Genomic DNA, 144,179 nt, shown 5'->3' on the forward strand with positions numbered 1-144,179 from the left:
GTACAAGAATGCAAATATTTTCAATGTTTTGCTGTTTAAGAGAGAGTGAGTATCGCAGAAGACAGTTTATGTACATAGATGTACTGGAGTTTCTGATACAGGGTTGGAAATGTTTTTCAGTATTTTACTGTTAATAGGGAGTGCATATATCGGAAAATATAGTCATGTAAGTAAATCTGCTACTATTTCTGATATAGAACTTGTTCTCTGTTCGTTAATTTGTATTGTTTATATTGTTCCCATTGAAAACTCCATATTTTCACTGCCCTCTAGATAGTTCGTTTGGAGTGGAAAGAACATATCGGGCTATGTAGATTTAGGGGCGGATGCGTAGGAAGTATTGATGGGTAGCAAAAGAGAGCCTTGTACATCTGGCCACAGCAAACTTACAGAAATTGGAAATGTTGTGTAAATTGCATGTTAATAATCTAATTTATTATCTCTTAAATCTCTTTTTGTCACACATATTTTTTTAAATATTCTCTTCCATGTTTTTCAGTCTGTCACTGTACAGTTACAGTATCAACAAAAAGTCTCAGCCACTGTTTTTATTATACAATCACAATTTATTTCGATGCTTACCTCATAATTTTCAGATCGTACATGCTCCAATTACAATTATTTACACTCTGTTTGCCAGCAACTAGTGAAGCCATCTTGAGGTTTTGAATCTTCTTGCGATTTTGTCCGCATTGGAAAGGTTATCCATATTTTTACTAAAACTTTGCTTGTTACCGCCATTGTATACTGTTACACTGCATTTCATCGAATTGTAAAAAGAAGTTGCAACCCACCTAACAAGTGAAAGCACCATGTTAGACTGTAATACAGTGTGATGTCTGTTATCTTCTTGTAATATTGCGCGGACTTAAATGTACCAAATCAAAACTGTGACAAATAAATTATAAAAAAATACTTGTAAAAATGTATACTTGACTTGTACAATAGCATATGTACGAATTGTACAATATTGTGATTTTTTGGGTCAATAAAACACAGTACTACATGACATAATATAATAAACAACATTGTTTACTGTTTCTCGAGGAAAAATAATGCTAGCTAAAACAAGCTAAAGGCAGCGGAATCGAATTTTCGAGGGGGCATGACAAACCAGATGATGCCACTGACTAAAGAAAAAAAATGGCAGAGAGAAGTTCAGTTTTCTACAAATATCGTGAACGTATAGCTACTCAATGAAATTTTATCTCGTTGGTGCTGATACATAAATGAACAAAATAACTATAAGTATACAGTGGCTATGAATACACAGTACACGGACTTAAACGTGATCTCCTTCCGAACCATATTTGGTACTTCATGATGTCTATTATAATGAAGTTACTGGCGGAATTGAGTGGTATCAAAAGGCTAATGTTTTGTCCTTGATATTTATCCCCTTTTATAGATAATCTGGCCCACACATGTGACATATAGCTAAAGCCACCACTGCTACTGGGGCCAGCAATCATTGCATATTTCCGTTTTGCGTGGGAAAAACTGGCGCAATCATCTGATAGCAGACATATCGACGCATTACGAATCGAGCCGTTTCCGATGTATACTTCGACAGCAGTTGTCAACTAATTTGCGCATGCGTAAGAATTCTCTAACAACTGGAAGGGTTCTGTCTTCGTATTATATGCTGTATTGTGTGCTTTGGAGGTGTGGTAGCGCCATTGTGGTTGTTTAGATTTGTAGGGGAAGAGAGGTATGTAGATGAAAGACAGATTCATGTGTAAAATTAACTTTGTGCTGCGCGTTGTGAGTGGTTTCTATAAGCAAGATAAACATGCTTGAATTCAAATATATTTTTTTCTTCTCTTTTTAAGTTCTGCAGAACTTGCTACCTTTAGTGATTGGCCTTTAGTCTTACGTTAAGCTTGATGATATTTGTTCTGTTGATAAGATTTTACTAATTTTTGGCTCTTCTCCGTATCTTACTGTCTCGTGCGAATTGGCTTTCACTAAAACTTAAGTTGGTTGGTTACGGGAGGCCAGCAGGGAATCAATATGCAAAGGTACTTTTCTCTAAATCTCATTTTTATGTTTTGTTTGTTTCGATACTAACAGAAAATTGCTGTGCTGATGTGAGCATTACTTTTAATTTGTAAAGCAATTAGAATTGAAGACTTTGAAAGTGTTACTAAACTTAATTATATACTTCTTTGATACATAAACAAACGGCGTGACATACGAAATTTTCTAACGTCATTAGTCGTCGAAGTCCATAATATTAAATTGGGTGATATAATAAGACAAGTAATATTATCCACGTACTACTGAAATTAAAGACATATTTGTATGTTTGAGTAAGACTGAAGGTAGCGTCGACAAAACTTGCTCTGCGATAATTGTGTGCTGTCAAAATTCTTAAAGGATCAAAGATAACAGGGTAGTTAATGACGACAGATTATTAATATTATTATTATTATTATTACTACTACTACTACTACTATTTAGTCACACCACAACGATATTGTGTTGTGATGTGCCTAATTGAGAGTAAAGTCATTCATAAAGAATGTCACATAGCACGAAAATGTTTGTTTATAGAACGAAAACGCATAACTCAATAATTCGTATAAATATATTCAGTGTGTTATCTCCTAATCATGTGTAGAGCGTGAAACATACAAACGGATCTCTCAGAAACTGGGAAACCCCAGCAGAAACGTTATTTGTACGCAGGACATGGTAAGCGCAATTTTTAAAAATATCAGTTTTGTACTATGCTTCGATCATTCTGTTGACTGTCTCCCACTTTAATGTTCATGGCGTGCTGTCATTAAGAAACAACTTTTTAGTAATATACATGTATTATTTCTTTCGCTCACACGTTCATTTTTATTTTACAAATTCTTTAAGTATCAAATGCATTGTAACATCTCCAATTATTTCTAATTTCATACAGTAATATCCGGATAAAGTTCTTTGTGATTAGTTTAATAAAATTTGGAAGGAGATTCACACCATCAGCTGACACCCTTTGATACGCATCACACCTCTGTGGAATTGCAGTAAGTGAAATATTTGAACAGATCTAGATATTAGACTTCCTGGTCTAGCTATAGCTGTAATTTCAGTGTAGTCTTTGTACTTATGTGTTTGTACAATAGATGGCCTCGCCCAGTTGCTAAGAGTGTTATTTTTCTAATTATATCAGCTAGTTGACTAGTTTCGAACTACTCTGTTGCAAAACACAGCTACTGAAATCCACCTTTTGTGTTTTTTCTTTTTGTGTTGTAAGCAATACACTTTTGTGTGTGTGTGTGTGTGTGTGTGTGTGTGTGTGTGTATATATTTTCTAAAGAAGGCATTACCTTTTTATTTTATTGAACTGCTCAAGATTTACTCTAAGGCTGTTTGATGGAAGGTTACTTGTTTCTCACTGTTGGATTTTATTTCAAGGTCTGTTGCACCTTACTACATTCCTCTTCATGCAGTTTTCCTTGTGTTGCTGAACAGGACTAAAATTTAAAAATTTACGCTGTTGTGCTGTGTCGTTTTACTTTCATCACAATGTGGGTGATATAAAAGATCTGCGCTTCACATATATTTTGAACTGTAATGTGAGATTTGAAGAATGCTTGTATTGTTCATTTCATGCTGAAAGGTTAGGATGTTCACGTTATTGTAATCATGATATGCTCATTAAATTAAAATCCAGAAACTGTGATCAGTATTTCATCAAAAAACTTGGAGAACTTTTTCCTGCTGGTAGGTACCACATTGTAATTGGTGCTTTGTGACAGTAATTTTCCAAGAGACTAAATAATGTCTTACTGTTCGTAGTGGTGGGCCCATGAAAAAGTTATTAGACATAGGGCTCCAATTTGGTTCTGATTAATTAATACCTGGGGTAAGTTGCCCATGAAAATAAATATTAGGCATGGGCAATAATTTCATGGTCCATTATCACTTGGATGATCATTGTGTAGGAAACGGTTCTAGTATTGTCTTTGTGAACATTAATGTTTAGCTTGATGAGTTATGATACAGTATAAGAACCACATACATAGGTCACTGATATCTGGGATAGGAAATGAATGTCACATCTTAACTCCTTAATCAAAGATTCCTTGTCCTGGAGATGACGAGAAATGGTGGGATGTGTATAATGAACATATAAAAGAGAAGTGAATGTGGTTTTTAACTCTGATAGGAAGCATTACACACACACACACACACACACACACACACACACACACACACACACACACGGTTGTGGCATATGGACAGTAATTTTAAGAGAAGTATGTATATACTGGGATTAAAATCTTCACCGTAGTAAATAACCACTTCGGTGGACCTGAGTACGTTTATTTGAAGCTGTAATCAATCGTATTAACAGCTTATTTCATTTGCCATCAGAAGTGCTTTTCACAATAAAGCAGAAAAACAAAAAACTAGATTTTGTGAGACCAATACAAACATAATGTAAAATTATATATTATCTCTGTTGTGCTCACTTTGTGAAGTATTGTTGTATTTTAAGGGTTTAATTTTATGCTACCAGTCAGAGGAGTTGTCTATAAATTAATGTTGAATGTTAATCAACTGACTAGATGCATCATTAATTTATTCAGAAAGCAAATCTGCTGAAATAGTAAGATAGCTCAGTTCTAGTGGAGTAACGATATGTTTAATTGTGGTGCTATGAACAGATAATGTGCTATTAATGCGTGTTGTGAGAAGGTAATTAAAAATGAACAATTATTTGGCTTCCAAAATATAGTAACTGTTCAGAACATTATCATTTTTTTTTTTTTTTTTCACTGAAGTAGCGAGTGAGGAGGCACAGCGGTAAGACACTGCAGCCTCATTTGCAAGGACGGTGATTAAAATCCCCATCCCGACTCATATTTTCCCGTGGTTTCAGTAACACACTTCAAATCCTTGGATTCCTCTTTCGAAAGAGACTGAACAATTTCCTTCCCTAATCAAAGTTTGTCATCAGTTGCTAATGAAGCCACCATTGATTGGACATTAAACCTTAATCTTCCTTTTGTGTAATAAAACAGCTTCCAAAGAGGTGACCAATTATCTATTTTGAGATTTCCCCCCCCCCCCCCCCCCTTCCCGATGTTCTTTATATGAAGTGATCAAAGTAGGTGAAAAATATCATAAGTTAATATACTAATACCCTCCTTTGTTCTCTCCATAAAAATAATTTGTGAACACATGAAAAGTAAGCAATAATTATTCATAAAGTACCTCTTGAAATGGTGAAGTTTAAAGTAGTGAATAGATTCAAGTAACTTAAGGGTTTAATGCTGGATGACGTCGTCGACCACCGCCGATATTTCGACAGGAGTACACCCTGCCATTCTCAAGGCACAAATGCGACGAGGAAGAATAGGTGTTAGATTCATGCAGTGAGGCAATTAGCCTCATATTTCATGTGCTTAATTCTCATGAAAAAGTTTTTTTGCTTTTCATGAATTATATTGGGCACAGACTAACACAATACCAATAAAGAGGGTATTTGATATAGTCGTTGGCTTTGAGCAGTTACATAGGAAATGTGACACACATTGTAAACATATTGACTATATCATGTTATCAGTGACAAATTTTTCAAGCAGACTAAGCTACTAATCAGTCTGTCACTACAACCAGGTCATTTGCTTTCACATACATGGACTTCACCCACTAACAAGCAAACTGTGAAAATATGTACCAAAACATGACACTGGAGCAATCATTAACGTTATGTCAGTGGTCAAAGTTAACAACTAATATCAAACAATGCGTATAAGGTGAATATCAAGTTGATTCATGTTACGGGCATTAGCCATCAGGATGCTGCAGTACTGTCTTTGCATATAGGCCTCTGCTTCACTTTTCAGAGCATTATTTTCCTTTTATACAGTAATTAATTATCTTATGTTCAGTCATCTGAATAAAATTATGCAAATCTCCTGTATTGTTTCTAATTCAAAACAGTCCTAATTTATTCTTCAGTTGAAGTTGCACATTTTTAGTTACTTGACAAGCTTTCACCATTCTGAATCATCTTCAGATCTAAGTAGTTGTCAGCAACCCATCTTGTCTGATCCGATCCTGATACCAGAGTACTGTACTCTGATATGAGAGTTTGACCGTCCAAGATGGGATGCTGATGCAACTACTTACATCTGAAGATAATCCAGAGTGATTGGAACATGCACATGTAATTAAAATGTGCAACCGAAACTGAAGAATAAATGAAAATTGTATTAAATATCAAAACAGTTGCTAATTATCTTGACACAGCTATTTTGTCTATAGCTTTCAAATTCCTCTTACAGGGAGAATTAAATGTGTTTTCATGTCGCAGCTAGATTGGAAAATGATATCTCGAGTCTTATTTTGTGTAAACATGATGTTAAGCATATAGTAACTGTTATGTCGCTGTGGTTGACTGTAGTGAATATTAATTTGTGTGAAGGAGAAACATGGGGAAGCAATTTGAACCTAATAAGCTGTCTCTATATTTAAAAGTTGAGCTCAGTGAAGCAACTGCTATCGCGAATTACAGTGCTGCCAATTTTATTCAGATCCTGTATGTTACGTGTGCCCATCTGATACGAGAACTGTGTTGAACATCGCAGCTGTCAGTTTGAAAATGTGGAGTCAATAGCGGCCCTTACGTTTAACCTAATAATCACAACTCTAGATTTAAATTGTCCAAGACAACCACATTGTTAAGGAAAGTATAAGGAAATCCAAGCGAAATGTAAGAGATCAACAGAAAAAATTTCAAATGTGAAACTTAAGTGTGTGAATGATACAGCTAGCAGGATACATAAGTGACCCATGTTGATGCTGTCTATATCTCTGACTATGCAAGGCCTTTAATTGGGAAATGAAATGGTAATAGTTAAGGAAATAAACTATTAAATAAACACACAATAAAGCCAGCCATCACTTTCTTATGGTGATGGCATGGTTCTGACATTGATCCCCTTATGGAGAAACTGGATAGCCAATGACATTTTCTCCTGTCATTTACTGCATGTCACTATTGCTGAGTGGGAAAGGGAAAAAGAAAAGCACACTAACCAATGGTTCCCATAATTCTATGGAACATGCATAGATTTAGAACATACTCGGAGAAACTCACACACACACACACACACACACCACAGTGAATGTCAGTGTGTCTGTATGAGACACGCTCCAAGATTGTGTGCTAAGGTCCTACTCTCTAAAGGAAGATAACCTTGGTGACTAGAGGGCTATGGGTGGAGTGGTACATACCACACTTCTGGTCTACTCACTAGTTTGAAATTATATAGATTTGTTTTGAGGCGTTTGAACACTTTTCCTAGGGGTTGTGTTCTACAGTCTGGATCTGAAGAGGAAACACATCTTCATAACAGAGGCCAAGTCACACATTCAGCCCCAAATTTCATCATCTATTGGCCTTTCTTTCTCTTCATCTGTCCTTGCAGATATTACAGATTGGGGATATGAACTCTGATATTCACTCTAGTGATCACTTGCCAGGCAGAAGAGGACGTGAAAGGAACTTGCAAAATTTGTGCTCAGTGGAGCAAGCTGGACAGCACAGCCTCTCAAACAAACACGAAACACTATTTGACAAAACAAAAGTTTTGCCCCAGGCTTCCGCTTAATGGGACTCTACAATTAAAGGGGCTGTACAAATAAGAATGTGTGAGAAAATTTTTAATTGTGATGGTGAATATAATCTTAGTGGCAGATGGAAGTGAGCTCTCGCTGCAGAGAAAAACCATAGATAATAGTTGCAATGTTTATGCTATGGTGGCAGCAGTTGCACCATCAGTGCAGCGTTGACCCCATCTGCAGCAGCATGACGTAACTACCAGTCTATCAGAAGCTGTCCTTAGGCTGTATAAGGCCACTACAGCAGCAATTTTGACAGTCAGTTGCTCCTGATGATCACTATGGTGGAAATCATCGAAAGCTCAAGGTTGTACCCTGAATTGATGTGACAAGAAGTCTGTGAATGTTTTATACAACAGTGCTGTCGCGGAAGACATGGTTCTCGTATGGATGTTGTATAGACTGCTGGTTGGGTAGAACACAAAGTAAGTGCTTGGTGGATCTGACTGAAGTGTAATCCACCATGCCTTGAGAAACATGTACTAAAGATCTCAGATCGTTGTAAGAAGCAACATGTGGTCACATGGAATTACTGTCACACTGCAGTAAGGTACAGTTAGGCAGCACTGTGTGGGTTAAAGATTGGACTATCAGGGGAAAACCCAGCAGCCTTTCTGTTCATGTGTGAAAGCACAGTGAAAAATTAAAGTGAGCAGAAAAATGTGTTGACAAGAGTATGAGAGCCAATGAGGGTGGTCTCCAGTAAAGGTAGGTAACCTACCTCAGCCATAATGAGTGATAGGGCTATTTTAACTTTTGCAGCTGATAAATAGTATGGCATGATTGGCTGGGAGTCTCTCAAAATGGTTGTTTAGCTGCATTGTGCACATCTATTGGATGCAACTTTCGCAGCTACCCCACTAAATCTACTGGGGATAGGGCACGTACAGTTTAATGTGGAATTCAAACCATGTGCTGTACCTGGCATATCTAGTCCTCAACAATGGTTAACCCAAGATATCTTTTCTTGAATGAGAGCTGTAGGCTAGGTTAAAGGCAGAATGAAAAATTTTCGAGTCCCACTGGGATTCGATCCCGTGATTTTTGGGTTTCCAACCATACATGTTACCACTAGACCATGGAGTCGGACACAGTGGCTGTTACTGCAAAGGCAATAGCTAATTGTTTCCATAGCATAACATTTGATGGCAACAAAGAGCCCACATTTTTATGCCATAAAGAAGCTGTGGGGAGGCTGCTGATGGCATTTAGTTCATTCAGTTGAGAAGAATGTAATGGGCACTTCTGTTTGTGGGAACTGGAAAATATGTTTGTGCTGCTACAGTTACAGCTTCAGTTATATTTATCAAAATGACCCGTCTGTGATCTTCTCAACTGCATACGATCAAAGGAACTATATCCAGGTTCATAGAGGGGGATCCATAACAATATCCCATGATTGCAAGGCAACATAGCCGTAAGCCATGACAGTGTAAGAAGCCGATCTTGTCAGAGTTTTCGTCATGATAAAGAACCATCAAGACCTCCCAGACTTTCAGACTTCTTACTACCCTCTACTTTTTCTTCGTTACAAAATTTGTGTAAACAAGTCAATTTTATGGATGATTGGCTATTTGTCAGCAATCGGGCCTGTTACTGTATTCTATGGAACTATTCCAAGTGTTATTGACAGAAAGGTTGTTAGGTTACCCCACAGGTTAGAAAGTGGGCTATATGTTTCAGCATAGAGATTAATGATCAATTAAATACATGTGTCCAACGTGGAACTTGTCACTTTTATTTGCAAAACAGCAACTAAGTTAGATAAGAAATTATATCTTTGTAACAAACGGCTAAAGTGTACGTACTGTACACCATACTCTTTGCTGTGTGCTGCTGTTGGCAATTTGTTTCTGTTGGTTGTAGTCAGTCGAGTGATACTATATGTTAAGACAGTGAGAATCATTGAATCTAATTATTTCCTTTTCAGGATATGCAAATAAAATTCTTTCTGGGATGGAGAGCAGGAAGAAAACTCGGTGGGTTGACACTGACCTGCAGTGTAGCCCAGGGCGAAGGTTAGGTTGGAATATGACAATTTGGTTGAATTGGCAAAGCCAATGAATGCTAACACAAAATACGACTGCCATAATAGATTGATATGTAGTGTAGCAAGAAATTATGTTTGTAACTTACTTTTGTGTCTTATTTCTGATTTTGCCAAAAATTTTGAGGGTGTAGTTAAATTCCAACCTAAAAAAATACCAGGAAACTGAATTTATGAACCATAGGGAATTATAAATGAACATTGAATGGCTACAACTACTGACAAGTGATTTGTTGTGCTCACTTCCCATCATTCTTCTTGCCAACAGTAGCACACAGCAGAAAATCCACAGTACATTGTAAATTCACTTTTACTGCATTTTAGGTTAAATACTATGTATAGCATATTCAGCTGTGTGTCCCCTTCCAGTTTTTCACTAAATTGTACAACAGACTTAATGAGGTATATTTACTGTTAATTTTGAATTAGTGAGACTGCTCCTTTCTGTACAGAGTTTCTTCTGTCACAATTCAGACAAATTAAGGCAGAGAAAATAGCATTAAAATAAATCAATATTACTTCATTGTTGGACTATAATAGGTACATATGACACTAATTTCTGGTGTATGTGGACTCTCATCTGATGGTAGATAATGTGTAAGCCATATCTCTGTGCCATTTTGAAGTCATCAGTTGACACCCAGCTCCTTCTGAAATCGGTAGTTAGTGAGGGGCTGTAGGTTTTCATGTTCCTGGTGAGCAGCTTAAGGCTCCATTATTATTTATAGATTGGTCGTGAAGTAATACTGTTTCCCAAAGTTTAAATGACTGTATATGGAATTGACTTAGCTAGTGTGAGTACATGAAATCACAATGGGGGATAATTCATCTATGACATAAATTATCACCCATTCTTGATTCTTTTGATTTTTTTATAGAATTTCAGGCTTGTTCATATCGTTCAACACAGAAGAAAGAAGACATACAAGAATGACTGGATTTCTTGCTGTCAAAAACACATTTCATAGCTATTTAGTCAAAATAGTAACCATTTGCTTCTACTGTAAATTTCTTGTGTTATACTCTCAGGATATAAATGTGTTGCAAATTCAAATCGTTCACTTTAAATTAGTTTCATTTTGATTCATCTTAAAACTTCTACACATCAGTTTTCAATTTCTTATAGCATATAAATTTCTTCAAAAAATAAGAAAACTAAGTTCATTTTTTCCCTTCAAATGACTCTTATCGTATCATAGTTCATTGGCCACCAGTGCCTAAAATAATTACATTCACCAGCTTTAATATAAAACACCCAAACACAATACAATAAATATTCTGTAACTTTCTACTTATAGATGGGTACTAACATTTTCTTTGCATCACATTGCAGGGTTCATTTGCAGTAAATGATTATTTCTTTCATCTCAGTTCTGCAGTGGAGAACAAGGGATACCTTGACAAATCTTCTGCTGCCTTCTTGCAAATGCAAAGTCTGCCTCATTGAGAGAAAAGAACAGCACCATGTTGCCACAGATCACAGAAACACTATACATAGCATGAATATATTGAAGTGTAAATATCGTAAATGTGCTTGCTCATCTTAAGTTTAATATCTGTAATAATTGTAGCTATGAATTTGCTGTGGCACCCATTGGGCCTTTTTTTAAGGCTGTAAATGACATCAGAAGAAAGATGGATGTTAAATTAACTCCTAATTCCATTTTAGTACACATTTTTCTTCAGTTATAGAACTTTTCGTGCATGATTCTGTGGCACCAGGAACTGAGAAGCAGTGCCATAGTGTCAACATATTTTTATAGCCCTCAAATCAAGAACTCGTGTTTACTTGTATCTACATATTTTAAGTGATGGTATGGTGGAAACCAGAAATAATACAAAACTATGTGGCTGAAGCGATACCACAGTTTGTGGCACTGGCAGCATCAATTTAAAGAAAGTTGGTTTACTTTTATTTTTTTATTTTATTTTTAAGGACAATGAGGTCTTTTGTAGAACATACTATTCCCATGTCAAAGCTTAACAGTCTCACTATGAAATTGTTTGATGGTAAAGGTGCAATTTGTATGTTGTGGTAGTGAACGTGCCCAAGTTCTCAAACCGAAGGTAACATTAGCACTTCATTATAGGTATGCATCAGTTGTCTAGGGTGAGCGATGGTGTGACATTTATTATTATTATATTATTATTATTGTTATTATATGGTTCTGTTTTGAGTGAAATGAATGGTATATGGTTGTACATGGTACAAAATACTACTGCCGTCCATTTCACGTGGTGCAGCTGCAGACACTATGCAGCCAAAAGTGAAAGCACGGTTCACACTCTTTGTTGTTTGATTTTCAATTTTAAGATTTACGGCTACCTCAGCCTCTGTCAGGCCCTATAGTACATTTAAAATAAGTTTCAGCTTTTCACAGTTAAGTACGGAGTGAGTGAAGGGAAGCGTAGTTGCCAGAGTGAGCTGGCGCGTCAGCAGGTCCACAGTATAATGCCAGGCCTCCTAGGCATGAAACCTGTCAGGCTTGCTTGCCTGCGTCAACAGAAAGCCACCCAAACTGACCGATCTGTGATCTTTCTCAAACGTTTTTAAAGAAACTATTTGGTTATAAACTCTAATACTCTCATATCTTATTGCTTAATTCGTCAGCTTTGTGATGAACCAGCTATCATTTCGTTAATGGTCACTATTATTGTGATATTTCGATAGTGGGTAAACTACTGCAAGAAATTCTTTGTTTCCAGAGAAAAAGAGGTATCACTGTGAATTTGTGTTTGTTGTATGAGAGGTTACATGTTGCTGTGTATTAAACATAGATGATATATTGAATTATTCTTTAAACTTGTAAAGATATCGCCATCTGTTTCCAATTTCAAGAAAATGTAACATATGTAAAACACCCCGTGACAAACTTGTGCGTCAGTGTAAAAACTAGAATAAAATATTCAAAAATTCCTCGTATCTCATAAATGGTTTGAGGTATCCAAACAAGATATTTGCAAATGATAGCGTGCAAAGACGAGAGTGTTTTGCCATACAATCAACATGCGAAACTTCCATGTCTACCTCGATATTCAAACAACTACAGATTTTTTTTTTTTTTTTTTTCAGTGAAATAATGTAATTGTTTAGAACCATCGATAGCTGGCGAAACAAGAACTGCTGTGGATTTTGTGACAGTATAAATGAAGACGTTAAGACTTTATTTTTATACTAAAAATTTGCTGTTTCATAAACTATTGACTTGACTAGAACTCAGTTGTTTGTTTCATAAAACACTATTTCAGGATTCTGTTGGAATTTCAACTGCATTGGAATGTTAGTAAGACTAATATTTCTGAACTGCACTGTGTTTTGACAAAAGAGGCAGATTTTGACATGACACAAAGAGAAGTTAGTATTAATCAAGACTAACCACAGTCTCCTCAACTGCCTTCTGGGCATGGCTGACAGATCGAGACCAGTCATGTCATGCAACATTTTCAGTGGCTTCTTTCATCAGCATTTCATCCTCACTGAGCGTAAATTTCTTGCTGTTTTTTGCCACATTATTTTTCACCTAAACCCATATACTCCATTGGATTTGATTGAGCATGATACGGAGGAAGCCTGATTAAACTATTCCCTTTACTGTTAGCCAGTTTGTCAGCTCGGTAGCATGAATTTTGGCTGGTACAGCACCAAAAGTTCGATTTCCTTTGCCTTATACATGCTAGGTTCACCTTTGTTTCGTGGAACATTTCTTTGTACCCACAAAATATCCGCTTTCCTTCATGGCATTGTTGGAGTTTAATGCATCACAACAGCTTGGTAATCCATGAATCTTTTGCAGCAGAATGTTGTCTTTCCAGCCCGTGAACATGTTCTCTGATGACACTTTTATTGAAAATTTAGTATTCAGATGTACTGCACTGTTGTTATTATTACAATGCCAACACAAACATTTGCTCATTATACCTGAGGACTACAGAATGCTTAAATGCCAGAAAATAGGTCGTTACAGTGAGAGCTGACAAACATTGATGCATTTAAAGTGTGCTGTTTATTCAAGGTGTGGCAACAGAGGCGCGTAACCAGTTGGTCCGCTAGCTGCGTGAAGGGAAAGCCGGCTTGCCATTGGTGTTACCTGGGCAATGGCGTCACATCCCTCTCCAGGCAGCCAAATATCAGAAGTTGCAACTAATTTTAAACTCACTATATAGGTGGTTGCAAGAGAGAAGTAACAAGGTACCTTGACTAGCATTTTCACTATGCAATTCTAGCAGGGGAAGCATTATTGGGTCCATGTGCAGCGGTCTTTTGGCACACTGGGCCATATAAAGTGTTGAGCCTCCAGTGCCATGGTACCACCAATGACTGGATGACTAGGTCATGTGAGGACTTGGAGACTTGGTGGGATGGTGAAGGGGATAAGTACGGCAGCAGGGGGATCCAAATGTTGTTCTAATAGCTGTTTTGTATATATCCTCAGTGGTTACTGGGAACTGATTCTAGACTTTGACAAAGTCTAGAGTGGAAAAAAAACATACAATTGGTAAGATAATATGCGAGACATCTGTGTCGCACTGAGTAGCATTGCGGGTCTGCCTAAGTGTCTAGTGCCATGTGATTGCTTCACATCAACCAACCATCTGGCTTTTTGGCAGCTTTGAGAGAAACTCAGGTATATTTAAAAAAAAAACTATGGGTACAATTGGATATTTTTTCATATTGGTAATTAAATAGTTCACTTTATATGCCTCTGATAAATTTATTCAAAATTCTAACCTATTCTTACAATTACTTTATTAGTGCCTCATTTCTTACTGTGCCAGCACGGCATCCATTGACAGAATCTTCTCTACCTAAGGGCTTATTTTGTCAAAATTAAGAAATAATGTAGGAGAGAAAAGACGTGAGAAATTAGTGAAGATATATAAATACACCTCAGTTACATGGTGACCACTGCCTAAGTCTGATCTCAATAAGCAATAAACACTCACAGATGACAAGTGGCAGCACTGGCAGTGGAGGGTGTATAAAGCACTATGTGGAAATCAGTGCAATTGTTTCATAATGTGGAAAGAGAGTGATTTATCTGACGTTCAAAAGGGCATGATCATTGGCTTTCGGGCCAAGGGTGGAAGCATTTCCAAAACTGCTAAGTTTCTAAATTGTTTGCCTGCCACTGTGGTTAAAGTATACCGTGCATGGCTAAATGGCGCTATTCAAAACTGGTGTCAAGGCAACTGTGGTGCACAGTGGGCTACACATTGATGAGTGAAAAACAGCTGAAGAAATGTGTACAGGGCAAATAGATGGGCAACTGTTGAGTAACTGATGGCCCAGATGAACCCAGGGAGTAAAAACACTATCTCCTCAATACCTGTTCAGCCAACGTTGCTGCATATAGGCGTCCGCAGCAGGCACCTGGTTCATGGACCCATGCTGGCTGCTGTTCATTGACAACAAAGGCCGCAATTTGCATGCCAGTATCACAAGCAGATGTCTCCTGAGTGGCGACAGGTAACCTTTTGAGAAGTCATATTTTATGTGCCATCCGATAGATTGCCATTTCCGTATACGTCATGAAACACCTAAAAGCAAACACCTTGCAACCTGGCTGGAAAATAATGGTCTGGGGATCATTTTCACAGCATTCCCTGGCTGATCTCATCATTCTGAAAGGCACAGTGGATCAACACATGTATGCTTCTATTGTTGGGGACTATGTCCAACCCTTACATACAATTTGTTTTTCCTCAGCATGACTGCATATGCCAGCATGGCTGTGCAGCATGTCACACAGCTTGCAGTGTACTTACACGGTTTCAAAAGCAACAGGATGAGTTTACTGTACTCCCCTAGCCGCCAAACTTCCAGATTTGAAACAAATCAAGAATCTGTGGGGCCACTTTGATCCGGCTGTTCTTGTCGTGGGTCCGCAACCGAGATACCTATCGCAGCTGGCCATGGAACTGAATTTAACATGTCCAGCTAATGAAGGAATATATGGGACTAAAGATTGTGTAGTCACAATTTTTTGCACAGTTCTAAGAGAGAGTGTACCGAACAACATACAAAAAATTCTGACCGGTCGGGTGTGTTAGTATGGAGAGTCTTCTAAAGCTAACTTTTTCATGGTTTTCTCAGGTAACTGTAAAACCACAGCTCCTAGTGACAAAAAGTTTCCCAGTACATTAAATTTCATAAAAGAGAGGTCCTATTAAATATTTCTCTGGGACTAATAGTTTCCATCTTGCAGGGGATGGAAAAATCACAAGATTATTAAAAATAATGTTTTAACAGTATGAAATTAATGTTTATTTTTAAATGAACAGAGTTGGGAACAAATATTAAATGTGTGTACCATGCCTAAGTGCAGTAGAGGTGTATTAAGCAATAAATTGTGTTCTGTGGGTGTAGTAGGGTGAGGAGGGGATGTGTGGGGTAGAAGCACGAGGGAAGGTAAGTAGGTTGATTATTTCACACACTTACATCCTTTATCGGTGTGCAGCTGTAGATCAAGCAGGCGATTCCCCACTATGTCACAAGAAGCAATTACAGAAATTTTCACAAAGTTATGCAGACCCTCTGTGCACTTTAGGCCCAATTCATACAGAGATGATGTGGCACAGACAATTGACGGGGATGTAGCACTGTTTCAAGTCACCTCTGTGTTATCAAATGAAGCAATTCACACGGAAGTGGTGTGGCAGAGATGCGTCACTTTGTGGCCTGCGCCATGTCAGTTTGAACCCATGAGTGGACACTGAAATGATGTGTGGTGGAGATGTTAGTGGTGCACTGCTGTTTTCATTACAATAATCTGAAGTCATCCGAAGCACATCAAAAAAATTACATAGATGAAGTTTAACTACATCCATCTGTCTAGTTAGTTTTTCAGGTCAACTTTTAAATTTTGCATAAAAAATTAAAAAAAACTGTTTCAGTATTCATGTGTGTTCTCTGCCATGCAGTCATTCTCATTCAGTTTTGAGGAAACCATTTGGTAAAAAGACAATTTTTCCACAATTTAGTCTCGACATCACAGTTTGATAGTAAACTGGTTTTATTTTTGTTACTGCCCATAGTTATTGTGATACTCCACAAATATGTAAACCACTGGTAATATTGTGAAGTGTTTTCAGTGAAGAATATAGTCACTGGACATTTTATAGTGGTGGATTTTAGGTCACATATTGCTGTTTGTGATACATAGCTAACATATCAAAATTGTTTTTAATAATGGAAAGAGAGACATGATACTTCCTAGTACTGAGTAAATAACAGATATATTTTGATGTTTGGCCATGACGAGCTATGTCACACCAAACTTGACGTTAAGGCCTCACTATATGGTTTCGTGGTTCCTGTTTCTCTTTCGTATGTGACTTATGTAATTAGTTAGAATCACATTTTAAGTTAACATTGCATTTACAGTTATTTTAATTTTAAAACTATAGAGATAGACAATCCCAAGTCCAACAGCAGAGTTAGAGGTTTATGTTCAGATGAAGATCATATGAAAATAGGAATTGTAAAAACATTCCAGTTTTGTTGCTTCTCACTGAATGCTGTCCTTCACTTTGTCTGACACAATAGAGAAACACTCCTAAGACAGTCTGTAAAAACGCTGGTAATGTTTGGGATACATGTTCAGTTCTTTCGCTATGTGAAATGTGCCATACTTCTTCCCTGTTTTTACCAATAACAGTTGTATCCAATATCTTCTTCACAGCTCAACATTTAAGAGTTACAAAAGATCAAGTGCATCAGTATCTTTGTCTGATGAAGATGACACATTCTGATCCATTCCTAGCATGACCGTACCGCGTCTCTCAGCGCCACTTCAGTGTGAATTGCTCGCATCCTGCCTTCACCACCTGCCTGACTCGCCACTGCCAGGTGTCTGCACCATGCTGTTCAGTGTGTTAATTTGTCCTTATGAATCACTGGTGATGCTGTGCACAGACATGTTCAAGGGGTGTTTACTTTCCAGAGTGCGTTAAAACTTGTAATGCAGAATACAAGTAACGTACATGGGTGGAATCTGCATAAATTACTGCACACTCTTGTACACTGTTAGATGGTAAATTGATTTTTAGTCATCCTCTATGGTAACTGTTGTGTTATTCTGGGAATGGCAACTTCCTCCACAATGAGTGCTGTTCTGATTTTCAGTTGAGACACAACTGTACTTCCCCAGCATATGCTGTCCTGTTCTCTTATATAACAAACTTCAGTTAGCATGTGGTTATATATAGTGCAGTTATCTTCAGTTTATTAAATGAGTGCCGGCCGCGGTGGCAGAGCGGTTCTAGGCGCTTCAGTCTGGAACCGCGTGACTGCTACAGTCGCAGGTTCGAATCTTGCCTCGGGCATGGATGTGTGTGATGTCCTTAGGTTAATTAGGTTTAAGTAGTTCTAAGTTCTAGGGGACTGATGTCCTAAGATGTTAAGTCCCATAGTGCTCAGAGCAATTTGAACCATTCTTAAATGAGTAATATTTGCGGGTGTTAAATGACCTTTTATGTAAAATACATTTCTTAAACAATGGGTGTGATATGTTTAATTTGTGTGTTGTGAGTGACCTATGTAGTGTTGGTCAGAAAGGGATTGGATTGGTAAATATGACACCTTGCTCCTTTCAATCATTGACAGCCTATTGTAAAGCCATATAATAGTGTTGTTATCACTTGTGGTGAGTTAATAAATGACCAGAAACTTAGTGCTCTTCTCTCGCTTTCATTATGTCAGTATGGCAGGTTGCATAGATCTTTTCCTTTCAGGAACTGTTGGCACTTGCAGAGTGGGCTGCACTGAGTTGTCAGGACATAACCACAGTGTTTCTTCAAAGGTTTTTGTGAATATGTGTGATGGAGTGGGACTGATCATGTTCAAGTTTAGAACAGTTATCTGCTTTAATGCATTGCTTGACTTATGTTGAGGTATCTTAAGTCCTATTTCACGTACATGACCTACTTCTGTTGTAGAGGAATGCAATTTATGTGTGTCTCCTCAGACGTGGGAAGAGTTGAGGCTAGGGGTGTGATGCATGTGATACCCGTCATGCTGTGGAAAGTATTCCAGACAGTGATACTGGAAACCATGAAATCAACACTGTTGAATACAGACTGAGAGCATGTTACACTTCTACTAGGCTCTTCAGTGTGGTAGACAGTTGACAGCTCTGCTGTTGAGCTTTTCTACATAACACACTTAACAACTGCAAAATAGTACTCGCTTAGTAAATGGAAAGAACTCCACTATATAAATGTGAGCTTGGTGAAGTTATTTTGTCTACTCACAGAAGAGAACTGGAAAGGAAATACTGCAGAGGTATAGTCTGTCTGTAAACTGAAAATCGAGGAGCATTCATAGTGGGGGGGATGTTACCTTTCCTGGAAGAACACTACAGCTGCTGTGCAGGATGACTAAGACTCGTTTCCCCTCTAGCGGTGTAAAACAAGCAGAGACTTTCATAGATTCTGTCCATGAGAGTTTCTTGCATTACTGTTACTTGTAACTCGTATCTGCATTCCATGTAGTGTTATCGCATTTTGTGGAAAATAAACATCCGTGGGTGTGTCTACAGACAGCATTGACAGTAATACGTAAGGTTATTCGACATACCTTTGTGAGACACCCTGCAGTAGCTTCTTGTGACGTACTGGGGTGGATACTGGAGACTCACCTGCTCGCTCTTCAATTTATGGACCTATGGAGGAGAGAAGTGCATGAACACAATCCAGTGATCTACCTTCCCTTGTGCTTCTACCCTACACATCTACCACTTCACCCTGTTACACCCCAGGAACCGAATTTATCCCTTAATAGGGTTCTCCTGCACTTAGATGTGCTACACATGTTTAATACTTGTTTTTAACCTGCTTCGTTAAAGGTAAACATTAATTTTATACAGTTAAAACAGTGTTTTTAATAATCTGTGATTTTTCCATCTCCTGCAATGTGGAAACTATTAGTCCTAGAGAAAAAATGGATAGGACATTTTTTGTAGGAACTTTCATGTCATTCAATTTTTTACTGGGAGAAATTTTTGCAAGAAGCTGTGGTTTTAGAGGTGCTGGAGAAAAACATGAAGTTACCTTCAAAACTCTCCCACCGTAATGCTCACATCCTATCAGTCAGGATTTTTAGTATGTTCTTCAGGAGACTACCTCTTAACAATGTACAAGAAGTTGAGACTATCCAATTTCCCTCCTTCCCCCCCCCCCCCCCCCCCCTCCAATCTATCTTTTTTCGATCTTCACTGACTGGGCTAATGGCTCCACATCCCTGCTGTCGGTACCTTCCAAAACCTTATTGACTGTCTTCATGCATGTCTCGCACTCCAAAAGGTGGTTATTCATGCTTTTGACAGGCTGTCACATTATAATGCGACTGCTTCCAAAAAGGAATAAATTGTACTGTACAGTCATTATGATTCTACATCAAGTTAGTTTGCTTTGTGTAAGTGTAAATGTCATTTAACTGTGTTTCTCATATTGCAAGAAAAGTTAAAATAGAATATCAATAAAATAAATCTTTGTAACAGTTAACAGCTATCTTCAGTAAATATGATGGCTCTTTTTAATTTATGCAATGCCAACTATGCATCATTTTGTATGTTAATTCAGTTTTCATAATTAAATATAATTGGGTCTTTTGTCGTTTAATGGGTTTTTGGGTGGGGTAAAATTATACAACTACCCTGCTTTTTGGCTAGTACATCAAGGTGCTTTCTGACGGTCATGCTGTGCTGTATCTGCGTGATATGTTGAATTGAACGCTCTTGAAAGTTTGTTGACAGAAGGGTGTTTTATGTGTAACACTGTTCAACAACAAAATTTTTAAAGGAAAATATGCAATCTGTGTAGATTTGGGTACACTGAATTAAAAAATGACAGCTTTTGTTTTTTACCTTCTGTTTTCGTGCTATGTTTCTGTTTTTTTCTCTCTCGTTTTCTTGTCTTATCAGGTATACAACTGAAATTGCACATGAATGCTGTTTTACGTCATTATAAGGTATGCGTGTTGCAAGATGGGGTGATGACCTTGACCACCTCCTCAGATCTAGAAATTGATGAACATGCCCTCCATGTGATATTATCTCAGTGTTTTATTTCTAATTAACACAGTCTGAGATTGCTTGCCTCCCAGAGTGCTCCATTGTGTATTGTGAATTTTACATGAGTTTCAGAATTACTGTGTGGAATCAAAACTGCTTTTATGACCTGCAAATGTGGTAATAACCCCCAACAATTTGTTTTACTTATATGGATGTGCAATTTTTGGACAGAGGAAGCAAACATTGTCACATTCAGTCAATAAAACTTATTTCCTATATTTCAGGTGCTGTGTAGGGGACCAATCAAACTCGTGGGCTCCTCATAGTTTCTTGTATCATATATGTTCATCAATTCTAAATTCATGGCTGGAAGGAAAAAAGTTTCCATGAATTTTGCAGTGCTGGCCTTGTGGTGTGAACCTACAGATCATGTAACGGTTTGCTACTTCTGCTTGGTGCCTCCTCTAAAAGGATTGACAAGAGAAAAGAGCATTGTTCAGTATCTGAATGTACTAAGTGTGGTGTGACCAGTGCCTCATCTAGTGTGTCTTCCAGTTCCAGGTCTTCCAGTAGCCACAACAATAACATTTTCTACTAACAGTGAGAATGAAGACCAGTCAGATACATACCATCCTTCCACATTTAACGATTCCACCCTTACACCATTGTCATGTAGGGAAATGCACAAAATCAAGCAGAGTTAACTCGGTAATCTTGTTAGAGACTAGAACCTTCCAAAAAAAGTCAGAACTATTAGCTTCTATTTTCATGAAGTGGAATCTTCTGAAAGATAAAGCTGTAGTATGTACTATACACCACCATCAAAAGCCGCTTGGAAAGTTTTTCATCACAACAATTGTAATGACATAATGTATGGATGTTGTAAAAGGTTCTATGCAAGAACTCAATCTTATACAAACAGGACGATTGGAGACTTTTCATAAGTGATTCAAAAATTGATTTGAAAGCCATGCTATTACAAAATGGCTATGTGCTTCCTTCTGTCCCAGTGGCATATGCAGCCACAGAAAAGGAAAATTACATCACGATGACATGTTTTACATAGCTTCGACTATGATGGGCATCAATGGCTCATATGTGCCGATTTAAGTCAATGGTAAGCTTATGGGCCTACGATGTGGTTAAAGGAAGTAGGGGAACACAAGGAGGAGTTATAGACCTTTTTTCTATTGCTACTAGTTAACATGATTTATTTAAATGTCAAACTTTTCCTAGTACTACATGTCAGTGCAAGCTTCGGGTATACAATTTGCCTTCAGAATGAAACAAGATCAGATATTAAATAATTTATGCACAATTGTTAAAGAAAGTGTACTTTGTCTGCCTGTTTCCTGAATATGGGGCACATTGAGACAATTGATGGGGAGGAGTGATACAGGGAAATAATGTGAAAATATTAAACCTACTCGACATTTACAAGACTGAAATTAATTCCAAAACTGGAATAAGATTGCTGTCTTTTAATGCCACTTCGAAATTTGGGTTTTGGGAGGATCATCTTAATGTTTCCAATGGGAATGGGAGAAACATCTGACACAAGAGGAACAACAAATTTTCCTACAGCTATAGAATTTTTCCTTAAAAAACTAACTTCTGTCACCTTCTTTGTGTCTTTTCTTGGTTACTTTTTGAGTAAAGTGCACAACTTGTTTTATTTTTGAATTCACTCAAAACAAAATCATCATCAGGCTCCCGTCCCCGTTCATAAAACCCTGAAGATCTGTGTGTGGTTCCCATGTTTCATAATCTGAACTGTTACACAGCTCTAATTCTCCTCCTCCTCCTCCGTCTTCTGAAGTCTCTTCAATAAAAAGATCCCTTTCTATAGACTTTTTCCTTGATTCAACAGTTGTAGGCTGCCGTGGTTTCTGCCATGCCTTGGATGTCTGTCTTGCTTCTACAAGGTTCTTTTCTGTATTATCTGTGGCTATGATGCTTATGTCCTGTTTTCTTCCATTCTGTGTATTCTTTCTCTCATCTGCTTTGGGATAGCCTCTTACTTCCTCTGGGGGGTTGTAAATGAACCTGCAGAAACTTGTGATTCCCCAACAAGTGTACTTGGAGCTTCTTGTAGTTTGTAATTTGGTTGATGAGACATTGGCTCTCTAGAATTGGAACTACTGGTTCCTGGTGATATGGATGGTAAAGGTCTGTTAGTAATGGAACTTGGCAAGAAATCTGTTTCAATGAAGATATTGTCATCGTAGGGAAAAATTCCAGAAGACCCCAAATTGCAAAAATTTAAGGTGTTCAAAGATAGCAAGAAAAGACTACACAGAAAGAGATTACAAATTATGTTAACACACATAATGTAGGCTACATTTTAAGACCACTATTTCTGAACTCTGAAGTTAGGTACTTAAACACGTTACTTGCTGACGAGTGTTCATCGGTTGTCACTTAACATTGGGAACAGCCCACATGCTACACAAAAATGAGCTTTTCTGCACTTGATCTTGCAAGCCACGTTATGAGCAACGCTGTTAAAACTACTAAACTGAACATTTACTAACACTTATTTACAAAATTTTCTCAAGTTAACAGAACACTGGCTGTATTCCATCCAGGTTGCAGAGGAGAATGAAGATGAGTAACTTTCTTCAGAAATTTTCAAGGAAAACTATTCATGTAGCATGGACCACTGCTTCTCGTTTTCAGAGCAGAAATGTATCCCAGAGTTTGATTCGACATGGAAGACCTAAACTGATTACGATCCTTCTTCACCAAGCTGAACACTGCTTCCTCGGCTGACTCACTTCCCTTCATCGGCAGCAATGATGGAAACCATTCTACAGAAGAAAACTTGGCATCCTCAATTTTAGAAACTTCTGCAACTTTTGCATGCTTCAGTACTTCATTGCTGAGGGGGGAAAATTGTTTGATATAATCCCATGCAGAGCAGAAGCAAGCCCTGACAGATGAAAAGAATGTTGATTTGTTTTATCACTAAGTTTCTTCACCAAATTTGTCTGAACGCCAATAACTAGATCATCATTGTCTCTCTCATTCTCAACAAGATGATACTGAATTTCCTGTAACACTGAACTCTTTTATAACTTTAGGTTTAACAAACCTAAATCATCTGTAATAGGTTTGTCATTTGTTCTAACAGTTTATGAATTTGAGGGGGAAGCACTCTGAAGTTCAGAATTAAGATTCTCAAATACAGGAATGACAGCACACAGGAAAGCACAGTATGCATTGTTTAAGCCTGAATAGTGAAACATAAGCAGTTTTTCTTCACAGGTTTGAATAATGTTGTTGTTCTTCAGCACAGGAGTTTCAGATTTTGTGGCAGATACAAATCTCTTGGGGGCAACCAATTCTGATGACTCGATAGCCTTCCTCTTTCCATGGTCTTCAGAACCACCAAGCTCAGCTTTTGGGATTGTAAATGATGTAAAGCTACTTAATGCACACTGAGCACCAACACGCACCTCATCTTTAAATAACAAAACTAAAGGATTCCACTGCTTGGACAACAATCTCTGCAGACACTTCCCTATATATATCCATCTTGTGCAGACATATTTTAATATCTTTTTAGTTTCCTTGTTGTGAAGCTCTTAGAACTTCTTACAGTGTTCGTTCCTCTTGCAACTCTTCTCTAAATAATAGAAAACATCAACTAAAAGTTCATCAGTCTTAACAGGCAAACTGCTTGCACCTTTCTCAGCAGCCAAGTTAATCAAATGACATGACCAACCCAGCACAAAGACATATGGTTGTGCTTCTCTTAAAACAGCAGCAACCCCATTTTTTCTTTCCAATCATGACTCAAGAATTGTTGGAACAGAATGCCACATAATTTTCAGTAGGTATTTTGTAACTGTGAAATTGACAAATTCCCAATATTGTGTCCTGTTTAATTGCCCACCAAGACTGGGACATACAGCACCAAAGTAACTATCTTGTCCTGCTCTTCCTCAAAACAGGTGACGACTAAGGGATAAAGCTTAGCATCACTGTCATTGCTCCCATCTGTAGCCAAAGTAAATGAGTTCATTTCTTGAAAATATGTGAAGTCTTTGTACGACCAAAACCGTATCTTCTTGCAATTTCCGGACCAGAGAACGTTTTCTTGAAGAGGGCACCAGCATGATCAGCAGCAGGTAACGTAATATTATGTTCAATTAAAAATGAAGTGAAACCTACATTCTGCTCTTATTACATCCAGGAGTGGTAACAAATGACTCAAATTTCCTACTGTTATCCTTCATATTCATATTGGAGAGCTGTTTAACAGATTGAATATAATTTATTAATTCAGTTCTTCCTCCATAAGCAATGTTTATATCACATGGAACATTTTGTGAATGAATGTTTCACCTCTCCGCGATTGCATAACACATGGAAATTCAGCAGAACATTGCATCCCTGAAAGACTGATGATATTGTTTCTTAGTTGAACTCGTCACGAAAATGCTAAATCGCACAAAATTTGCAGCAAACACCGTAAAAACAAAGCATAAACAAAGCTTTCCTGCTAATATGCAGGCAAAGCACAGAGTATGCAGCGATAATCTGAGAGATGTGATTGATAGAATGTTTGATCTACTTTCGCTGGCGGTGTTTCAAACACACAGAGTTTATGACAAAAATGCAGCAGTATTCTGTGAGAAGGGGTTATTAATAATATTACTGGTGAACTTTCAGTCTAATTTCAAACACTCGCATCTCAGAATAGCAGCTATTATCGAAAGTCAAAATGGAAATGCGATATGAATGCAGAGGTCAGGAACAAGCCTGTGAATTAAAAATCCGGAAAGAAACAAAGTTCATCTGGAAACCCAAAAGACTACCCCAAAATCTGGAAATCTTCCGAGAAAGCCAGAAAACTTTGAGGTATTAATGATTATTGAAGGAGTAAGACCTTTCTGATGAGCACTCCCTACTCAGGCAGCAATTTCATTGATCATGACTGGTTTTCATGGGTGTTGCATTAACCAGGAGTCGATCATGTCATTATATGCTAGTTTAAAATGTTTAAATATTCAGACATCCAGTGGCTGAAGCTTGCTTGTTGAATGTGGTGGAACAGTCAAGATAGTGACGCCAATATCTTCTGACAGGTTTAAGACATTAATAATAGATAGCTGTCATGGTTGTTATAAATTAGTAGAGAAGGATTTTCCTTTGGAGCTGGCTGATTGTTTTATGAAATGTTTAATCACTTCATAAAAAAGTTTCACATTCCAACCAGAGGGTGAAGCTAGACCCAGGCTTCCAGGGGGTGCCACATCCAACATGTACTCTTTAAAATGCACTCTGGGAAAGACTAGGACTGGTGGAAGACTGTTCCCCACAGCACTCGGTACCCAGCAAGTTGTTACTAATGCCCCTTTTTCAGCACTTGTCACTTTGCATACTTGCTTTACTCCTCATTCAGCAGCAATCTTTGCAGGTTTTATCTGTTGTTGTGCTAGTTTCATCCAGATTAAAGACCCATGTTCCATCGGAAAAACTGCGGCATCACTTTATCGTCATCTTCTAGCTATCAAAAAACACTTTTATGTTGTTTCTTGAATTCAGTTGCCCTTGATAGACTGCACCTTTCAGGCATTTGTATTGATGGTGTTGGGTGCCATTTAAGAAATCCCCATATCCAATCCACCCCAGCAAATCTGTTGGCATTACAGGTCTTGGTTATTCTCTTATTATTCTTTACAGCTAGTTCACAGGCTAGTTTCCATAAGGTATGACACCAAGACCGATTTTCTTCATCACTGAAAACCAGTCTATCACAATAATAGGAGTCATGTGAACTTCATTGATTGAGTCCTTATATTTCTTTACATATTGTTCCAATGTCTGAAATGGCAACTTATTATCGACAGATTGAATGCTACGCCCACGTATTACAAAGTCTATGGCTTGTCTCATACATTCAGATGTAAATTTACTTACCTGAGCTTTTCTTTTATGATCCCATGATGGAGTTCTGAAACATAAAGTAAATTCGGTCAAAACTACTGTAATTTTGAACATACAAGTATGGGATTCTGTGCAGGGAACACAGAAATAAGTGTCTCACTGTTACCCATGTGTCCATTTTCTAAAACTGGAATTACATCGATTCACAATTAAGAAATTTTCTGTGTTAATATATCAAAATAGAGCTTCTCATTTTATACACTAACTTAACTCATCTGATTTGTTCTCTGGCAGATAAAACAAATAATATGCTTTGAGGAAGATCACAACAAACCACCAAAACAACATCCAACATTCAAAACTCAACTACAGGCTGTTAAATTTGAAAACAAAAAGTATTGGCTAGAAGCATGTTAGTACCGCATTCCAATAGTAAGGTTCCAGTGTTGCTTCACTTTCATGTTTTCTCACTGTTCCCCATGTCTCATTGTACGCCAGGTTCCCATACTGTTGCTGCATTTGTGAGTGGGATGGTCATGCTGATGACGTGCGTTACAAACATGTGGACTGGCCATGATGAAACGTTTTATTGCCTGGTAAGAAAGTTTCAAATGGGAGCCACGTGTAAATCAGTAGTCTTGTTACTGCCACAACATATAAAGCTATAATTGATGGAGTCATTTGCAAAAGCAGTGAATAAGAACAACAAAAGAGCATTTGAATACTTGTGGGGAAAATTCCCTGGACTAAGTGCTGAGAATGTCAGGCAGGGAGTATTCATTGGTCCACAGTTACTTAGTGCCCTTGGAGAGTAGCAATGTAGTATATTCTGCCCTGATGAGCCAACGTGTGGCTGTGCTTTTGAGAAGTTACAGCGCTGTTCTTGGGCAGTAGGAGGGCTGAAAATTACGTTCAGTTTGTGAGTCATATCTGCATTTGAGAAACTGAAATTCAACAGGTCACTCAAAAAGCACTTCATTCGATCACACATCGAATTTTTGCCTGAAGATTGTCGGGCGTTTAGTGATGAACATGGTGAGAAGTTTCACCAACAAATCTCCGTAATGGAACATAGATATCAAGGAAGATTCATATCTTCAGTGTTTGCAGATTTCGGCTTTGCATAAAGAATCTCTTCCATAAGCGTCAGGCCAAGAAAAAACGTGTGTTGCAAAGCAAGGCAGCTGTTAATAGCGAATCTTTAATTGAATTTAATTAACTTTAGCTTTTCATGTACTTGGTCTAAAGCACTTTAATGTATTTTTCCACGTGATTCGTGAATTTGCTCATATTTCAGTGATATAGCCTATAAAATATCTAAAAAAAGGAAAAACTGGAGCTTTTATGTTATGCATTATCAAAAAAATTGAGTAAAATATGAAGGATATATGTATCAGTATTTCAGTGAAAAATATTTACTTCAACGCCTTGTATCTAAAAAGTAGAGCCATTCTGTAAAAAAAACGGGCTTCATATTTGTGATACGTCAAATGTTTGGTAAGTAAACGTGTTGGGCAGTGCTACGCTTGTTAGTGTAGGACCCACTATTATATGTGAAAAAATAATTTTCAAAAACTTCCATACATGAGCTAATTTAGATTTTTATAATTTTCAGCTTCAGCACATTCAAATCCATATAAATCAACTATTTTGGCCTTTGAAAAAAAAGTTATATTTTGTTGCGTAGTGTATTAGAAAGGAAATTCCGTTAAAAAGTGCGCGACCAGTGCCAAGATGCGGTCGGATCGCCACTGAATTTGCTGGACGATATTTCTTATTGAAGTTGTTTGGACCCCAACTATTTCGCACATCAAATACTCGGTGTATCAAAAAGGTGCCAACTTATAATCGATAATGGCGGCGATTGATGTAACTATTAGGTAATAACATATTTTCATGTAAACATATTTTGTAATAGTGTCTTTTATTTCATTCAAGCAACGGCATACACTTTCTTGTAGAACTGACTTTAATTTGTGATTTCCGTCATGAAATAAATAAGATTTTCCAGAAGATATCATGCTAGTACCGTCTTAGAAATCAATGAAACATAGTTTTTATCTATCATTTGCAACAGTTGCAATTGTTTCAAAATGAAAAATTTTCTAAAGTGATCTTTGATAAAATGTGTCCTTAAAACTAATCTAAAAGCAAAAAGAACATTTGTTGTATAAATAATAAAGAATTGGAGCAATAAATCTTTATTTTAAATTCGTAATTAATTTACCATTTTAAGTACAAATAAATATTTTTATTTGTATAAATGAATAATGGTGTGAATCAGTATTGTCAGTGATGAGTAATAATGTATAATGTATTTGTCATTTGAATAAATTTTCCCGTGGTGCGTAGCGTAGGAGCCCATCAATCAGTTCTGGGCCTGTCACCAGAAAGGTGTGGCACAGAAACAGTGGTGGTTTCCCTTCTCGCAGCACTTCCTTATACAGTAGCTGTTGCAACCGTTTTTGTGTGAAGCCTAATTGGCGTTCTTTCAATCGTTTGGATCGACTTGTCACCGTGGAGTCGGGGGGGGGGGGGGGGGGGGGGATATTTGTGATCACATCGCACACTTGTAAGGTGACTTGTTAGCAATGGGTGCTGCAAAGTGATTATATTTCATCGCATCCTGCTTTGAGCCCGGCGACAGCGGAATGCGCGTCGACGTGACTGAAAGACAGGGGTGGGCACTGATTTTGAGTGTGCCAGTCCTTGAAGTAGTTTCAGATAATTGGAGAACTGAGAAGTTCTCTAAAACTGGTGTTGAGTATTGAAATTTTACATTCGAGAACAAGGCCTCCCGTTTCACGTTGCGGATCAGGTCTTGTCGCCTGGACAAGAGACCGAAACGAGAACAGTTGTTCTCTGATGTATATTAGTTATTTTCAGCTACCACTTACTAGGGGAATTTTGGCAACTGGTTTCTCTCATTCTGTTGTTTTAAAAAACTACGTAATATTAAAAATGCTTTAAAAAAATATTTGATCATCCACACAGTATAGTTGTATTAACAGAATCCCCACATAGTTTCACCAAGAGCTGTTCCATTAGATTTGAAAATTATTAGGAAAACAACAAAGTATAAAATTTTTTGAGGAAAAATTTTCTGAATAAAGTATTGTAGTTATTTAATTTTCCGTCTAATGCTGTAGTTAAGTTCTCAAATTCTTTTGCTTAGGTTGCAGTAGGTATGTCCCCACATATTAGTTTAAACAAAGAATGCAGGCTTTCCGTTATTACTGATATTTGATTTATGAGCGTAAGGCCGTGAACCAAGGCATAATTCTCCGTCTAACGTTTCATCTTCCACTGCTGGAGACATCAGAAACTTTGATTCAGAAAACTATTACAGATTCAAGCAAGCTTGGTCGGTCGGGTCTTTATCATGGATTGCCCGTCTCTCCTGTTTGTTGCAGAGGTTAAGCAGGTTTGCTGTTCCTCCTAAATCTACACACATCAAAAAAAAGTTTTGCATCACCTCCGTGTCGAGAGTACCCGAAACTGCACAGAAAATTTGAATAGAGATCAACATAAACATCATTTCCGCTCTTTTCATTGCTCATGAAAACAGCACCACCGTACAGCAAGACCTTCAGAGGTGGTGGTCCAGACCGCGGTACACACTGGTACCTCTAATACCCAGTAGCACCTCCTCTTGCATTGATCCATGCCTGTATTCGTTCTGGCATACTATCCGCAAGTTCATCAAGGCACTGTTGGTCTAGATTGCCCCCGTCCTCAACGGCGATTCGGTGTAGATCCCTCAGATTGGTTGGTGGGTCACATCGTCCATAAACAGCCCTTTCCAATCTATCCCAGGCTTGTTCGATAGGGTTCATGTCTGGAGAACATGCTGGCCAGTCTAGTCGAGCGATGCTATCCTGAAGGAAGTCATTCACAAGATGTGCACGATGGGGACGCGAATTGTCGTCCATGAAGACGAATACCTCGCCAATATGCCGCCGATATGGTTGCACTATTGGTTGGATGATGACATTGACGTATCGTACAGCCGTTACAACACCTTCCACGACCACCAGCGGCGTACGTCGGCTCCACATAATGTCACCCCAAAACGGCAGGGAACCTCCACCTTGCTGCACTCACTGGACAGTGTATCTAAGGCGTTCAGCCTAGCCAGGTTGCCTCCAAACACGTCTCTGACGATTGTCTGGTTGAAGGTATATGCGACACTCATCGGCGAAGAGAACGTTCCACTTGGCATGTTGTTGGGCCCATGTGTACCGCACTGCACGGTGTCGTGGTTGCAAAAATTGACCTCGCCATGGATGTCGAGAGTAAAGTTGCGCATCGTGCAGCCTATTGCGCACAGTTTGAGTCGTAACACGACGTCCTGTGGCTGCATGAAAAGCATTATTCAACACGGTGTTGCTGTCAGGGTTCCTCCGAGCCATATCCGTAATTAGCGGTCATCCACTGTCCACGGGGGACCTGAGCGAGGCATGTCATCGACAGTTCCAGTCTCTCTCTATCTCCTCCATGTCCGAACAACATCGCTTTAGTTCACTCGGAGACACGTGGATACTTCCCTTGTTTGAGAGCCCTCCCTGGCACAAAGTAACAATGCGGACGCGATCGAACCGTGGTATTGATCTTCTAGGCATGGTTGAACTACACACAACACGAGCCGTGTACATCCTTCCTGGTATAATGACTGGAAGTGATCGGCTGTCGGACCCGCTCTGTCTAATAGGCGCAGCTCATGTATGGTTGTTTACATCTTGGAGCGGGTTTATTGACATCTCTGAACAGTCAAAGGGACTGTGTGTGTGATACAATATCCACAGTCAACGTCTATCTTCAGGAGTTCTGGGAATCGGGATGATGCAAAACTTTTTTGATATGTGTACTTTGCTTGTGTCGTCTCCTCACGTTGTTTGTTGTCATGTTGCGCTTCACAGGTAGGTTGTCTGCTCTTTGCCAGCAATGCCGATAAGGTGTGTTTGTGTTCATTGCTCATCGATGCGGACGCCAGAGAGTGCAGCTGCAGTGGCAGCGGGCGTGGCTGCCTGGGCAGCCGGCATCACAATCGATTGAGGCGCCATGGCGAGCTGCGTGACTCGCTCGAAGGCCAAAGTGCGTGTGGATATGAGTGCAGGCAGGTCGCCAGAAGTGACAGCGGTCAGGCGCAGCAGCCATTGTTTGACGACTCGGAGCGGCTTCAGTGCGGTCGGCATGGGTGTTTTCTCCTTAAGTGGTCGTCACACGGGACGAGGCAGCGTAGGTTGACGTGCACGCGGACGGCTATCTAATTTCGCTTGCTAGAGTGCCGTCTGCTCAAGGGATGAACTGCTTAACGTGATTTTGCGCTCTCGGCTCTCTTGTCCATATGCTAGTCGTGTTCTGTGTGTGGTATACATAAATAAAAACTTCAGTACTCTTGAACATGTGATAAGACAAAAAGGAAAGATACATGTAAATGACTTCAGCTTATAAAAACTGACGAAATCGAACAAACTCACTCCCCACAGGAAGAGTACTTATTTTTACATAACACTAAATATTACAGAAGTTATTTCAATTAATTTTGTAAGAGAGCCTCACGATCTCTTAGAAAACGCGTAGGTGAAAAAAAGATTCAGTGGGACGCGAACCCTTCCACTTTCGAACTGTGCTATTTCCCTAACGTGAAAACCCTGCATACTACGCTACGGTGGAGCTGTGCAATGAACGATATTGTATTTTGTGTTACGGTCTTCTAGAAGCTTTAATCGCCGGTATGTTATTAACTGCTATTTAATTACAACAAATCCTAACGAGAACTACACGTTTGTCATGGAACTTCAGTGTGTCTTTGCCATAAAATGGCTTACGTTCATAACACGCGAATTGTAATGTGAAAATAACTAAATAAGAAAATTATTTAACCGCCACAGTGACGTTTCCCGGCATTTTATTACAAGAAGTTGCACTAAAAACGACGCGTTCTCTACATTCTACTTGTGACGTAGGGAGTGTTTTTTTCTTTTTATTGGTTCTAAGTTACTGTGGCACGTTGCCGAAATATCGAAGAACTTTTGTGTTTCACGTGACGAAACGGCTCCTGAACGTGAAGTAGAGGGAAGCATCGTCACAAAATTGTTAGAGCGCCACGACCACGTTAGCTAACTCGTCCTGTGTGTCGACTGCTTCAGGGAGATGGACTGACAGACTATAATATAAGGTGTGCCATCACGAGCGCGCTTTTTGACGTGCAGATGCCGGGTTCTGCTTCCTGGAGCACAGGCGACAGGCAGTCGTGCTGTCCTCGTTACAAGGAAACATCAAAACTCTTCATTGTATTTTAAAGAGAAAAAAGGTCGATCCTGCGCGAAAATTGTGGCCATAATTCTAATAGTACGCAATTATGACTTAACAGTATAGCTTTTAAACTTTGCGCGCGCAGGTTGTCTGTCACACACTCCGCCAGAGAGCGAAATACTTTATACAAAGGAATAAGTGAAATGCTGTTTTAATGATGATAAATTGCTTTGTTCATTGTGTCAAAGTACGCAGTTTCTATCCTTTAGTTGGTGCCAGAGATCTCTTCGCTTTGAACATTTTTAGGTTGCAATTCACAAACACAGTGTAAATGAATTGGTGTGTCATTAAAGAAGTAGCTTAGCGCTATTTCATTATTATTACCGCAGTTGTGCTTTACTTTCTTTGGATTCTCAAGTTGGCACTGTTAAAGTGAAGTTAGTTTGCAGGACATGCACCATTCGTCAGCGTGATTAACATGGTTAAATTGTAAATAGAAAAGAATTAACTTCATTTCATAATTATTCTTCAGTTACTTAGGTTTATTCATTTTTATTTTGATGTGTATACATGCCTGCAGAATATCAGTACTAGAATATTGTTATTATTGAACGTATATGTGTGTGAGGTTGGCATGTTACATATTTAATAATTTTCACGCAGAATAACGTGTTCTCAAACAGTACTTCAAAACACGCTGAACAATTGTCTGCCTACTACTCCCATTGCGTTCAACACCCCACGAATAGGAGGGCTCTGTGTACAGTACTTCACGCTCGACCATTAAGCGGCTGTAGCGGGATAGAGCTAATGACAAACAACCAGTGCAAGAAAAGTTTGAAAAAACTGTACTTTCGGACAGCTATAACTGCATACTAACGGAATTTAGCCCTAATGTTCGCCTGTGATTGGTAGATAGGCTGATATCTTGCAAGTGTGTGTTTTCTCTCCTTTAAAAAAAGAGATTGAGTTGGTGTTACCTTGTTAGTGTCTTTGGCCCCCCCCCCCCCCTCCTCAACTGCCATGGCGCAGATGTCAGGTGTAGTGGGCGAACTTCGGCTTCTATTGCATGCCGCATGGATGAGCTGCCTCAGCATGGGCGATATTCTGGTCAAAATCGACCATTCGAAGTGCGTGCACCTTTCTTGCCTGCCTGTACGTCAGCAACCAATCAATACACGAGTGTGTCAGTGACATCAATGATCTGTAGATTACGCTGAGTGTGGAGTCCAAAATTTTAAGAGTATGCTGCACACTCTATACTCGGATACAAGAGACTATGGTGGCATCTGCTAACATTGAAAATTAGCACTAGAACTGCTAGATTTTTCCAATCCCCTAGAACCGTCTTCGGGACAAAAACATCCAAACTGTAGTCAATATGTTTACAACTCGTTCTTAGTCTCTTATTTTGGGAATTGAAGTTTTTTGTAACAAATAGTCACAGCAATAATCTATTATTTTTAACTCTAAACACTGAATATTTTCATATTTTTTGTTCAAATCAATTTAAAAATCCAGTGTCCATAATATTATAACAAAATCTTTTTTAAACAAAATATTTTCTACAATTAAGCAAGGACATTTAGTGTTGAGACAGTATGTTACCATAATCTAATAGAGGTCTACACTTTGACACACATTATGTAAAACTAAACATTACAATTTGTCTAAACAAATAAGTTAATTTTTGATTTCAAACATTTTTTGCAGACTGGCCTTGGTTTCTGTATAATATTTGGCAAATTCCACCATGAGCTTGTGAAGGAAATCTTGCGTTATTATTTTGTGCTTTGTTATATTTCTGTAGATAAACCAAGTATTCCCCCTGCAGGTCCAGGGATTGGAATAGGCCCGGTGTATTCCTGCCTGTCGTAAGATGCGACTAAAAGGAGTCTCTCACGTTTTGGCCTTTATATGATGGTCCCCCATGGGGTTTGACCTCCATTTTCAAAATGTTTCCAAAGAGCGAGCCAACTGGGGAAGGGTGCCTTACGTGGTGCATCATGTCCGTTGTGCCTTCAGATCTTTAGCCCACTTTCTCGTCGTCACATGGCAGTCCAGCTCATTCTCCATCTCTTGGGTGAGGACACCTTGCTGGGTGCATTTTCCACCATGTACTATGCAGTGCCGCTCTTTCTGAGCCAAAGATGACCACGGACTTCTATGCACCTCATATCCAGCATGGTAGCCAGTCTGTTGTGGTGGGGCCACCATGTACCCTGTACCCTGTTGGTTGTAGCACCCTGACAACACAGATCATTCTGCTGATGCCTGCACTGTTAACTCCCCGCATATGCCAAGGTGTAGGTGCCTGTCTCCCTGGGGCATCAGAACTCTCAGCAAAGGCCATCCTGCCAGGAGGCTTCTGCTATGGCTGGGTGGCACCTGTGGGGAGGCCCCCCCGCCGCCTCCCACCCCCCACCCCTGGTCGGAGTAGGTGGCATCAGGGCGTATGACGCACAATGAAGTGTACCACGTCATCACTTGCTGGTGATCAGAGACCAGCAGTCCCTAAGCGTTCAGTCAGGCTAAGGATGGCAGTGAATCTTATTCACCCCGGTACCTCATATGTACAAGAAGTGATGGGGACTCCTTTGTTTCGATGAAGGAGGGCTTGTCCAAAACGTGCTCAGAGTCAGTCTTGATAAAAACAGCATCCAGTGCCCAGTCATGGGCTTTACTCGCTAGTAACAAGTTGGGGGATGTTCCTGTTACCATCACGCCACATAAGAGTTTAAGTGTGGTCCATGGTATTATATTCCACAGGGAACTTCTTTTACAGTCTGACGACGAGCTGCGCAGCAATTTAGAGTGGCGAGGTGTTCAATTCGTCTGGCACATCCATCGGGGTCTGAGGGATAACCAGGTTGCCATCGGTGCCTTATCCGTTTGCAGCCCATTATTTGTCCTGTCTATCTACTGGATAGCACATGATGACCTGTGTGGTAGTGACCACTTCCCCATCTTCCTGTCACTGCTCCAGTGTGAGGCCCATGGACACCTACCCAGATGGGCTTTAAACAAGGCAGACTGGGAAACTTCCACCTCTGTGGTCGCCGTTGATTCTCCCCCACATGGTAACATCAATGTGATGGTTGAGCAGGTACTACAACAATCGTTACTGCGGCGGAAAATCGATCTCTCACTCTTTAGGGTGCCCCCAGCGAAAGGCAGTCCCTTGGTGGTCGCTGGAAGTCACTGAGGCAATTACGGAGTGTTGGTGAGCTCTACAACGGCTTAAGCGGCACCCTTCCCTGGAGCACCTCACAGCCTTTAAGCGGCTCCGTGCCCGCGTTGACCAGCTTATCAAAAGATGGAAGCAGAAGTGTTGGGAGAGAGATATGTTTTGACCGTTGGGTGCCATATGTCACCTTTCCAAGTCTGGAAGAAGATCAGATGTCTTTTTGGGTACCAGACCCCAACAGGTGCCCCGGGCATTAACATAAATGGTGTGTTATCTACTGACGCAAACGCGATTGCGGAGCATTATGCTGGAGCCTCTGTGTCGGAGAAGTACCCTCCCGCCTTTCGCCCCCTCAAACGGCGGATGTAAAGGAACGTCCTCTTGTTCGCTACACGCCATAGTGAACCCTATAATGCTCCATTTACAGAGCAGGAGCTCCTCAGTGCCATTGCACATTGCCCTGACACTACTACTGGGCCAAATTGGATCCACAGTCAGATGATTAAACATCTCAAATCTGACTAAAAGTGACGTCCCTCATCTTCAACCGGATCTGGCGCAATGGCATCTTCCCATTGCAATGGTGGGAGAGCACCATCATTCCTGTGCTCAAACCCGGTAAAAACCAGCTTGATGTGGATAGCTATTGGCCCATTAGCCTCACCAATGTTCTTTGTAAGCTGCTGGAATGAATGGTGTGTCTGCAGTTGGGTTGGGTTCTAGTCACGTGGCCTACTGGCTCCATGTCAGGGCATCGTCCACCCTGGTCGCTCTACCACTGATAATCTTGTGTCCCTCGAGTCTGCCATCCGAACAGCCTTTTCCAGATGCCAACATCTTGTCGACATTTTTTTTATTTACGAAAAGTGTATGACATGACCTAGCGACATATCCTTGCTACAATATATGAGTGGGGTCACCGAGGCCCACTCCCGATCTTTATTCAGAATTTCCTGTCCCTTCGTACTTTCCATGTCAAAGTTGGTGCCTGCCATAGATCCCACCATATCCAGGAGAATGTGGTCCCACAGGGCTCTGTATTGAGTGTATCTCTATTTTTTGTGGGGCCATTAATGGTCTAGGAGCAGCTGTAGGGTCATCGGTCTCACCTTCTCTGTATGCAGACGACTTCTGTATTTCGTACTGCTCCACCAATACTGTTAGTGCTGAGTGGCGTCTACAGGGAGCCATCCACAAGGCGCAGTGATGGGCTCTAGCTCACGGTTTCCAGTTTTCGGCCACAGCATTGTACCGTTCATCTGGAACCACAACTTTACCTTAATGACGATCCACTCACTGTAGTGGAGACATATTGATTCTTAAGAGCTCCTCAGCATTGCATTTACTCGGCCCAGTGCACCACTGTGGTGTTAACCTAGCGACAGAAGCTTTTAGGCAGAGTCCAGTGACCAGCATCCTGGTGGAGGCCGGAGTCCCTCCATTGCAGGTTAGGTGTGTGCAATTGCTCTCCAGTTACGTTGCATACGTTTGTAGTTCTCCTGCGCATCTGAATTACCGTCTCCTTTTCCATCTCAGTCATCGGCGGCCCAGGTCAGGGCTTACAGTTGCAGTTTGTGTGCGATCCCTTCTCTCTGAACTGGAGTCCAGGTTAATTCACGATCACCTCCATGGTGTACACCAAGCCTGTGACTTCGCCTAGACCTTTCAAGTGGCCCTAAGGACTCGGTTAACCCTGTGACTCTCCGCTGTCATTTCCTCCTGATTCTCGACATGTACCGGAGCCCTGAAGTGGTTTACACCGATGATCGATGGTCATGTTGGCTTTGCCTATGTTCTTGGAGGACATATAAAACAGCACTCCTTACCAGATGGCTGCAGTGTTTTCACTGCAGAGCTGACGGTCATATCTCGTGCTCTTGAGCACATCCGCTCATGCCCTGTCGAGTCATTTCTCCTGTGTACTGACTCCTTAAGCAGCATACAAACTATCGACCAGTGCTACCCTCGTCATCCTTCGGTAGCGACCATCCATGAGTCCATCTATGCCCTAGAATGATCCAGTCATTCAGTGGTGTTTGTCTGGACCCCAGGTCACTTCGAAATCCCAGGCAATAAACTTGCCGACAGGCTGGCCAAACAGACTACACAGAAACCGCTTATGGAGATCGGCTTCTCTGAAACTAACCTGCGTTCAGTATTATGGCGCAAAGTTCTGCGGCTTTGGGAGATGGAATGGCATAACGTCCATACGCACAAGAACCTGCATGCCATTAAGGAAACTGTGAATGTGTGGAAGACTGCGCGCCTCTTGCAGGGACTCTATGATTCTCGGTCGGCTCCACATTGGCCATATGTAGCTGACACATGGTTACCTCCTCCGTGGCAAGGACCCACCTCGGTGTAGCTGTAGCTGTGGCTGACAAATCATGGTCATTCATCTCTTGCTGGACTGCCCACTTTTAGCCGCTCTGCGGCGGACTTATAACTTTCCCAGCACCCTACCTTTGATGTTGGGCGACAATGCCTCAACAGCAGCTTCAGTTTTACATTTTATTTGTGAGGGCGAGTTTTATCATTTTCTCCAAGTTTTAGCACATGTCCTTTGTCCCTGCATGTCCTCCAACTTAGTGCTTTCAGGGTGAAGGTTTTAATGTGTTGCAGAGTGGCTGGCTTTTCCTTTTTATCCTCATGGTCAGCCAGCCATGGTAACATGCTTTCTTGTTTTAATCTCTTCCACCTGTTCCTGGCGTCTTTGTGGTTTTCTTGTCCCCTTTAGTCTAGTTAAGTGTTTGTTACCCTTCAGTTGTTGTTTGTGATTTTTCCTTTCATTCTGTTTTGTGTTGTAAGTCTCATTGTCTTATTCTCACCCTTGTGGCATTGTTTCCTTCAGAACAAGACACCGATGACCTCATAGTTTGGTCCCTTGCCCCCACCCCTACCCCCCTGCCCCTCTTTTAAAAAAACCAACCAAGCCAAGCATTGATGCCTTTTAAATCTAGAGTATTACAGAAATTTGAGCAGGCCACATTCTTCCACCCTCTTTCGTTGACTACTTGGGGGTCTTCTGGTCAACATTATTTACTCTGTATGTAGTTTCATTGTTGTGGGTCACTGTTAGGCTTAAAGTCCGTTTCAGTTTGTACATTTTGATGCAAGGAATGGAGAATTATTACAAGCATTCTTGGCTTTTCTTGATATACTGTGAAGGCCATATCACCTTTTCTGAAAGCTGCAGTTTTGCATAGGTTCTCGTGAGATTTCTTCATGTACTCAGGCAATTCCCTTCTAATTTTGTTTATTATACCAACTGAGCTTGTCAGGTTTGTTTCCAGATATCAAGCTAGTGAAAGTGAGGCGAAGTATTTCTCTCACATAAAATTTCTTTCTTTAGGTAGGTAGGGACATAAAAGTTTCTTCCTTACAAAGTCTCTAAGACGTTCACCACTGTGACAAGTTTCATATTTATCAAGACGTGTGAAAGAATTTAGCATATATTTGGAATCTCTCTCGACAACCATTCAGTATTTCTGTCCATACTTGTTAACTTTTAAGTCATGAAATGAGGGACCCGACATGTAAACTCAGACCGGAATTACTGCTTGTCAGCACAAATATATGGACAAAGAATGTACATTTTTGGACAGTTTGCTGTGACACTCTTCCACATGTCTGATATGACAGCAACCTTATTATTTAGTCTCTCCAACTGCATTGACCAAAAGTCAAAACCTGAGAAACCCCACAATTTCCATGGAGCAATTACGTAGCATCACAGATATGCAAAACTGTATTCTCCATTTCTCAGACAAAAGAAGTTCCACTTCTATTCCTTCTGATCCAGCAGCATCCCTACCATACAGAATAGCAAGAAATGCATCAAACTATTCTAACAGTAATGATAATTCGTCACCTTCCATAGCTGTATACACCTCTGCTTCAGCGTGTTTGTGAATATGAATATGTTTGACGATTCATTAATCAATAATCATAGATAAATAAATGTGCTTTAACTTTTGTGTGTGTGTGTGTGTGTGTGTGTGTGTGTGTGTGTGTGTGTGTATATATTTATTTATTTTTGGTGTTATTTGGTACTTAGCAAAAAAAATAAGACACAGTGGATAAAGTAAAAAGGTGGTTTACTGTGTTCTGGATATTGTGTGATTGGTCTACAAGTACATATTTTCTCTAGCAAGTAAATGTTCTGAAATGTTTGGATGACACTTTCCTATCTTTCAGTTCTCAGGAGTGTAAGGAATTTACCACTTGACCTTTGCCAAGAACTGCCACTAGGAATTCTGCTTTGGGCAGTAGTAAACACTCATCATTGTTTGTTCCTACATTTTGTTACCATATTCAGATTTTTTTTAAAAAAAAGAATAGTCCCTCATAACATATTTTCAGCGATAACATGCCAAACTTCAGAGCAGACAGCTGTCACATCTCTCTTAATTGTGGTGCTGGCACGTAAACAAAAACAGGCACTAGACCGAGATGGGGCTCGGTACAGGAATGAAACAATCAACTGAGAGAAAGTTGATCATGTAAAAGTGGCTTTAAGGTACTTGCAGCCACAGTAATGTGCCACATGCGTGCCGCCACAATTATTATTCGGAAAATTTAGCATTTCAGAGAGTTCTTTCATTATATGGCCTTGTGGAGACAAATAACACTCTGAATTTCTAGATTCTCTGAATAATATTAATTATAATATAAATATCACAATGGAAGAAGAGAAAGACAATCAAATTTCTTTTTTGGATGTACAGGCAATTAGAAAACCCGACTGAAATTTAGGGCGTAAAGTCTACAGAAAACCCACTGACGCAGATATACCTTCACAAAAATTCCAATCTCCAACCCAAGCAGAAAAGAGGAGTGGTCAAAATATTAGTGGGCTGGGCTAGAAGAATCTGTGAACCATTGTACTTGGAGGATGAACTCGATCATTTAAGAACAGCCTTCAGAAGAGACGGCTACCACAACACAGAGGTAAATAGGGTACTACATTCCAAAAGGTCTAGAGCTTTGAGTGAAAAAGATACAATTAAAGGGAAAGTTTTCCTTCCTTTGTAAAAACTATCAGAAATCACATCAGCAAAGTACTCAGAAAACACGGTTTGGCAAAGTGTTTAAGCCAACAAGAAAGGTACGCGAGTATTTGAACACTGCAAAAGACCTATGCCCGCCAATTGCATTTGTGGCCAAGTGTTTATAGGAACTACAAAAAGAAGCATTAACACCCGCCTTAAGGAACACGAGCAATTGTTGACTGAGCAAGATGGATAAATCAGCTGTAGCAGATCATGAACTAGGAATGAGAAATCACCAGATTTGTTTGTCTGATAGTGGTTTTTTAGAAGAGCTACTAATTACTATGCTAGGATGTACAGAGAGGGCTTAGAAATTCAAAAGCACAGAAAAAATTTTAACAGAAATGGAGGAGGATTGAAATTAGGCAAGTTGTGAACCTTACTGCTAAATATAATAAACAGCTTCAATGCTTCCCCACTAAAAGCTCCATAGCATATGTCTCTGTGACTGCGCCTTCTGGAAGGCGTTCGATACAGTTCCGCACTGTCGCCTGATAAACAAAGTAAGAGCCTACGGAATATCAGACCAGCTGTGTGGCTGGATTGAAGAGTTTTTAGCAAACAGAACACAGCATGTTGTTATCAATGGAGAGACGTCTACAGACGTTAAAGTAACCTCTGGCGTGCCACAGGGGAGTGTTATGGGACCATTGCTTTTCACAATATATATAAATGACTTAGTAGATAGTGTCGGAAGTTCCATGCGGCTTTTCGCGGATGATGCTGTAGTATACAGAGAAGTTGCAGCATTAGAAAATTGTAGCGAAATGCAGGAAGATCTGCAGCGGATAGGCACTTGGTGCAGGGAGTGGCAACTGACCCTTAACATAGACAAATGTAATGTATTGCGAATACATAGAAAGAAGGATCCTTTATTGTATGATGATATGATAGCGGAACAAACACTGGTAGCAGTTACTTCTGTAAAATATCTGGGAGTATGCGTGCAGAACGATTTGAAGTGGAATGATCATATAAAATTAATTGTTGGTAAGGCGGGTACCAGGTTGAGATTCATTGGGAGAGTGCTTAGAAAATGTAGTCCATCAACAAAGGAGGTGGCTTACAAAACACTCGTTCGACCTATACTTGAGTATTGCTCATCAGTGTGGGATCCGTACCAGGTCGGGTTGACGGAAGAGATTGAGAAGATCCAAAGAAGAGCGGCGCGTTTCGTTACCGGGTTATTTGGTAACCGTGATAGCGTTACGGAGATGTTTAATAAACTCAAGTGGCAGACTCTGCAAGAGAGGCGCTCTGCATCGCGGTGTAACTTGCTCGCCAGGTTTCGAGAGGGTGCGTTTCTGGATGAGGTATCGAATATATTGCTTCCCCCTACTTATACCTCCCGAGGAGATCACGAATGTAAAATTAGAGAGATTTGAGTGCGCACGGAGGCTTTCAGACAGTCGTTCTTCCCGCGAACCATACGCGACTGGAACAGGAAAGGGAGGTAATGACAGTGGCACGTAAAGTGCCCTCCGCCACACACCGTTGGGTGGCTTGCGGAGTATCAATGTAGATGTAGATGTAGAATCTTAGGCAGCAGTCTGATGTCACTAACAGACCGTTGGGTGGATACGTAGAAACAGTTTGGCATGCTCAGCTTGTTTGAGACTAACTGCTTCGAACTGCCTCTGATGATGTCTCAAGCATTGGAAGACGAAATGTTAGGCACATAATTATGCGTTGGACTGCAGCTTTATGCCCATAATCAAATGTTGACAGTAATGTGGATAAAGTTGTTAATTTGAAATTAACAACTGTAATGGCACTGTCCAGAAATAATGGAGCAGTTGGAAGGGGGTTGTAAGTTAAGGTGCTAATACCATGATACATTGAAGTGACAAGAGGGATGTGGGCCTTAGTTGAGACATGACATCACTAAAATTGATCATTGCATACAATTCTCCACTTCTCAAAAATGAAGTTGTGCCACTTTTCCAAATTAAAAAAACGATCTCAGAATCACGTAAGTCTGAGGGTGTGTGTGCCTGGAGAACTACAGTCTATAAAGCAGTTCACACAGTAATTGTCTCTGTCTCGCTAACAAGTTTGTACAGAATGCACACAAAGATGATTCGTTTGTTGCACGATCGCTGCAGTTTGTAGCTTGCACTGTAAGAAACTGTCACAGAGGGTGTATCGGAAAGAATAGCATAATTTCACTGTCTGGTACTTGCGTAACAATTTCACAAGTGACTGTTAATACGGCTAATGTTTAGATTTTTTAAATGACTGCTGTTCCAAGTCTGAATCAAACATTTATGGTCATGTATTTTTTTTATCATAAATATCTTCAAATGTTCCAGTCTTGTCTCTTTCTACAAATTCAAGCGTATTTTCTTTTATATGTGGCATAATAGTGTTTCTTGCTTTGTGAACTGTCCAAAGACGACTTTTGCAGCAATTTATGGCTTTAGAGGTGTGGCAGATGACGTGGAATCACACAAGATTCATGCAGGCATGCCGCAGCTCCAGTAAAATAACTTTGGAATGTAATTCTGGGTGACAAGTGTTACTGGCTTGCATTAAGCCATACTTGACATGGCAGCAATATATGAATGTACTGTATCTGCAAAACAAGTTAGGCCGTAAGTACATGACATTCAAGAAAGACCTAGAATTGGCTGGTGGCTGGCCTCTACTTGACTCCCTAAAACAACAGTTACAAGGTTATTTTAATAAAGAGCACACATACACATCACAGACCAGAAAACTTGAATATGTACAACTTGCTGCATAACTGAAATGTACATAGGGTTGCCACATTTTCTTGAAGTCAGGGAATTTCAAACATGTCAAGGAAATATCAGGGAAGTTTGGAAAAATCTGTTTTTGTCTAGATAGATGAAATGGTTTGTTTGCTGAGGTGTCTTGCATCGTCACTGACTGGGTTCAGCTGAGTACGTGTGCCGATTCCCTATTTTCTCATTACTACTGCTTCTCCCCTTCCTTCCACTCCCCTCAGCTTGCAGTCAGTGTGGCCACCACTTGTTGCTGCTAGCCTAGCAGCTGCCAATGAGAGGCAGGGAGGCATGAGAAGTGGTTTGTTTGGATCTGACTCTGAGACTGTAGACGGCGGCCGTGTGTGCGTAGGTTGTGTGTGGGTGAATGTGTGCCGCCGTCTCACTTTCTGACAAAAGCTATGACTTGGTTGTGAGAATGTGGTTATCTTTTCTATGTGCCTGTCTGCGGTTCAGCAATCATCTTTATGGTGAGTTGCTACCTATTCTCATTATTATTGATTCTCAGAGTATGCATGGATTGATCACTGTGGGAATCAATAATAACGGATTGTTGCATGGATTGATCATTGTGGTCTCATTTCATCAAGATGCAGTCTGTGGCTTGTGAATAGCCGGCCACACAAGTGGATTTCCGTGACAGGCAAAAACTGCAGGCCGTTCGTGTGAGTATGTGTCATGGATCGAGCCTGTCAACCTAAAACCATTTGGTTCCCACTAATGTACAGGCCCTGCTCAAGGACTGTGCTGCTCCTCAGTAGGTCAGAGGCAACAGGTGACGGATTTCAGGAATTAAGACTGTCTTGCTGCAAGTACATTGTACATTGTAGCGTTTTATTGACATTTTATTTGTTCTAGTACATTTTGGCACTTAAAAAGTGGCTTATGTGTTAGAAAGTATGGGTCATAAGAAGAAAATTGTCAGTCACTGGCAGCTTATTCGCTATGTAGTGATATATTTCTTGAAAGAAAAATAAAAAATACCTGTAAAGTAATAGATATAACACAGTGGGTAATAATTGACAATAACGAACATAGTAAAACCAAATTTTATTGGCGGTCACCTACACAATTCCTCCCCATCATATACACTTCTTTCAAGAGGCCTACATTTTTTTGAGGTTCTTTCTTAAATCAGTGAAGGTATTTTAAATCTTTTTTGTGACTCCAAGCAAATGCATATTTTTGTCACCAAATGTGTTTCGTTTTATGGGAATAAAATAACATCAGTGATCCTAATGAAACACACACATCTGGCTTGCTTTCTCCATTTAAAAACAGTTAATTACAAAAGAAGTTGATGTTAGTACTTAAGATTTTTGCTCCCATCGGGAAACGCAATCTGCTTGAAAGTTGTTTTAGATATTTCCTCTTTTGCACTATTGTTTCTTGTACCGTAGCTGCAAAGACAGATTGTCAGCTTATGTCTTAACTTACCTTTGAGATATCAAAATTTGTCAGGGAAATATAGTAAGAACCGTCTGGAAATCAGGGAATTTCACTTGGGGAAACTTGTGGTAACCCTAGTACACTTTCCTAGCAAGCAGGTTGTACTAGTACAGCAGAAGTTCACTGTTCTTGGATGTGTGTTAGATTCCTGTTGGTTCTCGAGAACATAGTTCTTGATCCTGGTCACTAGTGCGCTGAAGGCATGGGTGCCACAGAGTGACTGACCAGTCTTTATCGCTGACAGCAGGCACAGGTTGACTAATTCAATCTGTTGTTTTGGCAGCTGCTCTTGCCTGCAGCGTGCAGAGCTGTTTCTACAAAGAAATTTCACTATAGTAGTACTTACGTGATGCTGCCAACCTGCATAAGGCAGAGTCTTCCTCCCTGAGACAGTCACACTTAAACCCAGGGCAACCCTTTCTGCTGCTCATACAGTTGCAGAATTAGTGACTTTTGTTGAGACTGTAGCTGTCTGGTTGCAGTGGATCTTCTGTACTTGCTTTGCATGGATTTTATACAGTGCAAGATCTCTTTGTACTGCGAAGCAAGGAGCCATGTTGCTGCTCCAAAAATAATTTTTCCTGCCAATTGTCCTTCATGTGATACTGCTCCTGAAACCTTTGTACTCTCCAAGTGGGGTCTGTAGAAGAAAACTGCCCCCAAACCTATATGCAAGACTGGTCATGGTCAATGTAGCTTCTCTGTGGAACCACATGTCAATCATTTGGTACTAGCTTGTATTCCAGAATCGTGATCCACCAATAGAACAAAAAGTAGCAGTGGCCCACTGCTGCTGAAGTTTATAGCCCTCTCATCTGCTGGTCAAGCTATTGCAAAATGGAAACAGTTCGGTTTTACATGGCTTGAAATGAAATTTCGGAATTCTCAGTTGTGGTTTTACCTTGTAACTACACAAAGGAAACATTGGTATCCTGATACTAATTTTTTGTAGAAGATAATACATACATGTACAATATGTACACGTATGAAATGTAGAGAAACCCATGTTGATGCACTTCCATCCAGCCAGGTCAGAGGCGAAGTGAACACTAGCAATCTTCCACAGGTAGTGTCTCATGGTGTTGCAGGTAAATATTTCCTAGTTGCCAGACTGTGTCTTTTGTTATTAGAATGTTTGATAAATAGTGGCATGGCTGTATGGTGCAGCAGCACTGAAGGCCAAAGTAAACAAGGATGGAAAAGACCCACCATAATTTAATAATGAAATTAGGAAAATTCTGCGGAAGTAGAGGCTGTTGCACTCTTGGTTCAAAAGAGAATATGCAAATGACAACAAGCAAAGGTTAGTAGAGATTTGTGCTTCTGTGGAACAAATCTATGCACAAGGCATACAACTACCATCATCATACCTTAGCAAAAGATCTGACATAGAGCCTGAGAAAATTCTGCTCCTATGTCAATTTGCTAAGAAGGTCAAATGCTTCCATCCAGTCACTTGTTGACCAGTCTGGTGTGGCAGTTGAAGATAGCAAAACTAAAGCCAAAATTTTAAATATCACGTTTAAGAAATCATTCAAACAGGAGAATCATACAAATATACTGTCATTTGACCATAGAACTTATGACAAAGTAATAAGCAACCCTGACAGGGAGAAACAACTGAAAGAGTTGAAAGCAAATAAGTCGTCAGGTATGGACGGAATCCCAATTCAATTTTTCAATTCAGTTTTATCTAGCTTGCATTTATCATGAATCTGTCACCCAACATGAAGTCCCAAATGACTGGAAAAAAGAGCGGATGACTCCTGTATATAAGAAGGGCAAAAAATGGATCCGCAAAATTACAGGCCAATATCCCTAACATAGATTTGCTGCAGACTCCTCGAGCACATTCTCAGATCAAATATAATAAATTTTCTTGAGACTGAGGATCGTATGTTCATGAATCAGCATGGTTTTTAGCAAGCACCACTTGTGCGAAACTCAGCTTGTAACTTTCCCTCATGATATACTATGAACTGTAGTGGTTTGACAGTGGCCTATTGCAGGCTGTTGAAGAAGAATATGGAACAGAGTCACAGATAAGCAAATAGCTCAAAGAATTCTTAAATTATAGAAAACAGTATGTTTTCCTCAATGGTGAATGTTTCATCAGAGATGAGCATATAGTCAGGAGTGCCCGAGGGGATTGTGATAAGACTGCTATTATTCTCTATACAGGGTGTTACAAAAAGGTACGGTCAAACTTTCAGGAAACATTCCTCACACACAAATAAAGAAAGGATGTTACGTGGACATGTGTCCGGAAACGCATAATTTCCATGTTAGAGCTCATTTTAGTTTTGTCAGTATGTACTGTACTTCCTTGATTTACCGCCAGTTGGCCCAATTGAAGGAAGGTAATGTTTACTTCGGTGCTTGTGTTGACATGTGACTCATTGCCCTACAGTACTAGCATCAAGCACATCAGTACGTAACATCAACAGGTTAGTGTTCATCATGAACGTGGTTTTGCAGTCAGTGCAATGTTTACAAATGCTGAGTTGGCAGATGCCCATTTGATGTATGGATTAGCACGGGGCAATAGCTGTGGCGCGGTACGTTTGTATCGAGATAGATTTCCATAATGAAGGTGTCCTGACAGGAAGACGTTCGAAGGAATTGATCGGCGTCTTAGCGAGCACGGAACATTCCAGCCTATGACTCGCGACTGGGGAAGACCTAGAACGACGAGGACACCTGCAATGCATGAGGCAATTCTTCATGCAGTCGACGATAAGCCTAATGTCAGCGTCAGAGAAGTTGCTGCTGTACAAGGTAACGTTGACCATGTCACTGTATGGAGAGTGCTACGGGAGAACCAGTTGTTTCCGTGCCATGTACAGCGTGTGCAGGCACTATCAGCAGCTGATTGGCCTCCACGGGTACACTTCTGCGAATGGTTCATCCAACTAAGTGTCAATCCTCATTTCAGTGCAAATGTTCTCTTTACGAATGAGGCTTCATTCCAACGTGATCACCGAGCGAGGTGGCGCAGTGGTTAGACACTGGACTCGCATTCGGGAGGACGACGGTTCAATCCCGTGTCCGGCCATCCTGATTTAGGTTTTCCGTGATTTTCCTAAATCGCTCCAGGCAAATGCCGGGATGGTTCCTTTCAAAGGGCACGGCCGACTTCCTTTCCCGTCCTTCCCTAATCCGATGAGACCGATGACTTCGCCGTCTGGTCTCCTTCCCCGAAACAACCAACCAACCAATCCAACGTGATCAAATTGTAAATTTTCACAATCAATATGTGTGGGCTGACGAGAATCCGCACACAATTGTGCAATCATGTCATCAACACAGATTTTCTGTGAACGTTTGGGCAGGCATTGTTGGTGATGTCTTGATTGGGCCCCATGTTCTCCCACCTACGCTCAATGGAGCACGTTATCATGATATCATACGGGATACTCTACCTGTGCTGCTAGAACGTGTGCCTTTACAAGTACGACACATGTGGTTCACGCACGATGGAGCTCCTGCACATTTCAGTCGAAGTGTTCGTACGCTTCTCAACAACAGATTCGGTGACCGATGGATTGGTAGAGGCAGACCAATTCCATGGCCTCCACGCTCTCCTAACCTCAACCATCTTGACTTTCATTTATGGGGGCATTTGAAAGCTCTTGTCTATGCAACCCCGGTACCAAATGTAGAGACTTTTCGTGCTTGTATTGTGGACGGCTGTGATACAATACGCCATTCTCCAGGGCTGCATCAGCGCATGGGGGATTCCATGCAACGGAGGGTGGATGCATGTATCCTCGCTAACGGAGGACATTTTGAACATTTCCTGTAACAAAGTGTTTGAAGTCACGCTGGTACGTTCTGTTGCTGTGTGTTTGCATTCCATGATTAATGTGATTTGAAGAGAAGTAATAAAATGAGCTCTAACATGGAAAGTAAGCGTTTCCGGACACATGTGCACGTAACATATTTTCTTTCTTTGTGTGTGAGGAATGTTTCCTGAAAGTTTGGCCGTACCTTTTTGTAACACCCTGCATAGATAAATGATTTGGCATACAGGGTGGGCAGCAGTCTGCTGCAAATATGGTTTAGAAAAAATTTCTAGTTGGTGCGGTGAATGGGAGCGAGCTTTGAATGTAGAAAAATGTAAGTTGATCAGATGAGTAGGAAAAACAAACCCGTAAACAATTAGTAGTGTTCTGCTTGACACTGTCATGCTGTTTAAACATCTGCACATAATATTGCAAAGTGATATGAAATGGAAGGAGTGTGTGAGGATTGTGGTAGGGAAGGTAAATGGCCGACTGTTGTTTATTGGGATAGAGAAGTGTGAATCATCTCCAAATTAGACTGCATGTAGGGTGCTAGCGCAACCTATTCTTGAATAATGCTCGAGTGTTTGGGATCCATGCCAGGTTGGATTAAAGGAAAACATCAAAGCAATTCAGAGGCAGGCTGTGAGATTTGTTACTGGTAGGTTCAAACAACATGCAAGTGCTACTGACATGCTTTAGGAACTCAAATGGGAATACCTAGGGCGAAGACAACATTCTTTTAGAGGAACACTATTGAGGAAATTTAGAGACCTGGCATTTGAAACTGACTGCAGAACAATTCTATTGCTTTGAACATATATTGTACATAAGGACCATGAAGATAAGAGAAATTAGGGTTAATATGGCAGCATATGGATGGATAGTCATTTCTCTCTCATTCTATTTGCGAGTTGAACAGGAAAATAAATTACCAGTAGTGGTGTGGGGCACACTCCACCGTGCGCCATGCAGTGGATTGCGGAGTATCTATGTAGATGTAGATACTCACTTTGGTCGGCGCCCAATTCATTAGATGATTCTGACCAGGGCTACAGTTTCAGCTGTGCTTGTCATTAGGTGGTGCATTGTACAGCATGGTTAGGATACGGGCATTGCTAGCGAGTCACAGAAACCACCAAAATACCGCTTAAAACAATTATTCAATCCACATAAATATTCTAAATGTTCTAATAAAAACAATAATAACGTGTAAAAGTGTCCTTTGTGTAGATGTGCACTTTTAGGTGCATTGAAAATACAAATTTTGCCCTCCCATATCCAAATATTATGAGGAGGCGGCTACTTGCCATCACCAGTTTCGTCCAAATATATGGTATATGCAGGGCTTGGCAGAAATGAGTGACAGAAGTCGGAGCTTCAGGTGGCCAAGTGTTCAGAGAAAATATCATGTTTTGGTGCAGGTTGGGTGAGACCATCTACTATTTGTGTTAGCATAGTTTAGCTGCAGTGGTTGAAGTGGAATGAGTACAGAATGGTAATCAGAGGGTCGTGGGGTTGAGTCCTCAAGTGGAAACTTCTTATTTGCAGTTTTTTCTTTACTTTAAATAAATGAAATAAAGTTCAATATATTGTATTTGCAGGTGCGGCTTGTGGTATCCGTGCTGGGGAAGGCTGCTATATTTACTGTGTCCTGAACTAACCTACTCTTTGGACTACACTACAGATAAGTCGTCACCACAACCAAGATTTCAGGTGAGGGCCGAATATCACAATCTTGCCAAAAGCTTACATACTGTATCTCTATTTCATAACCAACTACTAAATATCTCCAAAAGCCAACTTCATGATAAGATCTATAAGTAGCATATTTATTTGCCGATGCCACACTTCATGAAACTTTAACACAACAAATCATACTGGACAGAAACTTAAATGCAGTGTATGTTTGCTGTGTTGGATGCTTAATGAGTTTTGTGTTTCCAAATCTAAACTTGAAGCATTTAATCTTTGGTCAATAACGTGAAATGCCAGGAAATGTTCTACAATGCCAGGTCTTTCTCGACGCAGACAGAATAGATAGAAAGCTACTCAAAGCCGTAAGCCACTTGCACCATATGCCTTACCTAGGCTCAAAGCACATGAGCGCATAACAGCTGTGCGCAGCTCACAGCAAGATCACGACATCGTAAATTGTTTCAGTGCACACGTGGCAGCATTGTAGCAATAACTGCGCAGCATTACTAGGTTCGAAGCCAGTCAGTATGCACCTAGGCAGAAGGAAGCAGGACAATGTTTGTTTATTTAACGTATAAGAAACACAACAGGTTTTGGACTCGCTAAGTGGTTAGTTCGCAGCTGCTCGAAGCATTCATGACACTGTTTATAGATTTAAGAGAAGATGAAAGTAAATTTTTTATTTTTGAATCAATGTGCAGTCACTTGATGAATTAACTGGAAAGCATTAGTAGTAATTTATTTTTCAGATATCTGGGTAGTGGCTGGACTCTGGTATGTACTACCAATACAGAGTCGGCCACCCAGCACTGTGTAGAACAGTAAGGAAAGTTTGTATTTGTAAAGCTGTGTGGGAAGTTTTGCACAAAGGGTGCAGACCAAAACTCACAGAGGAAACATGGTTGAAAAATGCTAGGAAATTTGAAAAGGATGCAAACTTCCCCATCTACTTAGGCACCTTGGATGACAAAAACACGAAACCAGTTAATTGAGATTTCAGTGATTCTCAATTCTTGAACTAAAATAAATTCCTTTCTCTAGTCTTTTTTGTGGTTGCAGGTGCCAATTATTTGTGGAAGTTGGATCTCATGGTACAGAATCTGATACCAGTATATTTGAAACTGTAAGATGTATAAAATGATTGGAAATGGCCAAGCAAGCCAACCAGAAGGACAACCACTACTAGAAACTACTGAACCTCCTGTGCCTTTCACTTTATTAAAGAAGTCTGTCTATTTTTTTCATGAGAACATGTGCTGGAACTGTCCACTCCTACAAAAAAATTGAGCTGTAATTGTTGTTTGAGTTGTACCCGGAGATATGTGAATTGCACATCTCGAATTCTAAGGAATAAATAGAGAATATTTCACAGACATATCAATTTTGAGCTTAATGTTACTGTTAGAATTGCATTATGTTGCTGTGTCTTTTACTAGAACTGCTGTTCCAGAGATGTTTTCACTTTGAACTCACTTAAAGTATGTAGGGGCTATGTGATCTGGAAAATGAAAGCACATCAGCCCAAGGAGGAAGTTGACTGAACAGTAGAAGGAATGTTTTCACTGATGATTTTTATAGGAAATGCTGGTAAAATACTGTGGCAAGACAAATAAATCAAAATCTGGTCAATAACAATCTGTGGCAAACACTGATTCAGTTTATTCCCAAGTATGGAAGACTATTCAGTTTATATCTATTGAAATGTGTGCAATTACATATTTTCTGAATGCAATACAATAAAGCGTTGATTACATAGAATCAGCTGATATAACAGAATTGATTTTAATCTGTTATTGTTGACTGAAGATCGGTTTGTTCTGATGAGAGGTCACTCACTAGGGGGCAAAGCATATGCTGCTTAGTGCTATTTCAAGTATTAAGTATGAACATTCAGGCAATAATGGCACCTCCAGAACATTAAATAGTTAAATGGTGACATTTACCTGCATAATTTCTTTCCCGATTCGGTTTTGCAGCAAAACCCTCGCAAAATTTTACACACACTTGAAACCATGCGGCTCTTTCGTTAATACTATCACAATATTCCTTAATAAATGTGTCTCTTATGTCAGGATGGTTCTTCACCCCTTCAATGAACAATTCCCTGTCCAAACTAGCTATGTCCATGGCGGGCTGACAGCAGCTGCTGCTGGGTTTGTGAACACATGTGCATTCACAGGGGTGAAACTCATACAGGGACTTCTGGTAACATGACGTTGGTTCACTGCCAGACCACTTGTCTCCGTTTGCTATTGGGTGATTTTTAAATCACATTGCCTGGTCGGACGTCTTGCTTCAAATTGTATCGGGCAGATGGATACGTACGGGTATGGAGACAACCTCATGAATGCGTGGACTCTGCATGTGAGCAGAGGACTGTTCAAGCTGGTGGAGGCTCTATAATGGTGTGGGGCATGTGCAGTTGGAGGCTCTATAATGGTGTGGGGCATGTGCAGTTGGAGTGATATGTGACCCTTGATACGTTTAGATAAAACTCTGACATGTGGTATGTACATAAGCATCCTGTCTGATCACCTGCATCTATTCATGTCCATTGTGCATTCCAACAGACTTGGGCAATTACAGCAGAGCAGTGTGATACCCCACACATCCAGAATTGCTGTAGAGTGGCTCCAGGGACATTCTTCCGAGCTTAAACACTTCCACTGGCCACCAGACTCCCCAGACATGAACATTATTGAGCACATTTCAGATGCCTTGCCGCTTGCTGTTTAGAAGAGATCTCCACCCCCTCGTACTCTTACGGATTTATGGACAGGCCTGCAGGATTCATAGTGTTAATTACTTCCAGCACTACTTCAGACATTAGTTGAGTCCATGCCATGTCGTGTTGCAACACTTCTGTGTGCTCACAGGGGCCCTACACGAGGTTAGGCAGGGGTACCAGTTTCTTTGGCTCTTCAGTGTATATAGTTTCCTGAATTTATTTCTGCAGGATTGTCTTGGGGTCAGATCTGCAATGGATCCAGCAGCCTTCTTTTGAAGCTTTGCCTACCCTACAGATATGCATATGTGCAACATTTCCCCAGACTAAAATGCAGTATAAGTGAGGGTAGACTAAACCATAGTGCCTTGTTAATAGTGTGTGTATACTGTCCTAGACATCTTTCTCATTAAGAATATGTTAGTGTATAATTTTGAGTGTACTTTGCTTATATGACCCTCACATGTCAAATGCTTATCAACGACGACATCCAAGAATTTATAATTCCTTACTTCTTTGAGAACTGCATTACACAGTTCAAGGGAAATACAGTCAGTCTGTGAAGTTTTATTCACTTGTAGTTTTTCATATGTTAACTCATTCGTATTTACTATCATGTTGTTTTCACTGAAATATTTGTAAGCCTTACTCATATCTGCAAGAGCACTGGATTCCAGTTCTTTTACCAGGTCACTTTTTACTCTGAGTGAAGAGTCATCTGCAAACATTATTACATTGTCACATACTGCTGGTGTCATATCATTGACATGCAGAATGGAAAGGGGGGCCCAACACTGATCCCCTGAGGTACACTATACTTAGCTACCTGAAAATTAGTGTATGTTTACAATAGTGCCCCTTGTTTTATGTATTACTTCTACAATTGATACATGATATCAGCTGCCTTACCCCTAAATTAGTTTGCAGTGACACACACACACACACAATCAAATGCCTTTGAGAGGTCAAGGAAAATACCACAGACTTTTCTTTGTTGATCTAACGCTCCAGTAACATCAGCTACAAAGTTAACTGTGCCTGTGGTGGTAGAGCTACATTTTCTAAACCGAGCTGTACCTCATTTAGTATGTTCTTCTCTATAAAATTTAATATTCTGTCTTTCAAGGCTGTTTCCACAATTTGAGATAAGACAGCTGTGATAGTAATTGGCCTGTAATTTGCAGGATTTTCCTCATCACCACCCTTATAAATGGGCACAACCCTAATCTTTTTCAGATATTTAGGAAATATCCCATTTTATGTGGCTGAGTTTATTAAATCTGTCAGATATCTCACTAACCACTGAGAACAGTACTTCACTACCCAGGTAGGTATCCAATGAAGACATTCTGTGTTTTTGGACTTTAAGAGTGTGTCTTATTTTTGCTATCTCTGGTTAACTTGTTGCCATTGGAATAAAACATTCTGCAATATTGGATATCTTATACATATTGCTTGGCGTTTAGGAACTATTGTAAAGCGTTATAAATTTTCCAGTACTCCAACTTGATGTTGATCAAAAATATTGCTGATATCATTTGGATCCCTACATTCCTTAGCATCTTTCTCTAAAATTGAGACCATACCATCTTCAAAATGTTTTTAGATGTTGAAATTTCATTCTGGTAAAATTTAAATTTAGTTTCTCTGTTAATTCTACTGTAGGCTCTCCTCTTTTCGTTATATGTGTCAATGTTAGCTGTAGCTTTGTTTATCTGGCAATTTTTATATGCCATTTTTAGATTCTCCATTGCTTTTATATCTGAGGTGATCCAATGCTTAGTAATTCCCTTATTTAGACTCCTGGATACAATGGGGCAAGCAATTATTATACTAGCATAGTTTCAAGCAAAAATGCTCTCATTAACATTATGTATGGAATGTTTTTCCTTCCAATCTTTCCCCTTTACTAATGTATGTAGTCTGCTTTTTTAGCTGTATAGATTCTAGTAGTAGTTCTACTCAGTTAACATTTATTCCTTGTATTTCAAGTACTTGTCCATAAAGGTCTGAGATAGCAGCATTTATTACTTGCTCTGTTTGTCTGCCCTGAGGAATATTAGCAATTGCGTGATAACGTCAGTGTTTGTGAGCAAACCGGGGTATCTGAACCGGGCGGCAATTTCGCAGGCAGGGGGCATATTCATATTCTTGAGGAAAAACCTTGTTTCACTAAGCAACTAGCATCCAGCGCACGTCGGTCTGTCATTTACTCATATGATTTTGAAATGCACCCTTGCTGGTTTTGGGACACATTTTAAGTTGATTTCTGAATCAATTATAAGTTGATTTTTTGAATGCGTGCATAGTGTACGTGATGTCTCTGCCAGGGGAATCCTCGTCACATCTAGAAATAAACTTTCCTGCAGACAATATGGGACGGGGCTATGCGAGCTGAGCGGAATAAAGCCGAACCAGTGAATGCCAACTGCTGCTTGTTTATGTGGTTGATTCGGTTTGCAAATGCTCAGCGTTGTTATAATTACTAGCAAAATCCACAGATTCAGACTACCGGAATGGAAATAAACGACTACCAGGAATAACAAGTGAGAAAGATTACGTATTATCTTCTCGGTGTATCCAAGAAAGTGAAATTTTCACAGAAAATATTTGACCAGATCGTTACACTAGACAGGGCCAGTTGTAGTCCCCAGCTAGCAGCCGCTTAAGTTCCATTCTGAGTAGCGCGGAAAACGCATTGCACGAAGACGTAATAACGCCTAACCAGAGAATAATCGCTGCAGAACTAAACCGGTGATTGTGGCAGGGTTAATAAAGTTAACCGGAGAATGAGTTTTGACAGTGGAAGAAATAGTTACAGAACTAGTGATAAGACTGTTAGAACACAGAAGAAGAAACGGGGAATCTCACAAATTATGGAAGAATATGACGATTTCAAATTTATACAAAAATTTGCTACTACTGCTTTTCGGTCTCGTGCGTGAGAAACTGGAGCATATGAATGAAATGTGAAACTATTTCCTAATGTAAAGCCTTTTGCTTGTAGTAGTCCAAATAGGTATTTCGTTCTGGTGCTAAGTGAATTATATTCTGTCGTATTATTAAAATGATCATCATTGCCAAAACAGTCTCGCATATTTTGTGTATGTTGCAATTGATGCAATATTAGAAAGGCCTATTCTGTTTTATCCAGCACACAGTGACAAAATAGACGTAATCAGATCGAGAAACCATACCAGTCTTGGATACTATTTGTATTAACAGATTTTTCGGTATTAGACGACGACATTTCTATTTTTCATGTAGCAAAACGTTTGACGAACTTTATAAGGTGATAGTTCTTTTGCTGAAAGGAAAGCATGCCATGTAAAGCTGTAGCAAGATTAGAGAGAAAAGTTGCTAGGGCCTAAGGATTGAAGAAATATGTACTGTCTTGCCTGTTTCTTGTCTTTACTAGTTTTAGGTATCCTATCTTTAATTTTGTCACACAGAAGAGCAAGTTACTAGTTAATAGGCAATAAAGAGTCCAGATTTTCTGAAGAATTCTTGTTCTCCTGGTTACAAATAATCCTACCCAGTACTAATTGCGAGGTGTTTTTATTATAAAAAGAGGGCAGGGTGTTTAATTTCCACTGTCCTGAAATAGTTTGAGGACATCCATTACAAAATATACACCCTTGAATTCCACAGAGCGAAATACAGTGACGTGCGGTATAAGAATGTTGTTTGAAGAGGCGTGGCACTGCACTGCATACTTTAATTACGGAAGGCCAAAATATGTTACTAGTTGTAGATTTTATTTTATTTTATTTCCGCCTTTCTGACAGTTACGCATTAGTCACCTTGCAGAACAATAAAGTTAGTTTTGTCGGTTTGCTAAAGAAATTTGGCTTTTATTAAGCTTTCCTGCTGAGGCAGCCAATGTATTTGAAACGAAGTGTTTAATTCCACACTATTGGTTAGTTTCAACTGTTCGCTGCATTTCAAGTGCACGTTTTCATCTTCTAGCACATATGGGATTATGTCATAATAAAGAAGAAAACATGAGATAATACAGTACTGGTACTCTAAGAAAATTTACGTCACGAAAACCACACTGAAAAGCTTCCTGTCAGGCCGAGGCCTACGTCATTGGGAATCTGGACATACGAATGTGCACTGTAAGGGTAGCTGTGCAAGCGCGGTAACGTTTCTTATCTGGGTCTCTCTGGAAACTGCTGAAATGAATCTATTTCTAACAGGTCGCAGGAAAATATTGCGAATTGTTGTTCGAAAAAAGTTATTTTCAAAGTAAATTTGCGTTTTACACGTGATGAACTATGTGCGAGAATGTACGATGAATTTCTTAAATCACAGAACGTTCTCTCTCTTTTAAAAATCAACTCGTTGATGACGAGCCATTTAGAAGAATTTCGAGCCCAGAAGATCAGAGATTTGTCGCTATTAAAAATTTTACTCGTCTATTTGTGTGATGTCTCTTAAAGTGTAATATGCGCTAAACAGATCAACATTATATGTGAAAGCTTAGCTTCTCTTGTAGCTTATTAATCTTAGAGATAAATATTATATGCGAAAGCTTTGCTTTTCCTATAGCAACACTATGAATATTAATTTAAACCATTAACTTTTCCTGTTGGTGGAAACCTAATTTATACTTTCATAACACAAAAATATGCAACGTACATGTTGCTGCACATCAAAGATCTTTCCAAAATGTGTTCCCTCCCCCCGAGTTTCGTTTCCTAAAGCGCAGGGAAATTCTACGCTGCTGTATAAAACCATGTCCATTCGAAGGATAAGTTTTACAGATCCGAGAGAAAGTATACTGTCACTTACAATGAAAAAAGTGTATTTTCACCCGGGAGAAAATGTATTTTTAACCGGGAGATCCGGGAAAAATCCAGGAATTTTTTTTCCTTGTCCACGTATACACCCTGTATAAACACCGCATTTTTACTATTGCGTGGTTATTTTAAAGTTTCTGTAGAAAACAATCTTGGTTTACATTCATTAAAGCTTCACTCTTAATCACACAATTTGGCAGCAAACTGTGTGTAATGTATCATTTCACCAAATATTGGTGAGGATAGCTGATGGTGGTGTACAGTGTAAAGCATTTTGATGAAGTCTTCTCAGGATGTGAGTTTGTAATGTGGTGGTGGTGGTGGTGGTGGTGGTGGTGGTGGTGGTGGGGGGGGGGGGGGGGTTAATTTAATACTGCACGATGGAAATCCTTTGTCCTAAAAAAATTTGTGTGTAATTGGGGATTTGTTCCCTGAAGATTTAACAGAAAAAATTTGTTCTCCTGCACTAAGGGCTTCATTTCACCAGTCAAGATTTTTGTAAAATGCTGTTGCAAGTTTCCCAGAGTGGCCAAAGTAGTGATATTCCTATCTTATGCCACCTAATAATCCACCATGTTTGAATCCATGGTCCAAAAGAGCCAGTACTGTCTAGGCATGCATTGACCGTTGGCAATAATTTACCATAAAGGTTTTATAGTACATTGCGCTTTCAGTGCAATTCATGTGAAAATGGGAAATAAAAAAATACGTTCCCTCATAGAGACTTGACCCCCACCATCCTGGGATTACTGTTCTGTACTCTTTCCACTGCGCCAGCCGCTATGTGGAAATAGTGTTGAGATAAATGGCTGATCCCTCACTTGACCTGAATTAAAAACGCTATTTTCTCTAAACGTTTGGCCATCTGGATCTCCACTTCAGTCTCTTTCATTTTTTTCTAGCCCTTTATATCCCATAAATTTGGACAAAATCAGTGATGATGAGCAGGGCAGCATCCCTGTTAGTTTGCTGTTTAATTAATATGTATCCATTGTGGTACGTTTTTTTTTTTTTTTTTTTTTTTTTTTTTTTTTTTTTTTTTTTTTTTTCCCCCCCCCTCCGGTCGCCTCTCACTGTAACAATGTACATGCGTGGGACACCAACGATAATTACTAGTGAACATCTTTGTGTAGCCACATTGTTTCTGCAGTTTAGCAGTCGGTCTGTCTTATTGTTTTCTCCATTAAAGAATTATCACAGTACATCAGCCACAAGCACACACCCCAGCTTCTTACGCAAACTTTTACTTTCCTTTGTGTCAGTCCTTTCTGTTCACGAATCACAATATCCTTAGGTGTATGTTTCTTTTTGTATACAAAATTACTCGTCTTGGTTGTAATAATTAATGTTTCCTAAAAGTAAAGAAGACTGTTTCTTAATTTTGGTAAAACTTCTGAGAATTCTACATCTGTAGAGAATACATGATACAACATCAGAGAAATAAATAACAAGCTTTAATGATCAATATTTCTGAATGTGCAAAAATTAATATCATACAATGTTAACTGTGAACTAAAAGGAGATTTTTTTTATGTCGTAGGTACAAGCTGGTACACCAGATCAGGCAGCAGAATTGCGAAACCTACTACTTCCGGTTGAACAGTTAAGTGCACTGAATACTTTTGGCTCTTAGGGGTGCATCACTATTATTACTTGTTCCCTTTAAGTGTAGGACTCCAGCATCTTGCTGAAAGTCTCTGAAATTTCAATAGATGAGGACCAGGTAAAAATTTATTTGTATAATTAGGTGACACATGGTGTATATGTTTCAGTAAAAGTTTGTGGCAAATTAATGTTCATCCTAATTAGTCCTTTGATAGAAAGTACAAGCTATATCAGAGCAGGTACACTTCAAAACAGGAAGATATGATTTTATTGTAAACCAAACTCAGTACATAAGTTCATGTAACACAAATTACTCAACAACGTGACAATAAGTCCTCAATCTTACTAAATATTTCTTTAACTTCTATTCAATTTATTTATGTGGTTGATCCCTTGCTAAAGCTATTGTTCAACACATAATGGTTACCATAGAAAGCTCCACCACCGCTTCCCACCGACCATTCCTATCACACAACAGGTCACTAGTCTGCTGTCATGCTCACTACCCCCCGTCTACCACTACCTGCACACCTGTGTTCCTGTTGTTCTAAAGACTCATCTGTATGGCTCAAATGGCTCTGAGCACTATGGGACTTAACATCTGTGGTCATCAGTCCCCTAGAACTTAGAACTACTTAAACCTAACTAACCTAAGGACATCACACACATCCATGCCCGAGGCAGGATTCGAACCTGCAACCGTAGCAGTCGCGCGGGTCTGGACTGAGCGCCTAGAACCGCGAGACCACCGCGGCCGGCTTCTGTATGGCCTCAACATCGGAATGTACCTCGCCACTACAATGTAAATTATTTAAATTATTCATAATTAAATACTATAATGTATGTTTTTGTATTTTTTCCTAATTTGTCTACCTAATTGTGTCGTCATTAATCAACAGCTTATATACGTAAATATGAGTTTGTTGCATCTTCTGATCTTGAATTATATGGCTATGTGATTTCAGAATGGCAGGCCACTGTGTGTCAATCTGTATCTTACCTTGAATTGTCCATGAACTAATTCTACTTTTCTATTACCTTGAGCTGTCCCGTTTGTGTTAGGTATCAGATGTAAAGTAGTAGTTGTAAGTAAGCTGGTGATGTCAGTAATTGTGCCCTTTTACTATCTTCATGCGGACATATTTGCTGATTATTTATTTCATCTGCCACATATAGTTATTTAGTCCCTCAATATGAATATTGTACATCATCCATCACTCTCAGCCGAGCTTGGAACAGAAGCCATTTCCCACCTCCAGAATACTAGTCTCTGAAGATTGTTCCCTGATGTCATTCCTATTGTCTCAGTGTATTACATGCCTTAAGCTTGCAGCTGCATACCTTCCTATTTGGCCATACTAATCAATCTCAGTGCCATAGAGTGTTGTACATGTACAGACTGAAGTGACGAATGAAAATTTGTACCGAGGTCAGGATTCGAACTGGGTCTCCTGCTCACTACGCAGATGTGCTAACCACTACGTCACTCTGGAACCATATAGTTTCACTTGATTAAATCACCTATGCCTGGGTTTCAGGCAAGAGCAAGATCATTGGATGCTGAGGTGCTATTCCAATACAGTTGGCAAGTCTCTGCACTGCTGTTAGAATGTAGGGGGAATACCAAGTGGACTGAGATATGAATGGGAATTTGGATTGAGGAAGGAGGTGTGCTAGGGTAGTTTGTGAAGTTGTGCAAAGCCACTGTGCCAGGGTGGCATAGTGGCTAGTGCATTTGCCTAGTGAACAGGAACCCTGGGTTTGAATCCCTGCCTTGGTTCAAATTTTCATTCATCACTTAAGTCTACATATAAACATTATAGATGTTTTAGACTTTTTAAAGTCTCTGGAACCGTAGAATTTCATCTGATCTTAAACTGAGGTTTGCAATAGTAAGACCCCAAACTTTTATTCAGGAGGACTGTGATTCAAATCAGTCTGACCATCCATATTTATGCTTCTGCCATTCGTCTTAATCACTTAAGTTAAATGGTTAGATAATTCCTTTGCTAGGGGACAGCCAATTTCTTTCCCATCTGTGAGATTGTTCTCGATCTCTAACCACCTGATTGTCAATGTGACATTAAACCACAATCTTCCCTGCAATACTTTAAGCCACATATCTGTTTCACATTCGTTGGTACTATCTTCTTGATTTTGATCCATGATAAGGAAATCTTCTGCTTTTTCGTTAAGAATGTCAGAATTTACTACAAAATCTTCTTAACTTCGTTCTTCTCAGCTTATCAATCAATCTTTGTCAGAGCTGACATTCACTTCTTCCGTGCTCTGTAAGAACCTTCCTCCATATCACAGATACCAATCTCTGTTTTGACAGTTGCCTTTTATTCACACTCAAAAAGTACCTTCCCTACTATATTGGCACCTTCATTTTCAGGAGTAATCTGAAACTGACAAACCTATGACCCAGTGCAAGTTTCTCATTGATTAGCGCTTCCCCTGACACTCAAGCCGGCTGATGTGGCAGAGCGGTTCTAGGCACTTCAGTCTGGAACCACGTTCCTGCTACGGTAGCAGGTTCGAATCCTGCCTTGTGCATGGATATGTGTGATGATGTGCTTAGGTTAGTTAGGTTTAAGTAGTTTCTAAGTCTAGCGAACTGATGATCTCAGATGTTCAAGTCCCATAATGCTTAGAGCCATTTGAACCCCTGACACTCAGCCTTTGCTAAACTCAACATTATCTGTTGCTAGAGCTTTAACTAATTTTCATTGTGGTGTGAAGTAAAGAATCTCTCACCTAAAATCCTACTTTTATTCTCCAAAATAGCAACCAATTGGCCACACTACATAGACATAGCTTACAGTCATGAACCAGCCTTGTCATTGTCATTACCCTGTGGACAGCCCAGTTGTTAAAATGTTTCATATATACTCCCACTACATCTTATCACAATCCAATCTCAGGCATTTCGTATCTGATCCTAGTTAGGCACATGTGAAAGCAGCTGTTTCATATGCCAGTTGTCTTGCAATTAATATGGTTTATTTTATGTGGGTATGTAAGCTAAACAGTTGTTTTGGATAAATGACCACCACCAAACTTTGACTAACCACATACTTGACTGCCTAGTTTCAGAGCATGCTGCACACAAAAATAGCTAATATGGTAACAACTGCTTCAGAACTAATGCATTTGGATCCTCCTCTCAGCACAAGGCAGCCAGTGCTGAAGAGGTTGGAATTACAACCCCACCCCCCCCCCTCTCTCTCTCTCTCTCTCTCTCTCTCTCTCTCTCTCTCTCTCTCTCTCTCTCTCTCTCTTCCCCCCCCCCTCTCTCCCCCCCCCCCCCTCTCTCCCCCCCCTAGTTGATAGCGAAAGATATTTTGCGATTTTGGATTGTCTAAAAGTGAGCGCATGTTGTTCCTTTCTTTTTTATTTGTTGTTTTGACTCCAGAGCATGTTGTCAATTTGAAGGAGTAATTGTAATATGTCCCCCCCCCCCCCCCCCAATCTGATGAAACTGAGCCACCTACATCCACCTGTTACCTATCTTCAGTGCTAATTTACTTGTCTGTATCGTTGTTCACAGGTCCATTAATGTCTGAAGCAGCTGTGGAGCAGCCTCGATGTTACAGGAAACACAATGTGGGATTAAATGGAGTGCTGTCAAACCCTGTACAACCCGTAACTCATTCAGAGTGTACTTCAGATCAGTTGGAGAACCACACTAATAACATTGCAATGGAAGACTCTACAAGTGCAATTGAACATACAGCACATAGTCTCAGAAGTACAACAGCGCGGTCTCGCAGGTGGGATGCATTGCACATTCCTGGAGATGGGACAAACACGGCACTTGAACTAATGCCAAGAGGAGTCACACAGCGTACCCGTAGCAGGGTGTCACGACCACCACATGGACAAGGCTTCAGTGCCAGTTCTGATGAAAGAATTGGTAGGGAGGTTGTTGTTTTGCAAAAGTGTGATGAACAGCAGAGTTCACAACAACAAAGATCTGACAGAGATACAGTTATACCACAACCATCTGTTGGGGGGACAAGTATGTCTCCCATTCATCATGGAGAAGTGAGAGCCACTTGCAGTCAAGCTATGGATGTGAATGTCTCTCACAGTCGTCGTACGGTGCCAAGTGATAGGCAGGGACGTAGTGTGACGAGAGATGTTCCGTACACTCGTGTTCGTGTAGCAAGTTCTCCTCGCAGCCATGCGAGAGAGACAAATGACACTCATAGCCACAGTAGGGAGGGGAATGCATCTGCACCTCGTGGCAGAGAGGCGAATGGTCCAACCAGGAATGGCAGAGAAATGAGTGTCACAGAGGAACATGGTGAGGTGGCTGGTGGTCGTCAACCTTGCCCAAGACTCAGGCACCGGAGTCATGTGAGGGAGACTAATGCTACTCAGAGCCAAGATAGGGAGGCAAGTGCCCCTGTAGCTCGTGGCAGAGAGGCAGACAGCCCAACCAGAAATGGCAGAGAAATGAGTGTTGCAGATGAACATGGCGAGGCAGCTGATAGTCACCAACCTTGCCCAAGGCTCAGGCGTCGTGCTTTGCCAGACCGAGGTATCAGAAGAAACAGTACAAATCAAGAAAGGGAGCCTTATTCACTTCGACCAAGAGGTGAGCGACCAAATTACAGTGTAGCTGCTGGTCATCGTAGAAGAACTCAACCAAATTGGCGGACACAATTGAGAACACAGATGAGGCAGTACATGGATGAAATTTTTGCTGCCTATGTGAATGCAATGTTATTTGGAAATCAGAAACGTGAGGTCAAGGATCTTCCAGAAGTTGCAATAAATGAGGAGCAAGTTAACTCGGGTCTGAAATGTTCAGTGTGCTTGTTAGATTTTGTACTGGATGAAATAGTACATAAGCTGCCTTGTGACCATTTATACCACAAAAATTGTATAATACCATGGCTTGAGCAGAATGATAACTGCCCAATGTGCAGAAGGCCTGTTGATGATGATGATTCTGATGATGATGACGATGATGATATTGATATTCTTCCGGATGATGACGACGACGACGATGATGATCCAGGTAACCAAAGGGCTCGTTTCCGAATAGTTGTTGGAGATGCAGATGTCACTGTTATCGCTCATGACAGTGCTAATGAATCTTCAGCCTCTGATACTGATTTCGAAGTATTTATGAATTCTGATGAGTACTGAAGCTATTGAATATTACGACTGATTTATCCATTTGAAGATTTGGGACACATTTTTGTGTACTCAGTATGGGAATGTATTTTCATCAATTCCCATTACATACAATCAAATATATAGACTGAATGTTTCCAGAATCATTTTCAGACACTCTACTTACAACTGTGTTACAGTGCAAAAAGTTTTACAAACAGTAGTTTTTAACAGCAGCTGTGATTGGATGCTGTCTGAATAAGAGGGAGGTCCTAGCACTCTTTCAACATACCGCGTAGACCAACGCTTCAGTAGTGTACAATTAGTGATTTTCTCCCTCTACTGTCCCCAAATACATCCACACCAAGAATAACTTTTTGTGACTTGTTTGAATGGCTCTTCTGTAATGCATATGGAGAGGGGGGGGGGGGCTGAAAGCAGTTGTGCTGGGAAACTACTTGTATAGTGTTTGTGATTATTAAAAGATATTTAAACGTAGTGAATATTAAATGGTAAACACACTATTGGTTTCATAAATCATAACTTAAATGTCTGTTTATTGTTACAATGTCTACTGTGTCTATAGCCTCATACTCTCAACAAAGTATCATAAACTGATTATATATTTATTTATTGTACAAATAGTAACTGAGATTTTTATGTTATATGCATTGTTTTTACTTTATCGGCCTATTGATATCTGAGAAAAGTATCCTACTTGGAGTTTGTTTCAATGAACTGTAGCTGAAATACAGTTGTACATTTCAGATTGTGGTAACTTAATAGTTACTGGCACATGTGTAACCATTGTTCCATTTATTGATAATCTTTGTCCCTGAAAAACTGTGAGGAAGGAAAAAAAATGTTTTTCTAAAGTGATTGCAGAAAATGTGAAAACTGGAAATGCTGTGTATATCACCATGTGGTTTCCAACTCGTATATTGACTGAATTAAGCTACAGTCTCTCTCTCTCTCTCTCTCTCTCTCTCTCTCTCTCTCTGTCTCTCCCTCTCTCTATTTTATTTGTAATTAGAAGGTTCAGTGGCATATTTAAGTATAATCCACTTTTATCGTGCTCAATCTACATACATTTCATCAAGGCTACTGGATTTAACAAATGAGTACTGTGCGCAAAAATCTTAATAGAAATGTATCATAGACGGGCCAGACAACACTCTAGAGACTAAACATATTGATTTAGGTTGTCTACGTACGATAATAGACAGACAGTAGCCTGACAGTCTCTTGGCACTGTTTTCTGAAACAGCGATAAAATTAAACGCTAAAGACAGGCTTCGTGATTATTTTAGATTTGTTACTTACAAGGGAATTACACACTCAACAGGTGAGGTTTCCCTTATCTTTTGCTTGACTCTACCACGTACTTGGATCGAACAAATGCTGCTCTAGTGAGATGCACTTCTCAGATGTGTTTGAGATATCAAGGTTCAAGGTTTAATGAGCCTGTTGAGCACCATATGAGAGCACCAACTGGCTATGAGAGAAGACGAGAACTCTGCATTTGCTGTGTTTGAGTCGAGCGTGGGTGGTTTTTTTTTTTAGATCTTCCACCAAATATTTGTATCAGTTCAGTGAGTGTGTTTATTTGGAAAGGAATATCACCATCATCATGTCATGAAAATTGTATTACACTACAATCCCTGGTACTGCATCATTTGATAGCTCCATTATTCATATTTGTGTTTATGTACATAAGGTATGTATAAAAAATTACACTGATCAGCCAAAACATTATGACCACAGCCCACCACAATGCTGGATGCCACCTGGTGGCGTTGCAAGCATGTGACATGGTAACAAAAGTATGTAAGAGGAGCAGACACACAACAGGAGATCACCCTAGCAACAATATGAGCTGCAAACTGGGAAATACATTGAGATAAGTGACTTTGACAAAGGGCAGATTATTGTTACAAAGAGCCTGTGAATGAGTATCTTGAAAACAGCAAAGCTGGTCAAATGTTCACGTGCTACTATTGTGAGCAGCTATGGAAAGAGGTAGGAAGACAGAGAAACTACTACTACTACTACCGCTTGACACAATGGTCGGACATTCACGACTCTCCACAGATTGTGGGGTTTGGAGGCTTGTCTGCTCTGTATAGTATGATAGATGGTGAACTGTTGGATCACTGCTGAGAGAACACAATGCTTATGCACACCCAAGTTTTTCAGAGCACACTATTCACCGTAAATTGTTGAACATGGAGCTCTGTAGCAGACCAGGCATACGTGTTTACATGTTGACCCAGTGGCATCGTCAGTTAAGATTGTAGTAGGCATGGGACCATCAGGCTTTGACCATCGATCAGTGGTAACCTGTTGGCTCTGCGGGTAAATGACATTTTTGCTACATAAGGTCGTTGGTTGTCTCCACAAATGCTGTCAGAGGTGAACAGCGGTTCAAAACATGAAGTGTGTCATGGATGCGGGCTGAAGGGAGCACTATTATGCTATGGGAGACATTCTCCTGTGCTTGCACAGGACCTGTGGTAGTAATCAATCATAGGCTGTCAGCTGTGAAGCATCTGCGTCCCTCCATGCTTGATGTCTTCCCCGACTGTGGTGTCATCTTTCAGCAGTATAATTGTCCGTGTCTTGGGCCAGAACTGTGATAGTGATTTGAGGAGCATTATAATGAATTCACGTTGATGCCTCAGTGACAAAGTTCGCCTGGTGTATATTCCATGAAACCCGTCTGGTTTGCTGTCAGGCACCATCACCGAGTACGCTAATCAGCGGCCCATTATTTATGTTAATCACATGATCTGTGCATAAACATCTCATGCCACATACCTCCACAAAGCTACCAAAAAACTGTTGGATCCCTGATATGCAGAATGAATGATGTATTTCATTCCAAAGACGGACAAACAAGCTACTAAGCAGCTGGAAACAGTAGTTTGGCTCATCAGTGTATGTCTGAAAAGCTATTCTTTTTAAATGTTAGTGTACTGTTTTTTCTGCTGTCATTATTAAAAACCAAATGTGCTTTTCAGTAAGGGCCTTAATAAAATGTGCTTTACCCAGTTCTGTTCTAGGTCTTTTTGTGCTCTCACGATAAACCTCAGTTCGGATACTGTTAGCCCACCAGTGACAATGAAGAATTCAGACTGCAGTGATTTAACTGATATATCATTTTAAGACGAGCATGAATGTGTCAATAATAATGGTTCATTTCGCTACAGTACCTTACTAAACCTCGTCATGAATGTCCCGTTGGTGGTGGTGGTGGTGGTGGTGGTGGTGGTATTATTATTATTCCTTTCCAAAGAAACACGATTTGTTGCCGTGTTGTAATTGTTTGGTTGAAGATTAGAACAAGAAGAAAAGAAAAGACTCAAATGCAGTATGGGTAGACCTGTAGTCTCCTACCTTAGCTGGTTGTCCTAACTCTGCTGCTTGACGGGTGGTGCATTTACATGGTAGAACTGTGAGCCTGAATTTCTCACAAATGCTTCATAAGTGTAGCATACTGGAGCACCACTTCTTACACCTAACAATTTACCGTATTCATGCAAAAGTTGAGGAATATATGTTACTGCCTATATTCAATTTATTTGCATAAGGCTTTCTGTGGTCCAAGGCATAAATGTCTTAATATTTCATCTTCCTGTGCTGGAGATTCTGATTCTGAGACATAATCACAGGCTTGAACAACTCAGAAGGTAGATAGTCTCAAACAAGCTCAGCAAACTGATCTGTTTATAATACTGTATATCCATGCATCGGTCAATTCATGACATCATCAGACCTCTGCCTACAGTCATGGAGCTGCTCCAGTGTATGCCGTGGAGCTTCTAGTGGTGAAGAGTTGGCTCTGTTTGTTTTATTTAGCACAAAGGCACACAACTTGCCTAATTTAAGTCTTATTACTTTTTATTGAAATTGGCTTTGTGCTTTCAAATTTCTGTTGCCTACGTACATCCTAGTGTAATAATCATTAAATGTTGCTTAAACCGAAATGTCAGAGAAACAGATTTGATGGTTTTCCAGTCCTAGTGCGTAACCTGCTATTGCTGATTTACCCATCTTGTCCAGGCAACAGTTGCTCATGTAGTCCTTAAGATGGGTGCCAATGCTTCATAGTTCCCATGTACACTTGGCTGAAGATGCAAAGAATTTTATAAAATCCAGCAATGGCAAGCAGTGGGTGTAGGTCCTTTAGTGTTCAGATATTTGCACATATTTCTTGCTTTAAACACTATCAAACCATGTTTTATGAGTGCTTAGCGGATGCAATTTGTGGTAGTTTTTACAAATAGAAGGAAAACCTTTCCTTTTGTAGTGTCTTTTTCACTAGAAGCTCTAGACCTTTTAAGATATAGTTCCCTATTTATATATCTATCACAATATCTGTTTCTCCTAAAGACTGTTCTTATGTAGAGTCCTCCCTCCAAGTACTGTGGTTCGCAGATTCTTTAAACCTGGTTCACTAATGTTTTGATCACTCCTCTTTCCTGCTTGGGATGATGATTGGAATTTTTGTGAAGGTATCTATCCATGTCCGTGGGCTTTCTGTAGACTTCACGCTCTAAAGTTCCGTCAGGTTTTCTAATTACTTGTGCATCCAAAAATGTATATAGTTTTTCTCTTTTTCCATAGTGAACTTACTAGAATTAATATTATCCAGAAAATTTTGAAATTGAGGTGCTTTCTCTGTGAAGTTGTATAACAAAAATTAAACGAATTTCATGATGTTGTTCTGGTCTTCAGTCTAGACACTGGTATGATGTAGCTCTCCATGTTACTCTATTCTGTGTAGGCCTCTTCATCTCTGAGTAACTAATGCAACCTACATCGTTCTGAATCAGCTTAGTGTATTCATCTCTTGATCTCCCTCTATGATTTTTATCCTCCACATTTCCCTCCAGTACTAAACTGGTGATCCCTTGGAGCCTCAGAACATATCCTAAGTACTGATCCCTTCTTCTAGTTAGTTGAGCCACAAATTCCTCTTCGTCCCAATTGTATTCAGTACCTCTTCATTAAATACATGATTTACCCATCTAATCTTCAGCATTCTTCTGTAGCACCACATTTTGATAGTTTCTATTCTCTTCTTGTCCAAACTATTTATCGTTCATGTTTCGCTTCCATACATGGCTACACTCCATACAAATACTTTCAGAAAGGGCTTCCTGACACTTAAATCTGTACTCAATGTTAACAAACTTCCATATTTCAGAAATGCTTTCCTGGCCATAGCCAGTCTACATTTTATCTCTCTTCTATTTTGACCATAATCAGTTACTTTGCTTCCCAAATACTCATACACTACTTTAAGTGTCTCATTTCCTAATCTAATTCCCTCACTATCACCTGATTTAATTTGACTACATTCCATTATCGTCATTTTGCTTTTGTTGATGTTCATCTTACATCCTCCTTTCAAAACACTGTCCATTCCGTTCAACTGCTATTCCAGTTCCTTTGCTGTCTCTGACAGAATTACAATGTTGTCGGCAAACCTCAGTTCTAATTTCTTCTCCATTCATTCTGATTCCTACTTCTTCTTTCGTTTCCATTACTGCTTGCTCAATATACAGATTGAATACCATTGGGATAGACTACAACCTCGTCTCACTCCCTTCTCAACCACTGCTTCACTTTCATGCTCCTCGACTTTTGACTACTGTCTGGTTTCTGTACAAATTGTAAATAGCCTTTCGCTCCCTGTATTTTACCCCTGACACCTTCAGAATCGGAAAGAGAGTATTCCAGTCAACATTGTCAAAAGCTTTCTCTAAGTCTACAAATGCTAGAAACGTAGGTTTGCCTTTCCTTAACCTATGTTCTAAGATAAGTCATAGGATTAGTACTGCCTCGCGTGTTTCAACATTTCTATGTAATCCACACTGATCTTCCTTGAGGTCGGCTTCTACCAGTTTTTCCATTCATCTGTAAAGAATTCGTGTTAGTATTTTGCAACTGTGACTTATTAAACTGATAGTTTGGTAATTTTCACACCTCTCAACATCTGCTTTATTTGGGATTCGAATTATTATATTCTTCTTGCAGGTCGGCGAGTATTTCACTCGTCTCGTAGATCTTGCTCATCAAATGGAAGAGTTTAGTCATCGCTGGCTCACCAAAGGCTATCAGTAGTTCTAGTTCAATGTAGTCCACTCCCAGGGCCCTATTTCGACATAGGTCTTTCAGTGTTCTGTCAGATTCTTCATGCAGTGTCATATCTCCCATTTAATCTTCATCTACGTCCTCTTCCATCTCCATAATATTGCTGTCCAGTATGTCTCCCTTGTATGGACCCTCCATACAGGGTAAGTCACTAACTATTGTCACTAAGAATAACTCTGAAAGTATGATAGTAGCTGAAAAGTTTGTGGGACAAATGTTGCATGGGAAGGTGGGGACCATAATATGACATTCGTTTTTTGTTGCTAGGTGGGGTTGCCTCGGACATATGAGGGTCAACTTTGTTTTTTAAATGGGATGCTGTAGTTTGGTAATTATTTTGTGATAGCGGCTATCGAGATAAATCCAATGATGTGTAACAGTAAGGTCTTTGAAGGTTAACGAAGGCCAAAAAGGTGGCATGAACGTCCATTTACAGAAGGTGTTCGAAGTGATCACCATTGGTATCAGTGCAGTGCTGCAATCTTCTTATCATGGATTGAGTGATATTTCTTATCACTTCAGCACTTACCGAAGCACGTGCTCTGACAATTCTCTCTCATATTCGTGCAAATAGTAAATATTCGTCGAATACAGCATATCCATTAAACGTGCCATTGACATATAAACACACCAGCATCGGTTTCACAATACAGCACTAATAGGAACGGTAAGACTAGTATCATTGAATCAGGCAAATGTGAATGATGTATTCCTTTGAAGAACACAAGTCAATATGCTTCTCATTTATGGAGAATGTCAATGAAATTCAGTGAGAGCTAGAGATTTATACGCTGAAAGATATCCTCAATGTACTCGCCCTACACGTCGTACATTTAAATATGTGTATGATAAATTCAGAACAACTGGATCTTTAACGCATCAGATACATATCCAGCAAAGGAAAGTTACTAACGATGAAACGGAAATCGGTACTCCCGCCATTGTGGTTCAAGATCATTGTGTTAGTTCACATCAAATCGCAAGGGAATCTGGCATGAGCCAGAGTTGTAGTGTTAGTGTTCCGCATCGCCGTAAATATCATCCTTACCACGTCAGTCTCCACCAAGAATTAACTGGTACGGATTGTATGTGTTGCATTGAATTCTGCCGATGAGCTCAACTTCAGATTCAGAGGGATGATACATTTATTAATTCAATTTTATTTACTGACGAGGCTACATTCACGAGCCATGGAAATGTTAATTTGCATAACATGCATTATTGGGCAACTGAAAATCCATGTTGGCTGCACACCAAAAACAGTGGTCAGTGAATGTATGGTGCGGGATTCTGGAGGACAGAATCATAGGCCCCAATTTCATCGACGGAAATGTAAATGGTAAGAAGTACACCACATTTCTGCAAGAATCATTAGCTCTGTTATTGGAAAAAATACCTTTACGAACAAGGAACATAATGTGTTATCAACACGATGGGTGTCCAGCACATTGTTTGCTGATGGCTAGAAATAAGTTGCAGAGACAACGCCCAAATCATTGGATTGGAGGTGGAGGAGATGTCATGGCCAGCTCGTTCTCCAAACTTGACACCTGCATTTTTTCCTTGTGGGGATTCGTAAAAGACATTGTTGATAAAGACATTCCAACTACACCTCAAGATGTGTGTGCGAATTCCTAAGGGACTAAACTGCTGAGGTAATCAGTCCCTAGACTTAGGTATTACTTAAACTAACTTACGCTAAGAACAAGACACACACCCATGCCCGAGGGAGGACTTGAACCTCTGGCAGGAGTGTCCTGTGCTATCCGTGACATGGCACCTTAGACCGCACGGCTACACCTGAAGATACACGAGAGAGAATTGTCAGAGCATGTGCTTCGATAAGTACCGATGTGATAAGGAATACTACTCAGTCCGTGATAAAAAGATTGCAGCACTGCATTGATACCACTGGTTATCACTAGACCACGGATTTTTGGGTCATAAAAAAGTGTGTTTTAGGCACCTAAAATAGGCTCCTTCAGTAGTTCATTTAGGCCATATAAAACCTAAAATAGGCTCTAATAAAAATGATGCAGAGAAAATAAAAATAAATTAAAATACACATTGTTGACAGTATGAACATCTTATTAGTCATTAAAACAAGGAGAATGAATATTTACACAGTTACAGAGCACAGCAATCTACAACATTAGTGTTGAACACAACTCCAAATATTTTTGAGTTCCTGCAAGATAAAGATCTCTGTAAAAATGATGTGGCAATGGTTTAATTAATACACTCGTAGTTTCACATATCCTGACCATAGTTGGCTTCACAATAAATAACCAAAATCTTTTCTACGTTTCCTAGTGAAAAACTGTGGCACTTGTCAGTCAGAATCAATTTATACGCTGAAAAAGAACGTTCTACATCAACAGATGTGATAGGGGCGTACTTCATTTTCGGCACATGTTGGGCAGGAATGCTGCAGTCAAAAGTGCTGGATTTTCCACTAAGTATGTCGGCAGCTGCACACAGTTCCTTCAGGCCAGTGTTCTTCTGCAAAACCGTTTGCCCTTACTTTTTCCTCTACTTCACCTGGCGCTTCATTAATTTTCATTTTGACTTCTTCAAGCAAAGAAATATTGCCGTAGATCGATCTCCCTGAGCCTTCTAATTGTGACATTATTCTTGCCATAAATGTGTAGTCGGCCCTAATGTAAGATAAGTCCCGTTTTAAAGAAGAATCTTTGAGTAACTCTATTGGTGCAGTTACGGATGCAGCATCCTCCGGTATATTTTCAACCACCTTCTGGACAGCTGAGAGATGCGTACTATAGTATTCTGCTGCTATCAGCCACATGCCCCAGAGGGTGACAACAGGCTCTGGCGGCAATGGGACATCTCGAAGCTGTTCTTTGACTGCCTGTATTCTTGATGGTGCCTTAACAAAAATTTTCTTCACCATAGATATAACTTATTTACTTTAGGAAATTGTAGTCTTACTTGCTCTGCTATGTGGTTGATACCATGCACTACAAAAGTTACGTGCAGCATCAATGGGTAGAATACTTTTAATAGTTGAAACGCTCCTATCATATATGCAGCAGCATCAGTGACGCCCAGAAGTACCTTATTCTCATCCACTCCGTTTGGGTATAGCACCTTAAGCCCATTGTTCACAAACTGTGCTATTGCTTGTTGGTTAGTTTTTGCAAGCTGTTTCGAGTAAATCAAATGAGCCCTGGATGGAGCATCTGGATCTAGCTTGCCAATAATCAGGTTTGCAATGTAACGGCCAAGACTGTCAGTAGTTTCATCCACAGAAATCCATATAAAAGTTTCTCCAACATCATCTCGGATTCTGTGCAATGCAGCATTGTAAGCTGAATCCAAATAATTCTTACGTAAAATTGACTCTGCGGGAATAGACTGATGGCAGTACTTCTCAAGAAAACCTCTGAAAATAGGGTTTTCTTTTTTCCGAAAGGGGATGTTTGCTGCCACAAGTGCATGACCCAAATCACTGCAGAACTTCTTCTTCTCCTTCTTTTTTTTTTTTTTTTTTTTTTTTTTTTTTTTTTTTTTTTTTTTTTTTTTTTTTTTAGGGTTCACCAGATTTATTGGTTAAGAGTTTCCTTCAATTTTGACTTTCGTTCAACATTAGCTTTATTTGCGATTCCATCTGCATGCTGAGTTAAGTGAGATTTCTGAACACTCGAAACCTAATACGAGAGAAAAGGGAAATGCAGTTTAGAATCGCATATAAACAGTATTTCGTATTACTGAAGGATAGCGATAAATAAGAAGTCTAAGAGAAACATCAACAACCTCCTTGTTGCATGCTTTGCAGAAAATAATGTTCCCATCTGTTGTATAATGCGGAAAATCTTGCAGCCACTGCCTTATATGAGTAGACTTTGAACTAGCTGTTTTTGGCATGGCGTAGCATTCTCACACACACACACAAACTAGAATTTTTTTTGCACTTAGAACGTCAGTAACACTTAACACGTCGGTCGCTACACAATGTACTGATTTGTTTTCGCTAGGAAAAAGTGAACGATGACCTTTTTGTTTCTTGCGGTGCCTGGGAGCAGTAGGGGAAGTACCGTACTCGTTGCTGGACATATGGCACCTAACAGATGGTCGCCCCTTCTGAACAAGCGAATGGAATCTACCGGTGCTTTTGATGTAAACATCTCACTACTGGCAAATTATTTTTCGAACCGGAAAATTCACGTATAATACCTTTCACGAAACAGTAGTTTGATAGGTTCAAATGGCTCTGAGCACTATGGGACTTAACATCTATGGTCATCAGTCCCCTAGAACTTAGAACTAATTAAACCTAACTAACCTAAGGACATCACACACATCCATGCCAGAGGCAGGATTCGAACCTGCGACCGTAGCAGTCGCGCGGCTCCGGACTGAGCGCCTAGAACCGAGTAGTTTGATAGGACTGCCTGTAGACAGCAGTGAGAAGATGCGCGAAGGACAGTAATTTAGCTATAGAGGGCGTTTGCGATTAACATTGTGATTTTTTAATCCGTGCTCAGCTTAAGGCCTATGAAACAGTTTCTTTGCGAAAATACACAGCTGGCCAGAATCCTAGGAACGAAATATTTTCAAATATAACATTTAGTACTCCCACGTTCGATTCTAATGTGTAACTAAAATCTTTGACCGGTTCCCATTCGCTCACCGAAGTTAAGCACTGTCGCGCTCGGCGCGTAGTTCGATGGACGACCATTCAACCGTGCCGAGTGCTGTTGGTAGTAAGACAAGCAAAGGAGTTGTAAACAGTCTCTAACGACCTTCGCCTTCGACGAGACGTAAAGCCCTAAGTTTACTTCCTTTTTCTAATCTTTGAAAACACAAGAACTCTGTCAGATTAACGAAATAGGTACTTTTTAGGATTTTGATGCCAAAATAGGCAAAATTAGGCGTCAACGTCGAAATACGCAATTTTAGGTCCTATAGAACTAACGGTATTCAGTTTAGTTAGTCATGAAACGTTTAAGTACCAACTTATATGCAAATTGGAGCTTAGGAAGAAAAATAGGTTTTAACCTAAAGATCCGTGATCATATTTTTTACATATGAATAATAAAACACCTATAAAGAGTATTTGGTATTAACAGGGACAGCGATATAAAAAAGACGGAAGTGTTAGGCAAATACGAAGCATGAGTGCATATCAACTAGCCACCTTGCTGCACACTGGGCAGAAAATATATTTTTCCATCTGTTATATAGTGTGGAAAAACTTGGAGCCACTGTCTTATATTATGAAATATGCAATTTTTAGGATATTAAAGCCGAAATAGGCACTAACGTCGAAATAGGCTTTTTTAGGTCCTATAGAATTAACGCTATTAAGTGTAAATAGTCATGAAACGCGTAAGTGCAAACTTTTATGCAAGTAGGAACTCGGGAACAAAATAGGTTTTTACCTAAAATCTGCGGTCTAGTTATCACTTTGAACACTTTCTGTAAATGGACGTTCATGCCACCTTTGTGACCTTCAAAGACATTACTGTTACACATCATTGGATTCGTCTCAATAACTACTATCAGAAAATAAGTAACAAACTATAGCATCGTATTTAAAAATAAAATAAAAATAAAGCTGACCTTCATGTCTCTGAAGCAACCCCACCTAGCAACAAGAAACCACCATCATATTATGGCCCTCGTTGTCCCATGCAACTTCTGTCCTACACACTTTCCAGCTCCTATCGTACTTTCGGAGTTATTCTTGGTGGCAACAGTTAGTGACTCACCCCGTATACTCCTTCCACCTTCCACCTTTCTGCTTTCCCTTCTTTGTTTTCGACTGGTTTTCAATCTGAGCTCTTGATATTCATACAGGTAGTTCTCTTTTCTCTGATGGTCTCTAATTTTCATGTAGACAGTATCTGTTATACCCCAACTGATTTATGCTTCTACATCCTTACGTTTGTCCTCTAGCAATTTTGCACGTCCTGTTGATCTGATTTTTGAGACGTTTGTATTCCTTTTCGCCTGCTTACTTACTGCATTTTTATATTTTCTCCTTTCATCAATTAAATTCAATATCTCCTCCTTTACCCAAGGATTTCTACTAGCCTTCATCTTTTTACCTACTTGATACTCTGCTGCCTTCACTATTTCATCTCTCAAAGCTACCCAGTTTTCTTCTATTGTATTTCCTTCCCCAGTTCTTTTCAATCGTTCCCTAATGCTCCCTCTGAAACCCCCTACAACGTCTGGTTCTTTCAGTTTATCCAGGTCCAATCTTCCTAAATTCCTACCTTTTTGCAGTTTCTTCAGTTTTAATCTACAGTTCATAACCAATAAATTGTGGTGAGAGTCCACGTCTGCCCCTGGAAATGTCTTAAGATTAAAACCTGCTTCCTAAATCACTGTGTAACCATTATATAATCTGTCTGAAACCTTTCTCTCCACGCCTCTTCCGTCTATATGCCCCTCTTTCATGATTCTTAAACCAAGTGTTAGCTATGATTCAGTTGTGCTCTGTGCAAAGTTCTACCAGGCGGCTTCCTCTTTCTTTTCTTACCCCCAGTCCATACTCACCTACTACTTTTCGTTCTCTTCCTTTTCCTACTGTTGAATTCCAGTCCCCCATGACTATTAAATTTTCATCTCCCATAACTATCTGAATAATTTCTTTTATTGCATTATACGTTTGTTCAATCTTTTCGCCATCTGTGGAGCTAGTTAGCGTGTAAACTTGTACTACTGTGGTAGGCATGGGGTTTGTGTCTATCTTGGCTATAATAATGCCTTCACTATGCTGTTCATAATAGCTTATCTGGGTCTCTATTTTTTATTCATTATTAAATCTACTCCTGCATGACCCATATTTGATTTTGTATTTATAACCATGTATTCACCTGACCCATATTTGATTTTGTATTTATAACCATGTATTCACCTGACCAGAAGTCTTCTTCCATCGAACTTCACTAATTCCCACTATATCTAACTTTAACATCTCCATTTCCCATTTTAAATTTTCTAACCTACCTGCCTGATCAAGGAATCCGACATTCCACACTCCGATCTGTAGAACACCAGTTTTGTTTCTCCTGCTAACAATGTCCTCCTGAGTAGTCTGCTCAGAGATCTGAGTGGGGGACTATTTTACCTCTAGAATATTTTACCCAAGAGGACGCCATAATCATTTAACCATACAGTAAAGCTGCATGCCATCAGAAAAAATTACAGCTGGAGTTTCCCCATTGCTTTCAGCCATTCACAGTACCAGCACAGCAAGGCCGTTTTGGTTGATGTTACAAGGCCAGATCAGTCAGTCATCCAGACTATTGCCCATGCAACTACTGAAAAGGCTGCTGCCCTTCTTGAGGAACCATACATTTGTCTGACCTCTCAACAGACACCTCTTCATTATGGTTGCACCTATGGTACAGCTACCTGTATCACTGAGGCACGCAAGCCTCCCCACCAACAGCAAGGTCCATGATTCATGGGAAGAATGAATTTCATAGGAACTACAGAATGAAACCCACCTTAAGGAGCAGAAGAGCAACTGTCACCAGGGCAAGACTGATAACTCAGTGGTAGTAGATTGTTCACTAGGACTGGGAAGCCACCAAATTCGTTACTCTGACACTGTGGTTTTAGCAAGATCTAATAATTACTAGATTAGGACATACGGAGAGGCCATATAAATTCAAAAGCACAAAAAATTTCAAGATAAAAGGAAGAGGATTGAAATTAGATTTGTTGTGCCATGGTGTTAAATGCAATGAACAGCTTCAATGCTTGCCCACTACAAGTTCCATGGCGTCTGTAGGTGCCACTCCATGCTCTTAGGCAGTGGTATTATGATGCCACAAACTGCACATCATGTGGATACATGCAGACAGTTTGGCTTGTTTAACTTGAGTCTGACAGCTTTGAGCCATTAAAGCTTCTGCTGATGTCTCTAGCATTAGATGAAACTTTAGGCAGAGAATTATGCCTTGGACCGTATCCTTATGTCCATAAATCAAATATCAGCACTAACGCAGATACTGGCTGTGAAATCCTGCATTCTATGATCTGTTGTTTGCAAGCTTACCTTGTTAAAGTAATGATATTTAACATAATATGTTCAGTACCATGTGCTGATCGTCTTTTAAAAGCATGAATTTAATATTATGGTTGGTTATGGCGTTGGATTGGCGTACTCAAGGGGAAGATCATATGTGGCCTGTCATGTAATTTTATTTAATGGGGTGAGTAAAATACTTAAAATGAACTAAAAATCTATTATATTGATTGCACACTAATGTTTACATTTGCCTGCTACTTAAATCTCAAATCTGTAGCTCTTTAAAACACATTGAAGTGGTCAGTGGAAGAAAGTGCTAGCCCTCAATTTAGTAAGGGTTAGACAGATCACTTTGATTTCAAATGTACCACATGCCGAAAGTTGTAGTTACGTATATATGTCTAGAAAGCACTGTCTACTATGTGATTTGTTTATCTGATTGTATTTACTCATTTTTTCTTTAAATTTTACCAAACATATGATATCCAGTGTCTCACAATATGCTCTTTTGTATTAGCTCCTTCTTCTGCTGCTGCCGCCCCCCCCCCCCCTTTTCATTAAAATTGTAAAGTGGGTATAGGTAGGTGATTGATCTCTCAAAATGTAGGCTGATGTAACAGCTCAAAATACTTTAAAATTTCCACCAAATTGAATTAGAGTGGAGCCCTAGCAATATGGAAAATTTCCAGACTTATACTTTTGTGGCCTTATGTAGAGGCTGTCTTGTTTAATAAGTACAGGAGTCCTTATATCCTAATCCTTATGGTAAGTACTGGTTGCCATGTTTCGTATCAGTGTAAGTATTTTTTTTAACTGGACTATAATTTGTTGGCTCCATTTTAAGGACAACTACAAAGTTCATTTAGGGTACACCTACAGAAGTTGCGATAAATGCATAAGTATTGACTCATTTTGTGTAAATGGATTATTGTTCAACTTATGGGCCTTGTATGAGATTAATGATTTTGCTGAAGAAATGTCAGAAACATGGTTTACTTGACTCGAGGTGCATGGCCCGCTGACACCAAACATGAATGATGTGATGAAACAATCTAGTGGCAAATGTTACAGCAGCCAGATTTTGGTGCCAAAGTTATCACTTTTCTAATTCTGTCATGATTTTGACAGGTTCGTTGTGTTATCACGTCATATGAAACTAGGTGTAATAAACTTCATTCTCTCAAATTACAAAGTCTGAAAATCAACAAATGTAGGTATTTTTTATTTAAGCAACACACCTTCTAATGCAAATTTTTCTAGTCCACTCTGCTGTAAGGTTTCTGTTAAGATTCTTAAATTTGCTAATTCGCTCTTTTGCCTATTTCTGTTTCTACGCATTTTGGTGTGTGTCTTACATCTGAGAAGGGATTTGGGAGGATTTGTGGCAGTATACTTTATAGCAGTGGTTGTCAAACTTCTGCCTGTGGGCCACATGTGGCCCAAATCAGGTGTTCATGCAGCCTGCAGTTCTCGGCCAATAATAACAATACGCATTGAAGTACTAACAACAGAATCCAGAAACATCAAGTAACGTTAAGAGCTTCTTAAGAGTGTAGTTTTCCTGCTAAGTAACAAACAAAGGTATTTAGAGGGGCAGTAATATTTTCAAGAAATGCTTACTTTTAATTGATGGTGAATTTGGCAGTGAGCAAAATAGTTTCATTCAAGCCCGTTTTGGGCATCTGTCTGAAAGAACCCATGATCACACAAATGCCCAAAAAGAGCTTGAAATGTGTGGTGTGGTTAGTGTCTGTGGGGGGGGGGGGGGGGGTTGTTGTTGTTTTGGTATACCATAGCCCTGTTGCCTTTTCACCATTTCCGTATGCTTGCCCATACAAATTACCATGTTAGTTTGTTTCCTACATGAGTGCCAGTCCATTCTGCTGCTTACAGTGCAATATGTCGAACACACAGCATAAAACTCACAAGGTACCTGGTCAGATGAACTTTCATTCAAGCCATCTACTGGGGCAACAATGCGTTTCCAGACACATGTTCATAGGACCTTTTTTTTCCTTCATTTCCAGTCCGGAATCTGTCCCTGCAGTTTGTCGGTTTCATTAACCAAGACAGTCTTCTTCAGATGCTCTACATACTTGTAGCAAGGAATGTGAAATTAAAGTTACTGTAATATAAAGCAATGAGTAGAAGAAAAATTACAATTAGGGCATTTAGTAAACATTTGTAATTGTGTTACATAGTGCATTTAAATATAAGTCCAATCACTGTTGTTAAAAAGTCAACCATCCTGTCATGCAGGCAGTACAATGACACTGTCAGGCAATTCCAGTGTCACAACTTTGGGGTTGCTAAGGTTGGCAACAATCCGAATCAGAGAACAGTTGATAGACTGTTCCGAATGGTGCTGACCTTTACCAGTTGCTATTTGGGGGCCTGTGACCAACTTTTCATACATTTACTGTAGGTAGTCTATTGGGGGCTCACAATATACTAATTTATCTTTCATGTAGAAAGGGCACAGCAATCAGTTGCGAATAACGTTTATTGCATATCCAGATTTAAGTCACTGTGTGGCCATCTTCAGTGCAGTAAATGTAAGTTAAAACATTAAAACCACTTATATATTCACATACTATCAACTTTATTGTTAATGTCAATGGTTGAGTGTGAGGGTAACGGCAAGCTTTGACATGCACTGTCCAATTGGTACTATGTGCATATATAAACGGCTTTAACATTTACATTTGCTACACAGAAAATGGCCAGAGACCGAAATAAACATTATTTGCGAGTGATTGCTGTACCCTTTTGTACTTAAAATAAGTTGTCACTCGGTTCAACTGCTATCCTCAAACCTGGTAACACTAATTTATGTAGGTTACCAGTAAAAAACAAGATATGTACATATGCAACATAAGGAATCATCCCACAGTGTGTAAGTATTGGATCTTCAGCAAGAAAGTGTGATGGCTACTTTATACGTTTTTTGGACAGTGGAATACTGCTTTGGAAAAGTTACAAAAGCTCTGCAACATTCAGCTATATAGTGAGTTGTAATAGGACTGTCCAGCACAATTTTAATGACATCCACATAGTTCAGGCACTGAATGGTCGATAGAAGCATAAACAAGACTGATAATATTGTTAAGCTTCTAGGTGGTGATAACCTTCAGAGATAACTGGAAACACATCACATACACCTTCATGGCTATATTAGCCCAGCCAACTGAAATTATATCTCGACTGATGAGCGGGGTTGTATTGGGTTGAGTAGAGGAGTCAAGCCTCAAGTGAGGTGCTGTCTTGTGGGTTAGGCTGCGGTTGTAGTGGAGCTGCCCGTTTCGACCAGAGCTTTTCGAGTGACTCCGGCTGCGTTTGGGCAACGCCTGCAGCATGCGGCAGTTGCTGTGGGTTGCAGCTGGCGCTTGAGTCTGTCGAGAGAATGGTTTCAGCGGAAGCCTACCTAGCAGTTGTTTTTTCCTCATCGTTCTTTGTGGTACAAGCGAAACAACTATCAACAGAACTGATTCATTTTGGATAAGTTTTGTGTTGCGGTGGCAACAGAATTACAGACTAAATGCTCAGTATTCATTTCAGTAAACTCTTACTTCCGGCAGTGTCTTAAAACGAGAGGCGATAATAAAGGTGAAGCAACGTAGCTGAGAAGCACATGCAAATCAATCGTGTATTATGTGAGAAAAGTTTTCGAAACTTCATTTGGACAGCTTCATCTGAAGGTCTGTTTAAATTTCCTCCCGTCTGATAAATGTCTTTCATCGAACGCCCAGTGTTACTTTCATTTGCTCATACACACTCGAGGATCCTTGTAGATCAACGACAGTGTTGTGGAGAACATATATTTTTTACAAGTTTGGTGACGTTTCTATTAGCTTTCAAAATATGCTCCACTGAGCGCTCATTATTACGGAAGCTCATTATATAAATCGTTGTGGTCTGTAAAAGTGTTTGTTGAAATATTCATTCCATGCATGAAAAACACGTAACATTTGATAAAATGCCCCCAGAATGGATATGCCTTATCTTCAATGAATACAAAATACTTGATGTATTTAGTAGTGGAAAGTCTGGCGGTGTGTTAGCCCCCCCCCCCCCCCCATCTTGCATCAAGCGCAATGCACTAGCAGAATAAAATCTACTACCGTCCCTTTCTTCCAATATCCCCAAAACAGATTATAATTAATATCCCCTGAGGATCTTCAAGTGCTTGTAGTACGAGTGAGTGAAAATTTTATAACAATAAAACATTGTACTAGAATTTTCTTAGCATTTTAGATGTGTGTGGTTTCTGTCGACATCACAGACTGCACTTCCGCGAAGTTCTGTATTTACGTAAAGCTTTTACAGTATTTAGAAGAAAATATTCGCATGTGGAGTGGCTGGTGGCAGTTACCCAATATTTCCATAGCTGACTCCACAGTACTTACACTCATATTTCGAAAACCACTTCTGGTTTCTAGGACCCTGTAATAATTCTAATTTCATCAGCTATCTATGTCTCTTAAAAATGACGTTATTTCATTGGAACAATTTGTAGTTGCATGACTTATCAGTTAGATATGGAAGTTTCGCCTATTAATCATAGGGCAAAATATTCTCCTTCTTGTTTCGATATCTCAAGCTGTTTCAGGTATACGGAATGTTACGAATATTTCATTGTGGCGTTTTCGTTGGCGTGCTAGTTCGGGATGAAGAGCTTTACGTAAGATCCATGTTCTTGAGACTGGTGACAGATGGCGACATCCTTAGTTTAAATCCTTTTGGCAATATCCTTAGTTTAAAGACTAATGCAGTGTGTTGGCCCCATTTCATACGCAGAAACGAATCACCTAACATGCACCAAACGCAAATCCATTGCGACCTCTATTTTTCAATGGAAACTTTTCGAGATTAGTGCAGTATGTTACTTAATTTCGAAATACTACATTAATTGTAACTATTAACGAAACGATAGGCAGCTCATCGTGAAGCTGACGAGTAAATGTATGAGAGGTGTGAGAATCAATATATTTTTCACCCGACTAGTTTCTTTACTAGCGTTCGAGAAAGACTGCAGATTGGCCCGCTTGCGTGTTCACTGTCCACACAGCGAAGAGAGCCTGCCTGCTGCGGCAGCCGCCCCATGCGGAGCTCCACTTTGAACTGTTGCGCTGCTCCACCATTATCCGGGACTTACAAGGGAACCTCCCCATCGTACTCCCCTCGGATTTAGTTATAAGTTGGCACAGTGGATAGGCCTTGAAAAACTGCACACAGATCAATCGAGTATGGGGACGCTACGCCTAAACTAACATCGAAACACAAGACGTCAGTCGACTACAGCGCACGGAAGAGAGAGTATTCCTGCTAACGAGGCTCCCTGGCTGGTAGTTGACTGTTCGCTACTTTGGACGAGAGTGCATTAAATACGTGAGATGTATTGCGTGGGCAACATGAATCCAGCAAATATAGCTCGCGGCTTCAATAACAAGGTCAATGAATATTTTACGAACTGTAAGGAATCGGAAAGTTCCTTACGGGATCGAAAGATTGTCGAACACTTGTATGATTATTTCCTACATTTGTTGATAAACAGTACGTGTGGTGATGACGATTCCTTGCTGATTGCTGCGGGGCTTTATGTACCAGATGATGAGATTGTTGACGATCCGTACGAAGAACACAATCTGATGGTATTTCTTTGGATTACATGAAGGAAATGCTCAAACACAGGTTACTATCCAAACCAATTAAAAGACACAAGTATAGATGATGGAGTGAAGTAACAAATTTAAGAAATTTAAAGGGATGGAGGAAAAAGCACAATTAAATATTGCAAAGAAGTCGTGGAAGCCGAAGACAAAAGTTCAGTGAACTAGAAAACCATGTACACCGACAATTTGTTAAAGCCAGAAATGAATTAAGTGCAGTGCATGATACAGACCTACAGATCTGGGGATTGCATTACGCTAAACAAATCGGCCTGGACTTCAAGGTTCGATCTCATTTGCTTGTCACGTTCAAAAGAAAATACAAAATTACGAGCAGGAAGATTACGAAATATGTAAGCAAGAACTACGCGAATAAACTGGAAGAACTTTTAGAGTGTTCCAAGACGTTTGTTACAGAAACTAACGTCAGATTCCAACAGTATGATGACGTATATATTATCAACACAGGTAAGTCCGGTTTTAACCATGAAATGAAATCGACTCACACGTTATCGTTAATTGGAGAAGGCGACACGGAATGTACTGTTGATCAGCTGCATGCCACTTCACATAATTATACCATACAATATGCTCTAAACAAAGCAGGATTTCTTTTACCTACATTTTTATGTTTGCAGGGAAAAAATGGTGTATTTGGACCGCAAGTTCAGCAGCAGGTGAATAGGGTACTTGCGCAAACGCCGAATGTCATTGTGAATTGCAGTGCGTCAGAAAAAATGGAGAAAAGACTAGTGAAATACTTAAATGAACGTTTGATTGCTCCTTACTCCGACAAAGATTTTGCCTTATTCCTTGACAGCTATACAGGACAGAAGGATCAGGCATTGTACAATTTTAGTGTGGGAGTAGACGTGATTACCATTCCTCCAGGTTGTACACCTCTTGTGTAACCGTTAGATGTGTTTGGTTTTTGGCAAGTGAAATACTTTGTGAAAAGATTCTATGATTTTGCGAAGCTGCAGAGGTACACAGAGCAGTATTGTTTACGTGATCGTGTCAATTATCAAAGTTCAGGCACTCGCACATAATCAACTTCGCTCTCCAAAATTCCATGACATGTTCAGATTTGCTTGGACATATGCAGGATTTGACGGTCTACACACGGAAAAATTTGAAAACGTTAAAAACATATGTTTTGACAGAGCACAGGGAAAACTGTGCGACTGTGAAACTGTTGCATTTCATGTGACAAACTCTTATGTTTTCATCACTCTTTTGGAAGTGATTATCACATCCACAAGAAAACCTAAATCGGGCAAGGTAGAAGAATCTTTTTACCCATTCACCAAGTGTACAAGTTAGGTCGGTCGGCAACATATTCCTGTCATGTGACGCACATGCCGTCACCAGTGTCGTATGGAATATATCAGACGTGTTTTCCTGTGGAGGAATCGGTTGAGCTATGACCTTGCGATCAAACGTTTTCGGTTCCCATTGGAGAGGCGCGTCCTTTCGTCTAATAATCGCACGGTTTTGCGGTACGGTGGCACTAAATTTATTATAGTGAACAGAAACGTCAATGAACGAACGGACAGATCATAACTTTGCGAAAATAAAGTAAGTAAACTTTTTTCCCTCGAGGGACGACTTGAACCAAGGACCTCTCGTTCCGCAGCTGCTCACGCTAACCACGGTGCTCCTGAGCTCACATTATCCTTGATATTGCCTATCTTGCGCATGGACTACTCAGTTTATATATTTTGCTTAATTTTTTCATACTTCCACACAACTTCTTCCTGTTTTCTCGGTTGATCTGTGTTCAGTTTTTCAAGGCATATCGACTGTGCCAACTTATAACAAAATCTGACGGGGGTGCGATGGGGAGGTTCCCTTGTTAGAGAAAAGAGTGGTTGATGTTGGGGAGGGAGATGCAGATAGTTTATGGGACAGGAGTGTGGTACCGGTGAGTACACTCTGGCACAGACGCACTCAGGGACTCATCTTTCGTTTGCTAGGTATGGGCTTGGCGACCCCCAGGATTCCTGAGCTGCGGTTGATACCGTAATGGGCACCAGTCCTGTCACTGTAAGCTCTGGGCATGCATCAGCGACCACCATGTAGTGCAGCAGTGGAACATTGTGTGTCACAGGGACGGCGATCTTGCCTTGACTGCCCAGATCGTGAGGATGGTTAAAACCTCCATAAAGAAACCTCTGTCTCGAGATGTGCTGTGCACCAGTGAGATCTGTGGCCGTTGAGGTGGAAAATTTAGTAAGTGGGCAAACTCTGGCGAACCTGCCGCACCTCAGCTGGTTTAAGGCTTTCCTAGTTAAGCTGGTGGACTTCCATTTCCCTAGTGGGACTGAGATGGATCCCTCAATTTTCTCTTCCTTCTCCTAGTGGAAAGGGTGGGTCAGTGGACGGTACAAACATCCAATCCAACTACAGGGCTCAGTAGCCAGTCCTCCCAACTCAGAACTCTTCCAGATTTCTAGTATGCATAATAGCAGAGTAAATGTTGCTAGCCAGAATGTATTTTTACTAGTTAAAATTGAAGTTTCCCAGCTTGGCGCACTTTCACAGTAAGTTGGTGATTACACTTACAAATCAGTTTATTACAGTGATGAATACAGGGGGTGGCCCGGGGGGGAAAGTGTCCCGCCCCCCCCCCCCCCCCCCCAAGAAATTCATAGTTGTGGTGAAACAAAAATTATCACCTGGTCTGTTAACTTGCACCGTTCCGACAAAATTTAAACTACGCCAGCTGCTGTTGCTAACGAAGTTTGGAGTCAGTTATGGAGAAGTGGTGGTGACATGCATTTTTTACAAGCCAAATGAATGTGTAACACAATAGATGTCGGCTGGGTCCCTATAGTTTGGTTTCGTTACTTATCGGTTCGGAACACTTAGCGTCGATTTTTCTGTTTATTATTATTATTATTATTATTATTATTATTATTATTATTGCCAACACCAACAAATTAGCAGTTGCTGTATAATAAGTGTGCGGTAAAGTTAAACGTTGCAAGGTGTGTTGGCAACGCCGATTGTGGAATAAGTCAGCCTTTCCTCTCTCATGTCTTCCATCACCGCACCTCCAATCGGCCTAACGTGTAAGCTAATCCCTTAGCTACGCAGCCCACCCTCGCTGCGAACTTTATTCTTATCCGCCACTCGTATCTATCCTTTATTTGCCCTTAGAATAAATATGATGCCGCAAAACACGTCCCCGGGTATTGCCACGGAATTGGAAGTAGCATCTGACATTATAAAAGATTGTTTTAATTTTTTTATTACGTTACTGGGAATATTTCCAAGATTTAATAGCCATATAGATTTTTCCTAATCGATGAGTCCAAATATTAGTGTACATTTGACAATGATTTTCGCAATGTCAATGGGGATACACAATTTTTGCCTAAAGAAGCGGTACATGCACCATGAGTGGGACGTTTGGCAACGCTGCTCTACGAGTATAATCTAAGCTTTCATTGTTGTATAAAAACTCAATGCAGTGTTGAAACTGTTGTAAGGTTGTAACTGTCAGTCGACAGGCTACTATGGAAGTGTGATGAGACTATGTAGTGTACTGCGTGCAGTCTTCGTCAGTTTATAACATAAAAAGAAGTGTTAGTGCCGAAATACAATGTCGAAACAACAAACTTTCTTTCTTTTCTAATAAAAGACCATGTATTGCAAAAGACAAAGACGAGCGTGAGTCTACTGAAAGAAGTGCTAGTGATTGTGACGAATTGCGTAGGTCTACCAAGTATTCAGTTTCCCTTCCACAGTTTTCAAACGATGAATGTGCTACTTCTGGCTCATCTGTAAATTGCAATTCTAAACAAAGTATTGAACGCGAGATTAAGTATCAGCAAAAAATGGGAATTGTACTTTGATTACGGGGTGGGGCTTTCTGCAAATTGTATGAAATGCATTTAAAAAACTATATCGAAGCTCTACAGAAAATAGGAGTGTTCATTTCTGTACCTTTCACTCAATTCAGTAAGCTACCGGAAGCACGGGAAAACTAGAAAAGCACGCCAACTCAGAAAAACGTGCAAGAGCCGTTGCACTTGAAAATTGTAGATTACAGGGATTAAACGCTCCAATTCATACACAGATATTTAAACAAAATTAAAATTAAAAAGCTTTAAACCGCCAAGCGTTGTCATCGTTAATTCGAAGTCTGTATTTCCTTAGTAAGGAAGAAATATCCCCCACAACAAAATACGAACCTCTCAGTCGTAAGGTAGTACTGAAAAGCGACATTAATCTTGAAAAGTGGTTAAAATTTCAGAGCGAAAGGTCCACAAATCTTAGTAAGTATAATGCGTCAGAATTATTGACTTGTTTGGGAGAGTCTAGACTTTCAAGATGAAACACTTCTCCAAGACAAATATTTTTCATTAACGTCAGACGAATCTACAAATGTTTCCAACCAAAGTGAACTGTCTTTAGTAGTTCGATATGTTGCACCGTCTCCATCGTTTGAAGTGAAGGAAAGGTTTTTATGTCTCTTTGAGTTGAAAAGCACTTCAGCTGTATCCATATTTACAGCAATTGATACTGAACTAAAGAAAAGAAAACTTCCTTACGACAAATTATTACCTTGTTCTTTCGACGGTGCTGCTAATTTTAGTGGTTCTATCTCAGGAGTCTGCGCTCGGCTGTAAGAGAGGAAGGCCCATAAGCTGCCATACATTCACTGTAGAGCACATGTTTTGTCAATTGCTACCACCAACTCTAGGAATAAACACCCCATTATAAAACGTACATTACATGTTGTTAAAGACATTTACAAACTTTTTCATGGTTCTTCCAAACGAGAAATTGTTTTGCATGAAATTCAGTGTGCTTTAGAGCAACCTATTTTTAAAATACCCGAAGCTGTTGACTTCCGATGGTTATGTACCTATCGCACAGGCCATTATAATGGCATGTGAACATATACACAAGGACGGCGCGGATTTAACAAGTTTAGCTGGAGGAATCTTGTCAGAAATGATGAACTCCAGTTTCATTGTAGGTTTAGTGATTTTAGACGATACGTTAAATGCAGTCTCAAACTTATGTAAAGTTTTGCAGAGACAATCCCTTAAAATTTCGCTAATCCCTCTACTTGTTTCTGAAATTCTGGAACATTTAAGACACATCGACTGTCTTGGTGACTGCGACGGACATAGTGTAGAAAATGAAGCTCTTAATAAAATTAAAAAAAAAAAAAAAAAACTGCAGAAGGACGCAACAGAAGTTAAAGGTGTGCTATTCACGAACGTAGAGGAGCAGATTCAAGCTATGAAACGCGCATGGAAATTTGTTAAAAGTATGATTGATGAAATTGAGCAACGGTTTGATGAGAAGGCAATAAAAGTGATAGAACTAAGTGCATATTTTGAAAGTTTTAAAAAATTTCCAGAGTTTAGTGATGATTGTAAAGAACTGTGCTTGATTTTGAGACTTCCAAACGTCGACGCTGTTATTGCAGGCTTGCTTTCTTTTAGGTACGTTGTTAGTAATAAATTAGACGATACGTCTTCTGATGTTGCTTCTTCCATTTTGAGAGCCGACATCGGCTACGAAGCACTACGGACACTTGCTGAATGTGTACTGTGCATTCCTGTTTCGACTTGCAGTGTAGAAAGGTCATTTAGTACAATGAACAGGGTGATGACAAACTTAAGGATAGGATGGGTCAGGAAACGCTCCAAGCTTGTGTGAAGACTTCAACTGAAGGGGACGACGAGCCAACATAAAGTTTTATTGATGACATCATCAAGAGTTATGCTGTAAAAAGGCCTTGACGTATTAGTTTGATGTAAATGTGAGTTTTTTTGCACGCATTAAAATTATTTTGTTATTTAATATAATTAACTTAGGCTTAGCCTAACAGCTTAGTACTTAACCTACATATTATTTAATTATATATCAGCTATTCATCAAAAATTTTAATTATTAATAGTGCTGTTGCGTCTTTAGAACGCTATCACTTAAATTTTAAGCCTATAACTTTCTATATATCCTCCCCGGGGGAAAGTGGCTGTATTCATCACTGGATTATTGACACAAACAGTTTATGTTCGCAAATGTAAGTTCTGTGCTCTGTTAACAGTTCAAAACAAGTAAGAAAAATCTTTGAAAACTAAATGATTTCTTTGACAACTAAAAGTTCTTAAAAAAAACAACAAAATAAAACTTTGTGTGAGACTATCCCCTGAGTAGTTCTCTTGCAAACTAAAACGACCGTCGTCTAGACATGAACAGTAGGCAAAAAATTAAAGTACCACATCATGAGCAATACAAGGAGTTCCAGCCTAAGAGTCCACAGCCAGAGCAGTGGGTCATCAAATGTGGTGGTCGCAGTGTGGTACTTGCAGACTTCTGCTTCTGCTGGTGGAGACGGAGCTGCCTGCTGCTCACCCAGCGAGGGCAGTTATGCCCGTATGGCGGATGACTACTAGATGGCTATTGGTCGAGCTATGTGGGTTCGGATTTGTTGAAGAAAATGGCGTGGCGGATGCATCAAAAGGGCCATATATGTGGCGGCCTCTAGTGCTCCTATGCGCGCCCTCTGACCTAGCCTGCTTCCTGCCAGCCAGGCAAAGTTCAGCTGACTTTGGCCAGTGCCTCTGCCGAGCTGGAGCAACTACCTGCATAGCGGTGTGACTTTACAGGTTTGTGGCGATGTAAGAGACCCCAGAAACACGCCATATCTTGCCCCCCCCCCCCCCCCCCCCCCGTTCCAAGGAGAGGCAGAGGCAGAGGCAGAGGCAGGAGTTTGAGTCAAGGGCAGTGTCACTGCTGGAAGCTTCGCCACAGGGCCGGGCAGAGGATGCTGGTGGGTCAACGTCCATTGGGACAGCAGGTGGGAACGTTCACAGGCTGCACGCACCAAAAGGTGGAAGCTTCATCTGGGTGTGCAGTGAGCCACTCAGAGTTCTGTGTATCTGGAACAGGGAGAGAAGTGCTGGAGTCTGCTGAGGTGGGGAACCACAATGTGGACAAAGTTGGTTCATACGCTTACGGGATTAGGAGCCATTGAGGAGTGTGATGAGAAGCATAGCTTGGCCAGGAGTTGGGAAACAGTGGCTGGCAGACACCAGGGCTGGCTACAGACAAAATTCATACCCCAGATTGGTCCCTAGGAGAAAAACGGTGCCAGCAGTAAGAAAGGGGAGAGGTGGGATGGTCTGGGGTAGAATGGACAGAGAGGAATGGAGAGGCTGACAATGTAGCCACTCTGCAGGAGAGTAACCCTTCATTGGAGTTGCTCGGTATGATGTGAGAAAAAGGTGAAGAGCTTCACTGAGGCAGTGATACTGGCATAGTTTGGACAGTTGAGACATAATTTAGGGGAAAAACTGAAGGCCATTATCGGTAACAATAGATTCAGGTAGGCCATTAAAGACGAAAATTTGGGTAAGGGCCTGACTGGAGTGGGAAGAAGTAGAAGACATGTGAGTCACAAATGGAAAACTGGATCCAGTGTCCACAGCGACAAGCCAAGGAAACAGCACAGTCTATGCCCCACCAATAGACATGATGGCAAGCCAGCCACTTTGTAAGAACAGTCCCCCAGTGTCCTTGGTGGAGAAACCGGAGGACCCAGTTGCATAGAGCCACTGGACTGATAACCACAGTGTGGCCCTTGTTGCCCTGGAGCAGGACTACACAGTCCTGAGATCCCTGTGATGACCCTAGAACACCTGGAGATCTTGGTGTACCAGCGCCTTCTGGTTGGATGGCCAGCCATGCTAGATGTGCTGGAGGACAACATGGAGGACCAGATCATCTGCCATGTAGAGTCAAACGAGGTCCACGTCTAGGGGTAGCCATGAAATGGCGTTGGTGGCGGCAGCAGAGTCAAGGTGGCAGTGGACTTCCAAATTGGTGTCGAATGCTGAGTGGAAGCCAGGAAAGGACATCAGCATTGGCATGGTGGGTAGTGGGCAAAAAACTATCTTGTAGGAATAGACAGAAGAACAGGCCCCAGTGCCAGAGATGGCGAGCTGTGTTGATGGGACAGGTGCCAAAGTGCGTTGGAGGGGCAGCTGGGGCTCGTGGTCCATATAGAAGATAAATCGATGCCCATAGACATAATCATGGAACTTTCTGAGCACAGAAATAGTGGTCAATGCTTCTCTTTCAATTTGGCTGGAGAATTTTTTAGACACCAATGCAATTGGTCGCTCCACTCCATTGACCACATGGGACAGAATCTCTCCCACACTATAATTGGAGGCGTCGGTGGTGAGCATTAATGGCCACGAGTTATCCTAGGTCATCAAGCAGGTAGGCTTGAGTAGCGCCTGTTTTAATATGCAGAACTCCCTGTCACATTCATGGGAGCAGCGCCACTGGACATTCTGGCTGATGAGATGGTGAAGAGGCTCCACAATGCCAAGTGCATGGGGAATGAGTCGGCAGTAATAGTTCAATTGACATAAGATAGATTAGAGTTGCATCTTGTTGTGAGGCACAGGTAGCTTCTGGATGGCCTCAACCAACTGTGGGACTGGGCTGATTCCAGAAGCACTAAGAACAATGCCAAGATATTCTACCTGTCCCACAAACAGGTCACGCTTGTCCTTGTTACAATGGAGGTCCACACAATCACACTCCAAACTAAACGTCCAGTTTGTGGGCGAGGTCTTCGGCGGAGGTATCGATGACCAGTATATCATCCCAGTAGTTGGCAGGCAGGGGAATGTCCCACAACAATTGATCAAGATACCGCTGGAAAATCACTGGTGTTGTGGCGATACTGAAATGAAGACGATTATATTGAAAAAGACCAGGCAGAGTATTGATAACCAAAATGTCCCTGGATGCTACATCCAAATGCAGTTAGAGGTAGGCATCATGAAGATCAATTTTTGAAAAAATCTTGCCAGTGCCCAGTTTAGACAAAATCTCCTCAACTTTGGGGAAAGCATAAGAGTCCGCTATTGACTGTGAGTGGACTGTGACACTGAAATCGCCACAGACATGTAAGGCACTATTGGCCTTCTCTATGAGAACTATGGGGGTAGCCCAGTGCCTGTTGGAGAAAGGAGTGAGGACACCAACGTCCTGTAAACAACAGAGTTAGGGAATAATCTGAGCTTTGCAACACTTAGGAACAGACGACCAAAGAAGTGTGATGTGGGGCTCAAAGTCCTTGATGCCAGAAGAGGGTGAAGAAGATGCTTTGGGGTACTTGGCAAACAATTCAGCGCCATAGGAATCGGCCTCCACCTGACAGACATTGGGACTGGTATTGTAAATCTGCAGCCCCAGAGCAGTGAAAAGATCCAAGCAGAGAAGATTAGAGCTGCCAGAACACAGCCCTTGGCTGGAATAAGGTGTTTGCTAAAACTGCATAGCTGGGTATGGAAGTGCTGGAGTGGGGGAGATCCCAGGGCCTTATATATTGGCCAGTCGATGTTGGTGGCAGAGGACCTGGTAATGGTTAGAGAAACTGCGATACCCTTATGCAGGATGGAGAGACATAGGTTTGTGGGAGGAGTGGAGCACTGTGTGTATCAAAAAACGGGCTGTGCAGCATCGCGATCTCCTGTATTGTGAGTGTTGGGGGTGGCAGGAGATGTACAGTCGACAGACATCGCTGAGGAATGGCAAACTTTGGACCGATGGCTGGACTTTCCACATGCCAAACATTTGGCACACTGGAAACGACATTGCTGCTGCTGATGGTCACTAACAAAACATCGACTGCATTAGGGAATGGCGCGCCAGCGACACCCACCCTGCTGTCTGTGGGGATGTTTGGAAGGGGCAAAAGGCTTCCGAGGTGGCTTGGAGGCAAAGACCAACACTGGATCTTGCAGGGACGCTGAGGATCGCCGAGGCTGCTCATGCGCTCGAATAACAGGGAGGCAAGACTCGAGAGGGATCCTTAAGCTTAAGCAAATCATGACAGAGAGCCTCATTTGGGGAGTGCACTAGAACTATGTCACACACCAGGAAGTCTATGAATGTTCCCACAGATCATTAGCACACTGGAAACGACAAGTCCAAGAGAGTCCGTGGAGTTGCATAATCCACTCCCACTAAGATTAATGAGAAAGTTTGTGACTGCTAAAAAATGGTTGTAGGTGACAGCAACATGAACATTGGTATCAAAATAGTCGGAGAGTCTGGATTTCAGAAGTTCAGAGAAAAAAGAATCCTGATCAGCCGCGTCTCTGGGTGTCACCTGTCAATCCGTGGACCACGAAAAGTTGTTCCATTTGTGTTACATAGCATGACCACAGTTCCACTTTGTGGTCGAACACACAGTGGTGGCTGCCGAAAGCCCCAGCTAGGGGCAGGGGTCACATCCCCATGCTCCAATGCTCCAAAACCACTGTTGGCCAGTGCACCAGATCAACGAGTTTCATCAGAAGAGGCTCATTGACCCACTTGGGGTACTTTCACAGTAATTCAGTGATTACACTCACAAGACAATTTATTAAAGCAAACAGTTTGTTCACAAAAGTAAGTTATGTGCTCTGTTAACAGTTCGAAACAAGTAAGAACAATTATTGAACACTAAAGGAACGACTTCTTGACAACTAAAAGTTCTTGGAAAACAACAAAATAAAACTTTTCATGAGACATTGCTTCAAAAACTTCTCTTGCAACGAAAACTAGAAAACTACTGTCTTCTTAGACATGAACAGTAGGCAGAAAATCAAAATATCATCTCGTGAGCAATACAAGCAATTCCAGCCACAGTCACCAACCAGAGCAGCAGGTCACCATGCACAAGTCCAGGCAGTTGTGTGCTGCTGCCAAACTTCTGCTTCTGCTGGTGAGATAGAGCTGCCTGCTGCTCACCTGGCGAGGGCAGTTCTGCCCATGTAGCAGTTGACTTCTAGATAGCTATTGGGGCTCGGATTGGCTGAGAAAAATGGCTCGGTGTATGCACCAAAAGGTCCAAATATGTGGCGGCCTCTACTGCTCTTGTGCGCGCCCTCGGAACTAGCCTGCTTCCTGCCGGCGAAACCAAGTTCGACTTACTTTGGCCAGTGCACCTGCTGAGCTGGAGTGATGACTCATATGGAGGTGCGACGTTGGAGGTCGGTGGTATTTCAGGAAAGCCTGGAAACATGCCAAAGGGAGAATCTCTGAAAATGTCTCACCTTTTTACATTAAAAAGAGTTTAGAGTGGATTGCAGATACATTGAAATATGAAACTTCCTGGCAGATTAAAACTGTGTGCCCGACCTAGACTCGAACTCGGGACCTTTGCCTTTCACGGGCAAGTGCAAGCACTTGCCCGCGAAAGGCAAAGGTCCCGAGTTCGAGTCTCGGTCGGGCACACAGTTTTAATCTGCCAGGAAGTTTCATATCGGCGCACACTCCGCTGCAGAGTGAAAATCTCATTCTGGAAACATTGAAATATGTTAAGCAGTTGGAAAATGTGACACTGGTGGTCGAAACCTCAAGTTCCCAAGTGACAAACCTGGGAATATGCCATTAAGACTGAGCTCCATACCACCTTAAACAACAGTAAAGGTGTTGGACGTGCAGGGACCTTGTGGACATCCCCAAAGAAGACTTGAAAGTTGAGTGGGTCCAAGATGGCATTGTAGACATGCAGAATATCATGAAACAAGGTGAAGGGGATCTGATCACATTTGACTCATTCATCCCACAAAATAGCACAAAAATCCTGGCACATATGAAGGGGGGTTTTCTTTGCTTAACCTGCAGCTGCATGTCCCCAACCCAATGCATTGTTTTAAATAACAGCTCTTGGGGCACAACACTCTTGGCTGTAAGGAGAAGTCACTTGTAGCAAATGTGATAAGGCTGCCCAAAATGGAGTCAGATGTTCATCTCCTCCAAAGTATGTGAACTGCTCTTGGGCTCGCTTTGGCTGAAGTAGGGACTGCTGTGTCTTCCTTGAGGAACAAAATATAGAGGACATCAAAACAACTAAACAAATCCCCTATGATGAGGCCAAGAACATTTATAAGGCCAAGCAGCCCGCCACATTTGCTACTGCCTTTGCTTCAATTGTTTCAGACAAGGCTGTCGTCAGTGTTGCAGAGCTCCCTGATCCTCCAAAGATTCACCTCTGGTCAACTGACTAGCACTGCCGCTACCATGATGTTTGGTTTGTGGGGCGCTCAAGTGCCCGGTCATCAGCACCCATACAAAGCACCAATTTTTACACAGTCCAATTTTTTGTACACAGTCCAGTCTAACCAGATGACGACGACACCACAAACACCCAGTCCCCAGGCAAAGAAAATCCCCAACCTAGCCGGGAATTGAACCTGGGACCCTGTGACCCAGAGGCAGCAATGCTAGCTACTAGACAACGAGCTGCTGATGCCACTACTATGGCTGTGATTGTGGCTCCAAAGCCTACCCAGAGCAAAACATCAAAGACAGCACCAAAGACTCAGCAGCTGACGATTTTGACATTCCTTTGCCTGAAATTTCTCATGATTCATCTTGAGAGCTGATTGATGCTGGTGTAGTATGCTCATCTCGCCCCAAGACCAAGCCTCCACCCATTATGGTCTCATCTCCCTGACAGAAACGTGGAGTGAAAGTGCTACTCCAATGATAAACAGCTCCCATACTACATTGCAACGTTAATGGGTTCAGGACACATGGAGGAATTGAAACTCCTGGCACAGGCACGCTCTCTGTGCCTGTATTTACAAGAAACACATTTTACAGCTACTGATGCTCCTGAGCTATGGGGTTATACCTTTCACTGAAACGATGACCTGACAGGGAACATCGCCAAGGGAGGGGTTATTGTGTTTGTCAATAATATACACCACTCTCCCTCCCCCACCTCCCTCCCCCCTTGGTTATTGACCTAGAATCAGTAGCCATTGCAGTTCACGTGGGTCAGAAGATCACTACTTGCTCACCATATTTACCTCCACAGTATGCGACAGACACTGAGGCTCTCCCAGGCCTTACTGAACAACTTCCCTGCCTATTTCCCCTATTGCGGTGTTTCAATGCTCATAATATAGTATGAGTTTCGAGCTGCACTTGCCCTAGCGGTCGAGCCTTGGAGGATCTCATGATGTCTTCGGAGCTGTGCACCCTCAGTATGAGCAGTTCCATTCATTTCTCAGCTGCTGCTGGATCTTCCTCACCCATCGACCTCTCTTTCCGCTCTCCCACCCTTGCAGATTTGGCTAAGTGGGAAGCAACTGATGACCTTCATTCCAGTGACCACTTCCCATTGTGGATCCACCTACAGCATTACTTGAACAGAAGCCACCAAACTGGATGGGCAGGGAGGTTGATTGGATGCTGTTCAGACAACTGGCTGTGTTTGAACACTGTAACAGTGCCCTCAAATAGGTGGTCCACATTACACGAGTGATCCCTCATGCCACTGACTTATCCATCCATAAGTCCTCAGGAGACAACCTGTACATTGGTGGATTGATGAGTGCTGCTCAGCGATATGGAATAGGCGTGCAGCTCTTCAATAGTTTAAGTACTGCCCAACAGCAGACAACCTCTCAGCCTTTTGGGTCACGAGAGCTAAGGCTTGATGCCTAAATAAGGAGAGCAAAGAAAGGTCATTTCAAGCGCTCCTGGACACCACCAGCCGTTCCACAAAAGTATGGGAAGCGATCAGGATGATTTCAAGTAAACACAGTCGATTATCAATAGCAGCAGTGGTGAATTGGGGTGTCTTCAAACAACACCCGAAGGCATCACTCAGACAATAGCAGAGAGTTTTGCAAACACTACTGCCAGTGCCTGCCATGAACTGACATTTTGCCACTACCATACGACTGAAGAGAGCGGCAAGTTGGACTTCAGATCCAACAATTCTGAGTCCTACTACAACCCTTTCTCCATGTTGGAGCTGGAATCTGCACTGGTTGAGATTCGTGATACTGCACCTAGTTACAACCAAATCAGTTACTGCATGCTTTGACATTTGCCAACAGCGTCAAAGGAAATCCTCCTTGAATGTTTTAATTTAATATGGCAGACAGGCCGATTTCCCAACTCTTGGAGAGAGGCAATATTGATATATCTCCTCAAACTAGGAAAGTACCATACATGTCCCAGCAGTTACTGGGCCGTCACCTTAATGATCTGTGTTGGAAAGGCCATGGACTGAATGGTTAACTGTTATTTGGTCTGGTTGTTAGAGACTAAGCAATTCCTTAGCCGTTTTCAGTCTGGATTCTGAAGATTTCGGTCCTCTGTCGACAACCTGACCCTACTAAAGGCAGCTATTTAGCGGGCTTTCGTACATAAACATCACTTTCTCGGTGTTTTCCTTGACATCAGTAAGGCGTACGACATTACTTGGTGACACAGTATTCTAGAGAAACTTCATCAATGGGTCTTTCGTGACCATCTCCCTATCTTCTTACAGTCTTTCCTGTCTAAGCAGTTTTTTATGTTTCACTGTCAGACCGTTCTGAGCAGGAGAACAGTGTTCCTCTTAGTCATAAACAGCATCACACCTACGTTAATGTTTTCTGTACAATTCTTCTTATTTATGTACGATTATGCTTTTTCCTGTTCCTCCTCCAGTTTTGTGGCTGTGATTCGGCAGTTGCAACTTACAGTGCAGAGATTAGAGGAGTGAGCTACAAAAATGGGTTTTCAGTTTTTCTCAGGAGTGAGTATTGTTTCTTTTTCATTTTAACCATTCTTGCCATATTTTTAATTTACCTGCTTGCATGTGAGGGACACTGTTCTACTTTTTAAAGGCTCAATGAGGTTTCTGGTCCCCATTTTTTACTCCTAAATATCGTGGTTGCCACACTTGAGACACCTGAAATCCAGAGCCCTGAAGGCACTTCATGATATTTAGTGCCTTAGCTACAGGTCTTGGGAGTAGACAGAGCATGTCTGCTCCAGTTTTATAGAACTTCCATGCATTCACAGCTAGACTGGGTGCACAGTGTATGGATCAGCGAGGACATATTATCTGCAGATCATTGACAGTGTACACCATGAGGAGGACCAGCCCGTTCCCAGTCTGTGCGCTGAGGTTGTTGAACTGCCACTTCCAATATGATGGCAACTCCTCATGGTGCATCAGGCATGTAAGTTCGTCAAATCTCCAAATTCACCTGCATACCATGCTGTTGCTTGTCCACCTCTGGAACGCCTTCTCTCCAGTCATCCATGAGCAACAAGGCCATTTGGGATCTGTATGTGGCATGCGCTGGAGTCACTTGGTGTGGAGAATGTAAAACCCAAGGTTTTAACTATATGCACTTTGATTACTGCAGGGACCCAGAGAAACTTCAAATCTCTGAGTGCCTTTCACTCTTTACAACGATTGTACCTAGCAAATAAATATTTCAGAATATCCACGATGCCCTCCTTCAACTACGATGGTTGGGGAAGTAGATGTCTTTCTGCTTGTTGCCAGGGCACTTGATAATTGCATGGAATGTAAGGGCAGATATAGCAGCCAAAGAAGCATGTCACGATACTCAGTTTGGTGTGCCACCCCCTGCACGCTATCTTCTTGGTGTTGAAATACAGAATCATGTGTCGATGGGAGGATCAGTGGCTCAAAGTGACAGAAAAGAAGCTCTGTCTAGTAAAGCCCACAATATAGCAGTGGCATACCTCCTTGCAACCACGTTGATGGTATAGGGTCCTCGTTACTTGTCTTCATGTAGGTCACAGCCCTATGATGCATGGCTTCTTACTCTAGTGAGAGGACCCTCCAATGTGTGGTGTTTGTGGTGCACAGATCACTGAATGCAACATTTTATTAGACTGTGTTTTATTTTCTGTCTAGTGGGCAGCAGCAGAAAAAAATGGCTCTGAGCACTATGGGACTTAACATCTATGGTCATCAGTCCCCTAGAACTTAGAACTACTTAAACCTAACTAACCTAAGGACATCACACAACACCCAGTTATCACGAGGCAGAGAAAATCCCTGACCCCGCCGGGAATCGAACCCGGGAACCCGGGCGCGGGAAGCGAGAAGCGAGAAGCGAGAACGACAGCAGCAAATTGTCAACAGATTTGCCCTTTATTTTAAACAACGTTCAAATGAAAATGGTGAGTGTTATAAGGTTTTGTGATTTATTCAACAGGTTTCCAAAAATTTTAGGGAGATGTTTTCTGCATGTTAACAGGGTGACTGGCCCACCCACGTTTTCTGTAAGTGGTCAGCCAGTCACATTTCTCTGCACTTTTGTTTTAGCTTCTCTGTCATTTGGTTCTGTTTTAATCCCATGTATAGCACCTCATCCTTTCTCTGTTGTCTTATGGCATGTGAGATAGTGACTTGTGGTCATTGCTTGTGAGGTGGATGTGTGTGTGCATGACTGTCATTTTATAGATTTCTCCCTCACTGTGTGATAACATTTCCAGTAGCTTGTGGCCCACATATCGCTGAGCACCATATTTTATTGACTGTGTTTTAGCACACTGGACTCACATTCCAGAGGACGATGGTTCAAACCAGTGTCTGGCCATCCTGATTTAGGTTTTCCGCGATTTCCCTAAATTGTTTCAAGCAAAGGCCAGGATGGCTCATTTGACAGGGCATAGCGGACTTCCTTCCCCCTCCATCCCTAATCCAATGGGACCGATAACCTTTTTGGTCCCTTCCCCCAAATCAACCAGCCAACCAACCAACTGTGTTTTATTATCAGACCAGAGGGTAGCAGCGGATTTGCCATTAGATCTGCCCTCTATTTGAAGTGACTTTCCAATGGCTGCGGCTAGAGTTTTAAAATTTTGTGAATTCTCCAACATTTTCCCAAGATTTTCATCCCTTGTGTAGCACCTTTCTCCATTGTCTTAAGGCATGTGAGATAGAGTGGATAAAAGTGAGGTGGTAGTGAGTGTATTAGTGCTGTGTTTTAGGTTTGATCCTCACTGTGTGCAACAACTGTACTGATTTTACCCACATTTGTTTCTTTCAAACTCTTTCTGGTTGCTGATAACATCGCCATTGAGCACCTTTGAAGAAACAAACTCTCTCTCTCTCTCTCTCTCTCTCTCTCTCTCTGGCAAAGGCTGGGCAGTTTACATGTGGTGCACAATGTTATGGAGAAGTGTATTGCATTGGTTGGGATGTAGATGTAGAACAGAGCAAGAGGGAAACTGGAGAGGTGAGTAGAATGAGTAGCAGGGGAGCATAGTGCTAGGGCTGGAAAGGGGTGTGGGACAGGGGCCCAGTGGAGATCGAGGCCTGGAAGATTGAGTGTTTTAAGGAAATTCCCATCTATGTTCCTCAGAGAAACTTGTATTGCTATTGGAAGGGGAATCCAAATTACGGCGCGGCGCAGGGTAGCCGTGCAAACTAAGGCATCTTGTCATGGTCCGCATGGCTCCCCCCGTCGGAAGTTCGAGTCCTCCCTTGGGCATGGGTGTGTGTATTGTACTTACCTTAAGTTAGTTTAAGTTACATTAAGTAGTGCATAAGCTGAGGGACCGATGACCTCAGCAGTTTGGTCGCATAAGGCCTTACCACAAATTTCCAAATTGTGGCATGTGAAGTGGTCATTGAAGTAGGGTGTTTTCATGTTTAGCAGAATGTTCCTCCACTAGGTGATCAACTCTATTCAAATTCAAATGGCTCTGAGCACTATGGGACTCAACTGCTGAGGTCATTAGTCCCCTAGAACTTAGAACTACTTAAACCTAACTAACCTAAGGACATCACAAACATCCATGCCCGAGGCAGGATTCGAACCTGCGACCGTAGCGGTCTTGCGGTTCCAGACTGCAGCGCCTTTAACCGCACGGCCACTTCGGCCGGCGATCAACTCTATTCTTGGCTACTCTCAAGGTGATGACAGATGTAGACCCCTCTGACAGTGGCCATGATCATATAAAATGTTGCCATACAAACATTACAGCAGTGCTTGTATATAATATTAGTGCATTCCCAAGTGGCCCTGCTTCTGGCAGGACATGCCTGTGATCATACTGGAATAGGATGTGCTGGTTGTGTGCATAGGAGAGGTCTTCCACAGGGGTACGACTTATGCAGTAAGGGCTCCACAGTTACTTACTCGCTGACTGCATTTTTGAAAGAGTAGAGGGGCTTCTACAAAAATGCCAATAATGGTAAGAGAAGAGGAATATAATGAGGTCTACCAGTCAGTGAGCGAAATAAGTAATTTGGTGGAGGTTGGAGAGTGATAGACATGAAATCCCTATCTAAATGCCTATCAGATTTAGATCACATAAGTGAAATGAAACGAATTTTCATATACAAGTACAAAACTATGGGTAACACTCATTCTGTATTCTACCGATCCAAGTAAGATTTACAAGAGTGGAAGTCTCTTCTGAAATGTGAAAGACCATTACAATACACTTTCCTTAATCACAAACTGAAGTACTTCTCAGTCATTCAATCTTGGATGACAAGAAGAAAGATGTTTACAGTGACATATTTTCAGAGACGGCCGCCAAAATCAAGAGGGCCTAAGTTGGTATATATCCGCCATTGATGATATACGAGGGCTATTCAGAAAGTCGGGAACGTTTTGGGATTAAAAAAAAACAAAGTACAAGAAATAATTTTATGATATACATCTGAAAGAGCGACTGACATACTACTTTTCCACATAGTCACCAAACACACTGAGGCACTTACCATAGCGGTGGACAAGCTTTGAAAGACCTTCGTCGTAAAATTCTGCCGCCTGAGACTTCAGCCAGTGAATCACGCCCGCCTGGAGTTCCGCGTCATTATCAAAGCGCTGCGTTGCAAGCCAGTTCTTCATCTTGGGAAACAAGTGGAAGTCGCTTCGTGCAAGATCGGGGCTGTAGGGCGCATGAGGGAAAATTTACCATTTGAATGAATTAAGGAGTTCTTTAGTGTGGTTTACCATGTAAGGTCGGGCATTTTCGTGCAAAAACAAAATTTTGGACCTCAGCTTTCCTCGGCGTTTGTTTTGAACTGCTCTTCTAAGGCTGTGCAATGTTTGACAGTAGTGGGCAGGATTTATGGTTGCTCCACGTTCGAGAAATTCAATAAAAAGCACGCCTTACCTGTCCCAAAACACTGTCTCCATCAGCTTCCCTGCTGACAAGGTTTGCAAGTTATCTTGGTTTTTGGGGAGACATTGTGTGCATTCACTCCATGGACTGTAATTTTGTCTTGCAATTGACGTGTTTCACCCAAGTCTCATCACTGGTTACGATTCGATCCAGCAATGAATCACCATGTTTGTTGTAGGCCTCCAGAAATGTCAACGCTGCCCCCATTCCCTGTTCTTTATGGCACTCTGTAAGCATTTTGGGCGCCCATCGTGCACAAAATTTGTGGTATCCTATCTTTTGAGTGACAATTTCAAACAACAAAGTTCGTGAAAATTGTGGAAAAGAAAGCGACAGCTCCGTAATTGTGAAGCGACGGTTTTCACGAATCGTTTCATCAACTTTAGCGACAAGATCGTCGTTCACAATGCTCGGGCGTCCACTCTTCTCTTCACCATGAACGTTGGTTCAGCCGTTTTTAAACCAGATGCACCATTTCTGTACGGAACATTCAGTCATTACGTTGTTTCCGTACACTTCGCACAGTTCACGATAAATTTCTATAGGTTTTATGTTTTTTGCCAACAAAAACCGTATCACAGACCGCACTCACAACTGGCGGGATTTTCGATTGCAGTGCACATTTCAAATTCGAATATCGAAATAACCAGACGCGCAGAGTCGTTCTCGCTGTCACGGATGGATGCCGACTGACCTTCCGAGCACGCACGTACCAAAATATACGCAATCGGCGTCAGACGGAAACGTTCCCTACTTTCTGAATAGCCCTCGTATCTGTGTTGTTCAACAAATGGATGTATGATATTGCTTGTGATTGTTCAGAAGATGCTTCTGGTTTATATGTGTAAGTGTAACCGATACCTCAAATAACAGTTCTGATAATAGGTAATGCAATTGTTACAGAACTGTGTTCTGTTATGGTGATTTAAAATATTTTAAAGAATTGTGAACCAATAATAAAATCAAAAATTTTGGCAAAACACGAAATATCAATGTTCTAGTTGCCAATTTATAATTTTTCCATGATTTCACATACTGAATTTTTATAACTATGTAACATGATATAGTACAGCAAGCATTACACAATAAGATGTAAGTTATTTTGAAGAAAAAAAAAACAACAGATATTTGCTTTTGAAAATCATTTTAAACCGAACTTGTCCATGGTTCATCCGTACAAATAAAGACATATCCATATTTAAATCCACTTTTTAAAGGAATATTTTCATTGTAGATCTGATTTCAATATATGAACTGTATCTTGGCACGAAAGTAAAGGCGTTTCCATTGCAATAATTTGTATTCATCTACATTTACATCGATACACCACAATCCGCCGTGCGGCGCCTGGTGGAGGGTACCCTATACCACTACTAGTAATTTCCTTTCCTGTTTCACACGTAAATAGAATGAGGAAAAAATGACTATCTATATGCCTCCATATGAAAGCTAATTTCTCGTATCTTCGTGATCCTTACGTGCAGTGTATATTGGAGGCAGCAGATTTGTTCTGCAGTCAGCTTCAAATGCCGATTCTCTAAATTTTCTCAATAGCATTCCTCGCAAAGAATGTCACCTTCCCTCCATGGATTCCTATTTGAGTTCCCGAATCATTTCCATAACACTTGCATGTTGTTTAAACCTACCAGTAACAAATCTAGCAGCCTGCCTTTGAATTGCTTTGATGTCTTCAGTCAATCTGATATGGTACGGATCCCAAACACTCGAGTAGTACTCAAGAATAGGTCGCACTAGCGTCCTATATGTAGTCGCCCTTACAGATGGAAGTCTCCCAATAAACTGAAGTCGACCATTCGCCTTTCCTGCCACAATCTTCACATGCTTATTCCATTTCATATCGCTTTGCAATGTTACACGCAGATATTTAAACGACGTTGCTGTGTCAAGCAGGACACTACTAATGCCATTGATTTTTTTAGTATAATTTTAATGTTCATTGCATCGGCATTCAGGCACTCAATAATTTATTGCTAAGTGTTCACAAATATTTTTACCTATCATTAAACTCGTATTTTAGTACGTCTTCTCTGCCTCGTGATGACTGGGTGTTGTGTGATGTCCTTAGGTTAGGTAGGTTTAAGTAGTTCTAAGTTCTAGGGGACTGATGACCATAGATGTTAAGTCCCATAGTGCTCAGAGCCATTATTTTTAGTACTAGTCCACTTGTATAAACGACTTCCATCTACGAGCGCATTAAGGCTCTGTCAAACAGGGAGCGCGCAGCCTGCACGGGCACTCGGCGCAGTCTCTGTGTCGCAAGCTACGGTATCGTCGTTAAATGGAAAGTGGACACCCGCGCCAGACTGCCCTTGCCTGCGGTGTGCAGCTGGCTACTAAGTCTGTGGCGGGAAGATGGGCGCAAGATAGCTGCAGAAACTGACAGACCGACTGACTTGCTACTTGCAAATGTGCTTTTGTACGATATACGATACTGTGATTGTAAATAGTGATGAAAAATGCAACAACAAAAAAATTCACAAAAGTGTATGTCGAACTTGTGTTGATTTTGTTTATAAGTAAATGCGTAGGTGCACGATATAGTACCAAATAAATATTTTAGTGTACAAACAGTTCAGTTGGAAATAATAATGTGCTTGCACACACTGGAACAATTTAAGCTACAAATATGCTGCTTTGACAACAGCTTCACAAATGTCGATTGTTAAGTCTGTAGGCCTTAAAAAGACTCGTCGTCACTCATGAGCGAGTATACCGATGGCATTTTCCACCACACGACGGCCATTGCTTATTTGTTTATTGGAAATTGCTTATAAATTATCTTCCAACGCCGCTGATTTGCGGAAATGGGTCATCAGATAAGTCTGTGATTTAAATCCTTCATCACCTGTCAGCACATGTGCGATGGACATATTTGTGCCCGGCAATGGTTTCGGATGTAGAAATACATTTTTCTCGTATGAATTCGCGGAAAAATGTGGAGTTTTCTAAACTTGTGAGGTCACAGTGCCTGCCATTGATGACCACGTCGATAACTGCAGAGTTGCAGTTGTGAACAATAACTGCAAGCAGGACAATTGATAACAAGTTTTTGTAACAAAAATAATTTGAGCAACTCTTATTAGTACACTTCCCATCTATGTTGCCAGTGCAGTTAGGAAATTGCCACCGTCCAATCCCATCTCAACTTTCTTCCAGGTTTCCTCTTCTGGCCGAGGTAAATAAATGTTCAAACGTGCGTGAATTATTAAGGGACCAAACTGGTGAGGTCATCGGTCCCTAGACTTACACACAACTGAAACTAACTTACGCCAAGAACAACACACACCCATGCCCGAGGGAGGAGTCGAACCTCCGATGGGAGAGGCCGCTGAGGTAAATCCCAGTGGTTGTAAAAAGGAAGTACAGTTCTTGACACACACATTTGACTAAGCTGGAGACAGCTGTCCTTCTCAAGCGGAATTAAAAAGCTATGGTATGTGGCCAAATACCTGGAAAAATGTATCATTTGTCAGTAATAAATGTGTCATATGAAATAAAATAGTTTTCATGTGGCTTGATTGACAGGTGAGGCTGTTTGAGCAAATCGGAAGATTCTACAAGACTTCTATAGCCAGTACCCAAAATTCATAAAGCGAGGCACAGTATCAGGAAAGAAGTATCAGAACTGGCCATGGGCACATCATTTGGAGTTTCTTCCTGACACACTGTCCTCATTTCATACATCACCAAATGTTGAGTCAGAATAACCATTTCCTAACGAAGGGGATTGAGAGGAAGAAGCATAAGTCAATTCGTGAAAAAGCCAAAACGAAAATAAATAAATGAAAATCTGTCTGCAGTGATAAGTTATTCACACTCGTTCAAGACATCCCCAGTTCGAACGCAAACTCATTTAAAAATGCAGCTGGTACAATATTTGAAGTTATTGAACTTTTGATATTAAACGATGGAACATCACCATATGTATCCCCTGCAGTGCTTGCACCATCCAGCTCTGTGGTGTCACAACATATTGCAGATCCTATATCATAAAATGAAGTCCCATAGCAATTTTGGAACCAGGGGAATGTTCCAGTAACTCAAATAAATGTATGAGAAGGCAGAAGTTTATTCCAGGGTAGACCATTGACGAGTGACCTACAGCTCACACTTGTTTGCTTGGCGCCAGTACATTAATCCAAGATGACGGCTTTTGCTGGGAAAGTGCCACATCGGGAAGTTCAAATTCCAACAGGATAATGAATCACCACAAGGTTATCTCCACTAACCTAAGAAAATCGGTGGAAAATATGTCACTTGGGCTACCTCCACTAAACTAAGTCATCCGACCGCCAACTCTTCCTAGGAACTGGCGCCAAGTTTAAATTTTAGTTGTAAAGAAAGGTCGGTCCACATACCTCTACTAAGTTAAGAAAATGACGTGAAAGAAAGGACACTTGGACTACCTCTCCCTAACCTAAGTCACCCGACCGCCACCTCCTCCTAGGGATTCGTGGGAGAAGGACTCAACCTTTGCTGGGCTGGTGAGGAGAGGAAGGAATGTACTTTATTTATTTTGGAGCAATTTATATAGGGACTGAGTATATTTATTACACTGATACAAAACACACACTCTGACATGCTGGGGGTCACATCACACAGCCTAAAGACATGCGAACCACTAAAAGACGCTGCAGACATGTTGGCTATTTGTCAACTGTTGAAATCATGCACCAGTCTTTATTTAAACAATTTGAGCCACTACCGCCATCCACCGATCGCTAAATTGCACTCACAGTTAAACCCACGAAAGTTCGCTACTGATCATCAAATACAAACATACTAGACTCACAAGAAAACTGGAAGCCAGAAACATATTTACAAGTCTAACTACAATTAAATATTTCTACGAATGCCACAACAGTCTGACACCGATCAATGTACATATAATTTCTGCTCTTGACAGTTGTAGTTCGAGAACGAATATTCATATCTATAGCATGCATAATTTTCCATGTAAAATATCTCTCTCATACCCTCGCAGTTATCTGTGTGCTGAAAACATACATCCCTTATAATAGGACACACACTCATCTTCTCTAGTCATGCTACAACATAATCCACAGTAACTTTACAATACAACATATACACATTTTACACAAACAGTGCACTAATATTTTATATCTATACAGCACTCAAAAAAATTATGATCTGCCTACACTCACATTGGCTATATGTTACAATGCTCCTCAGCCCTAGGGAAGCATTGTCAACCTTTTCTTTCTTTCTACAGATGTGACATTCAGCAGCAATAAACTATTTTACACTGATCAACAAATTGCACCGCCAATTAAAAATGGTTCAAATGGCTCTGAGCACGATGGGGCTCAACATCTGAGGTCACCAGTCCCCTAGAACTTAGAACTACTTAAACCTAACTAACCTAAGGACACCACACACATCCATGCCCGAGGCAGGATTCGAACCTGCGACCGTAGTGGTCGTGCGGTTCCAGACTGAAGCGCCTAGAACCGCTCGGCCACACTGGCCGGCCGCACCGCCAACTAAACCTCGCAAAGTGCCATACACATCGTCAAATACTGAAAGACTCTTACTCAATTACACTCCTCTCCTACTGAGGACAGGAGCTTCAATACTAGAGCGTGAAATCGATCTCCATCCCAGCAATATATCTCCACGTACCGTGTCGATCTAGTAAACATACAATTCATATCCTCCACCATACAAAATCATCCCTTTTACATCAGAGCACACTCAGCGGACCAAAGTCGCACCCAGAAGTGTCCTACAAATTCAGAATCGTCACCCCTCAGCATAAACGCGTTACTGTTTCTGATTGGAACCTGCTTCCTTGCTTGCTCGCTTTTCTACACACATCTCCAGACTCAGAGATTACAAAAACACACTATTTTCGCATGGTTCACCATAACATTATACCATTTTCGTGGTACTTGTCGATATCAAGCACTAGGCAGCATCCTACCGATCGCTAGCGCAACATAATTCCCAAGATATAGACTAGATATTATATCTCTACAAACCCCAAAATTTAGCGAGGTTCAGCGTGCTGTAAACCACTGAGTAACTAGAAACAAATAGAGGAAACTGATATTTCCACTCTCCAATACCGATGTCAGTGACCTAACAGATTCCAAATCATCCCTATAATTTACAAGCCAACTAAGGTCTTTCCCATGTATACAGAACAGGCAAACATGTCTTCCACATGCTAGATGCACACACCACAATCGATCTTCTCTCAACTAAACAAGGGCGCAAAATGCGCAGAAGCAGTCAACCAAACAATTTACATAGGAGGCAATAATACTCCAGTGCAAACGCACATCCAGACACAATATTCTCAAATTTCCACTTGATCACGAAACCCGCCCAACACATACTGAGTATTAGTTCGCTATTCAGTCGTCTAGACGATGGCAAAGTTAACTCAGTTTCATTCCTACACTTCAACTGGCCTCTGCATTTGGACGCCTGCTGCCATTAACAGGAAACGTGAATCATTACCACCACAGGCCATGCATACACGGAATCATTCTATAAAACTGGTCACATATATGTTTTATCATTATATTTACAATTAAATGTTATGATCACGGTCTCAATTGAATGGCATTCGACAATGAGCGAAGTATCCGAAATACACCCTGCTGAAGGCTGGGGCTCGGCAAATGGAAATATCTCTACTTTCCTTATGATTGGACATGCTCATTTCCTTTACACATATTGGAACACAAACACATACATTATAAGCCGTCAGCACAGGGACCGCGCTGTCGAACTTCAACATTGAGCGAGCCAAGTTCAACGTGTTGCTGAACGCTCAGGAATGATGCGACTAGTGCATACGGTACGTGAGCCTCAACGTGGTATACGTGATCGCGACGCACTCTAGCAGCAATTGTGGGATGATCCTATTCGTAAATCACACTGTTTACTCAACGGGTGTGCGTAAAATTCCCATGTTAGCTCTATTAAAACGCACGTTTCCTCCATTATATATCACTTTTTCAAACCAACAGCTCAATTCATGGAATCAATGCTGGAAGTTAGAATAATCTTCACAAGGATTTAAAGTCACTCTTGTAAAAACTGGTGTGCATTATTCAGCAACACACATTTTCAATAACTTGCCAGCAGACATAAAAAGCTTAACAACCAATGAAATTCAGTTTAAGAGAAGCCTAAAAGATTTATTAGTGGCCAACTCCTTCTACTCCATTGATGAATTTCTCAGTGGAACCAACTGTGTGTATATATATATATATATATATATATATATATATATATATATATATATATATATATATATATATATATATATAAAACATTTTTTATTTTAAATTCAGTGCATTAGTATTTGTAAAATGACTCTTTCAATAGTGTTCATTTAAAAATGACGATCATTCCACTTGGGACCTGTGGATGGTACATTTGCTTATTTGTTTCAGTTGTAAATATTTGTCATGTATTATTGTTTTTATGACATGTTCTACATTCTGGAGGGCCTCCGCACTACAGATCAATTGGAGTGAAAGTAAATCTAATCTAATGTAATGTAATCTAAACACAAAAACTTCAACAGCGATTTACATGTTTTAAGAGAAAAAGGAAAGTACCATATCCAATCAGTAAGGACACATGCTTAGAAAAGTTCCATTACAAGCAGTGTGACACAAATTTGCAATAGTTCTCCACATAAGATAAACATTATTTTATCTTTCCCATATTTTGGTAGACCCCTAAAGTCATTCTTACTTGATAACTGTTCCTACCCAGTAGCAGAATCTTTGAAAGACGTGAATTACGAAACCCAAAAGAAAAAGGAACAAAATATCTTTATACAAGTAGCTCATTAGATATGGTTTGATGGTGGATCTGCCGGCTGCGGTGGTCTAGCAGTTCTAGGTGCGCAGTCCGGAACCGCGCGGCTGCTACGGTCGCAGGTTCGAATCCTGCCTCGGGCATGGATGTGCGTGATGTCCTTAGGTTAATTAGGTTTAAGTAGTTTTAAGTTCTAGGGGACTGATGACCACAGACGTTAAGTCCCATAGTGCTCAGAGCCATTTGAACCATTTGATGGTGGATCTGCCACGTGCAATGTACAAAGCGGCGTTGGAATGAAGATCCATAATATACCACATCCGATTTAGGGTTCAAATATGGATCTGCCACAGACTATATATCCGGACCTATGTTCGCAAGCGAATCCACCACACGTCATATCTGCGATAGCATTCGCGAGTAGAGCAATCACGCGTTACGTTGGACACGTATTCTATTTACGAAGTTTAGTCCACCAGCGGAGGGGACTGGGTCCTGGGAGCCTTCCCCAAGGCATGCATATACGCAGACATACAGAAAACATAGCAAACAACTCTCCAAATGTGGAAGTGACTGGATACAGTCGAGTACAGTGCTATATTATGCTTCCCAATCAGTGCATTTGGGCTAGGTGTTGGCGGCTGTGCTACATTTACGAGCAATGTTAGAACACAGAACGAGAGGTTATGTCATGATCGCATGGATAGATCTGACATAAAATCGATAATATTGTGAAAAGTGATGAGGGAATAGACATAAATTGACCGAATATACATCGAAATGCAGGGAAATTGAGGAAGTTATTGTGTATCTTCTGGTTCAAAAAAAAATGGCTCTGAGCACTATGGGACTTAACATCTATGGTCATCAGTCCCCGAGAACTTAGAACTACTTAAACCTAACTAACCTAAGGACAGCACACAACACCCAGCCATCACGAGGCAGAGAAAATCCCTGACCCCGCCGTTCTGGTTCAAGCTGAACAATTTGTACATGGGAACAAGTATGTGGCAACAAGAAGAATCCGAGAAAACGTCGACATCGAAACGACGGGAATCAGGGTGGCAGTAATTTTTTTTTTTTTTTTTTTTTTTTTTTTTTTTTTTTTTTTTTTTTTTTTTTTTTTTTTTTTTTCGTCAAGGCAGCATTATACAGTATGTCTATTGAGGTACGAGTGATACACGCGTTTTGCCTACTGTATTTGATGCTTTTTAGGAGGCTGTAGAACCATTCACCTCTAAACTTAACTGCCTCTGTGTTGAAGGATAACAGAGAGTGCATGGGATGATCGATTGAGATGGAGCTGTAACGAGGTACGATTTAATGGTTGACTGATGCATTCTAGAGAAGGAGAAGATGTTGCAGGTCAATTTTTCCACTGTTCTATCCAGATGCATCAGTCGCGTGACATAGCCTGCGGTGTACTCGAATACAGCCACATGATCTATGTGATTTAAAGCACTGTCTACTTGCGATCTTTAACGGTAAACCTGTCGGTCATCAGACGACTTGCATCTCATGTGTGATGGAAATAGACACATTCCTCTAAACACGTTTTTGATAAATGCGATGTACTCCATCCCCCCTGTCGCATCTTTGGTGTAAAATCGGGGCTTCGGCGTCATAACTAAGTTAGCGATAGGTGCTTGTGAGGCTCTACAATCTCCACGTACACATTTGCCTGACAGATGTGCTGTTTACAGAGTTAGTGAGGGAATGACTTGTAATTTTCACATGTCGCATGCTGGTGCTATGCGTTTATCTGTTTCTCTGCAGGAGGTATCCCCCGCTACTAACGATCATTTTGTATAGATCTGATGCAGGCATCGTATAATTTCTGAACCGCGGTCGGATATGAACATTGGACACTATACGTCTCCTGAAAGCCATATTGTGGTCGTATCACGCAGAGCAAATGTTTTACAGTAGTAGTTTTTTCGTGTTACAGTTCGATAACGTAGTTTATCGTAGAGAAACCAGGAAGAAGGATGTCTGTCATGTGCTTGAAATATATTTCTTCCATTCGAATATTAACAGTACTACATTCCATACGACTGATAGGTTGGAAACGCAGGCCATCTAACATTATAGCTCGTTGTAAGTGCAGAACGTTGTAACCTTAGGAGAGCGTGTGCTTATGTTCTTTTTTACCGATACCTTCCAGATACCGATCCTAGACTCTGGGACAATACTTTAGAGCTGATAGCTTGGTTGATTTACGTAAAAATGCGTCGAACTCCAACCGTCTGGACCTCCATCATGAGCAAAAATCTGTCGTTTATTGTTCTTCTTAAGCGTCTGCTGTTACATCACGACACTTTGAAATCTGTTACTATACATCGATAAGGAGTGCTAAGCTCCTCGACATGGACGCATCTCGAGAAATCTCGTGCACTTGGATGGATGAGGACTCGGAAAGCTCCATTCATTCACGAGACGTGGAGTGTTGCGGTCCTCTTGTGGACTGTTGCAGATTAATTCAGTAACGGTGCTGCATGGTCGATTGGTCAATGACAGTGTAAGGAGGGTCTTTCACTCTCTAATTTTTACCCTAAGACAGCGAGAATGATCTGTGACTCCCATACACATAGAGATAGATCGTAAAGTAATCACTATGCTCGAGGTGTTAGAAATATGTGGAGCACTGTCTGGTATACTTTGATGATTTATGTGCTTGAGAATTAATACTGAATGGACGTTCTGCACATTCATCTATCCATGTTAGCAGTGATAGTCGCAAAGTGGAAAATGGGTGGTTTAGCTATGATACTGAAATTGGGAAAACATGCTGTCACATCATTGGCCGGTGTTGAAGTTACTGTAAAATTACTAAAATTGTTCGCGCTAACGACTGTGATGCTTATTATTACACTACCTTGGCAGCGTCTTTTCCATCCCATCCATGCATTGGCACGCTGTTGGTTACCACATAATGACTGACTGACAGCGCTTGTCTGAGCTGGGGAATGAGTTTTGTGGATGGGTGACACCTTCTGAGGGTTTCTACCAGTGAAACAGGGCTCGCGCACATGACTACAATATGAGGAATCAGTCGGAAAGGAACGTAGAGTTATCAGCTATTCTGTCAGTGTGAGAGATGAGTCTAAATGTAGAGCTCGTGAAGCATCATCGGACTGTAGTTTGGAGACTACACAGCGAGAGCAAACTTATGTTGTAACTGACTTTTATTTAAAATCAGCCAGTGTGTGGTGTGTTATGGTATCCGCCATAACAACATGATTTACACTGTGCAACGTCTAATTTCCTGCGAAAGGCCGTGGATCAGTACTTCTTAATGTCAGTTTAGAACCTGGCACAGGATTCGAAGTGCCAGGAAACCGAAATGTTTGGTCTTGTACTAAGCGTATTAATAAACAGTGTTTCAAACAACTAAACAGGACCAGAGGGAGCGTCTTTTGCGACTTAGTATAGTCTGTGGGATACGATCATTCGCCTAGAGTATAGGTGATGACTTTTAAAGTGGCCTCTGCAGTGCCTGTATATTTGACAGAATCGTGCCGCACAGGCAGCACTAGCTGTGGCAGTTTGAGATGTAAATTCGGTGAGGGATGGGGTATACCGTTAGGAATGCTTAGAGGACTGCATGCTGCGCTATTCTGGTTAAGCATTGCGAAATCTCCCTCTCCATGGTGGAGCCGCACCGCAGCTTTGCATCATCGAGCGACCAATGGCGCCTAGGTGAGTTAGTGGAACTCCTAAAGTTCTTAATTTTTCTCTGTTTTGGTGTAGAGAATAACGATGATAGCATGTTGGGGTGATAGATTTGAATGGACGCCAATCTGTAGTACTTGTATGTAGTTTGAGGATGCACCACAACGCGCTCATTTCCATCGAATGGTCAAAACATGCTCCTGTCGCACTAACTCAGGTCACTGTGTTTCTACACGGGTTGCAGGACGTGGTGAATATGGTTTTCTCCGACTTCTGCTCAGTTCCGACTTAAAATGGAATGATCACATGTGCGAAGCTGTAGAAATGGCCGTAGCTGCAAGATGCGTAGGGACTGGTTAAAACCAGGTTGTAATTTTACTGTAGCAGACGGGTTCGAGGAAGGTGACTCATTGCGAGATATGAGAGTGCCAGAAATATGATTCACTTGTGTGTGTCATCCAATGCAGGTATGTGCTTGAATGGAAAGACCTGTTTCCAAATCCCAGACATCATTTCTAGAGGATAGCATAACACTAAAGATCTGAGAAGCTAGTGTACATTTTCTTACGACCTCAATCGGCACATCATCTACTACTGCTGTTGGTGTTCTTTGTCAATCAATCATCGCCTGTAACTCATTGGTGATATGGTATGGAGACAGGATGTGCTACAAATACTATAGAATTATCTAGCTGGGGCAGTGTTAACGAGCCGCAAATAGCGCTTACATACCATGTTCCTTAGCCGAACCACTTTCAAAATGCGGTAATTTTATCACAAGGTTGCATCGCGGGCAATGTGTTGGTCTGATAAGACACATTCCTACGATCACCATTACGGTATTTGTCCAGAGAAAACCATCTCATTCAGAGGTAATGTCGTACCTCGATTTGTAAAGAGGGTATAGTTTTTAACATGGATACTTGTGTGCGCCTATAGAACCAAGATAGCTTGTGACAGTAACATGCAGTAGCTGTTGCGATCGGTTTTTTTTTTTAACATCTGGCCGATTACATCTCTCTTTCGAAGGCACAGTGGTAGCACTCGCAAGAAAAATCTAAGAGACATGCCCACCCATCGCTGATTTTCGGTCTGTATTATTTCGCATCGTGTGGAATCATTTATTGGTCAAGCACTATACTTAGTAGTAGTGGGGAGGGGGGTGCGTGATATGTTCGCATTTGAGGATTAAGCCATCGGCACAAGGACTGTGCATCCGAACATTGAGCGTAGAACTCCCAAACGTGCTGTCCCGACGTCATAGCGTGGAACAGCACGTTTGGGAGTCTTTCCGAACGTGCAGAGCAATTCAGCACATAGCTATGAGGCACCATATTGGCATTCAGTTCAAAATGGTTCAAATGGCTCTGAGCACTATGGGACTCAATTGCTGTGGTCATAAGTCCCCTAGAACTTAGAACTACTTAAACCTAACTAACCTAAGGACATCACACACATCCATGCCCGATGCAGGATTCGAACCTGCGACCGTAGCGGTCGTGCGGTTCCAGACTGTAGCGCCTTTAACCGCTCGGCCACTTCGGCCGGCTGGCATTCAGTTCAAGCCTTTACGTATATATGTTGTTTCTGAGCACCAGCAAATTGAGAATCACTCGTAAACACGCTATTAACTGTGTGATTCGTTGCAATAAAATAACGAGAAACGTCATATTCGTGACAAAAGAATTATTGTAACTTTTCGTATTATGAGATTATGTTATTTGAAGGTAGCGACACACTGAGGATCCACCAAAAATCAATCGATTGTTCTTGGTACAATTTGTTATAATTAAATTTCAGGTAGTAACATAGCTATGATTAAAGCATTCAGCACGTGGTAAGAAAGGAAATGGAGTCAAATCAATTGTCACTTTAGCGACGCCGGCGCGGTAACTCAGCGTGTTCAGTCAGAGGGATAGCTGCCCTCTGCAATAAAGAATCTGAGTTAATCGATCAACAACGAACTTCAACGGATGTGTTACCACGTCCGCCCCGGGCAGAAGCAACGAACAAAAGCGAACACAATGAGATAAAAAAAAATAACAAATAATTAAAAAAACGTCATGAGTAGCATCAATGGTCCACGACTTAATGGGTGGTAAAAGGATGGTTCATGTCTTGCGAAGTCCAAATATTTTTTTACTGACATTCACGTGTTTCATAGGTTCTGATGCTTTACTATTAGTTTAATATAAACATATACTACATATCTGATGTTACATAAACATAAGTTCACCTTTTTTTTTTTTTTTTTTTTTTTTTTTTTTTTGGGAGGAGTGAGTTTGTTCGATTGGCTAAATCTACAGGACAGCGTGCGCTACTTGTATAAAGATATTTTGTTCCTTTTTCTTTTGGGTTTCGTAATTCACGTCTTTCAAAGATTCTGCTACTGGGTAGGAACAGTTATCAAGTAGGAATGACTTTAGGGTTTTACCAAAATATGGGAAAGATAAAATAATGTTTATTTTATGTGGAGAACTATCGCAAATTTGTGTCACACTGCTTGCAATGGAACTTTTATAAGCATGTGTCCTAACTGATTGGACATGGTACTTTCCTTTTTCTCTTAAAACATGTAAATATCTATTGAAGTTTTTGTGTTTAGATTACATTAGATTAGATTTACTTTCACTCCAATTGATCTGTGGTGCGGAGGTCCTCCAGAATGTAGAACATGTCATAAAAACAACAATACATGACAAATATTTACAACTGAAACAAATAAGCAAATGTACCATCCACAGGTCCCAAGTGGAATGAACGTCATTTTCAAATGAACACTATACAAAAGAGTCTGCCGGCCGGGGTGGCCGTGCGGTTCTGGCGCTGCAGTCCGGAACCGCGGGACTGCTACGGTCGCAGGTTCGAATCCTGCCTCGGGCATGGGTGTGTGTGATGTCCTTAGGTTGGTTAGGTTTAAGTAGTTCTAAGTTCTAGGGGACTTATGACCTAAGATGTCGAGTCCCATAGTGCTCAGAGCCATTTGAACCATTTTTTTTAAAGAGTCATTTTACAAATACTAATGCACTGACTTTAAAATAAAAAACGTTTTATATATATATGTACAGTTGGTTCCACTGAGAAATTCATCAATGGAGTTGGCCACTAATAAATCTTTTAGGCTTCTCTTAAACTGAATTTCATTGGTTGTTAAGCTTTTTATGTCTGCTGGCAAGTTATTGAAAATGTGTGTTGCTGAATAATGCACACCAGTTTTTACAAGAGTGACTTTAAATCCTTGTGGAGATTATTCTTATTTCCAGCATTGATTCCATGAATTGAGCTGTTGGTTTGAAAAAGTGATATATAATGGAGGAAACGTGCGTTTTAATAGAGCTAACATGGAGATTTTACGCACACCCGTTGAGTAAACAGTGTGATTTACGAATAGGAACATCTCACAATTGCCGCTAGAGTGCATCGCAATCACATATACCACGTTGAGGCTTACGTACCGTATGCACTAGTCGCATCATTCCTGAGCGTTCAGCAACACGTTGAACTTGGCTCGTTCAATGTTGAAGTTCGACAGCGCAGTCCCTGTGCTGACGGCTTATAATGTATGTGTTTGTGTTCCAATATGTGTAAAGGAAATGAGCATGTCCAATCATAAGGTAAGTAGAGATATTTCCATTTACCGAGCCCCAGCCTTCAGCAGGGTGTATTTCGGATACTTCGCTCATTGTCGAATGCCATTCAATTGAGACCGTGATCATAACATTTAATTGTAAATATAATGATAAAACATATATGTGACCAGTTTTATAGAATGATTCCGTGTATGCATGGCCTGTGGTGGTAATGATTCACATTTCCTGTTAATGGCAGCAGGCGTCCAAATGCAGAGGCCTGTTGAAGTGTAGGAATGAAACTGAGTTAACTTTGCCATCGTCTAGACGACTGAATAGCGAACTAATACTCAGTATGTGTTGGGCGGGTTTCATGATCAAGTGGAAATTTGAGAATATTGTGTCTGGATGTGCATTTGCGCTGGAGTGTTATTGCCTCCCATGTAAATTGTTTGGTTCACTGCTTCTGCACATTTCGCGCCCTTATTTAGTGGTGTGTGCATCTAGCATGTGGAAGACGTGTTTGCTTGTTCTGTAGACATGGGAAAGACCTTAGTTGGCTTGTAAATTATAGGGATGATTTGGAATCTGTTAGGTCACTGACATCGGTATTGGAGAGTGGAAATATCAGTTTCCTCTATTTGTTTCTAGTTTCTCAGTGGTTTACAGCATGCTGCACCTCGCTAAATTTTGGGGTTTGCAGAGAAATAATTTCCAGTCTATATCTTGGGAATTATGTTGCGCTAGCGATTGGTAGGATGCAGCCTAGTGCTTGATGTGTGTAGAAAAGCGAGCAAGCAAGGAAGCAGGTTCCGATCAGAAACAATAACACGTTTGTGCTGAGGGGTGAGGATTCCAAATTTGTAGAACACTTCTGGGTGTGACCTTGGTCCGCTGAGTGTGCTCTGATGTAAAAGGGATGATTTTGTATGGTGGAGGATATGAATTTTATGTTTACTAGATCGACACGGTACACGGTCATATATTGCTGGGATGGAGATTGGTTTCACGCTCTAGTATTGAAGCTCCTGTCCTCAGTGGGAGAGGAGTGTAATTGAGTACGTGTATTTCCATGTTTGACGATATGTATGGCACTTTGCAAGGTTAAGTTGGCGGTGCAATATGGTGATCAGTGTAAAATTGTTAATTGCCACTGAATGTCACATCTGTGGAAAGAAAGAAAAGGCTGACGGTGCTTCCCTAGGGCTGAGGAGCATTGTGACATATAGCCGGTGTGAGTGTAGGCAGATCATAATTTTTTTGGGGCTAAATAGATATAAAATATAAGTGCACTGTTTGTGTAAAATGTGTATATGTAGTATTGTAAAGTTACTGTGGCTTATGCAGTAGCATGACTAGAGAAGATGAGTGTGTGTCCTATCATGAGGGATGTATAGATTCAGCACATAGATAACTGCAAGGGTATGAGAGAGATATTTTACATGGAAAATTATGTACGCTATAGATATGAATATTCGTTCCCGGACCACAACCGTCAAGAGCAGAAATTACATGTACATCAATCGATTTCTGACTGTTGTAGCATTTGTAATAATATTTAATTGCATGAAACTCCTTGGGAGATTAAAACTGTCTACCAGACTGAGACTCGAATTCGGGACCTTTGGCTTTCGTGGGCAAGTGCTCTACCATCTGAGCTACCCAAGCACGACTCACATCCCATTCTCACAGCTTTACTTCTGTCAGTATCCCCCAGGCTGTGACTAAGCCATGTCTCCGCAATATCCTTTCTTGCAGAAAGTGCTAGTTCTGTGAGGTTTGCAGGAGAGCTTCTGTGAAGTTTGGTAGTAGGAGAAGAGATTCTGGCAGAAGTAAAGCTGTGAGGACGGGGCGTCAGACATGCCTGTGTAGCTCAGGTGGTAGAGCACTTGCCTGAGAAAGGCAAAGGTCCCGAGTTCGAGTCTCAGTCTGGCAAACAGTTTTAATCTACCAGGAAGTTTCATATCAGCGTACACTCTGTTGCAGATCAAATTCTCGTTGTTGGAAACATATTTAATTTTAGTTAGAGCCAGCCAGAGTGCCCAAGCGGTTCTACGTGCTTCAGATTGCAACCTCACGACCGCTACGGTCGCAGGTTGGAATACTGCCTCGGGCATGGATGTGTGTGATGTCCTTAGGTTAGTTGGGTTTAAGTAGCTCTAAGTTCTAGGGTACTTATGACCTCAGATGTTGAGTCCCATAGTGTTCAGAGCCATTTTAGTTAGACTTGAAAATATGTTCCTGGTTTCCAATATTGTTGTGAGTCTAGTATGTATATATTTGATGATCAGTAGACAAATTGTGTGGGTTTAACTGTGAATAAAATTTAGCGATCTGTGTAAAATAATTTTAGCACTGTCTCCTTTGGAGAAAACACTGGTGATCAGTGCTCCCACTGGACCTGTACCGTAGCTATAGCGTGATCGCACCAGCAACGTTAAAAAACATGAGCATGCGGTCTGGACCCAAAATGTGCGCACTCTGAAGAAATAGGTCTTCACTCTCATCCAGTTGCGTTAGCAACTGTGCCCAGGTGAAAGCGTATTTTGAGAGTAGTTTCTGAGGTATGCAGTAAGAATTGGATGTTGCTGCTTCATGATTGCGGGCAGCTGTGTGTGACTTGCCAGGTGACTGTCGCATCATGTTGATGGTATAGTGATGTGCGTGTCTGTTGGACTATTTTGCAAGCAGCTCTGTAGGCCATGCGAAGCATTATTTGGATAGTTTACGAGTTGATTTCATGTCCTCACATCAGTATACTGAATTATTTAGGACCGGTGGAACAGTTTTTGTATGGAACAGTCTGCGACGTCTGTATGCGCATGTCACACACACACACACACACACACACACACACACACACACACACACACACACACACACACACATCAAGAGCAGTGGAACAGCATAATCTGTAATGTCAGTATGGGCATCACACACGTCACAAGTGATTGAACAGCACAATCTGTGATGTCAGTATCAGCACAACAGAGGTGTCCCGTTAGAATGGCGACAGAGAGAAAGTAGTCAAACAGATGAGAGGGATGATAGCGCACTCTGGTGGTGGTGCTGTGCACTAGGTCAGTTGTTCTCTGGAGCTCATGAAAAACACACTGGATGGCGGTATGGCTCGAATTGTTGTGTAATAAATATACTCCACCCCTAAATAAATTGTTTCAAAATCAATAAAGTACACTCGTTCCTCTCTCCACCAGCCCAGTGGAGGTTGAGTCCTTCTCCCATGAATCTCTAGGAGGAGGTGGCGGTCAGATGACTTAGGTTAGTGGAGATAGTCCAAGTGTCTTTCTTTCATGTCATTTTCTTAACTTAGTAGAGATTCGTGTATTGACCATTCTTTACCACCAAAATTTAAAACTTGGAGTCAGTTCCTAGGAAGAGGTGGCGTCAGGTGACTTAGTTTAGTGGCGTAGCCAAAGTGGCCTTTATTTCCTCGATTTTCTTTGGTTAGTAGAGATAACAATGGGGTGATGCTGTATCTTGTTGGAATTTGATCTTCCCGCGATTTTTCTGGGGGAGGGGAGGGGGTTAGGTTAGATGAGCACAATTGATCTATCTTCCCCCCAAACTTACTCAAACAAAACTCAGAGTGCCCTTTACTTGCATGATATAGAGTGAACTATGGCAGAAGAGCAACAGGTACATTCCATATTTCTAGATTTTCAGAAAATATTTGACATGATGTCCAATTGCATGCTGTCAGTGAAGGTACAAGCATATGGAATAAGTTTACCAATATGTGAGTGGCTTGAAAACTTCTTAGGTATGTTGTCCTCGAGGGTGAATGTTCATAAGAGACAAGGTATTGTCAGGGGTGCCCCAGGGAAGGATGAAAGAAATGCTGTTGTTCTCTATGTACGTGAATGATTTGGAGGATGAGGTGAGCAGCAATCTGTGGTCGTTTGTTGATGACGCTTTTTTGTTTTTGTTTTTTTTGTTATGGTTTTAGGGCGCGAAACTGCTACGGTCATTAGCACCCAGACTGTGACTTAGGAAAAGGCAGAAATGAGAACGAAACTCAAAAAATTGGAGAAACTAAAAATAGAAAGAAAGCTTAAAAAACCACTGTAGAAGGGGGTTGTTGTCCCCAAAAAGAACTTCAAATGACTGACGTCATCTCACTGGCACTAATAAACTCGAGAACGCGATCGGCTAAGCGCGTGTCATCTGCTAAAATGGAAGATATATCAGGCGACAGCTGTAGACGGACGCGTAACGGAGTAAAATAGGGGCACTGAAGTAAAAGGTGTCTTACCGTCCACAGCTGAGAGCAGTGGGGACAGAGTGGGGGAGGATCACCACTTACAAGATGTCGATGGCTAAAAAGACAGTGCCCTATCCGGAGTCTAGTTAAAATTACCTCCTCCCGATGACGCATTCGGGAGGAAGAGGTCCAAGCACAGGGAAGAGCTTTCACGTCCTGCAATTTACTATTGGGAAGTGTCGACCAATGTGCATGCCATAAAAGAGTAACACTACGACATAAAACACTCCCTAGATCGGCGAAGGGAATCGTGCAAATAGCTGGCTGAAGAAGAGAGACTGCAGCCTTGGCCGCTATATCGGCCGCCTCATTTCCACAGATAACAACGTGTCCTGGGATCCAGAGGAACGCCACAGAGACGTCCCCCAAGTGGAGCAAGTGGAGGCAGTCCTGAATCCAGTGGACCAGAGGGTGGACAGGGTACAGAGCTTGGAGACTGAGGAGAGAGCTGAGAGAATCTGAACAGATAACATACTGTATCTGCTGATGGCGACGGATGTATTGGACAGCCTGGAGAACAGCGTAAAGCTCCGCAGTATAAACCGAACACTGGTCGGGAAGCCGAAATCGATTTGGGGTGTCGCCAACAATATAGGCACTCCCTACACCTAACGATGTTTTCGAGCCATCAGTGTAAATAAATGTGGCTTCCTTCATTTGTGCACATAGAGCAACAAATGCCCAACGATAAACAAGTGAAGGGGTACCATCCTTGGGAAACTGACAAAGGTCACGGAGCAGGCAGGTCCAGGGACGGAGTCAAGGTGGTGCTGTACCCCAAGTTGTCAAGAAGGTTTTAGGAAAGTGGAAGGAAAGAGAATGGAGCAGTTGACAGAAGCGGACTCCCGGTGGTAGTAGGGAGGAAGGGCGGCCTGCATACCCTACATCCAAGAATAGACGGCCGAGCAGAGGAGTAAACTATGCTTCCATAGTCCAATTTCGAGAGCACTAAGGCGCGATAGAGGCGGAGAAGGACCACGCGGTCCGCTCCCCAGGAGGTACCATTCAGGACACGGAGGGTGTTGAGGGATCGCAGACAGCGAGCCGAAAGATAGGAAATGTGGGAGGACCAGCACAGTTTTCTGTCAAACATAAGACCCAAGAATTTAGCTACGTCCGAAAACGGAAGGTTGACAGGTCCTAAATGTAAGGAAGGTGGAAGAAACTCCTTACAACGCCAAAAATTAACACACACAGTCTTACCGGGAGAAAAGTGGAAGCTGGTTTCGATGCTCCAAGAGTGGAGGCGATCGAGACATCCTTGAAGACGTCGTTCAAGACGGCTGGTCCGTTGAGAGCTGTAGTAGATCGCAAAATCGTCCACAAAGAGGGAGCCAGAGACATCAGGAAGGAGACAGTCCATAATTGGATTTATGGCAATGGCAAACAGTACAACACTTAGCACGGAGCCCTGGGGTACCTCGTTTTCTTGGGAGAAAGTACGGGAGAGAGTAGTGTTCACTCGCACTCTAAATGTGCGCTCTGCCATAAATTCGCGAAGAAAAAGGGGCAGCCGACCTCGAAAGCCCCAAGAGAACAGTGTGCGGAGGATGCCTGTCCTCCAACAGGTGTCGTATGCTCTCTCCAGATCAAAAAACATTGCTACTGTTTGGCGTTTCCGGAGAAAATTGTTCATAATATAAGTGGAGAGAGCAACAAGATGGTCAATTGCAGAACGGTACTTTCGGAAACCGCATTGGGCAGGTGTTAAAAGATTGCGGGACTAAAGCCACCAAGCTAAACGGCAATTCACCATACGCTCCAAAACCTTACACACACTACTCGTGAGAGAAATGAGGCGATAGCTAGAGGGGAGATGTTTGTCCTTTCCAGGTTTCGGAACAGGAACCACGATAGCTTCCCGCCATCGTCTGGGAAAAGTACTGTCGGTCCAAATTCGATTATAAAGGCGAAGGAGGTAACGCAGAGTATGGGTTGATAAATGCAGCAACATTTGGATGTGGATACCATCTGGTCCTGGGGTGGAGGAGCGAGAAGAAGAGAGTGCACGTTGGAGTTCCCGCATGGAGAAAACAGTATTATAGCTTTCGCGATTTTGAGAGGGGAAAGCGAGAGGTTGCACTTCCACTGCACGTTTCTTCGGGAGAAACGCTGGCAGGTAATTTGAAGAGCTCGAAATCTCAGCAAAGTGTTGACCCAATGAGTTAGAAATTGCGACGGGGTCCACTAACGTATCATGCGCGACAGTGAGCCCAGAGACCGGGGAGAAACTAGGCGCGCTATATAACAGTCGAATGCGACTCCAAACTTCCGAGGAGGGAGTGAAGGAGTTAAATGAGCTAGTAAAGAAGTTCCAGCTAGCCTTCTTGCTATCGCGGTTGACGCGACGGCATCGCGCATGGAACTGCTTATAGCGGATACAGTTGGCCAAAGTAGGATGGTGGCGGAAAACGCGAAGAGCACGTCGCCGCTCACGTATTGCGTCACGACATGCCTCATTCCACCAAGGAACTTGGGGGCGCCGGGGCAATTAGGAGGTGCGTGGTATTGAACGTTCTGCAGCTGTAAGAATAACGTCTGTAATATGTGTGACCTCATCGTCGACGCTAGGAAAGTGACGGTCATCGAATGTCGCTAGAGACGAAAAAAGTGTCCAATCGGCTTGGGCAAACTTCCAGCGACGCGGGCGCATATATTGCAGTTGAGGCTGCAGTCTTAGGACACATGGAAAGTGGTCACTCGAGTGTGTATCATCAAGGGCGAACCATTCGAAGCGCCGAGCTAGCGGAACAGTACCGACCGAATGGTCCAACTGAGAGAAATTTGTCGTGGAGGCAGACAAAAATGTAAGGTCCCCAGTGTTGAGGCAAACAAGATCCGCTTGGTGGAAGACGTCTATCAATAGTGAGCCACGCGGACAAGGATGTGGAGATACCCAAAGCGGGTGGTGGGCATTGAAGTCCCCAACCAGCAAGTAGGGGGATGGAAGCTGACCAAGAAGATGAACGAGATCAGCTCGTGCCATTGGTGTGGACGATGGAATGTAGACAGTACAAAGTGAGAAGGTGTATCCAGAAAGGGAAAGACGGACAGCGACAGCTTGGAAGGAAGTGTTTAAGGGGATTGGGTGATAATGGAGAGTATCATGGAGAAGAATCATAAGTCTTCATGTGCTCAAGTGCCTTCAACAGAGGGGAGATCAAATCGGACGGACTGAAAATGGGGGAGAACAAAGCGGTCGTGGGGACGCAGCTTTGTTTCCTGAAGACAAAAGATGACCGGCGAGTAGGATCGTAAGAGGATGGACAATTCATCCCGATTGGCTCGAATGCCGCGGATATTCCAGTGGATAATGGACATTGGGTGAAGAGAAAATGGAGGAATGTGACCAAGGTTGCCGTCAACTCAACGACTGCTCAGAGCTTGTGACCAACAGCATGGAGTGGCATTCAGCCGAAGGCAGAAGATCCTGATCCATAGGTTGTTCAGGAGCAGCTCCTGCCACCAGCGATCAGCCAGTTGATCGGCCGCCAGCAGTGCGCCTCGGCGACACAGAAGACGGCCAAGGGCGGTCATCGCCAGGTGGTGCTGTAGATGAGACACGCCTTGGTGGAGAAGGAGAGGAACTGGGTTTCTTATTAGCCTTCTTGGAAACATGATGTTTAGATGAAGGAGGAACCGATGGTTGTGAAGTTGGGGTACGTAAAAAATCTTCACGAGTATGCTCTTTTTTCGAAGTCTTGGTGTCTGACTTTTGGGCTCGAGATTTAGCAGAACCCGATGAAGGGTGAGCCATAGAGTGAGCAGGTGAAAGTGGGGAGGTTGAACGGGCGATCTTTGTGCTGGCAGATCTGAAGACCGTGGCACTAAAGGTGAGATCACAAGTCTGCGTGGCCGCCTCCTTTGTTGGCCGAGGAGAGGCAAGGACAGTGTTGTATTTTCCTGTCTGAGGCACAGTGGGCTTTCGACTGGCGAGTAATTTTCGAGCAGCAAAGTTCGACACCTTTTCCTTCACTCTGACTTCCTGAATGAGCTTTTCGTCTTTAAAAATAGGGCAATTTCGACAGGAAGCAGCGTGGTCACCCATACAGTTGATGCAACGAGGGGATGGAGGTGGACAAGCACCTTCATGGGTATCCTCGCCACACGTAACACATTTGGCCAGATTGGAACAGGACTGGCTGGTGTGATTAAACCGCTGATACCGATAGCAACGTGTAGGGTTTGGGATGTAAGGGCGAACGGTAATTATCTCATAGCCCGCTTTGATTTTCGATGAGAGTTTGAACTTTGTCAAATGTCAAGAAGACAGTACGGGTTGGAATGATGTTCGTGTCAACCCTTTTCATGACTCTATGAACAGCCGTTACACCCTGGTCAGACAGGTAGTGTTGAATTTCCTCATCGGACAATCCGTCGAGGGAGCGTGTATAAACGACCCCACGTGATGAAATTAAAGTGCGGTGCGCTTCCACCCGGACAGGGAAGATGTGTAGCAGTGAAGTACGCAGCAATATTTGTGCCTGGAGGGCACTGACTGTTTCTAACAACAAGGTGCCATTTCGTAATCTGGAACAAGACTTTACAGGACCTGCAATTGCGTCGACACCTTTCTGAATAATGAAAGGGTTGACCGTGGAGAAGTCGTGACCTTCGTCAGACCGAGAAACAACAAGGAACTGTGGCAACGATGGAAGGGCTGTCTGTGGCTGAGACTCATTGAACTTACGCTTGTGAGCAGACATAGTAGAAGATGAGGAGACCATTGTGGAAGTATCCCCCATGATTACCGGCGTCTCCTATGGCGCACTCCTTCCTTGTGGGGGCCCTCTCTGAGGGCACTCCCGCCTTAGGTGATTGTTCACACATCAGGTCACACCTCCCGAGAAACGGACGGAGGGACCAATCGGCACTTTCGGAAGGTATCAGCTCACGTAATCACCCCTCCCTGGGCCTGGCCGTTACCAGGGGGTACGTACGTGTCCTACCTGTCTACCCGGGGCGGGGAATTACGCGTTACCCCGTCACCGGCTAAGCATGGAAATGCTTGGGTCGGCCTTCAGACATGCACAGGGAGGAAAAAAGAGAAAGGGAAAAAACAAAGGGAAAGGAAAGGAGAGAGGTCTCATACGCCGCAGCGGAGAAAAGGGCAAAGAGAAGAGGTAAGGAAAAGAGAAAGACAAAGGAAGGACGAAGACTTGCAAGGAGAGAAAGCAAAGAATGTGTTACATTTTTGAGCGTCCATCTCCGGACGTAGGCACAAAACATACTCCAAGAGGGGGAGAAAGGGAAGGAAAGAGGCGGAGGTGAGGGGGGGGGGGGGGGGGCAAGATGGGGGATGGGGAAGGATGCGGAAAGGGAAGGTATGCAATCCGGAAAGGAAGGAAGGCCACATTAGCTCGGGGTCCCGTGCTCGCTACGCACGTATCCACAAAAGAGTTGTGGACCCCCTGGGGGGGTTGATGATGCTGTGGTGTATGGTAAGGTGTTGAATTTCAGTGACTTAGGAAGATAAAAGATGACTTAGACAAAATTTCTTGTTGGTGTGATGAATGGTAGCTAGCTATAAATGTGGGAAGATGTAAGTTAATTCAGATGAGTAGAAAAAACAAACCCATAATATTTGGATACAGCATTAGTAGTGTACTGCTTGACACAGCCACATCATTTAAATATCAGGGTGTAACATTGCAAAGCAATGTGAAATGAAACAAACATGTGAGGACTGTGGAAGGGAAAGTAAATGGTCGATTTCAGTTTATTGGGAGAATTTTTTGAAAGTGTAGTTCCCTTATAAAGGAGGCCACATGCAGGACACTGGTGCACCCTATTCTTAAACGCTGCTGAAGTGTTTAGAATCTGTACCAGGTTGTACTGAAGGAGGACATAAAACCAGTTTATAGGTGGGCTGCTAGATTTGTTACCGGTAGGTTCAAACAACATGTAAATGTTATGGAATTAACTTGGGAACTGCAATGGGAATCCCTGGAGGGAAGGCAATATTCTTTTCAGGGAACGCTATTGAGAAAATTTAAAGAACTGGCATTTGAATCTGACTGCTGAATGATTCTATGGTCACCAACATATATTGTACATAAGGACCACAAATATAAGACTTGAGAAATTAGGGCTCATACAAAGACATATAGACAGTTATTTTCCCCTTGCTCTATTTGCAAATGGAACAGGAAAGGAAATGACCAGTAGTGTTACAGGGTACTCTCCACCATGAACTGTAAAGTGACTTGTGGAGTGTCTATGTAAATGCAGATGTAGACCTTGTCTACAGATAATCCCCTGCCATCCCTAGTGATTTTATGGAGAAGGTACCACCACCTTACAATGCCTTGGCTACTCCACTGGCAGAATGTTTGTGCTCCCATATTGTCTGCCTATACCTGCTCTAATATGGCATGGCACCAGCAGAGCATTTGTACTTGCCTGTCTATAATGCTGTACTGACATCATGCTACCCATCAATGTGGTACAACCAACACTTCAACTGCCCTACTCAAGGCCACACCGCGTCATTATCCGTGATGAGAAAATCCTCAGCACTGAGTGCAATGGCAAGTTGATCCAGGTGTCAATCAACAAGTCAAGCCAGAATATGTCTTGACTGCTCCTGTTGTCATTCACTTCTTCAAACCAGCAAAAGACCTGACGATGGATGATGCTTCCTCCACCACAGGTCAAGCGGAGCCCATACCCGTGGCTGCCAATGTTGCACACGTGCCACCAGCTGCCATCATGCCACCATATGTGCCTCAGCCTCACACCACCTTGCCCAGCCAGCCGGAATAGCCACCTAGGCCACCCCTACGAGAGCTGCCTGTGAACTGTTACACACACTGCCTACCACGTCTGCTTAAAATGCCCATGTTGTGTCATAAGAACATCCTATAGCATGACACAGCCTGGCTGCTCCCCAGCCACTGAATGGGTTATAACCAGGAACCCCAGCCACTGCCTGCCATAGACAACCTGTCGCCAGTGGGTGGTGTTGTCAGCACATAGTCTCCAGTTGAGCTCCGGACACCACCTCTTGTGTAACAGGCTGCCCGTCTATCATCATTCCTACGTTCATGTCCCTGTGCTTCCACCGTATTGGGCATTGAGGCCAGCTTAGCTACTGTGTCAGTCTTCCACATTCTTTCCTGGTGAGCTCTGAATGTCACCCTCTGTGCCACCATGCTAATCTGTTGCAATTCTGAGACCCATGTTCAAGTCACAACACCATCATACTCACACAACTTTAAATACTTTTTACAGTCTCTGTGCCTCTGCTGCCTTGGATGTTGTGACTGTATCCAGTGCTACACCATGCTTCTGTGACAGAGTGAGTCAATGAATCGTGAAGAGCATGTAGGACTTGTGAATGCTGAAAAGCATCATTCCAAATGGTGTGCAACTAGTGAATGCCGTATTTTGTTACCTTTTGTTATCAGTGTTTTTGGAAGAGACATCTTTTGATATGACTCACAGCCTTGAGGCCAGTCACATGTTACTACGGGCAGTTCACAGGCAGAACTGTGTGCTGCTGCTGTCACCAGCCAGCAGCTTGAGGACATACTCATCATGCACCCAAATTGACCCACACAGTGACATCATGCACAACCACCCAATTTCCACTGACAAACCTGCAGCCATCAGATTGCATTAGTGTGACTATGAAACATGTGAAACCCAACATCTGTCACACAATCAGCCACAAGACTGGATGCTTGTGTTTTTTCACAACATCTGAGGTCCATTCTCTAGGGGGGGATCATCAATGTGGCAGCCATGCTACAGAAATGCATGAAGAGACCAGAGCTGCTCACAACCAGCACAAGCTAGCTGTGTCAGGTATGTATTCACTGGCAAGCACACTTATTGATAGGCAAATTTCTGGCAACAATGTAGTGCACATAGGCGCGAGTCAGCAAAAAGGAAGTGAGAGTTGCCACCGTACAGAGCAGATATGTTTTTCCAGAGATTTTTTCTGCAAGCCACCAGACCACTTGGGTCCAGCTAACATCAACTCTCCACCTTCACATATCCAAGTTTATTTGGCACACACAAGTCATCTTCACTTTCATATCATTGCATCTGTGAAGTAGATGGTGCCACAGGACCATGAAGAATTTCACTTCATACTGGACATGTTTCCATTGTCTCCTGCAGTCACTCAATGAGTCAACATGCTTTTCACTGAGGATTGTATACTCTTCAGGAAAACCTTCAAGTGGAATTATCTTTCAAATACTATTACTGCAATCACCAATTAATAGTTGTTGCAAACATTTGTCAATTGATCATTTACTCTTTCGTGCAGAATAAATGTTTTTATGGCAAGTATGTGCTTTATGAATTCACTTCACCACACAGACACCATGGCCTCTTCCCTGAGTATAGGGTGTGGGTGTGGCAGGAAAGGCCTGGCCAGACAGAGCACAGCCTGCCAGTGTGGCTGACGCTGCAGTGAATATCTGGAGTATTCAGCGGTAAGGCAAGAGCAGCCAGCCACAGAGGCTGCTGTTGCTGCATCAGCTGTCACACTGCAAAAGCAGCTGAAACCTCATTAGCAGTTTGCACATGTAAGGTGGTAAAACAGAGCTGCCTCCTACTGTTGCCGCCACACAGCATTAAAATGGCTAGCAGGTGAACACTGCTGCTCCAGCCTGTACTGTGCTCTGAAACAAATCATCACCAGCTGGTGTAAAAGGCCAGTTGCAGCTGCATCAATGCTGCACTCTGTGTGATCAGCACCATACAATAATGAACATTTCAACCATGCAGTCTGGCTGTTGTGGCTAAGCACTGCAGGCTGTACCAGTAGGGCACGTTCTGTCTGGCTAGGAATTTAAGCCTGCTCACTGCATGACTGACATATAAGTGGCAAAACTAACTTTCCAATTCAATCTTTCCATGGACTGTTAAAATTTGCTTGTGCTGTAGGTCTCTAAGTAACAAGGCTTACTGCTAATATTGATTCTTAGACAATTTTTCTTTTTTTTTTCTGGCAACCCTTCAGGATTCAGTCATAACACCTCCAATACCGAGAGAAGATACATCTTCAAATCTTGGACACTAATTTTACACTTCTTTCTTATACAGGTTAAACTGGTGTGTACACATCTGTATACATACAGAAATATAGTTATTGTTGCTTTACATTTTTAACATATAAATGTACATACATAAGTTTTTGCGTTGACACAATGAATACATCACTGTAACAAAAATATGTACAATATGTTATAAAATCTTCACCATCCTTCATCCATGATCTTGTGTATCTGGTGATGAAGCACTGGGATTAGGAATAATTTCACTTAGGGGGTGACCTTCTTGCAAGGTTTTCGCATGCTGGATCACAACTCACAAGCACATGGTCGTAACAGTCCTCTTCTTTTCACTTCCTGCACTGGATGCTGCATCCAAGCTGCATAAGCATCACTCCAATGGTTGAGAGAGTGATGGTGATTCCTAACACAGACAGAAATGCATGCTTTCCAATCGGATCTCTCAGTCTCTCCTATTATTTTGTGTAATGCTAACTTATTTTCTAATTTACACATGTGCTGTCCTATCCCTCCCACTTGCTGTGGCTGCCAGGGTTATACTAATAGAAGCAAAGTGCCTGTCCCTGTGGGCCAATCACAGTGTCTCCCTCACCTATAACTTTTGAATTCCTATATGTAAGACTCTCTTCAATCAGTTTTAAGATAGAATTTAGCCTATTGCTTCTCCTTTATATTTCAGAACACATGAACTTGATTTTATCACAGCGTCACACATCTAAAGTTAAAAGAACTCTCTTAATCTGTTGACATGTACTGTTATGAACTTCTTATTTGTTAATTGTATTTATTAATTACTTATTCATTAGCTGGAGTACTACATCTTGTCCAAGAGTCCGTACAGTACAAAGGTCTTCTCCGTGAGCTTGTTAATTTCTTGGCCACGCTCTTCTCATGCTTATGTGATGTAATAATACCTTGTATCCTGCCTTGAATTCCTTGGGGGTTTTGAGTGTGATCATGGCATTCCTTATTAACACTCCTTGCCATCTGATGCATCTGGCACATCCCCTCCTTTAGTTCGGTTCTGTAATCATCATAGTTGTCTTGCACTTTGGCCAGATACCACTGTAGGATCCCAGGTAAGTTGCATATTCTCCTGAAAAATAAATTGAATGGAGAGAACAAAGTTTATGAATGCAGTGTCGTGTTAGATACAGAAAAGGCAAAATACATCCATGCATCCCAGTTTTCCTGCTTTGTACCCACACAATGACATAGATACTTTGTTAGTGTTAGATGTGTTCTTTCGAATGCTCCATTTGTTTGTGGATGGTATGCACAAGACTGAATCTTCTCAGTCTTCAGTAAATAAGAAATCCTCTTTAGGATGCCACTTAAATAGTTTGTTCATAGGTCACTCAATAATACTGATGGTGTTTGATTAATGCAAATTATTCTCTGTACTAAGACTCATGTTACTGTGCCAGCATCCTGTTGTGCTATGGGCTCTGCTACAATGAATGTCATCAGGGTATCCTGAAATGCTAGGCTGTAACTGCTACCTTTCTCTGTTATCTGAAGCAGTCTGACTACATCAGTGTCACAATGAGCATATTACTGGTTAGATATTTTGGTCATCACTAAGGACCTTCACCTTATATTGCATAATATTGTTCTTCTGACAACTCTTGCAACTTCCAATGTACTCTTCTATGTCTTTTTCATATCTCTCCATGATCTATACCTTTTAATATGTCCATATGTGAAGCTGATTCCTTGGTGTCCACCTACTGGCCAATCATGAAATTGCTTCAGACTAGATCATTTCTGCTCTTCTTTAATCACTGGTTGCTATTCATTTTGTTCTTCCTTGTTTGGCTCTTCCACATTCCTAGTGACTACAACTGACTCTTCTAATATGCATGACAATCCATCTCCTACTGTGTCTGATGATCCCTTTTTGTATCTTATTTCAAAGTCATATCTGGCCAGTTTAATCCCGAGTTTCATTAATCTTGACAACTGATCACTTATATGGACTAACCATTTCAAGGCTTTGCGATCGGTACATACAATGATTTCTCTTCCATACAAGTGCTTCACTGACCATACTATGGCTAAGAGCTCTTGCCCCATCATACTGTATCCTCTCTCGGCACAGTTCAGCATCTTGGATGCAAAGGCTACTAGTAAATCCCGTTCTATTTCTCCTTGACTCAATGAGGCTGGTGTCCGTTGTGATTATGAACTGCGTCACAAAATCAGGATGCTGTAAGATTGGGCTGGGGGGGGGGGGGGGGGTGCTGACCATATTCTCTTTTTGAAGTTCTTGATAAAACAACAGTAAAATGAAACATTACCTAGAGAGCTCTTTAACTATTTCATGGTACTGGGTCTTGGGTTCTCCTTTATCGTTCTCATCCCCTTTGAGTCAAGTTGTAATCCTTTTGTTGTAATTACATGCCCCAAGTAAGTTATTTCTTTCCATAGGAACCAACACTCACCAATGTACAATTTTTAATTGTGCAATCAGAACCTCTCAAATGATTCTCCATGTCTGGCATTATGCTCTTCTAACACAGTTCCGAACATGACCACATCATTTAAATACATATATATCTTTTAACCCTGAAGTCTAGTTAGTACTGTATTCATCAGTCTTGGAAAAGTGTCTCCACTATCTATTATTCCCACTGATAATCTTGTGTACTCATAATTTCCTTTTTGGAATACAGATGGCAGTTTTCTGTCTATCATCCTCATTATACAGTATCTGATGGCGAGCCTTTGCACAGTAGTGGTGAAGTACTTGGCTTTCCCTAAGCCATCTAAAATATTATCAGTACAGTGTAATGGAAATACAGTGCTGATAAATTTGACTTTTAACCTTCAATAGTACACAACTGTTCTCTGCTTTTGCTTCCCTGAAGCATCGATCTTCTTTGGAACCATCAATAACAGAAAATTCCACCAACTTGTGCTCAGTGTAATATCTTCCCTTAACATTGGATATGTCTCATTTTGGAGGACTTCCTCTTGCACCTCTTGTTGTTGATACAAGAAGAGATTTATATCACTTTTCCTTGTGCCCCTCATTTCATCTAAATTTTATGCTCCACTGTCTTACTGTATGTTAATCTCTCTCCACACAAGTGAAATAAATCATGATTCACAATACATAATTCAATAACCAAACTCCTTTCTTCGTCTTTACCTGATCCACTTAAACCATTTCTTTTAAACTACTAATTCAAGATCTTGTCTCTTGGTCCACTGAAACTCTATTGTGTATGTCACAGTCCTCACCTTCCTCATGACAGGTACTGCTCCCGTATTCACCTTGTGACATTCCAATTTAATTTCTCCTTCTGTGGTATTGGCAATACTCGTGACACAAATGCCTCTCTGCATAGTCCCCAAGGATGCAGGCAAATACACACTTGTTTGCGACTGCCACTTCTTCATTACTCTTGAGGACAGATATGTGTTCTGCACATCAATCTTTAAAACCTTTCCTTCTCATGAACCTGTTAATACACTGAATATTCAAATACAGAGGTATGTAAACAGGCAGAATATGGCGCTCTGGTTGGCAATGCCTATATAAAACAACAAGAGTCTGGCACAGTTGTTAGACCAGTTACTGCTGCTACAATGGCAGGTTATCAAGATTTAAGTGAGTTTGAACATGGAGTTATAGTTGGTGCATGAGCAATGGAACAGAGCATCTCCAAGGTAGAGATGCAGTGAGGATTTTCCTGTACAACCATTTCACGAGTGTACCATGAATATCAGGAATCCAGTAAAACATAAATCTCCAACATTGCTGTGGCCAGAAAAAGATCCTGCAAGAATGGGACCAATGACACGGACATTGGACTGTTGATGACTGGAACCAGGTTGCCTGGTCAGTATAGTCTTGCTTCAAATTGTATCAAGCGGATGTACGTATATGGGTATGGAGACAACCTCATTGATCCATGGACCCTCCATGTCAGCAGGAGACTGTTAAAGCTGGTGGAGGATCTGCAATGGTGTGGGGCGTGTGGAGTTGGAGTGGTGTGGGACCCATGATATGTTTAGACACAACTCTGACAGGTGACACGTACGTAAGCATTCTGTCTGATTACCTGCATCCATTCATGTCCATTTTGCATTCCGACAGACTTAGGCAATTTCAGCAAAAGAATGCAACATCCCACACATACAGAATTGCTAGAGAGTGGCTCCAAAAACTCTCTTCTGAATTTAAACACTCCCCCTGGTCATCAAATTCCCCAGACATGAACATTATTCAGCATACTTGGGATGCCTTACAACATGCTGTTCAGATGAGATCTCCACCCCATCATACTCTTACATATTTGTCGACAGCCCTGTAGAATTCATGATGTCAGTTTCCTCCAGCACTACTTCAGACATTAGTTGAGTCCATGCAACATCATGTTGTGATCCGTCTGCATGCTTGCCGGGCTCCTACACAATATTAGACAGGTGTACCACTTTCTTTGGCTCTGCAGTGTATATCACACAGGATCTCTCTCCTTTCCATCTGCTGCTCATTCCTTGTTTCCCTGGTTCCTTCCTGCAGAGGTCTCTCATCTCTAGGCTCTATGTAGATTCTACCTGATTTCCTACTAATGCCTTTGGTGTTGCATTTGCCTTCACAATCCATTTCCCTCAGCTGCCTTATGAGTGTTCCATGCAACATTGCACCTCTCTTTACGGCTCTTTCCCAGTCTGTAAGATTTGAGAGTTTGGCTCCCGTTCCATGTGTAACTGTATTGGTCTGACCTTAACCCATAGCATCTTCGTTATGTAACCTGTGATTGCTTTCAAATTTTCACTGAACTCTCTGTCTAAGATTCCTTGATATGGTACATATAACTTGTCTTCCACTATATGAAACTTGAGTTCCACACACAAATTTCCATCTATTTTCAGCATTAACATTGTGGCTCTGCAACAGTTGCATTGTTTCTTTAGTAACGCTTTTCAGTTATATTCTTTCGTCAATGTTACTGCCAGCCATACTCTTCAATGCAGATTCCTTTATAGCGCTAACCTGAGTGGCACTATCAACTAAAAAATTTGTGGTTCTTGTGTTTCCCTGGATGCATCTTATACTTATGAAGTAATTCCTGCCCTTTCAGTCTACTGAGTAGTACTTTGTGGCATGGGTTAGCTGCATAATGATGCCAGTCTCACCTTATCACATGGCCATGAATGTCCTTGTAGATCACATCACATGCTTCCAATTTCCCTGTGATGTTTTATTTTAGGGCACAAAAACAAATAGGGTCATACACGCCCATGTCAGAATCATAGAACATAAAAAAAAAGTTAAAAATGGCTATATATTACACCCAATTGATGGACGGAAAGACAGCTAAAATCAGCGACTTGGAGAAAGGTCCATAAAATATGCCAGAGAGACAACTGATATCCTGAACTCAAGATGAAATATCCTTCACCATACTGCTACAATGGCTAAAAAGCAAAATGCATCCGAGAGCCCGCGCATCGTTTGCTAAAACGGCTGATAACTCAGATGGCAAACGTAAATGAGAATGTAGGGGTTAAAAAAGGGAATTCTCTAAGGAAATGGTGAACCATCAGAGGTTGAGGGCAATGAGTACAAAGTGGTGGAGGATCGTCACTTAACAAATGGCAACGGCTAAAAAGACAGCACCCAATACGCAGCCTAGCTAAAATGATCTCCTCGTGGCAAGAGGGCCGCTGGGAGCAACTTAATTCCCTGGTGCTCGTTCTTGTGAAGGGAGGACCAGCGGTGATGCCAAAGTGGCACCACCTGCTGGCAGATGGTAACACAGAGATCATTGGAGGGAATGGAAGAACTAGTGGGCCAAGGTACGAGGACTGCAGTCTTGGCAGCAGCATCAGCAGCCTCATTTCCCATCAGACCAATGTGCCTAGGAACCCACATAAACATCACAGTGACTCCATCAAGAATGAGCAAGTGACAGTGTTCGTGGACCCGATTCACTAAGGCATGGACGGTATACAGCACACAGAGGCTCTGAAGGTCACAGAGTGTCGGAGCAGATGACACAATTGAAAATCCTGTGTTGCCGGATGTACTGCGTGGCCCGATATAGACCGAAGAGCTCTGCTGTAAATATTGAGCAGTGTTCTGGAAGCCAATACCAAAAATCTTTGGTGCCAATGATGAAGGCACACCAGACACCATGGTCAGACCGAGAGCCGTCAGTGTACACAAAGGTTCCATCGCAAAGTCGCGTGCGGAGGTCGTGAAACTTACGGCGATAGAGCGAGGCTAGAGTAGTGTCTTTAGAAAGTGAATGAAGGCCGAGGTGAACACAAGCCACTGCACAAAGCCAAGGTGGTGAAGGGTTCACATGCATCAGCAAAGTGGCAGATAATCTGAAGCCAGAGCAAGAGCCAAAAGTGAACTCCAGGAGAGTAGAGAAGAGGGACTTGCTCCATACTGGCAATCAATGCAGTCATCAAAGAAGGAGGCGTAGGATGGGTGGCCGGGCCCAACGGCATGTGTATCTGCTGAGGAGAAGGTCACGGTGGTACGACAGCAGTATTTCAGAAGCTCTGGTGCTCAGACTCTCAACCGGGCTAGTGTAAAAGGTGGCAGTGGCCAAACGGATGCCACGATGGTGGAGAGTATTGTGACAGCATAAGAGGGACGGGCATGCAGATGCGTAAATGAAACACTCATAGACTAGTTCTGAATGGACAAGGGACTGATAGAAACAGAGGAAGGTGGTCAGATCCACTTCCCGGGAAGCACTGCTGAGGACATGTAGGACATTGAGGGACCGCCTACAGTGGGCAGCCAGGTAAGACGTGTGGGAGGACCGAGAAAGTTTCCTATCGAGCTTGAGCTCCAGGAATTTCGTAGTTTCAACAAATGGACAAGCGATACACCCAAAATGAAAATATGGTGTAAGAAACCAATTGCACAGTCAGAAATTCATACAAACAGTTTTGTCAGTGGAAATGCAAAAGCCACTGTTGATACTCCACGAGTAAAGATGTAAAGACGCTGAAGACTCCGCTCAAGGAGACAAGTCTGTGGAGAACTGCAACAGATGGCAAAATCATTAATGAAAAGGGAGCCACAGATGCCTGGCGGGAGACAGGCCATTATAAGATTAGTGGCGATAGCAAAGAGGATGACGCTCAGGACGGAACTCTGAGGTACTCCATTTTCCTGGATAAAGGTGTCCAACAAGGCAGAACCCACACATACTTGAAAACTCTGTCTTTTAAAAATTCCTGAAGGAAATATGTCGCCACGGAAGCTCCACGTGTATTGAGTATTTAGGATACCAGTCCTCCAGGAGGTGTCATATGCTTTCTCCAAATCGAAAAACTTCGCCACAGTCTTGTGTTTCCATAGAAAATCATTCATGACATGGTGTAGCTATGAGTACCAAATTTGTCATAAAAGTCCATAACTTACCCAATTGATAGTATTTTTTAGCACAGGTATTTCGTTCATTCCAAGCAAGTATCAGTTCGTGACGTCATCATCCAGACACGAGTTGACAGTAATCTGAGTCCGTTTGAGCAAACTGATAGTTTCTTTCACTGGAAAATTTTTTATTGATTATGAAATACAAGTTCTTGAAGTTTATTTAGAATAGCAAATGTTTAATTAGTAATTGCATGTCACAATTTATCTGTTTAATATAAAGGTGTTTTGATTTTTATATGCATGTAAAATGTGTGAATTTATGTGCAGCTTTTACTCTTACATGAGTTACCACTTAGAGTGCTAAAAGTGTGTGTGTACAGTTTGCTGAACTGTGCGATGAATTTCATTTTGTCATCTTGAGCCGTATAGAGACAAATCCTGTTTCATTTAGACTTTAGGTGAGACAGACACATCACATTATTACAAAAAGTCGTTTAGCCCATCAGGGAAAATTGAAACCTGCGTGCTCAATTTGAAACACGTTACACGCTAGTGCGTGATTGAGCTTTCCATTTAATTGCATATAATAATTGCAAACATGCTTGAACGATGTTTGAAATTACTCTTAGAGACAAATACAGATTTTTGATAAAAATGAACTGAAAATTTATTCAAAATATCGAGATTCTGTTCAACACTGTAATGCAAATCAATCCATTCATTAGAACGATGTGCGACATAATTATTCCCATTACACATACAAACTGTTACACAGAATTTGCTGATTGAATGAGAGTATAAGAATGCTCTTTTCCAGAAATGCCAATAAACCAGCAGTTTCAAAAGTTAAATTACCAACTGTTGTGTAACTTCATTGATATTGCATGTCACTGACGAACACTATACTTATCTATAAATGAACATTATTTGCAAGTAGATTTTGAATACTCACCAACACTCCCAAGCGTCAGTTCACATCACAACCAGTAATAAATGCCAATATAATTGAACAGGTATTACTTCATTAAAACAAAGCAATCAGCTTCCAATTCTAGGATAAACAGTAACAGGTGGAATTATTAAAATCTTGTGGAAGTGTATTAAGGTTTATCTGAACATTTCTATCATACATTATGATTTCACATTAACTGGACACATTATTAGTCAGAAACAAATTCACCCACAACAGATTGTCCCACGCCACTATTCACAAGAGATCTCAAGAAGCCGGGATCAAGAAACAAGAAAATAAGAGACATCGGTATAATGGGTTGACAAAGTGGTCTGATGGTCAAATGCAGAACGGCGAGCTCGAAATCCGTACTTTGCAGTGGTTAGTAAATTGCGAGACTCGAGCCACCATACCATCCAGGTATGAATCATATGTACCATTACCTTGTAAACACAACTGGTGAGCAAAATGAGGCAATAACTAGAAAGCAGGTGTTTGTCCTTGCCGAGCTTCGGTATGGATATGACAGTGGCTTCACGCCAACATACGGGAAATATTCTCTCTGTCCATTTGCGATTGTATGTATAAGGAGAAAGTGCTTGGCCGCAAGAGAAATGTTCTGCAATGGCTGAAAGTGAACATCATCCAGCCCTGGGGTGGAGGATCAGGATGAAGTGAGAGCGTGATCTAGGTTCCTCACAGTAAAGGCGGTATTGTAGTACTCACGATTCTGAGAAGAGAAAATTATCACTGAAGCCTCCTCTATTCGTTTCCGATGGAGCAAGGCAGGGTGATAGTGGGTGGAGCTCGAAATCTCGGCAAAATAGGCGCCCAAGATGTTGGAGATAGCAGTAGGGTCCACTATGACATCATCTGCTACTTCAGCCCAGAAACTGGGAATGGACCTTGGTCCCAGAGAGCTATCAGAAGTTGGCCCACAAAAAAGAAGAGGGAGTGGAACTGTTAAAAGAACTAGTAAAGGAAATCCAGCTAGCTTCTCTGCTATTCTGAAGAACATGACGACACTGTGCACCCAACTGTTGTAACGATGCAGTTTTCCGTCTTGGGATGATGGTTAAAAACACAGAGAGCATGTCTCCATGGGTGGACCTCATCGTGGCATACCTCAGTCCACCAAGGGACTGAGACACATCGCAGTAAAAAGGAAGTGTGAGGAATGGAACATTCTGCGACAGTAAGGATAACGTTTGTGAGATATTCTACTTGGTTATCGCAACAGAGGAAGTGTTGCGACTTCTAAAATTTTCCCAATGTATTTCTTCTTCCAGTAATTTTCAGGTTTGCAGCCGGATCCCATCAACATTCTGCCACAATATTTCGGCCCAAAGACATCCGGCCATCCTCAGGTGAGTAGACCAAGTACTGAAGAGACCTGATGGAGTCCTGGTTTTTATAGCGAATTCTGTGCATGCGAATTGCACTGGTGGTTTACGGTGTATGCATTGGGAGGTGACATGCATGAGACAGCCCAGTTATGTGTGCTGCCCTCAGTAGTGAAGTAAGAACAAACTATGAAACTTCTTGGCAGATTAAAACTGTGTGCCGGACCGAGACTCGAACTTGGGACCTTTGCCTTTCGCGGGCAAGTACTCTAACAATTGAGCTACCCAGGCATGACTCATGACCCATCCTCACATCTTTAATTCCGCCAATACCTCATCTCCTACCTCCCAAACTTCACAGAAGCTCTTCTGCGAACCTAGGTGATTTATACTGTCAAATGCCTTTGACAGATCACAAAATACACCAGTTGCCTGCAATTTTTTGTCTAATGAATTAAGCACATTTTCACTGTAAGTGTAGATAGCCTTCTCAGTATCAGAACCTTTTAGAAATCCAAACTGTGACTTTGACAGTATGTTATTTGAGATAAGATGGTTATAAAGCCGATTGTACATAATTTTTTCTAAACTTTTTGAGAATGGTGGCAAAAGTGAAATTGGACGGGAATTTGATGCTATTTCTTTATCTCCCTTCTTAAACAGTGGCTTAACTTCAGCATATTTCAACCAATCAGGAAATATTCCACTGATAAACAACTGGTTACACAGATAGCTTAATATGTTACTTAACTCAGAATCACAGTCTTTAATTAACTTTGTTGATATTTCATCATAAAGATTTTATGATGGACATTATTTCTGCTGGGGTAGTGAGGGTCAAATCCATATCATGGAAGTTACTTTAAATGTCTGGTCTGAAGTATTTCATAGCAGCATCTACCGAACCTGCCAACCCCATCTTTCCAGTAACAGTTATAAAATGTTTGTTAAAACATTCTGAAATGCTATACACATCTGTCACCAATGTATCATTTACTCTTAATGCTATTTGCCCCTCTTCATGTCTGGTTCTACCGGTCTCCTCCTTCATTATATCCCATATTGTCTTAATTTTGTTATCTGATATGACTATCTTTCCTTGTAATATATTTTCTTTGATGTCCGTATTACAGTCTTTAATATTTTGCAGTATTTTTTGTAATGTGCTATAGCATCAGCATCAGAACTGTTTCGGATTGCCAGATACAGTTTTCTTTTTGTTTTACAAGATACCCCTATCCCTTGAGTAATCCATGGCTTCTTTGTAGAGTTTGCTCTAACCTTGGTAAGTTTTGGGGGAAAACAGTGTTCGAATAAGGTAAGCACTTTATTGGCAAAAGTGTTAAATTTTTAATTCATGCCATGAGCAATGTAAACATCAGTACAGTGAATGCCTCTGCGGAGTGTCCTAAAATAATCAATTTTTGGCTTATTGATTACCCTCTTGAGCTCAGATTTAACAGATTTTATATCCTGTTCAGTATTAACATTTAACAGAAGGAACTGCATGTCATGACCTGAGAGGCCATTGACTATTGGTTTTGTAATATAATTTTGTTCAATGGACTTTTATAAAGATATTATCAGCGGTTGTTTGTGAGCAATTGGCTACACTGGTGGGGAACTTTACAGTGGGAATTAAGTTGAATGATAGTGTTACTAAGTCAAATAAGTTCTTATTGGGAGAGTCTTTCAGGAAATCTACATTGAAATCACCAGCAACCACTATTTCTTTGTTTTTGGTTGTCAAATGGGCCAGTACAGCTTCAAGGTGGTTTACAAACAGATTAAAGTTACCTGCAGGTGCTCGATATACACTTAATGTAATGAAGGTTTTTTTGTGAAATTCTACTTCTGTTGCACATGCTTCCATATGCTGTTCTAGGCAAAATTTATGAATGTCTATGTTCTTAAATTTATGAAAGTTCCTGATGAATGTGGCAACTCCTCCTTTCTCCATTTCTGATCTACAAAAGTGAGATGCTAACCTAAACCCTGTAACACTTAAAAGTTCTATACCAGTGATCACATGATGTCCAGAGAGGCAGATTATGTTAGCTGGGTTTGAAGACTAATTCATCTATGCAGATAATTAATTCATTAATTTTATTTCTCAGTCCTCGAATATTTTGATGCAATAAAGATAGCTGACATTTCACATTAACTGAGCTAAAATTGGGTAGAGTTGAAATATCTGCTGACTGTTGAAAATTCTTAACCAATAGCTGTTTATGCTGATGTAATAAGCTAGAATTATGTTTTTTGGTTTCTTTCTCAAATTGAAGGTTTGTCTCAGTCCTAACCTCTCTTAAAATTTGCTTTCTTTCTGTCCTCCCTGCCCTAA

At 41.3% G+C, this 144,179-nt stretch overlaps 1 protein-coding gene across 7 annotated transcripts; it reads left to right on the top strand.

The window, feature by feature from the left end:
- The first annotated feature begins 1,587 nt into the window (after positions 1–1,587).
- On the top strand, positions 1,588–65,830 carry LOC124555356 (E3 ubiquitin-protein ligase RNF6-like). Of its 7 annotated transcripts, none has more exons than XM_047129238.1 (4): positions 1,588–1,711; positions 50,668–50,779; positions 59,832–59,894; positions 63,450–65,830. In XM_047129238.1, the coding sequence occupies exon 4, from the start codon at positions 63,458–63,460 to the stop codon at positions 65,057–65,059; it is 1,602 nt and encodes a 533-aa protein (XP_046985194.1). In that variant the 5' UTR covers positions 1,588–1,711; positions 50,668–50,779; positions 59,832–59,894; positions 63,450–63,457; the 3' UTR covers positions 65,060–65,830. The 7 variants fall into 7 exon arrangements, with proteins under 7 accessions (XP_046985194.1, XP_046985195.1, XP_046985196.1 ...); XM_047129239.1 differs by having other exon boundaries at positions 50,668–50,750; positions 59,832–59,893; XM_047129236.1 differs by lacking the exon at positions 1,588–1,711 and adding an exon at positions 9,627–9,650 and having other exon boundaries at positions 59,832–59,893.
- Positions 65,831–144,179: the final 78,349 nt, after the last annotated feature.

Source organism: Schistocerca americana, chromosome X (genome assembly GCF_021461395.2).
Source record: "Schistocerca americana isolate TAMUIC-IGC-003095 chromosome X, iqSchAmer2.1, whole genome shotgun sequence".
Lineage (NCBI taxonomy): Eukaryota > Metazoa > Arthropoda > Insecta > Orthoptera > Acrididae > Schistocerca > Schistocerca americana.

Coding starts and splice junctions, on each gene's coding strand:
- LOC124555356 (XM_047129238.1), top strand. CDS start 63,458: ATGTCTGAAGCAGCTGTGGAGCAGCCTCGATGTTACAGGAAACACAAT.